This window comes from Thrips palmi, unplaced genomic scaffold, assembly GCF_012932325.1.
Source record: "Thrips palmi isolate BJ-2018 unplaced genomic scaffold, TpBJ-2018v1 HiC_scaffold_8, whole genome shotgun sequence".
NCBI classification, from domain to species: domain Eukaryota; kingdom Metazoa; phylum Arthropoda; class Insecta; order Thysanoptera; family Thripidae; genus Thrips; species Thrips palmi.
In genome coordinates, this window is record NW_023144635.1 from 5,503,169 (window position 1) to 5,638,367 (window position 135,199).

General features: G+C 58.9%; 12 protein-coding genes across 17 annotated transcripts in view; 7 read left to right on the forward strand and 5 right to left on the reverse strand.

The window, feature by feature from the left end:
* LOC117653708 overlaps positions 1–1,278 on the reverse strand; it is a 2,911-nt gene extending 1,633 nt beyond the window's left edge. Inside the window, exon 1 of the mRNA XM_034399555.1 lies at positions 743–1,278. Coding sequence (XP_034255446.1) covers positions 743–1,214 — 472 coding nt within the window. The 5' untranslated portion in view covers positions 1,215–1,278. The remainder of the gene's footprint in view (positions 1–742) is intronic.
* A 16,816-nt stretch (positions 1,279–18,094) lies between these two features.
* Positions 18,095–19,631, forward strand: LOC117653112. The gene is made up of 4 exons (XM_034398508.1): positions 18,095–18,404; positions 18,494–19,209; positions 19,284–19,301; positions 19,410–19,631. The coding sequence occupies exons 1-4, from the start codon at positions 18,095–18,097 to the stop codon at positions 19,629–19,631; spliced, it is 1,266 nt and encodes a 421-aa protein (XP_034254399.1).
* Positions 19,632–21,324: 1,693 nt separating this feature from the next.
* LOC117653114 lies at positions 21,325–23,131 on the forward strand. The gene is made up of 4 exons (XM_034398509.1): positions 21,325–21,349; positions 21,449–21,847; positions 22,382–22,570; positions 22,877–23,131. The coding sequence occupies exons 1-4, from the start codon at positions 21,325–21,327 to the stop codon at positions 23,005–23,007; spliced, it is 744 nt and encodes a 247-aa protein (XP_034254400.1). The 3' UTR covers positions 23,008–23,131.
* A 3,431-nt stretch (positions 23,132–26,562) lies between these two features.
* Positions 26,563–28,964, reverse strand: LOC117653115. The gene is made up of 3 exons (XM_034398510.1): positions 28,755–28,964; positions 27,707–27,986; positions 26,563–27,628 (listed from the first exon to the last, which is right to left on the reverse strand). Exons 1-3 carry the CDS (start codon positions 28,962–28,964, stop codon positions 26,886–26,888), a joined length of 1,233 nt encoding a protein of 410 aa, XP_034254401.1. The 3' UTR covers positions 26,563–26,885.
* A 3,015-nt stretch (positions 28,965–31,979) lies between these two features.
* On the forward strand, positions 31,980–34,481 carry LOC117653116. The gene is made up of 4 exons (XM_034398511.1): positions 31,980–32,286; positions 32,358–32,646; positions 32,729–32,997; positions 33,069–34,481. Exons 1-4 carry the CDS (start codon positions 31,980–31,982, stop codon positions 34,130–34,132), a joined length of 1,929 nt encoding a protein of 642 aa, XP_034254402.1. The 3' UTR covers positions 34,133–34,481.
* Positions 34,482–36,300: 1,819 nt separating this feature from the next.
* Positions 36,301–38,869, reverse strand: LOC117653869 (cytochrome P450 6a2-like). Its single transcript, XM_034399848.1, has 4 exons — positions 37,826–38,869; positions 37,498–37,743; positions 37,161–37,412; positions 36,301–37,071 (listed from the first exon to the last, which is right to left on the reverse strand). The coding sequence occupies exons 1-4, from the start codon at positions 38,739–38,741 to the stop codon at positions 36,905–36,907; spliced, it is 1,581 nt and encodes a 526-aa protein (XP_034255739.1). The 5' UTR covers positions 38,742–38,869; the 3' UTR covers positions 36,301–36,904.
* A 931-nt stretch (positions 38,870–39,800) lies between these two features.
* On the forward strand, positions 39,801–42,517 carry LOC117653867 (ankyrin repeat and SOCS box protein 3-like). Of its 5 annotated transcripts, none has more exons than XM_034399844.1 (4): positions 39,802–40,084; positions 40,178–40,210; positions 40,318–40,528; positions 40,612–42,517. In XM_034399844.1, exons 3-4 carry the CDS (start codon positions 40,362–40,364, stop codon positions 42,077–42,079), a joined length of 1,635 nt encoding a protein of 544 aa, XP_034255735.1. In that variant the 5' UTR covers positions 39,802–40,084; positions 40,178–40,210; positions 40,318–40,361; the 3' UTR covers positions 42,080–42,517. The 5 variants fall into 5 exon arrangements, with proteins under 5 accessions (XP_034255736.1, XP_034255737.1, XP_034255735.1 ...); XM_034399843.1 differs by having other exon boundaries at positions 39,802–40,064; XM_034399845.1 differs by lacking the exon at positions 40,178–40,210 and having other exon boundaries at positions 39,801–40,084.
* On the reverse strand, positions 42,430–43,524 carry LOC117653870 (copper homeostasis protein cutC homolog). The gene is made up of 3 exons (XM_034399849.1): positions 43,275–43,524; positions 42,920–43,214; positions 42,430–42,844 (listed from the first exon to the last, which is right to left on the reverse strand). Exons 1-3 carry the CDS (start codon positions 43,395–43,397, stop codon positions 42,528–42,530), a joined length of 735 nt encoding a protein of 244 aa, XP_034255740.1. The 5' UTR covers positions 43,398–43,524; the 3' UTR covers positions 42,430–42,527.
* An 82-nt stretch (positions 43,525–43,606) lies between these two features.
* Positions 43,607–54,805, forward strand: LOC117653866 (small subunit processome component 20 homolog). Its single transcript, XM_034399841.1, has 24 exons — positions 43,607–43,794; positions 44,067–44,350; positions 44,435–44,768; positions 44,852–45,070; positions 45,157–45,438; positions 45,521–45,774; positions 45,890–46,128; positions 46,233–46,543; positions 46,625–46,819; positions 46,907–47,108; positions 47,202–47,361; positions 47,444–47,782; positions 47,863–48,332; positions 48,426–48,630; positions 48,718–48,948; positions 49,038–49,309; positions 49,399–49,711; positions 49,810–50,110; positions 50,207–50,407; positions 50,489–50,622; positions 50,705–50,843; positions 50,927–54,004; positions 54,122–54,406; positions 54,500–54,805. Exons 1-24 carry the CDS (start codon positions 43,759–43,761, stop codon positions 54,632–54,634), a joined length of 8,619 nt encoding a protein of 2,872 aa, XP_034255732.1. The 5' UTR covers positions 43,607–43,758; the 3' UTR covers positions 54,635–54,805.
* Positions 54,806–55,015: 210 nt separating this feature from the next.
* Positions 55,016–115,857, forward strand: LOC117653604 (glycosyltransferase 25 family member). The gene is made up of 10 exons (XM_034399398.1): positions 55,016–55,304; positions 55,444–55,681; positions 55,767–56,109; positions 56,185–56,304; positions 56,393–56,582; positions 110,130–110,204; positions 110,474–110,531; positions 114,267–114,394; positions 114,466–114,666; positions 114,753–115,857. Exons 1-10 carry the CDS (start codon positions 55,090–55,092, stop codon positions 114,961–114,963), a joined length of 1,779 nt encoding a protein of 592 aa, XP_034255289.1. The 5' UTR covers positions 55,016–55,089; the 3' UTR covers positions 114,964–115,857.
* On the reverse strand, positions 56,879–60,225 carry LOC117653605 (5-hydroxytryptamine receptor 1A-like). Its single transcript, XM_034399399.1, has 7 exons — positions 60,093–60,225; positions 59,703–60,005; positions 59,338–59,627; positions 58,846–59,078; positions 58,413–58,571; positions 57,961–58,214; positions 56,879–57,880 (listed from the first exon to the last, which is right to left on the reverse strand). The coding sequence occupies exons 1-7, from the start codon at positions 60,159–60,161 to the stop codon at positions 57,617–57,619; spliced, it is 1,572 nt and encodes a 523-aa protein (XP_034255290.1). The 5' UTR covers positions 60,162–60,225; the 3' UTR covers positions 56,879–57,616.
* Positions 115,858–120,295: 4,438 nt separating the features above from the next.
* The window catches only part of LOC117653079 (calpain-C), a 71,728-nt gene continuing 56,824 nt past the window's right edge, over positions 120,296–135,199 (forward strand). Inside the window, exons 1-2 of one of the 2 annotated variants that reach the window (XM_034398447.1) lie at positions 120,296–120,663; positions 130,771–130,834. In XM_034398447.1, the coding sequence (XP_034254338.1) occupies positions 130,799–130,834 (36 nt within the window). In that variant the 5' untranslated portion in view covers positions 120,296–120,663; positions 130,771–130,798. The remainder of the gene's footprint in view (positions 120,664–130,770; positions 130,835–135,199) is intronic. The other variant, XM_034398448.1, reaches the window with a different exon arrangement.

The following is a 135,199-nucleotide window of genomic DNA, read 5'->3' on the forward strand; positions in this document are numbered from 1 at the left end:
CGGTTCGCCTGCTGGCGTGTGACCCTGATCCCTTGAGGAACGCTGGCACACACACACACACTCACAGTGTCTGCGCGGGACAATGGTGAAAAGAGGGAAAGGGGTGGAGAAAGGGAGGGGACGACGCAGGGGGCGCCCAAAAGGAGGCATGCCCCGCTTTGACCCGCCATGCCACGCACCGCAGTATGTGTGGCGCTTTGACGAGCCCGGGCCGCTTGACGGTCGCCAAGAACCCGGTCTCTTGCTCTCTCTCTTCCGCTCGCAGCGGCACCCAGCCCGGCGTCACTCTGTCTCACTCCCACACCCAGAGGTACCTGCCCGCCCCCCAGCCCGACCCAGACAGACCCGGAACGGAGCGCCGAACTAATGAGTCGAACATGCAAATTATTTTCGGCGGGCCAAACTGGAAAGTGATGCACGGATTGGGGTGGGGGAGGCATTCATTGGGTCAGACCGCGCCGCGCCACGCAGCGCCTCCACATCCGCCACGCCCGGACGAAAAGCCAATCCGAGAACGGAATTTGGCGATGGACCGACCGCACCGATATGCAGCCAACCACAGTGCCTTACGCTCCTAGCCCTGCTTACTTTTTCATAATTTGGAAATAAAATGAAAAAATGGAATAAATAATTTTACCCTTTTAGCACTGAACTCGTGATTTTATGCAACCCCCTGAGACAACTTAGTTTTGGCAGTGGAAGCACGCCCAACACACTGAAGACAGCGCTTTGAAGTCCTCACCTTCCTCGATGGCGCGGGCGACGGCCTGGGGCTCGGTGTGCGGCAGGCGGAGCTGCAGGGAGTGGCTCTCGAAGAAGCGCACGGTGGCGTCGACCAGCATGTCGATGAGCTTGGCGGAGCGGCCGGTGGCGTCCTGGGGCAGGGCGCTCTGCAGCTCGGCCTCGGTGGGCATGGCGCGGGCGTCGCGGGGCGCCTGCTCGGTGCGGACCAGGGTGACGGCGCCACCCATCACGTCCAGGTTGCCGGCACGGGCCAGGCGCTCCATGACGGTCACGGCCTTGACGCCCAGGCAGGCCACCAGGTCGTCGGAGCCGGCGCCGCCGCAGTGGTCCAGGGCGCGGGCTGCCAGGCTCCACACGTCGCGGCCGCTGCCGGGCACCTCGTTGGAGGGCACCTCGTTGGAGGACACGTCCAGTGGCACGGCCATGGCCGCCGCCACCACCGCCGCGAGCACAACGAAGAAGGTCTTCATGGCGATGAGGGTAGTCCAAAAGCACACTGCACTGTCACTGCACACACCGACTCACTCGAGGACGCCACACGGACGAATGATGCCCGGACCGCGCCGCAGTCACCTTTTTATTAGTTGCTCCAAACAACACGGAAAGGGGTGGTAGGAAGGTAAGGTAGCGAGCAGCCGGGGCAGCCGGGGCGCGCGCGCGCCGCCGCTGTGTGTGTGTGCGCGCCCGTGTGTGTGCCCCCTCCCCGTCACGCCACGCCCCACTCCACCGCCCTGCGTCGCAACGTCTCATGTGTGGCTGTGACCGCGTGTGCGTGTGTCTGTGTATGAATGTGTACGTGCGTGTGTGTGTGTGTGTGTGTTTACTCGCGTTGTCGCCGGTAAGGCACGCCGGCCACACATTCGACGTCGGATGTCGAACGTTGACGCCCAGGAGGTGGTGGACACCCCCACCCTCTGGTCTCCGAGGGACGCCGTCGTCGCCAAGCCCCTGCTGGTCCCCCTTCAGGCCTTCAGGACACGCCACCTAATTTTGGCTTATAATTTTGGCTTCGTCTCTCTGTCTCTCTTGCACCCTCATAGGCGTTCCTCCGAGGTGCTCGAGCGAGACACATAGAGGCTAGACGCTGGGGCGGAGGCGGAGTGCACCGCGTGCAACGACGTGAAAACGAGAGGTCGCCTGATTTGCACACTGCAGGTACTGCATCCGGCGACTGCTTAGCATGGCATTAGTTGCATTGGAACGGTCATCGCCGAGGCGCCGGGGCCCATTTGACGCCTGGAATGTTCGGCACGCAAAAAGACGCGCCGCCCATCGTTTTGTTTTACAAGCCTGAAAAGAACAGTCCGTGTGTGCGCGCGTGCATGTGTAAGCACGCGCGTGGTCCGAGTGTCTGCGTGCGTTTGTGTGTGTGTGTGTGTGCATGTGTGCTTGTCGCGGTGTCACGGAGAAAGCTCATGGGTTCTGCGGCGTTAGTGTGCGTGCGTGTGCGGTGCCCGCGTACCCGTGTCCGTCCTAAAAGAGATGAGGGCTAGTTGTTGACGACAGGATGACCGGGGCACGGCCGGCACGGCCTTCTTCGAGTGTGGTGGCGGTGCTCGCCGGAGTGTGGATGACGCGGGGTCGCCGCCGTGCGCGTGCTTGGCCCGCTCGGTGAGGGAGCGCAACTGTCCTGGGTCGGCGCTGTTCCAGCGTAGGTCCCTCGCAGTAAACACTCGCCCGTCTATGCATATAAATCCCGTTTGACAACCGTTTATGCGAGGCATCCTCGTTGGCTCGGCGTTAACCCGGGCAGCGAGCCGGGCGGGCGGGCGGGGCGGGGTGGAGTGGCGCCCGAGGTGGCCGAGGTGTCCACTGCCAAAGGAGACTCATCCCTGCGTGTTTAAGGCCACTGTGAAAAAGAGCGTGGGATTTTCCGGACGGTCGATTTGTCATCAGATGATGTTCAAGTTTTCAACTGCACAAAGACCCTGTCACAGGTGGTTTGAATTCGGTTCTGTTCTCGCATAGCGCTGACGCTTTGGTTTGCGGCTCTTGAACTCACGACAGCTCGGCGTTGCGCAATGTTGTCCAATCCAATGCGTCCTCAGAGGTTGCCTATTTTCGGTCTATGAAACTAGAAAGGAGGTGGGGCAAAACAAAGAGTGTGTCTGCCCGTCCCTGCGGCCGTCCCTGCCCGAAACGCTGCCGACAGTGTGTCGCGGTGCTCCCCATTCAACGCCCCCCCCCCCTTCCCCGCGGAGGACCTGTCTGTCGGCCGGTGCCGCGCCCCGCCCATGGCGGCCCGTGCGGCGCGAGGATGCCACACGGTGCCTCTCCGTGCCTCGCCGTGCCTTGCCTTGCCCCGCCATGCCACACGCCCGGAACTGTCGAACAATGATCGGGCGTATCCCTCGCGATGCACGCCGCGAAACCCCGCGGAACGCCGCGGAACGACGCGGCCACGAGGGAGAGCGCGGCCGGATTATTATTTCGCAAGAACCGTAACGGACGCGGCTCCTGCGAAGTACTCCAAAATTCTGCATAAACCCCCGAAAAAATTTGCATGGGAATAATTAGCGGCTTTGCTCCAACTAAACTGACTAAACTTGATAGTCCTTGCATTCATTATAGCAGCAAACCTTTAAAAAAAATCAGACACACTTTCAAAGAAAAATATTCTCAAAAATTCGAAAAACTCCTTGGTTCTTTGGTCCTCGGTTCGCAGTCAGACCGGAAGCGAACCCTGCTCCGGAACAGCCCGGTGTAAAGTGGCCTGATGATGAGGACGCGCTCTCGATCACACCGGAAGGAAAGTCATGCGTCATCCGCGCACTGTCTGTAATCCTGCGCCCATCCTGGCCACCACGCCCCGCCACGCCCCGCCACGCCACGCCCCGCCACGCGCAAGGGGGTGCCAGACATGCTAATGACTAGGAGGGGAAAGGAAAGAGGGCGCGTGCCGGAGCTGTGTGTCAGCGCCGGCCACCCAAATACCGAAGAAGTCTCCTCTCTTTCTTTGCGCCAATTTTAAGACGTGGGTGAAATATTGTTGGCCGTGATGCCGCGAGTGCCGATCAGCACTCCACCTGTTGTGTAAGGCACACACTGCTGCACCCGAGGCGAGGGCCGAGGCGGGAGCCTCCCCGGGCTGCAAGTCACCGCGCCAGTGTCGTGGCGGCAGCGGCCTGCCCCGTTTGCGGGGATCTCGTTACCCTGTTACCTAGGATTACTCAATCCGACCGGCCGGCTCGGACACTCGGAGAGATGGCCGCCCCGCCCGCCGGCCCCCCGGCCCTGCATCGCGGTGCGGCGGGGCGCGGCGGGGCCTGGTGGGGCGCGGCGGGCTGGCCGGCCGGTGCGAAGACGTCACCGATGAAAGTAAGTCCCTTGATGTCGCAACGCGCGGCGCTACGCGGCGCTAAGCTGCCCGCCATGTCCGGCTGGCTGGCTGGCCGCTGACCTGGTATGCTCCGATAGCCAGTGGAGGATCCGGAACCTGGTGTCCGGGACTAGGGCCTTACGGAGCCATCCGGTAGCCCAGCAGGCCGTGGGGCCATTGGAATTGAGGCGGCTAATCACCACCACGGAAAACAAATGAAGATTACAAAACACTGACGACATTAGACCCGGAACTCGTGCTGCTTTTTCTAATCATCCACTGTTGTTTTAGGAAGTTTATCATTCAACAACTACTTCTTCACGTGGGACATCGCACGGGTAGAGTAAACCGACAAGAGGAGTGTGCGAGTACTCCAGAGTGAGGTCGGTAAGGACTTAAGGTTCATTCCCGTACACAGTTGAGTGCGCCGCAGTATGCCTGTTGGTTGCACTCGCTGGAGGAGCACCGGTCTCCGCACCGCGCTCCACCGCAGCGGCGCGGCGGCACCAGAGCAGCGCCTCCAGGTAGGCAACTCTTCGGACAGCACAGCCAGGCACTGGCAGGCATAGCCGGAGAGGCTGGAGCGGGGAGCGGGGCCGCGTCCTGAGGCCAGCGACCGCTGCAGTCCCGTCGAACACGGCAAGGCAGTGGCAGGCTGGTCCGCCGCACACACGTGTGAAACTGGTCGCCTACCTCAGCCCCTGCAGGCTGACGGGTAGACCAGCCCGCAGCACACACGTGTGAAACTGGTGGCCTACCTCCGCCCCTGCGGGCTGACGGGTAGACCAGCCCGCCACACATACGAGTGAAACTGGTGGCCTACCTCAGCCCCTGCAGGCTGACGGGTAGACCAGCCCGCCACACATACGAGTGAAACTGGTGGCCTATCCCCGACTCGGCGGGCTGACATTTAGACCACGTGTGTGCCTCCGGCGGCTTACTCAACCAGATCCGTGAAGCCGGCATCACTCTTCAACGAGCCGCTTCCCAGCGGAGAAACCTCTGGACAAACAGTTCCTCCTCCGACTCGACTCGCGAGTGCGACGTCGCACTTTCTGGAAAAGAAAACACCCGGCCCGTTGTGGACCCCAAAATGTTTATGGCTTTCCAGGAGTGATAAGAAGGGCCTTCTGTCACGGAGTGCGGCTGCGCCTGGTCCTGTGGGTCGCGAGCCAGTCGCACAACAATAGTCTGCTGCTCTTGCATGTTGCCGGCAAACTTCAAAGAATGCGTCCCCATGAGGCAGGTTCTGCTTTTTGCAGTGCTGATACTTGTTGTTTTTAAGTTCATTTTTTTTTCTTTTTCCGGTGCGATGTGCGCTGGGACTTTCTTCGCAGCGAGTGCTAACCAAAGTTTACGGTCATTGAGAGTGGCCGTGATAATGTGTGTCCTCACCATTCAAACACACGGGCCGGGCTGGGCTGGGCCCTTGGTGGAGCGAGGCGGGGCGCGGCGAGGAGTGGCGGGGTGAGGCGGGGCCCTCGCGCTCACTTTCCTTCACTTTCTCATGCAAGGACAGACAAAAACACAACGGCCCCGCGCGCCCCGCGCACACAGTGTGAAGAAGCCCGCCTTGTTTGACGAGAAAAAATAGAAGGAATTACGTGGCTCACTCTCAATGACACATTCGAATAACACTCAGTTTCGACCGGCCAGATATAGATTCCCGATCGAAAAACGGGAAGTGTGCCCCGGATGTGAGTCGCCGCGGACCTTGCCCTGCCCCAGTCGGAGGTATAAATGTCGGGGCAAATATTGGAAGAAAGCTCCGGCAGGGAACCTCTTCGTGCTAATTTCCCTGTCAACACAGGCTTGATGCAAACGAGACGTTCTTTGCAGGAGACTTCCTTCGTCTATTCAAAGGAGTGGGTGACCCGACTGGAGAGGGATTGTGTTGACCGGGTACTAGACCAGTCCCTTCGTCACATCGCCGAAAGCAATCGCTAGTAATATATAGCAGAGTGACGTATTCTTTTTAACATGAGTCGGGTCACAATCGTTGGGACAAAGCGTCACATGCGTTTCAATTTGAATCACCCAGGTCGGACGACATATTTAAATTTTAAAGCTTTGTGACACAAAGCACTTTTTAACAAACGTGACGTCACATTTTTTGACCAATAATAACGAAGTCTCGATAAAACGAGTGAAAACCATACTTTCGGAATCGTCTTGGTCGGCTTGGAGAAGCTCTTACGCGCTGGTGGCTCTAGTTGCGCAGTTGTCCGCCAGGCGGCAGCATCTTGCAGGCAGTGGCGCTGGGCAGCAGCAGCGGCACCTACACCAGCACCACGGCCGTGCACCGGCACATTGGTACTCCACAGCAGAGCCGCGCCGACTTTCTCCTCAGACATTTTGTCTCTGTTTTGTTGAAGAGAATACGTCCATGTCCCTTAAAAACGCCACAAGACAAACTATTTGTTGATTTTTCTATGTTTTTTTATTTTTGAGCAAACATAAATAACGATTATCATTGAACTTTATATCAAAAAATCTTTTAGAATGCTAACGTTGTTGCCTTATGTAGAGACCCACGCGCAAGGCGTTCACGGTTACCAATGGTAACCATCGTTAATGAAATGTTAAGCACAGGCCTAAAGGCAGTGCTGGGGACGTTTTGAAATTGTTTTAAGACTTTCTGGACCAATTGAATATGAATTCAGAAAGTAGACAAACTTCTATTCCAGTCGACAAAAAATTTCTGAACTGACGCTAAGCTGATGGGTTTGTCTCTACTTTTTGTCCGACATTAGGCTTCTTTCTACCCTATTTCTAGGCCGATTTTGCTTTCTGTGTCTTTTCCGAGGCGTTCCTCCTCAGCTAGTTGTTCTCGCGGCGTCGGCGCGAGCCGCGCGTTGCGTTCCCGGGCGTCCGTGCTTCGGACTGGCCCCGCCGCCTCGGCAGAACTACATTTATTGGCGGTGCCTCGTTCCATCCCCCCCTCCCCTCCCAGTCCCTCCACGGCGACCGACTTTCTTCCACTCCCCCCGGGGCCCCAAGCCCACCTCATTGACGTCAAAAAAAGGAGAAAGAAAGAAGGCAGCGAATCAAGTTATTTGCAGCGATTCGAAGGAAGAGAGCTTCATCAGAAGGCCTCGTGCTTTCGGAGACCCAAACGCACGGCCGGACGAAAGTGCAGCGCAATGTCTGTTTTGGATTTTTGGTTCAGTGACGCGCTGTCACTTTGCAGGGCCCCCTTTCTTTAATATTTTCAGGGCTTTCTTTGCGTTGCCGCGAAACTGCCTGTTTTGCTTTCCAGAGCAGATCCTTCCTCGCGGCTCGATCAACACGTCGCCACATTTGAGCGAATAGCATCGAAAATGTAAGTGTGCTGACAGAGAAGCACCCGGCAGAGAAAATGACACACCGGACCCCCCACACGAAGGGGAGCGGTGCGCCGCCGGGAAGGAGGTCAGTGGGGCCTGGGCCCGCCGCGGCCTGCCTACCTGCCCATCCCATCCATGACCTTAACGTTACCACCAACACGCCTCACATTCCTGGCGGCCCGGCGGCGCGGCGGCCTGGCGGGGGGCACCTGGCCCGGAGGAAGGAGCGGCAGAGCAGGGCCCCGAAGAAAGTGGCCGGGAGGGGCGCGCCGTCGCCGTGGAGGTGGCTGCCCCGCCGGGGGCCCAGCGCCCCCATTGGCTGGCCGCGGCGGCGGGGAGCGGCGGACGGCGCGGCGAAGCGGAGGCCGCGAGGAACGACGGCGCAAAGAGGAGCCGCGGGTGAGAGTGACTGAGAGGGGGCACGGCGAGGGGCAGGGCGTCGAACCGGCCGCAGTCACTGCCAAGGTTACTCCTTCCCCCACCTCCGGCCCCCCAGCTCCCCAAGATCGGCCGCCCTTCCACCCGAGGTTGGTGCCCCCCACCTGCTCTCCCCTCCACCTCCTCCTCCGGGCCGCCGAGACCGTTGCCTGGCCCCGTACGCCCCTGCTTGCACCGGCGTCCTCTGCTCACGCGGCCACAAGCCCGAGAGTGAAAGCGCTTCGGAAAAGCGCTTCGAAATGATCGTCGTTCTGTGGAGCCATTTTCACGTGTCACCTGCAGTGACGATCGGGACGCGGAATGTTGTCGCAGTGAACGGTCGCCAAACCATCGACCATGGCTCAACAGTCTGCGTCGTTTTGACAAGTCTCTCGTCTTTCTTGGTTCATTAGGGAAGAAATGATGAAAATCGAACATAGTTTGCATTGAGTCTAGCAGCGCTGCGGGGAGTGAGGCGTCGCGGAAGGAGGCCGATGACCCTTTGCTCCTCGAACGCGCTGCACCGTCCGCGCCGACCACACCGTAGGGCCGTGCCAGCGTGCCAGCCAGCGAGACGGAGAGGCACAGGCCAGGCACAGGCATCCTCCTTCCATCCCGACGCGCCGACGCTGCTTCCCGCCGCCGCCACCAGAGGGCAGCAGCATGCAACGAGCACAGCGTCACTGAACGGAAACAGAGCTGTTCGCTCCGTCAACCATTTCTCACTTTCAGCGCAACCATTCATCAGTGGGTCGTTTTAAAACCTTCCAGTGACTTCTCCAAGCTCTCCGTTTCCGCAGTTGAATTTTTTCCTCCGAAGGGCTTAGATGTAGGTGAGCACCGGTTCACCTCCACTAGAATGCACGCAAATGAGCCACAATGCTAGGCTCTCGCTGAACGCGATGCGCCGGCGAAAAATGATCCGTAAGAGACACCGGTACTCGTAGCGGTGCGGTCACGGACACGGGGACTTGGCGCGGCGCTCGGCGAGGCGCGAGGCGAGCTTCACGGAACGTCCGCCAGAGCGCAGCGCTGCACGGGCATCGCGCGCGAGGCGGCCGCGCCGAGGCGGAGGACGGGGTTTGGGGCATTCCATGCCTACGGGGCCACTTTCGTAGGTGACCATCTCCGATTTTGATGCAATTTGGGTCACTTATAATACCCCCCAAGAAAGAATTTTGTGCAAAATCTCAGTCGGATCGGACGAAAACTTCCGGAGATATCGAGGTTTTTGTGTATTTTCAAAAATCACCTAAAATCGATGTAGGAAAATGACATGATATTACTTTTTTGCACCGTGCGATCTTTAAATATTTGAGCTACAGCAAAAAAGAGGGGTTCGTTGGAAGCGCAAAAAAATGGGAAATCAAAATATGTAATTGGTTTTTGGATTCGAGTGCCCTACACTATGAAAATCTTGACAAATGAAAAAATCCCTAAATTTTTTTTGCCAATGTTTAAGGCTCTGGGTAACGTACACCCACATCCCGAAAGGCAAATCTGAATTGCGCAAAATGTAGCCCAAACCTTTAACTTTCGATTGCTATGTTCAAAAAAGGTGGGTAGGGGGGGTCGTTTGGGGCTGTGCAGCTTCTCGAAAGTGGAGTGCACAGTCGAAAAACTTTAAAAAAAATTAGCTACTTTTTAGTCGAAGCCTTGCTGTTCTGCTATCCGATGTCTCTGCCTCATCAGTCATACATCTTTTTAAAGCGTTTTTTTCTTTGTGAATCCAAAACTGCCCTTGGAAATGAGATACTATGCACCAGAAAGGCTGGGAGCCGTTTTAGTGAAATCAGAACATTTTCTCAATGAATATTTTTCAGGAAAAAATGGCTATTTTCAACCCCCGTAAAGAGGACTGTTAGACAACTCGTATCAGAGCTCCCGAGGCGTCATTCTACTCAAAAAAATGTCCTCTTTCGATAGAAAAATAAAAAGTTTGGGTATTTGCATCCTTCACCCACTAAATTCGGTTTTACTGAAAAAAGAGCACTTTTGGAGGAGTCGGCTTGGGTCGGACTGAGCTCCAGCCAACAGATTGCGTACTGCGAGTTCGCCCTGGGCCACCAGGACATGCAACCGGCTTGTGTTTCGGAAAACATTGATTAACCGCCGTCTTGCACCCTTTGGAACCACCCCCCCCCCGCCCAACTCCGCCCCCCCCCGGGCATCTCTCTTTTTTCCAGGCTTGAGCGCCTGTGTAGCAGAGGGTGGGCTACCCTGCACGACAGGCACGTCGAAGGGGTTGCTTGCAGTCGTCTCCCGGCCGGTCTGAGGCGGCGGGGCGGGGGAAGGGGGAGGGGGAAGGAGGGGGAAGGAGTACATGAGGGGACTCAGGGAGAGGGGAGGAGAGAGAGTCAGCTGTTCGGGTCGCCGGCTTCGTTTTTTTCCAGTGTTGCATTGTGTGCACTTTTCGTTCTGGCGTCTGGTCTTGCTCTGTCGTCTTGTTCAAGTATGGATCCGATTGGTGAAAGTGCGTTGCCCTTTTCTCCCCCCTTTTACGTTAAACGAGTGTGTGTCATTCAAAGGGTTCGTTTGAATTTGAGTTGTTTCTGTGACAGGTAGCAGTCGTAGGATGTGTTGTGAAATGATTTGCAAGGAAATGATTTGGGCCATGTGACGTCACGGGGAGGGGAGGGATGAGTCAAAATAGTGACCATTTGTGACTATAGGGGGGAGGGGTCGAAAAATGAGCCTAAAAAGTGTGACGTCATATTTGAACGGCCTCTTGGTGCAACAAGTAGGTTAGGAGGTGCCTTTCGGCAATTGTCACACCAATTAGGACCCAGGAAAGGCACTAAGCGCGCGTTCGCGTCGCAAATCGCTTGCGTGATTTGCCGCAGTCCAGTTGTGACCTTTTTGTTGGCTTTGTTTTGGCCGTATGGATTGCAACACATCCTACGACTGCTACCTGTCACAGAAACAACTCAAATTCAAACGAACCCTTTGAATGACACACACTTGTTTAACGTAAAAGGGGGGAGAAAAGGGCAACGCACTTTCACCAATCGGATCCCTACTTGAACAAGACGACAGAGCAAGACCAGACGCCAGAACGAAAAGTGCACACAATGCAACACTGGTAAACAACGAAGCCGGCGACCCGAACAGCTGACTCTCTCTCCTCCCCTCTCCCCTGAGTCCCCTCATGTACTCCTTCCCCCTCCTTCCCCCTCCCCGTTCCCCCGCCCTGCCGCCTCAGACCGGCCCGGGGACGACTGCAAGCAACCCCTTCGACGTGCCTGTCGTGCAGGGTAGCCTACCCTCTGCTACACAGGCGCTCAAGCCTGGAAAAGAGAGAGATGCCCGGGGCGGGGCGGAGTTGGGCGGGGGGGGGGTGGTTCCAAAGGGTGCAAGACGGCGGTTAATCAATGTTTTCCGAAACACAAGCCGGTTGCATGTCCTGGTGGCCCAGGGCGAACTCGCAGTACGCAATCTGTTGGCTGGAGCTCAGTCCGACCCAAGCCGACTCCTCCAAAAGTGCTCTTTTTTCAGTAAAACCGAATTTAGTGGGTGAAGGATGCAAATACCCAAACTTTTTATTTTTTCTATCGAAAGAGGACATTTTTTTGAGTAGAATGACGCCTCGGGAGCTCTGATACGAGTTGTCTAACAGTCCTCTTTACGGCGTTGAAAAAAGCCATTTTTTCCTGAAAAAAATTAATTGAGAAAATGTTCTGATTTCACTAAATCGGCTCCACAGCCTTTCTGGTGCATCGTATCTCATTTCCAAAGGGGAGTTTTGGATTCACAAAGAAAAACGCTTAAAATGATGTATGACTGATGAGGCAGAGACATCGGATAGCAGAACAGCAAGGCTTCGACTAAAAAATAGCTAATTTTTTTTTTAAAGTTTTTCGACTGTGCATCTCCACTTTCGAGAAGCTGCACAGCCTAAACGACCCCCATACCCACCTTTTTTGAACATAGCAATCGAAAGTTAAAGGTTTGGGCTACATTTTGCGCAATTCAGATTTGCCTTTCGGGATGTGGGTGTACGTTACCCAGAGCCTTAAACATTGGCAAAAAAATTTAGGGATTTTTTTCATTTGTCAAGATTTTTATAGTGTAGGGCACTCGCATCTCAAATCCAATTACATATTCTGATTTCCCATTTTTTTGCGCTTCCAACGAACCCCTCTTTTTTGCTGTAGCTCAAATATTTACGATCGCACGGTGCAAAACGTAATATCATGTCATTTTCCTACATCGATTTTAGGTGATTTTTGAAAATACACAAAAATCTCGATATCTCCGGAAGTTTTCGTCCGATCCGACTGAGATTTTGCACAAAATTCTTTCTTGGGGGGTATTATAAGTGACCCAAATTGCATCAAAATCGGAGATGGTCACCTACGAAAGTGGCCCCGTAGGCATGGAATGCCCCCCATTGCATCCGCCCTGCCGCCATCTTGGACACTTTCGCCTGTAGCAGCGCGGCAGCGCCACCGTCTGGGGAAGGACCAATGCTGCAGGGCTGCAGGATTCCGTACCCATGCAGTGTAGGCCCCAGCCCAGCCAACAATCCCACAGAATTCGTTTCCAAACTGCTGACACAGTCCAGCCACATTACACACTTTCAGCATTAAAAACGCCCGACAAAATGTCTGCAGGAAGTCCAGCAAAATCCAGTGGGAGTCAAGTTTCACAGCGGTCGGGTTCGACAGCTGAGGATGCAGGAGGCCAGCGGGACTGCGTGCTGCGGCAGCACACCCAGCACTGCGGCAGTGTCAGTGCCACTGCACTGCCCAGTGCTGCAGCACCAAGAGCGGAACGCCGAGGGAATGCCCCTGGTGAGGCACTGCGGCGATACTCCGCGCCCCGGCTCCACTCCACTGGCAGTCCGCGTGGTCTGCGAGCGGGGCGGGGACCGCCAAGCTCGTCGCCTCTCTCGCTCCCTTCCTCGGTGGTCTCACTCTGTGTTCGTAAAGCAAATAGAAGGGATGCTCGGGACGGGTGTCTGCATCGCGAGTCTTCCATTTCCAAAAGCAGCTTGGTTACGTCATGGAAGGTGACACTGCTCTCGCTGTCGACGACGCAGACAGACCGCTGACGACCACCCCTTTGGCTGCACGGACCACACGGACAGGAGACTAATTTTGAGAGTCGTTTTCGTCGCTCTGTCTCACCCCTAGATCCGGATCCCCGGACCTCCGGATCCGGACCCCCGGATCCGGGCCCCCGGATCCGGACCCCCCGGATCCGAACCCTCGGATCCGGACACCCGGACCCCCGGATCCGGCCCCTCGGATCTGGAACCCCGGATCCGGACCTCCGGATCCGGACCCCCGGACCCCCGGGTCCGTACCTCCGGATCCGGACCCCGGATCCGTACCTCCGGATCCGGACCCCGGATCCAGACCCCCGGATCCGAACCCTCGGATCCAGACCCACGGATCCGGAGTCTCGGATCCGGCCCCGCGGATCTGGAACCCCGGATCCGAACTCTCGGATACGGACCCCCGGACCCCCGGATCCGGCCCCTTGGACCCCGGGGCCCCGGGTCCGTGGGGCCGGATCCGGGGTTCCAGATCCGAAGGGCCGAATCCGGGGGTCCGGATCCGAGGGTTCGGATCCGGGGGCCCGGGCTCCGGGGGTCCGGATCTGGAGTTCCGGATCCGGTGGTCCGGATCCGGGGGGCCGGACCCCTAGATCCAGTTCCCCGGACCTCCGGATCCGGACCCCCGGATCCGGGCCCTCGGATCCGGACCCCCGGATCTGGAGACCCGGATCCGGACCGCCGGATCCGGGCCACCGGATCCGGATCCGAGGGTCCGGATCCGGGGGTCCGGATCCAGGGTTCCAGATCCGAGGGGCCGGATCCGGGGGTCCGGATCCGAGGGTTCGGATCCGGGGGCCCGGAGTCAAGGGGTCCGGTTCCGGAGTCTCGGATCCGGACCCCCGGATCCGGACCACCGATTATGGATCTCCGGATCCGGACCCCCGGATCCGGGCCCTCGGATCCGGACCCTCGGATCCGGAGGGCCGGATCTGGGGGTCCGGATCCGAGGGTTCGGATCCGGGGGTCCGGATCCGAGGGGCCGGATCCGGGGGTCCGGATCCGAGGGTTCGGATCCGGGGGCCCGGGGTCCGGGGGTCCGGACCTGGAGTTCCGGATCCGTTGGTCCGGATCCGGGGGTCCGGATCGGAGGGGCCGGATCCGGGGGTCCGGATCCGAGGGCCCGGATCCGGGGATCCGGATCCGGATGTACAGGGATCCGGATCTAGGGGTCCGGACCCCCGGATCCGGACCACCGGATCCGGAACTCCAGGTCCGGACCCCGGACCCCGGGCCCCCGGATCCGAACCCTCGGATCCGGACCCCCGGATCCGGCCCATCGGATCCGGACCCCCGGATCCGGCCCCTCGGATCTGGAACCCCGGATCCGGACCCACGTACCCGGGGGCCCCGGGGTCCGGGGGGCCGGATCCGGGGGTCCGGATCCGGGGGTCCGGATCCGGGGGTCCGGATCTGGGGGTCCGGATCCGGGGATCCGGACCCACGTACCCGGGGCCTCGGGGTCCGGGGGTCCGGATCCGGGGGTCCGGATCCGGGGGTCCGGATCCGGGGTCCGGATCTGGGGGTCCGGATCCGGGGGTCCGGATCCCGGGGGGCCGGATCCGGGGGTCCGGATCTGGGGGTCCGGATCCGGGGGTCCGGATCCGGGGTCCGGATCCGGAAGTCCGGATCCGGGTTCCAGATCCGAGGGGCCGGATCCGGGGGTCCGGTTCCGAGGGTTCGTACCGGGGGCCCGGGGTCCGGGGGTCCGGATCCGGAGTTCCGGATCCGGTGGTCCGGATCCGGGGGTCCGGACCCCTAGATCCGGATCCCCGGACCCCCGGATCTGGAGACCCCGGGTCCGGACCGCCGGATCCGGGCCACCGGATCCGGATCCGAGGGTCCGGATCCGGGGGTCCGGATCCAGGGTTCCAGATCCGAGGGGCCGGATCCGGGGGTCCGGATCCGAGGGTTCGGATCCGGGGGCCCCGGGGTCAAGGGGTCCGGTTCCGGAGTCTCGGATCCGGACCCCCGGATCCGGACCACCGATTATGGATCTCCGGATCCGGACCCCCGGATCCGGGCCCTCGGATCCGGACCCTCGGATCCGGAGGGCCGGATCTGGGGGTCCGGATCCGAGGGTTCGGATCCGGGGTCCGGATCCGAGGGGCCGGATCCGGGGGTCCGGATCCGAGGGTTCGGATCCGGGGGCCCGGGGTCCGGGGGTCCGGACCTGGAGTTCCGGATCCGTTGGTCCGGATCCGGGGGTCCGGATCGGAGGGGCCGGATCCGGGGGTCCGGATCCGAGGGCCCGGATCCGGGGGTCCGGATCCGGATGTACGGGGATCCGGATCTAGGGGTCCGGACCCCCGGATCCGGACCACCGGATCCGGAACTCCAGGTCCGGACCCCCGGACCCCGGGCCCCCCGGGTCCGAACCCTCGGATCCGGACCCCCGGATCCGGCCCATCGGATCCGGACCCCCGGATCCGGCCCCTCGGATCTGGAACCCCGGATCCGGACCCACGTACCCGGGGCCCCGGGGTCCGGGGGTCCGGATCCGGGGGTCCGGATCCGGGGGTCCGGATCCGGGGGTCCGGATCTGGGGGTCCGGATCCGGGGATCCGGACCCACGTACCCGGGCCTCGGGGTCCGGGGGTCCGGATCCGGGGGTCCGGATCCGGGGGGCCGGATCCGGGGGGCCGGATCTGGGGGGCCAGATCCGGGGGTCCGGATCCGGGGGGCCGGATCCGGGGGTCCGGATCTGGGGGTCCGGATCCGGGGGTCCGGATCCGGGGGTCCGGATCCGGAAGTCCGGATCCGGGGTTCCAGATCCGAGGGGCCGGATCCGGGGGTCCGGTTCCGAGGGTTCGTACCGGGGGCCCGGGGTCCGGGGGTCCGGATCCGGAGTTCCGGATCCGGTGGTCCGGATCCGGGGGTCCGGACCCCTAGATCCGGATCCCCGGACCTCCGGATCCGGACCCCCGGATCCGGGCCCTCGGATCCGGACCCCCCGGATCCGAACCCTCGGATCCGGACACCCGGACCCCCGGATCCGGCCCCTCGGATCTGGAACCCCGGATCCGGACCTCCGGATCCGGACCCCCGGACTCCCGGATCCGTACCTCCGGATCCGGACCCCGGATCCAGACCCCCGGATCCGAACCCTCGGATCCAGACCCCCGGATCCGGAGTCTCGGATCCGGCCCCGCGGATCTGGAACCCCGGATCCGAACTCTCGGATACGGACCCCCGGATCCGGCCCCTTGGACCCCGGTGCCCCGGGTCCGTGGGTCCGGATCCGGGGTTCCAGATCCGAAGGGCCGAATCCGGGGGTCCGGATCCGAGGGTTCGGATCCGGGGGCCCGGGCTCTGGGGGTCCGGATCTGGAGTTCCGGATCTGGTGGGGCGTGCGAGACTGAGCGACGTAGACGATTCTCAGTCTGCGGGGCGCAAGGGCCCCTCCCCGCGGAATGTGATCGGGCAGCCCTCGATGGCGCCTCGCGCGTCAAAAAGTGCCGCGGCGGCTGCTTTCCTTTCCTTTCGTTCCCTTCCGCGGTAGTGGCGGTGCCCCGCGGTGCCCAGTCTCCACTTGACACTTTTTCGTCTCCTTCCCGCCTCTGAAAAGGCAAGGCCGAGGGCCGGGCAAGGCACACAACAACGCCGGACAAGGGAGTGACCACACTTTCTGCGGCGATCGCGGCGCCGCGGCACGCTTCTTCAATGCACGCCCTTTTTGTGTCTGGTGCGCTATTTCACAGTGCATCAGCCATGCTCTCCGCCCCGCCCCGCCCCGCGCCGCCACACGCCGTGGTGCTGGACGCGCTCGGCTGCGTGTGGTCAGCGGACATCGCCACCCGTCCGATTGTTATTGGCGTGGTCGTACCGCCGGGGCGGGGCGGGGTGGGGCGGCCCGCGAAATCGCGGCGCCGGCGAGGACGACGACGACGACGTCGCGCCACCGCGAGGCGATGCGCCGCGTCGCGCGTCGATCGGCGGCGGCCAATTTCCTTCTGTCTCCCTCTCTCTTTCCCTCGGCCGCCCTGGGCCGTCCGCGTGCCCGACGCCGCGGCCATCCTGCCGTGAGGCCGAGAGCGGCGCCAGGCGACGTCCAAAAACAAGTGTTTACGTGTCGGGCTCGGGGATGAAGTGCTTATCGGGCAACGGGCCAAAGACACAAACAGAAACAAAGTTCCCGCTGGTGTTCAGCGTGTCTGATAGACGAGACCAAAACCACTGTGCGACCCAAGCCGCACTGCCAGGCAACGACCAACTCTAGAAATTTTTAGTTAAAGAAAGATTTCGTTTTTCTTGAAAGAAACGGTTTAGGAGGCATCAGCATATTCGGTTGAAAGGGCAAACATGTTGTACCCCGAGTCCTATGCGCCCTGCCTGGACTTGCAGTGCATCGAGTCGCGGCCCCGCGAGCCCCACGGCAAGCCCCGCCGCCCGGCCCGTCACCATCGATGTAACCGTGACCGATGAAGACGCTCTCCCTTCCCCGGCAGTCTCGGCGGTGGTGGTCGTAGGCCAGGCCTGGGGCAGGCCCGTGAGGAAAGGGCTGCGCAGGACCTTGAGCCGCCCCGCCCGCCCCGCCCTCCGTCCTACGCGCCGCTTCACTTTTCACTTGCATTTCTCGCGAATCGAATCGGGCGGGCCGTGCGGGGGCGTCGCGTTTGGAGGGGCGAAGGACCGCGAAGGACCGCGAAGGACGCCCGGCTGGTATCGGAAGCGATAAAAGTGGCGCGCCGGCCGGCCGGGGTATCAGTGCCGTTGTCGCCGCCGTCTGCCCTTCACGCCCTTAGCACCGGACCGGGCCGCGGAGTGTCAGTGCGTCCGTGCGCGCGCGCGTGTGTGTGTGTGCGTGTGTCTGTGTGTCAGTGCATCCCTCTGGATTTAGTGGTGTGTGGGTGACCGGAGCGCGCCGCGGTGGTCCTGCTGATCCTATTGGTGGTCGTCGTCGTCCAGGATGGCGCCGTTGCAGGGGCTGGTCCTGGCGGCCCTGGCGCTGCTCGGGGCGCCCGCGTCTTACGCCGTGGCCCTGGCCGCGCCCGCCGCCGACAAGGCCGTGGAGGTGGACGGCAACGCCCTCAACGAGAGCAGCAGCAATAACAGGTGAAATTACTGCCCCCCACGACCCGACTTGTCAACAAACTAGGCGCGAAGTGGCCAACTCCCTTCGTTTTGTCACCGTTTTCCTTAACGGCTACCGCTTGCAGCGCGGCTGCTGGTGACACCCTGGGCGTGGCCCACGCCGCTGTGCAGCGAGGCTGCGCCGCGCGCTACACGATGACGTGCCTCAAGCTGGACGCCCTGAGCGTGCTGAGCCGCATGGCCGTACCCGCGTCCTACGACCTGCTGCCCGGCGTCACCATCCACCGCCAGCAGGACGCGGCCGCGGGGGCCGGCCTCGACCTCCCCGTCGACCTGGTGCGGTCCTTGGCCTCGGACAGCCACGCTGACCGCCGCCTGGACGAGTACCTCATGACGCGCTTTGGCAACTTCCTGGACTCACACACCGTGCAGGTGCACCTGCTGGACCTGCAGCCTGTGGCCAGCCTCCGCAGGGCGCTGGGAGACGGCGACGGCGACGCCACAGGTAGGCTTGCACGTAAGCTTCGTTTTCCTGTGTTTTTGAAGTGCGACCGCCTTGAGACGTGGACTTGACACCGGCGTTCCCCTCGGCAGGACGCAGGAAGAACGGCATCTGGCAGCAGCTGATGGGCGCGGGCATGATGATGGGCGGCTCCACGCTCACCATGGGGCTGTCCGCGCTGGCCGCCATGGCCGGCAAGGCCCTCATGCTGTCCATGCTGTCGCTCGTGCTGTCCGCGCTGTCCGGCATGAACGGCGGCGGCGGGGGCGGTGGCGGCGGCCACTCGCAGAAGCAGACGACGTACGAGATCATCAGCAAGCCCATCTACACGCACGGCCACTCGCACTCCGCAGAGCTGCACCACGAGCCCTCGGGCCCCGCGGCCGGCTACGGTCTGTACGGCCGCGCCAAGGACGAGAGCACGCTGTCGGCCAGCACGGCCAGCGGCGTGGGCAGTAGCGCCCTGGGCGCGCCGCCGGGCCCCACCTACATCACGCAGTTCCCGCGCAGCCTGCAGGAGTCGGCGCAGGTCTCGCACCACTCCAAGAAGGCCGAGGACGAGAAGGCGTCGTCGGGCAGCACCGTCGGCGCGGCCAACTACGACAGCCTGCTCATTCGCAACCTGCAGTACGTCAAGGGCCAGGACGGGCGCGCCAAGTACGCCATCGCGTCCGACTTGGTGCCCTCGGAGACGGACTACACGGCCAGCAACGGCGACGAGGCGGCCAACGGAGCGAGCAGCAGCAGCAGCAGCACGGCGCCGAGGAAGTACGCCAGCCACGACGACCCTGCGGCACGCAGCTTCCAGGTAAGGGTTTGACACAGTGCTTCGGGAAGCATGGGTAAGAGACGACTCATTTTCTGACTTGGCTTGTGCCGCAGCTCTCCGCGGCCGAGGAGGCCGACGACGGCGTGGCGGGCGTGGCGGGGCTGGCCGGCCTGTACGAGTCCGGCGGCGGCGTGGTGGCGGGGCCGCGCTCCATGCACGCGCTGGCGCGGATGCCGCAGCTGCTCGTGCACCCCGTGTCCTTCCGGGAGCCGCTGCCCTCCGACGTGCTGTCGCTGACGGGGCCCGGGTCGTCCTGGGAGGGCATCACGGCGGCGCCCTCGACGGTCCGGCCGCAGGTCAACCCGGCCTTCGTCGTGGCCAAGCCCGTGAGCGTGGGCGAGGACCTGGCCGGCCCCGCGTCCCAGGCCCCTCGGACCGTCGCCTACCGGGCCTACTCGTAGCGTCGCCCGGGCCGCCCCCGAGGCCGCGGGAACACGACCCGGACGACGACGGCGACCCCACGCTCCACGAACACGCCCCTCGTGGCGCTGGGGGAAGTGAGCTGAGTGGACGCGGCGCAGCGGGGCGGTCGAGCGGCAGCGGCAAGACGCTCATGGACGCCGTCAAGATCGGCAGGATCTTGTACCTGCTGGGGTACGAGTTCGTCCTGTTGATGCACGCCAGCTTCAAGCACATCGTGTGCCCCGACTTCTCGTGCTAGTCCAAGCCGGCGTCATCTCCGAGACGGACAACCATGTGGAGCTAGAGATCTCAGCCAAAGAGTCGGACCTCAGGAGGAAAAGCGTTTTGCAGTTTCTCTGAAGAATCAGTGGGTGTACCTCGACTGTAAGACAAAGTGACGGACACAAAAAACAAAACAAAGATGTCGACGTTTAAAAGTGAGAAAAATGATCTGTTTAAATATTGAACCAGTCCTAGCACCGACTGCAAGAACCTGTTGCGTGTATATCCTGCAGTAAAAAGTCAAATGACATGATTACGAGAAACAAGACTTGAAAGGCCGCGACTGAGCCCTCCGCTGCTGTCTGCAGATGGTTGGGTCTGACGAATGAACGAAGGCAATGCTGAAAATCGACCTTCGATTTCAAATCGACACGTGACTGCGACAGGACTGATTTTGTATTTATTTTAAGATAGGCGATTAGGCATAAGACTATTTATTTCTGGCACGTCGCTCAATGATTTTGTACAATAAAGTATTTATTGAAAGAGTGTTCTCACTGCCTCCACTCCACCCCTTGCGAGCGTGGCTTTTGGTCCCCGGGCTTCCGGGGCCGATTCGGCGAGCCACTCCCATCCTCGGCCTTCCTCGGCTCCCCGAATACAGTTACAATCCAATGAATAAATCGGCGGGCCGCGCGCTGCCCGCGACCCCTTCCATATTCAATCACTGCCAACGTGTGCCTGCCAGTGTCGCGCCGAGTCGGGCCGACTGTTCTAGTGGCGAACTTGGCGCCCCCGGCGGAGAAAGCGTCGCCCCGCGATCACTTTAATCCGAATCCGACATAAAAAGCCCTGGGCATTTTTTTTTCGCCGGGCCGCCGCACCCATGCACTAACCACAAACTCTAGCCGGTCGGTGACAACGCCTGTGGTTCCCTGGTTAAGAAACGCGCCGGTTAGATCGAGAGCTCGAATCGAACAGAGACGCCTTTCGTTTTTGTTGAGCCGAAAGAGATATTTGAGGACATTTTAAGCGATCTACAACCATGCGCGGCAAGCGCCTCCTCGGTACCGGCGGCCATCTGCTCGACACTGTGCGAGACTGTGTGACACTGGGCGCGACACGCATCCGCGCCTCCCGACGGCATGCCTGGCGGTGTGCCACGTGCCCCGTGTCGCCGAGAAGGAGGCCCTGCTCGTCTAGGAGTTTCCTTGCCGGGCGATCACACCGATCATCATCACGGCGCGCAGGAGTATCGAGGTGACAAGCCGCCAGGGCGTGGCGGGGCGTGGCGGGCCGCGTGGACACATCAGCGACAATCAACAATGCCGAGGGCCTGCATGGTAATGAGCCCCGGGGCGCCGCGACGCCGACGACGCCGACGACGCCAACTTATAAAGACGCGGCGCCGCGCCGCTCAATCAGTGTCCGTGTCGAATGTGTGGAGTGCGCGTCGTGGAGGTTGTGAACATGGCGAGCGTGATGTACCTGGCGTGTTTGGCGGCGCTGCTGGTGGCCGTCGCGGCCACGCCGCTACCGTCCGACGGCAGCCTCGCCGACCAAGTGGCGCCGCGACGCCCCGCGGAGGGCGCCGTCGTCCTGGACGAGGACCTCGCCCGGAAGAAGAACAAGGCCAACGTGACCGTCGGTGAGGAGGTCCTCACCGCCATCGTGGACGGCCTGACCGGCGAGAGCGAGGACGCCAAGTTCGGCTCCGACCTGCGCGAGCAGTTCGGCATCCTGGTGCAGGCCGTCACCAAGCTGGGCGTCAACGCCATCAACAACTACGGGGCCGGCAACAAGAAGAAGCCCGCCGCCGTCCGGGAGGCCGGTGACTGCGGCCAGGAAGCTGCCGCCGGCTGCCTGGAGTCCAGCGGAGAGTCCAGTGGAGAGTCCAGCGGAGAGTCCAGCAGCGACTCCAGCGGAGAGTCCAGCAGCGACTCCAGCGGCGAGTCCAGCAGGAGCGCCAGGGCGGTGGACAACGTCGGTGAAGGTGCGTCTTGTAATTACTTTTTGCGGACGTCCCGGGGGACTTGTTGGCGCCGTGGAGGATGAAGGCGCTAATTGGGGGGGGGGCTCGGTGGCGCCGAGGCTTGGCCCTGGCCGCGGACACGGTCCGGAGCCGTGGGCAAGTGGCGGCAAGAAGGGGGGAGGGGGGCAGCTGCCGAAGAAAGCACGGCATTTATCGATACTCGGCGTGACAGGTGACGAATCGGCGCCTCTGTGTAGCAGTGTGGCCGCCCCCATGAAAGTGTCGAAGCTGGCCGAGTGGAACGCCATCGCCATCACAGGCGTCGCCTTTCCCTGTGGCCCGGGGTTCTCCGTGAGGTACTTCTTGGGTGCAGAGCAGAGTGTAGGGCACTGCTGGGGGCAATCAAAAAATGACCAAGTCATTAGTGTTGTTTTGGGCCTCGGCGTTTGGCACGTGAGGCTAGCCTCTGGCGTCGCCAGAGTCACGGGAACCCTGTCCCCACACCGCGGTCGCGGTCTGCTTGTTGTTGACGGTGATGATTGGCGTCCTTTGCAGGACGGCGGCGGCAGGTGCGCAGGCTGCTGGTGCGGTACCTGGTGCTGCTCAAGGTGTTCGCCCTGGGCATCATCCTGCCCGGCGCCGTGCTGCTGTCGCTGCTGCAGTCCTGGAAGGCCGTCACCCTCTCCCTCATGGCCCTGCTGCTGGCCGGGGTCATAGGCATCCGGGGGCTCGTCAACACTGCGGGTACGACGATAGTAGGCACGCCGTTTTGAGACACAATGATAGAACACTGGTCCTGCTCGCGTCGGGGCGACTTTCAACGGTGTAGATCATACGGTTTCGATGCTTGCGGGTTCGGGCCCGAGTCGTCCCTCGCAGTATAGAATTAATTACGCTGACTGCCACCGGGAATGACAGATTCGCACATGACCATGGTCTGACTGCAGTCAGGTCCCACCCATGACTAATTTAAGCCAAAATCACGGATCGACACAACCTGAAAATAGCAAAACAAAAATTAATGTCCAATGTCCTTGTTTCTGCTTTCAGCCAAGGGCCAGTCCGCCGAGGTGATCCACACGACCGGACCGGGCGGGCACTACTGGAGGCGCGTCTCCTCGCAGGAGCAGGGCCAGGAGCCAGACCGCCTGGCCTACGGGGCCTACGTCCCCGTCAACTAGGCTGACGGGGAGTCCACTCGCAAGAACAGAAAATTATTTATTTATTTATTTAACGTAATAATCACACATCTCGATTGCTCGATTTATTTATTTATTTGCCACGATCAGCTGTGATGATGAAACAAATGACAAACATAAGTTTAATATTTATTTTCTTGCTGTATGATTTGATTTTCTCTAATAAAAGAATGATTGCTTTATACATGATCACCGTCATGAATCTCTGGTCCTTTGTTTCCGACACTATTTTTGCCACACTCCGTTTCCTCCTCTTTGTTTCCGAGCGCCAGTTGCTTGGGCGCCACTTTCTCGGCCGGGTCCTCCAGGGTTTGAACGCCACAGTCCGTATTTGCATACGGCCCGCGTTCTTCGACCGTTTGTCCGACGCTAAGTGACACTTTCCCAGCGCGTCGTTTAGCGACTGCCGGTGCGTCAGTGCACCGCATCAGGCTCCAAACAACAGCACAAAGTAAATAATAGAAGCACATTGCCTCGCGAGTGGGTTCTCACGCACGGACTCGGGGCACGCGGAAACACGCTCGCGCACCTGCGCTCCCTGCGGCAGGGGAAACGATTTTTGATTGCTTCGGGGACTGCGACACTGCCTCCAGTCGTCGCGATCGCCAGGTGCGCGTCGGACGCGGCGGTCGCTCCTCGTCCACGTCATGGAGGGCACGCCGCCGGTGAGGCCCGAGCGACGGGGCGGCCGCGCGGCTCGACGAAGCGACAACGCCGTCCCCGAAGGCGCCCCTGGCGGCGCTGCCGCGGCCTCCGGGAGCGTGGTGCACCCTGACGGCGTCCTCCGGGGCCCGCCGCTGTCCTCGCCCCTCCCCAAGGAGTCCCTGGGCGTGGTGCTGCTGCGGGGCATGCGGCGCCACGGTTCGCGAGACGCACTGGTAGGCCACCGCCAGCACGGCCGTGCCTCTTGAACAAGCTCTGCAGCACCGCCTTCCCTGCTGCAGGTGGACGTCGCCACCGGGGACGCCACGACGTACAGCGACCTGGTGGGTGAGACGCTCGTCCTGGCGCGCGCGCTCCGTGTGCTCCTCGACGACATCCAGGGGGAGCGCGACGCCAAGGCAGAGCGGCGGCGCCGCGACGTCGACCAGCACCACGACGTGGTTGGCGTCTTCATGGAGAACCGGAGGGAGATGCTGCCGTGCCTCGTGGCCAACCTGCTGCTGGGGTCGCCGATCTCGCTGCTCAACGCCCTCTCCAACACGGGTACGGAGGTTGGCGCCGCGGTCTCCGCGGTCTCCGCTAAACCTAAATCTCGATTCGTTTCCAGGCGAGCTGGTGAGCGCGTGGCGCGCCACGCGGCCCACCGTGTCGCTCTGCTCGCGCGCCACCCTGGCCGTCGTCCTGGAGGCGGCCCGCTCGCTGCCCACGCTGCGCCACGTCGTCGTGTTCCCCGGGGCCGCGCCGGACGCGCCGGACGACTCGGGGGACGGCGACGTTGCTGCTGCCGCTGCCGCCGTCCGGGCCTCGCTGCACGCCGTGGCCTACGAGGACCTGCTCACCAGAGTGGCGCGTAAGTTTGTCGAAACGGTAACTAATGTGTAGAAATCGTGGTTTGGCCTGACTTTAAGCAGCCACTGCGTCTAATCTAAGGTGGCTAATCGTTCTCCCTCAACGGGTGGGTACTCTTTGGGCCTTCCTTTAGAACACCTTTGTTACGGAGTGCGATTATCCGCCTTAGTTTGGAAGCGGTATTGCAGCAAAGTTTGTCGAAACGGTAACAAATGTGTAGAAATCGTGGTTTGGCCTGACTTTAGGCAGCCACTGCGCCTAATCTAAGGTGGTTAATCGTTCTCCCTCAACGGGTGGATACTCTTTGGGCCTTCATTTAGAACACCTTTGTTACGGAGTGCGATTTTCCGCCTTAGTTTGGAAGCGGTATTGCAGCAAAGTTTGTCGAAACGGTAACTAATGTGTAGAAATCGTGGTTTGGCCTGACTTTAGGCAGCCACTGCGCCTAATCTAAGGTGGCTAATCGTTCTCCCTCAACGGGTGGGTACTCTTTGGGCCTTCCTTTAGAACACCTTTGTTACGGAGTGCGATTATCCGCCTTAGTTTGGGAACAGTATTGCAGCAAAGTTTGTCAAAACGGTAACAAATGTGTAGAAATCGTGGTTTGGCCTGACTTTAGGCAGCCACTGCGCCTAATCTAAGGTGGCTAATCGTTCTCCCTCAACGGGTGGATACTCTTTGGGCCTTCCTTTAGAACACCTTTGTTACGGAGTGCGATTATCCGCCTTAGTTTGGGAGCGGTATTGCAGCAAATTGGAGAGGGGGGAAGGAATTTTCAGACCTCTAAAATAGGGGTTCTTGGGAACCCCTAAAAATTTGAACCCTACGACCCTTTTTCCCCGCAATGGGGTTCGAGCGAGCCGCCTTCTTAACTTCGGTGTTCGGATGTGACTTTTCGTGTTTTTCTCGGCGCAGCGGAGGAGGCGGTGGGAACGGACAACCTTCTCGACATCCTCCGGCCCGTGGAGGTGGAGCAGCACGTGGCGTTCTTGCTGCAGTGTGGCCGCGGCGGCCGCATCGCGCGCCTCACCCACCGCAACCTCACGTACACCGTGCAGCTCCTCGGGTGAGCAACGCAGCGCGCCGCAGCGCCGTGCGGGTAGGCCGCCGAGCGCGCACCGCTCCGCCGGCGCGTAGGCAACTTATCCTGTCCCGCTGCGCGCAGGGAGCCGGACGCCGCGGGGTACGGCTGGAGCGGCGACGACGTGCTGCTGCTGGGGGCGCCGCTGTCGCACGCCTTCGGCCTGGGCGTGTGCCTGGGCGCGCTCAAGCTGGGCGTCAAGGTGGTGCTCATGCCGCACTTCAGGGAGCAGCTGTTCCTTAGCGCCGTGCACGCTCACAAGGTACTTGTTGTGCTGGGAGCTCCTCACGGTCCCCCGACGGTGGCTGAGTACTCTTGCTGCGCAGGTGACGCAGTTGGTGTTGGTGCCTGGCCAGGCGGCGGTGCTGGCGCGCAGCCCCCTGCTCGAGGACGCCGTCGTGCCGCGTGGCGGCGTGCGCGGCCTGCTGCGGGGCGTGGTGTGCGCCGCGGCGCCGCTGCCGCGCGCCCTGCACCGCGACCTGACCCGCCGCCTGGCCGCGCCGTGCCGCCAGGCCTACGGCTTGACGCAGGCCTCGTGCTCGCTGCTGGTGGCGCCGCGGGGCGCGCCCCCCGACACCCAGGGCATGGTGGTGCCCGGCGCCGAGGCCAAGGTGGTGGCCGTCGGCAAGGCGCGGACGCTGGGCCCACACCAGGTCGGCGAGCTGCTGCTCCGGGCGCCCTCCATCATGGCGGGGTACCTGGACCAGGACGACGACGCCATGGACGCGGACGGCTGGCTGCGCACCGGCGACCTCGCGTACTACGACGCCAAGGGCTGCGTGTTCGTGGTGGACCGCCTGCGCGACGTGGCGCTCTACACGCACTTCAAGGAGTTCGACGACGCCCACACCGAGGACTGAGACGGAAAGAGTCGTAAAGAATCAAAAACTTCATTTTTGCACAGAATTTTATTCAATAAATAAGTTGTGTAAAATAAATAAATCAATAAATATAAAAATAAAATAAATAACCTTCATACAATGTTGCACCATGGCTGTGCTAGTTTGATGGATACTTGAGCGTCCCACTTTGTCGCGTCAATATCACAGACAGTTGGAATAATTAAGCAGATGAGGGGGCGGGGGGTTTATTCTCAGTGGCAAAAGAACCGGCCCGGAGACACCTCTTGCCCGAGCGGACGTCGCGTGTGCATGGGGTATGGGCGGGGACTGTTCTTTTTCCAGTGATAGTATCATCTTTGGCAGACTACGACAATTCAAAGCGGAGACAAGCAGTATTGTGAAAATATTTGTTTGGGGGACATCTTTCACTTGAGGTGCGTGGCGATGGAGTAGGCGCGGTAGGCGAGGGTCATGGGGTCGGCCAGGCCGCCGAACCAGGAGTCGTCCGCGGACCTGGCCGCCCACGTGGTGTAGGGCTGGTAGGCCTGGTAGGGCTGCTGGTAGTCGCTGCGGGAGTAGGGCCCCGAGCCCGTGCCCGTCGGCAGGTAGTTGGTGCCCTGGCCCTGGTTGCCGGGCAGCCCGGGGATGCCCGCCAGGTTGCCGAACGAGTTGCCCACGTTGCCGAACAGCTGCGTCACGCTGCCGCCCATCTGCTTGATGATCATGGCCTTGAGGATGATGAGGGCGAGCGTGCCGAGCATGAGTGCCAAGCCCGCCGTGTTGCCCGCCATGCCGCCCGTCATGGGACCCATGACCATCATCACGGACATGAGCATCATGAGCAGCTTCATGAGCTTCTTCTTGATCTTCTTGATCATCTTCTGCTTCTTCTTGCTGTTGCCGCCGCCGCCGATGGAGGGGATGGAGCCCCTGCCCTCCACGACACCGTAGCGGTGGTGGCCCGACATGGCGCGGCCCTGCTCCACGACGTCCTCGTCGTCGTCGTCGTGGCCGCCGGGCCGGTCCAGGTGGATGTCGACGGTGGTCTTCGGGGAGCGGCCGACGCGCAGCGTGCCGGGCAGCGAGAAGCGCAGCACGTGGGTGTCGAAGAAGTCGTCCACCAGGCGGTCCACCATGCCGGCCAGGTCCGTCACGTCGGCGTCCTCGTCTGCAAACAAACGACCCCCAATTAGAAAGGCGGCCCGGTGAGGCGGCGACGCGGCGGCCGACTCGATCAGCGACTCACCCAGCACGTGCTGGCGGGCCTCCCCGTGGCGGGGCTCGACGCGCACCACCGTCAGGAAGTCGCCCAGGAGGCGGAAGCGCTCCATGCGGCCCAGGCGGTCCAGGAAGAGGAGCAGCTTGCGCTGCACGCAGGGCACGGACAGGCGCAGCAGGCACTCCGAGTAGAGGCCGGCGAGCGCGCCGCCGGGAGTCTCGTCGTCGACCTGGTCCTGCGGGTCCTGCGGGTCCTCCTTCCGCTGCGCCCCGTCCACGTCCACCTCGTTGCTGGCGGCGTCGTCCTCCTGCGGGGCCAACTCGTCATTAGCGTTTCCGTCGCCGCGGTTCTTTCTCCCGCGGCCGGAAACGACTCCGATGAGGACGATGACGATGAAGACCGCGGCGCAGGAGCGAGCAGCCCAAGTCCCCCGCGGTTTTCAATCGAGGGGGAAATTCCACCGAAAAAACTAACGCGGCGCCTCCTAGTGTGTAGGCAACACCTCCAGCAGCACGGCCAGAGGGAACGCGGGACCGCTAGGCGCGCCGCCCCGCCAGCAGCCCGCCAGAGGGAAAGGGAGGGGGGGGGGCAGCGCGCTGCTCCTTAATCAGCCGATGCGAACCCATTCACAGCTCGGCAAGGCACTGGCGGAAGCGGCGAAGCAGTGCGGAGAAAAAAAGCGGAAACAATGGAGTGTAGCGGGGTGCTGGATGCGGGATGCTGCGCCTAGAAGCAAATTAGACGACTCTAGTTCGGGACGCAGTCCGACCCGAATTAGGCAGATGCTTTATCGCTCTTCTCACGGCGAAAGTGCATCGGCCGGCCCGGTCGCTTTGTTGTTCTGCCGATCGGTCGACTTCCCAGCCAATAGGCGATAGGCAAGGCGCCGCGTCGGTGTGCGTTATTGTACCGAACCGATAACACACTTTGACGTTGACGGCGGCAAGGGCTCGGCTAAGCGTAGGCAAGACAGGCAGGGAAGACGGACATGTCCGCAGTGCGGCCGTCGGTCCGTCCCTCTCGCACTGTGCCACCCTCTCGCGGAATCAGCCTGCGGTTTGAACTTTGTACTGACCGTGGCCGAGGCGAAGGCGGACAGGAACTTGGCCGCGCGGCGTAGGATGTCCCCGAGCTGCGAGGCGCGCTGCGTGAGCGTGGCCATGGTGGGGTGCGGCGAGTCACCGCGGCTGGCCGTCGTCGCCCAGGGGATGAAGCGGCCCTGGCGTCCGGCGGGGTCAAGCGCCGTCTGCGGGCAAGGGAGGGACCGCGTCGTGGAGTCAAGCATGTTCTCAGTGACAGGCAATGCCCAACTCGGCCACTTTCAACGACGCCCTGTTCCTGACGCGTTCGCTCACCTCGTTGTCGGCGTCCTCGACCTCCACCCCCCAGCCCTGCGCCGCCGGCGCGTCCAGCGGGGCCGCCACTGCGGGTGCGGCCTGCTCGCGGACGTCCTGCCCGTCCTTCCCGTCGTGCGTGGCGGCGCTGGCGGGGGTGGCGGTGCTGCCGGGGGCGGCTGGCTCCGGGACGACGGCGGCGTCCTGGGCGGCGCTGCACAGGTGGCTGAGGATGAGCAGGACGGCGCCCAGGATGAGGCCGAAGCGGTGCCGTCGGCACGCCATGTCTGCGAGTGCTGCGTTGCTGCGCTGTTGCGCTGCGTCCGTCGCCGTGCTCCGTACCCAACTGAACGGGAGGCGCTCTGCGCACGCTAAGTTATAAGTCGCGGAGCACGCCGACGGCGCGGTGCGCGGCCCGGGGCTGCTGCCTGGAGGAGGAAGGGTGCGCCTGGGTCGCCTGCGGCGGCGGCGGGGCTTCAGTGCGGAGGCGGCGGTCGCGAAACAGAGGGGGAGAGGGGGGAGGATGAATAGACATGCCGTGACATCTTTCCCTCGATAGGACTCCGGTTGAACGGTTGGTTTGTTGACACGGCGCGGCGGATTGCCACGCCCTGTCCCCCTTCCACCAGATTGCTGCGTTCACAAAAGTGCCTCGCGGCCCGAAAAATACAAATGCATTCAAACCAGTTACAATGTGGATATAGGATGAACACACGTCGATGCTGTTGTAGCAATCTCTGTGATGCACGGAAATAAACTTCCCTACAGTAAAGAATTAATTTTCATACTGCAGAACCTCTGGGCGCGCAGAGTTCAACCTGGTACAATACTCTTTGTCTCAAGCCGTGTGCAAACCTAGATGTACTTAAATTGAGATAGATGAAATTAGGCTCGCTGCGTTGCTGTGCTTGGGGTTGCCTATCCTGCGGGCGCCACCACCACTCCTTACATCGACGCAGAGAAATGTAGGGTCTTTTCCCTTTCATCAAACTCCGCGCTCGAATCCGGAACGTGTCACCGAAATGCCGTTGCCGGTCCACCGCGCAGTGCCTTCCCTTTCGGCACGATTCGTATGATTGTGGCGATAGCTCCGGGGCACACCGCCAGGACGCCGCCGGTACACCGCAGGCCGCGCCGCGTAGGCGGCAACTTTCCTTGCGTGCGTCGCCGCGGCTGGGCGGCTTGAGGCCGCGGATGCAGATTGGCCGGGAATGAGTGCCGCGGCGACGCGTCGCGTCGTGACGCCGGCCCCGTCGGGCACGTCCCATCAGGCGACATCCAGCATCCAGGCGGTGTGCTCCTTGTCTGCGCGTCCGCTTGTCTACGCCCCGCCGGCACCCAGCCGCCACCGCGGGGGCGGGGGCGGGGGCGGGGCAGCCTCCGCGCTTCCGATCCGAACCGCGGGTGCGGATGCGCGGATGCGGTGCGACGGCGTGCGGCTTTGGGGCGCATTTCACTTGCTCGCTCTGGGTCCGGGAGATGCGCTGTGCGTGCGGGGGAGGGGGAGGGGAGGGGGCGCCCCTTTCTCTGGAGGGCAAGCCACGCGGCGGAAGAGCACCGCGGTATGTCGCGGCCACCCGTCGAGCGTCGCCCCAAATTGGCTTTCCAACGCGACATTCAGTCGCGGAAAATTAACGGATAGGTCACAGCGGTTCTCAACCTTGGGGTCCCCAAATGGGGTCGCGAAAAAATTTCGAGTGGTCGCGGCGAGGTAACTGGGGTCGCTTGGGGTGGCGGCGGTTTCCCAGCTGGCCCACCCGCCGAGCACTGGCGGGAACAACTTTTAAGTTGATCAAAACGGTCACGAATGTCTTTGAAAAATCGTGTTTTGGGCCCACTTTAGGCATCCACTGCGTCTGATCCGAGGCGGTATTCCGTCCTCCCTCAACGGGCAATTGGTCTTTAGACCTTTCTTTAGCATGCCTTTGTTACGGAGTGCGATTATCTGCCTTAATTTGGGAGCAGTATTGCCGCAAAGTTGATCAAAACGGTCACAATTGTCTGTGAAAAATCGTGTTTTGGGCTGACTTTAAGCAGCCACTGCGTCTGATCCGAGGCGGTATTTCGTCCTCCTTCAACAGGCAATTGGTATTTGGACCTTCTTTTAGCATGCCTTTGTTACGGAGTGTGATTATCAGTCTTAGTTTGGGAGCAGTATTGTCTCAAAGTTGGCCGAAACGCTCAGAAATGTCTTTGAAAAATCGTTGTGCCTGTTTTGGTCAACTTTGAGACAATACTGCTCCCAAACTAAGACTGATAATCGCATTCCGTAACAGAGGCATGCTAAAGGAAGGTCCAAGGAACAATTGCCCGTTGAGGGAGCAAAATGCCCGCCTTGGATCAGACGCAGTGGCTGCTTAAAATCGACCCAAAACATGATTTTTTAAAGACATTTCTGAGCGTTTTGGCCAACTTTGAGACAATACTGCTCCCAAACTAAGACTGATAATCGCACTCCGTAACAGAGGCATGCTAAAGGAAGGTCCAAAGACCAATTGCCCGTTGAGGGAGCAAAATGCCCGCCTCGGATCAGACGCCCATTGGAGAACTCTGTTTACACGTTGCATTCGAACGCTTTCAAGCCTTGTTTCGGAGGTAAAAATTGAATCCCTCGCCTCTCCTCCTCCTGCCGCCAACCTGGGCGCCGGCGGCGCGACCTCCTACCCTACCGCCACGACCTCAGGCGTGCGGTGTCCCTGGCTCCCCCGCCACCGTGACCCTGGCCCTGGCTCCGCGGCCCCCTGGCTCGGTGGCGGCCTCGCGGAGGGCCTAGGGCGCCGCGCCTGGCGCTTGTCGCCGCGACACGTCGATATAAGAAGGTACTCCGCCTCTCGGGCGGCAGTTTGTCGTGGCCTCCGCGTCGAGCAAGTCCCTGCGTCCTGCGACTCACTCGCGAGAGCGAGAGAGGACGCGTCCCTCGCCGACGACGCCGACCAAGACGCGCGTCGTCGAGCTTGCTGTCCGCGATGGCGCCGCCGCCGTCCTGGACCGTCGCCGTCATCCTGGTGGCGTGCTTCGGCCGCACCTCGGCGTCCGCGTCCGCCCCGCTGAGCCGCGACGTGGACGTCGTGGTGGCCGAGTCCCCCGTCACGCTGCGGACCACGACGGACGCCACGCTGACGTCGACGGCCGTGTCGTCTGACGAGCAGCAGCAGCGGCCCGGCCTGGCCGACGTGGTCAAGGCGCGGCTGGGCGACGCGCCGCCGCACGCCAAGCAGAGCATGGTCCTGTACGCGGACAACGCCACGGTGCACACGGCACACGTGTTCGGGGGTAAGTGGAGTTCCATCGGGGGAGGCCAGTCTGCCGTCGAGGATGGAAAGCAACACGTGCTGTGTTTGCAGGGCGAGGCGCCAAGGCCATCCGCTTCACGTCCAAGAGGGGCAACGAGCTGGACCCCGCCCTGGAGGCCCTGCACTCGATGGCCGGCCCCAGCAGCACCACCCCCGTCCCCGTCCCCACCTTCAGCGCGCAGCCCGCCGCCACCACGGCCCTGCAGCCCGCCGAGGCGCCCAGCCCGTGGAGCGCCTTCAAGGGCGTCGTCTCGGACTGCCTGTGGGGGTTCTCGGCCACCTGCCTGCAGCGGAAGCTGCTGGTCTTCGTCAACAGGCTGTCGCGGATGGAGCGAGTCAAGTGAGTTCGCTGTTCGTCATTTTTCGAATCATTACTGGTAGCCGATAATAACTTTCCAAAATACTTGCCGTGTTTCGCTCAGCCTGCTCGGAAGCTACGTGTCGCTGGTGCGCGTGACGGACGACGCGCCACCCCCTCTCTCGGAGCACGTCCTGGAGGCCAGGGTGGCGGATGACGAGGAGGACTCGGAGACGGCCCTGGAGGCCCTCATGCAGCACAACGTGGACTCGTTCGTGGAGAGCCACGTCCTCCGCTTCCGGGTGCCGTCCTGGATCGGCAGCACCCTCGGCAGCGTGGGCACTGGCAGGGACGTGGACGCCGTCGACGTGGAGCTGGAGGAGCTCGTGGAGAGTAAGTGTCGCCACGGCGGGGAGGTTCGGGGATGCGCGGAGCTCGTTGTGACAGGCTTTCTCTTCTTGCAGCTCGGCAGAAATTCGGCGGCGGCGGCGGCAAAGGGGGCGGCGGCAAGGGCGGCGGCGGCAAGGGTGGCGGTGGGAAGGGCGGGGGCAAGGGGGGCGGCAAGGGCGGTGGCAAGGGCGGAGGAAAGGGCGGCAAGGGTGGCAAGGGAGGCAAGGGCGGCGGCAAGATGATGAAGAAGATGATGAAGGGCATGTCCAAGATGGGCGGCGCCATGATGTTCGGCCTCCTCGGCAAGGCCGCCCTGCTCGCGCCCCTTCTCGGCTTGCTGTCCACGCTAGCGCTCAAGGCGTCCACCATAGCGCTCATCATCGCCAAGATCATGTTGCTGAGGTCGGTCTTCAGCGGCGGTCTGGGAGGCCTTGGCGGCCTTGGTGGAGGCGGTGGCGGCAAGGGTGGCTTGAGCAGCCTGTTCAGCGGCTTCGGCGGCGGCGGTTCGCAGCAGCCCAGCAGCGGCTACGGCGCCCCCGCGGCAGGGCCGAGCAGCAGCTACGGTGCCCCCGCCCCCAGCCAGTACGGCGCCCCCGCGCCCAGCCAGCCCAGCAGTCAGTACGGCACGCCGCAGTTCAACTCGCCAGCGCCCACGTCCAGCTACCGGCCGCCCAGCACCGGGTACGGAGCCCCCGCCGCGGCCCCGCAGCAGTTCGCGCCCCCCAGCACCAGCTACGGCACCCCCGCCAGCAGCTACAGCCCGCCGGCCTCCAGCTACAGCCCGCCGGCCTCCAGCTACAGCTCGCCGGCCTCCAGCTACAACCCTCCCAGCTCCGACTACGGCGCGCCCACGGGGGGCAGCTACTTCCCCACCGGTGGCGCGGGCTCCAGTGCGGGCTCCAGCGCGGGCTCGTCGTCGTCGTCCTTCGGGGGCGGCGGCGGGGCGTCGTCGGGCAGCTCGGCGGGCAGCTCCAGCAGCAGCTTCGGCGCGTCGGCGCCCGCGGCCCCCGCGCAGAGCGGCTACGTGGGCGGGGGCAGCCACTGGGTGAACAAGAGGGCGTGGGACGCGCACGCCCTGGCCTACAGCGCCTACCTGCAGGAGCCCGAGATGCACACCACCACGGAGCCGATGCTGTAAAGGCCCGCGCCTACCCGTGCCCAGCTGTACCACTCCGGAAGGCGGTGCCCGTGCGGCTCTGTGATTCCGAAAATTTCGCCAAAGAAACTCCTTTCTGTCTTAAGTTTTGCCGATTTGACTTTGCAGTGTAGAATCTGTGCCGTTAGTCTGGCCACGTTTTCGGAATCCTGGAACTGCCAGCCTTCGCGAGCAGCCGCAACGCCCAGACACGTTTGGTCGCGTGGTTGGCTCGCGATGCCCCCGGCTATTTTCGTGCTGTGATGTTCCCGCTCTTTTATGTTCGTAGTTATTTATTTGTATATTCTCGTAGAGCTCCTTCCACTGTCCCAATAAAAGACACAAATCCGCACTTCATGAGGCCTTCATTTCACTCCCGACTCCAAGGGGCAAGAGGGTTTGCCAAACTCCTTCAGGCGCTCTGCAGCGGGCTCTCTGCCTTGTACGATGGGTTGCCTACATTCAGGCGCTAGCCTAAGGGGAAGAGAAGGTGCCCACACGGCACCAGAACTGAAATACAGCCACGTTTACATGGCTCATGTGGTCGCTCTATTCACCAAATACCACTCCGAATCTCATTTAAAAAATTTTTGAGCTTGCATTCAGACTTTGAAGTTGATCGTGTAACTGTCACTGTAAACATACAAGTCCCTATTTTACGTGGTACGTAGTCTTCTCCTCCACGCCTCACGCCGCGTGACGCCGCACTGGTCCGCCGGTGTGCGATGGTTTGCCTACACTGCAAGGCGCACCTCGCGTCCGGTGCCGCACGCTGCCGAAGGACAGAGGGGTGGTGGGTGGGTATATGCCACTATAGTGGCGCGGTGTCTCTACAGTGGCAAATTAGCCCCCTCAACCTGACTGCACGTCATGGCTAAGCTTGCCGTCGTGCTCCTTGAGCACGGCGTCCACCTCCTCCAGAAGCTGTTTATGGACCCCAGGGCGCCCGACGAAGGCCGTGGTGAACGAGACCGTCTCGAAGTCGGCAATAAACAAGACCTGAGCGGAATTTTCCCTGCAGGACAGCGTTGGCCCGTCGCTCACGACGCCTGAAAACTTCGGGCAAGAAATAAACAGAGGTAATTTTACGGCTCGTTTTATTTGCAGGGTGACGCCCTCTCCTGCCGCCACCACACCTTACCGCATCCCCCGCACCCCGCCGCCATCGTAGTTCTGTGTCACCGGAGGCGTTTCTCTGCGAGAATGCGGAATTGAATCGAGAAGATCACGCATGAATTCTGCGACTCTGCAATCACGTGTTATGCATGGCCGAAACGGCGAGTGATTATAAAAATGTTGGTCATGGTCATGGTGAAGCCATGGGCCGTCGTTATCAAATCCTGCATACTCATGCCGTCCGAATCCAAACTGGCACGGCACCACGGCGGAAATAAGGCAAGTCATCCGAGATGTGAAAGAAAACACTTTTTCGAAGTTATTCTTAGAGGTTAGATATCAGAGCGGCCTCTTTGTGAGTCCAGACACAATGCTAGATAAGAGTCGCGGTTTTTGCGGGTATCAGTTACGACGAAACCAGTTGGGATTACAGTGTGGTGGTTTGTTTGAGAGAGCGACTAGGTCGGTGGACGAAGCAGCGAAGCAGACGCAACGCAAAACATCGCTGATAAGGTGGTTGCCAAGAGCATGCCAACACTGAGATTCCAAACGCTATGAGTATAGCACGTATGGTGCAATGCAGCTGAGATATCGCACCACACGTGCAATGCGATAGCCATATTGCACCTTACGTGCAATGCGTCCCGAAAATGCCCTATGCTAATGCATGGGAACAAGAAGGCATCGGACTTCATGTGCAATGCTTTTGCATTGCACCAATTGACGCTATACTCATAGCGTTTGGATTCTCAGTGAAGCCGGGGTTGCAGTGGTTGCAAGGTGCGCGCATTGACGTACCTTGTCCCATCTCGGAGTGTTTATACTGACAACAATATGGAAAACCTACCTGGAATTTCCAGGCTTTGCTCAGCAGTTTGCATCTTTGATATCTTGACCAACGCGCGCGCACACACACGACAAATTTGAATCTGAACGGCCATCGACCGCGAGTGTGCTGTCAGATTGCCGTCATAAACGCGTCACAAAGTCTATTGTGACCGTCTGGCGACCGTCTGCTGGGTTAAAGGTGGGATATTGAATGACAGCGATAAGTGTAATAGGAGGATTTTTATTGCTCTTTTCACAACACTCTGAAACTGAGGCGCAGATCGGCGGCGCACGCGGTGGCTGACCGGTGACCGCGTGACCGCGTGTTTCGGGTCAACACCGGAATCCGGTGGGTCAACAGAGCACGATGGCGCTCCCGCCGGTCCCGGCAGCGGCGGCGGCGGCCCGGACCAGAGAGACGCCCGGCGCCTAGCATTACCTAGTCACGGCCCGCCACTGTAATTAATACCAGCGTCTCAGCGTTGGGCCGTTCGGTTTGTTTTTTCACCGGCGACCTTGAGGGACGGCCACGGAAGGCTGTCGGCCGGAAAACATACTACAATGTAGTACAGCAGATGATTGGCGGGAACGAGGCTGGCGGTTCAGCGCGGTCAGCACGCCAACCACGGCCGCGATAATACCGAAAGCACCGAATTGCCGCGCCGAGCGAGTCATCCTGCCGGGTTTTTCAACGGCTCGGAGTGTCTTCCCACCTGTACTACTTAACTAGGGTATCTTAATCACTATCTTAAGAAAATATATACAAATGCAGCCCACCCTGGGCCGAGTTAGGAGAGGCAATGTATGCTGAGCTATACAGAGCGAGTTCGTTTATGACCGCGCGGTGAGAGTGAGCGTGATGCCGTCGATGGGGCTGGGGAGGACGCAGCGGGGCGAGAACCGCGGCTGCCGAGGCATCCCTGGGGCCAGCGTCACCGTGGCCCTGGACAGCACGGACGCCACGGCCATCTTCACCTGCAGCAGGCCCAGGCGCATGCCTGGAAATGGGAGAGTGACGTCATCGTACTGCGTGGACGCACGGCGCCTCAAAACAAAGTGTCCACGGTGTGTCAGACCAAGGACTTACCGAGGCAGATGCGGGGGCCGTCGCCAAACGGCATGTACACGCCGGGGTGGCGCGCGCTCTTGGCCTCCTCCGAGAAGCGCGTCGGGTCGTAGCGCGTGGGGTCCTCCCAGTACTCGGGGTCCATGTGGATGGACCAGACGGGGATCATGAGGCGCATGCCCTTGTCCAGGACCACGTCCGTGAGCGGCAGCTGCCGCTTCACCATGGCCTGGCGCGTGAGGAACGGCACGGGTGGGTAGTGGCGCAGCGTCTCTGCAAAGGCGAGGATCTTAGCTGTGGGAAGCCTCAAGGACGCGGCCCTCGGAGCTGGAAAGTCCACTGAGCGCCTGCTCCTCACCTTGGATCACCATGTCCATGTAGTGCATGTCCTGGGTGGCCTCATAGGTGAGCTTGCCGTTGCACTTCTGTAACACGGCGTCGACCTCCTGCTGCAGCTTAGTCTGGATTTCGGGGTTCTTGGCCAGCTCGTACAGGGTGAACGACGTCGTCGTCGAGGTGGTCTCGAAGCCCGCCAGGAAAAAGACGAATACTTGGGCGGCGATTTGGTGCTTCTCCAGCTTTTGCACCTGCTTGGAGCTCGAATCTGGAAACAGGTCACACACCGGGTGTCACATCGACCTCTGTGAATTCGGTCATGCCCCCTGCGCCCACGTGTTCTCGCTCACCTTGAGAGTCACTCCTCTCCTCGCCAGGACCGTCGACCGGCACGAAGCCATCGTTCTTGAGCTTGATGAGGAGGTTCAGCATGTCGGCGCGCTCCACGTTGTTCTTCTCGCGGTGATCCACCATCTCGTCCACGATGCGCGTGAAGAAGTCGTGGATGTGGGCCGGCACGCTGCGGATGCTGAAGGTCTTCATGATGCCGCCGCCGAAGAAGATGAGCAGGTGGCGGAGGTTGACGTCGAGGCAGGGCTCGAAGATGCGCGCGCCCATGCGCCGGAACTCCGAGTCCGGGTTCTTCAAGGAGTTGCTCTCGATGCCGAACGCCACGGACGAGATGACGTCCGTGAAGAGGCGCGCCACCAGGTCGCGGATGTCCTCCGTGTAGACGCCGCGGCCCTCGGCCAGGTTGGCGTCGATGTGCTCGCACAGGTTGTCGTTGCAGTCGCCGATGGTGCTGAACATGTACTTGATCTTGCCCGTGGTGAAGGTGGGGCTCAGCTTGACGCGCATGTTCTTCCAGATCGGCCCCGACAGCTGGAAGAGGTGCCCGGACAGGGGGTCGTAGGACGGGTCGTAGTGCATGCCGCGCCCGTTGAAGTCCTGGAACTCCTTGATGAACACCTGCCGGATGATGTCCACGTCGTGCAGCTGCAGCATGGGCATGGCCATGAAGTACGTGCCAACGTAGCGCTGGTCACGGTGCGTCTCGTAGATGTCGTGCACCACCATGGCGAGGCTCTTCTTGCCCAGGATGGTGTCGGCGTAGTTGCCGAAGGGCACGGACGGCGGCGCGAAGGCCACCTTGCGGCGCCGCCAGTAGGTGAGGCTGCGGCGCAGGAAGGCGTACAGCCCCAAGCAGGCCACCAGCAAGGCGACCGCCGCCCACGCGGCCATCGTGGTCAGCATGCCGGTGTCCATCTCCAGCAAGGTGAGGTTCGGTCCGATGGCTTGGGGTCTGCGCTGGTCTCTTGTCCACTCGAGATGCGCTCTGCGACTGAATGCGGTCGCGCGGTCCGCGCAGCCCTCAGTACTGCTCGCCTCCGCACGCAGTGCATGCCAAGACGAGTGGATTCTGCAGGGGGGAACCGGTTGCGGCCCAGATGATGGTCCAGGGGGCGGGCAAGGGGGCGGGCAGCGGGGCGGGCAGTGGGGCAGCCTCTCACATTCGCAGCGCGCGGCGCCCAGCCAGGAGTCTAACCAGCCGTTTTAGCAATTCACTGTATTTGTGAATCCCGATTCGGAGAGTCATTCCCCCGCTGATGACGCCCCCCCCCCTCCACCCGCCACAAGACGCTCTACGGATCGGAAAACACGACAGGGCTCACTGAAGCAAATAGAATCGAACACAAAGGCCGAAAAGTCATGCAATTGTTCAATTTGAATTGAAACCGAAGAATTAATAGTGTCGACACACCTAGCGACAATAACCGCGCGGGAAAGGGGCTGCCATAGGCACAATCAGTGGTGGAGAATGCTCATATCTTGCTGATTTCTAAACAGGAAGTTGCCCTATTTTAAATGTCCTGATTAGATTCCCCCTCCCCTCCCCTTTCCACCGGTCAAAACACATTATCCATGAGTTCTTTTTCTATCTTCACCGCTTTATACTGTATACCGGGCCATGACGTCTGGCCACGGGATCTAGTTTCATCCTTATCTGTTATGAATGCACTTTTGTGTTCTTTGGGACTGAGTTTCATCCTTATCTGTTATGAATGCACTTATGTGTCCTTTGGGACTGTAAAGTCCCCCGCGCAGTCACCCTAGTCGAGTGCAAGATTAGTAATTTCACATTTCAAGCTTCCAGAGATAATCACAATTCAGTAAATTTATATTTAAAATGAAAAACATCGCGTTAACCGATCCCCGCAACGTTTAAACGTTTGCTTCAGTTCCCGCCAGGCACAATGCATGAGAAATTCAGCACCGCACCGCGGTCCTCCATTTCTTCCCTTGAAGCTTTGATCGAGAATAAGTTAAAACTCTTTTCAAACATAAAAAAGGTGAAAAATATTTGTTTGTATGGAAAACAATGATAGTTGATTGGTCCATCTGTTTGCAAGCAATACTCCTTTTCTAGGACTCTTCTTTTCCGAAATGGCTTTATAAATTTGTCATAACCTCCAATGTTTTCATTTGTTCCATTGTTCTTTTTGTTTCTGTTTTTCACCTTTTCGCAACTGTATGGACGGCATGACAGGAGTTACAGAGTAGTGTTGACAAATTTGAGACAGCTGACAGGTGGGCGGGACATTGACACTGTACGAATTTAATTTGAACATTTTTACTTTACTCTCATTTACTCGACTAAGTATTCCCTCTGATTCACTTGAACCATTTAAACGACCGAGCAGAGGCCCTCGGGTTGTTGTTCAGCAGTGTTTGTGGTTGGTCCTTTGTAGTTTTCTCCAGTTCTTAACACCTAGGGTGTGAATTAAGTCTATTTGATATTTTCATTAAAGTGTAAGTAATCATTTCCTTTCTTACACCCAAGAACCAGGACAGCACCTTTGACATGCGCGCTTCCTGATCTTCAAAATGAATGAATGGGATAATCTGTTTGTCTACCCACCAACTTCATTGAACTATGCGGCAAGCAATGGAGACGTTGATCTTCTTCGAGTCCATCTCCAGGCAGGAAAAAGGCCAGACACTATGGACCACAGGGGATGGACACCCCTCCATGTCGCAGCTGCAAACGACAAGTACAGTACATTTTATTACCCTGCAACTTTCATGGTTTACTTACGAGGTACTAATGATAATTTGCATTTTGTCATAAATTTAGGCTGGAGTGTATTGACGTACTCTTAGAAGATTCTCGCACCAACCCATTGCAAAGAACACATAGTGGAGACACTGCTGCAGAACTTTCAGTGATCTCAAAAGCAAGTTTGCCAGTGGTTAAGAGACTGTTGGAAAATGGTGGCAGAACTGTTATGAAACCATTCATGCTACATGTTGCCTGCTACAATGGTTCGCTAGATGTGGTTAAGCTTCTAGTTAGCAGTGGATGTGATATCAATGTGCACGAAGAAATAAATGAGCAGACCCCACTCCATCGAGCAGCAGAGGGAAAACGTCAAGAAGTATTGCAGTATTTGCTTAGTATTGGAGCCAAAGTGAACCTTGGTGATAGTTCTGCCTGTACTCCACTTTTTGAAGCTGTTCAACAAGACTCTCTTGAATGTGCTAAAATTTTGCTGCAAGCCGGGGCCAAACCAAACAGACGGACATGTGATGGAGTCACTCCGCTAATGATGGCTTGTCAAAAGGGTAATTGTGAAATGGTTAAACTATTGCTATCATTTGGAGCTAAGCCGAATTTGTATGCCAAAGACTATTCCATGGCATTGACACTGGCAGTGCATGGTGGCTGGGTTGATATAGTACGTATTTTGATGCCTCTCCTATGCCACAATACTGTGGTAAATGCAAGTCGAAATCCAAGTGCAGGAGCTGTCTCATTGTTTTGTGTTGCTATTGATTCTGAATCTGAAGAGTGTCTGTCAATTCTGCTTGAAGCTGATCTCCCTCTTGAAGTAAAAATGTGGCCTCTTCACCGCAAATTTCGAGACATGCAACCGCATGTCAAGTATACAAAATGTGGGGCCATGAGTTTTTTATTGATGGACAAGATGTCTGAATTTGGGGATCGTACTATTGCTATACTGGAAAAGCTCATCCAAGCAGGGTTCCCTGTGAATGTAAAGAAGAAAAGTGAACTCTCCCCATTGGTTGCAGCTCTGCTTTTCCCATTGCTTCAACCTCCTGTTGGCCAAGTCGCCATTCTAGATCGCTTGGTTTCTGCTGGTGCCGAAGTGGACTACAGAAGTATGCCCTCTAATAAGTTGCCAGATGCTCTTCTTGCTGCCTGTCTGAAATGCAATGGGCTGGCCCTGAAAGCTTTACTGCCATTTAGTGCTGTGTGTCCCCACCAACTTCTGGAGCATTTTATAGAAGCCAAGTCTACTATATTTTGCTACTTTTTAATTGCAGAAGCATCATTGGGTGATGATTTTTCAGGACTAGAAGCCAAGGTTAATAACTTGATTCAAAATAAGCCAAACAAAGAAGTGTGGCTTAATTTCTTACCCCGCTTGCGGGAGAGTTTCCCTTCTCTTCAGGGTATAGCCAGAAGAAAAGTGCGTGAATGTATAAGGAGCCACACGGCTAACACCCAAGAATTTCTGCAGTGCATAGAAAATTTAAATGTGCCAAGTTTGATAAAAAGCTATCTTCGTTTTAGAGTATGACATCAAAGTAAGGACTGCTCAGGTGTTATGAATTTTGTGACAATTTTTTTTCCTATCAATTTTAAGTTTTTTGACATTTATAACATCTAACCAGAGAGAACATGTTTAGTTAAGTAGTAATATACTATTATTTGTAATATCCCCTGTATACTATTGTTGTGTTGCCTGTTTGGTTTAATCACTGCCGAGAGTTCTGTGATTTTGCATTATTAGGAGACTGTGAGAAATCTGTTCATTACTGTGATTATAAAGCAAAAGGAGTGAAGAGGAGCATTAACTTAGTTTCCTTAGAGCAAGCTGTGATCTGAATTAGATTTAATTATTCTTGTAAGCAAGTTCTGTTAAGAGACTTTTATATTCTTTTTTCCACCAGTTTTATTACTTGATACAAAAGATAGATTAAAAACAAACAATAGCAATAAATCGTTTTACTAGACACAGTATTGAATCAATCTTGTAGAACACATTTGGCCTCTTTTACGATTTGTGACACCAATTCGGCATCTGTAACAGCAATTGCAGCTGAGTCCCCTGGGCCCATTTTAGGCCTATTTGAAGCAACAGCATCAGATAAGAAAATTCTTGCTGAGCCATGATACTCCTTGGCTCCAGTTTCTTTGAGAATGTGAGCCACATTATTTTTGTTTACTCCAGCTCCAATCATGATAGAAATTTGGTCTCTGCCTTTTGACACCATGTTCTTTATTAGCTCTATTCCCCTTTCTGCACTATCTTGCTGTCCGCTGGTGAGAATCCTCTTGAAACCTGCAGAGAAGTTGTGTGCAAATCAACTCTAGGATTTAAGAGTAATATTACTTTAAACCTTTTTAATTGATTTACCTAATTCTGCAATTATGTGCATCGCACCCAAAGGGTCATGACAAACATCAATAGCTCTGTGGAATGTTACAGGCAACGGTGCAGTCACTTGTAGAATGTCTTGGCAGGCTTTAATGTCAATGCCTCCCTGTGGTGTCAAAGCACCAAACACGAAGCCATCGGCTCCACCAACAGCTCTTAGGAGCAGTGCATCTGTTTTCATTACTTCGATCTCAGCTGCGGAGTAGACGAAATCATTTCCACCTCTGGCACGCAGCATGCAAAATACAGGAATACTGACTGCTTCTTTCACTGCCTGAAATAAACACAGGTGAAAAACGGGTTTCAGAGTACAAACAGAAAATGGTGACAATACCTTGAGCAAACCAGGTGTGGGAGTAAGACCCCCTTCACTCAGTGCGCTGCACAATTCCAACCGAGATGCTCCCCCTTTCTCTGCGTTGATTGCAGACTGAATGGAATCCACGCAGACCTCCATTATCCAACTTGGCTGGCTGGAACTGACAGCTCACTGCTCCAGTGACAAGTGTCATCAGCTGTTTTGCTGGCGTTGATGTCAATTTTAAACGGACAAAAGCGCCAAAGATTTTTCATGAGACACATTGCCGAAAATATGACAATTATGACGTAACTAAATTTTTCATACCTTGAGTTTTCTAGCCCCCCCCCTTCCCCCCCCCGACTTCACCACGGTTGGGTTTACCAACAGCAACAACACCATGTGGTGGCAGTATCTCCTGGAAAAAGGGAATTAGTTCCCAACATTGGAGAGGAGTACATTCATCGACATAGCTTTGCCTTCACTTGTATGCGATTGAATATCGTCTAGATCTATCACAATGCCTCTAAAACACCAAGGAACTAATACTCATCGGGTAAGTACAAACTTAACCTCAATGCAAGGTACCGGGGAGAAGACATAAGTCTAAAATACCTGCCTTCTTTGACTATTTTAACAATTTTTATCGCAATTATTTGTGTTTTAAAATGTTATTAAACCTTTCCCTTCCTAGAATTTATTTACAATGAAGTACCATTACATCCTGTCTTGTTTAGTGTTCCTTCTTTTTCCACTCTGTCGTCACATTTTCTTAATATGTGCAATGTTTGTTCTTATATGTGTTTTCCTTTGTTTTTTCCCCTTTAGTTCATACCGTTCAATACCCGTTTGGAGAACATTGAAGTCGATGTTATCCATCGCATTGGACATCGGTATGAAGAACAAAATGAGGAAGAAATCGAATCATATTTTGCTGCTGCCGTGGAGAAGTGGAATGATTTGAATTGCTCTCAAGGATGGATTGAATTTCGTTCAGAGGTGAAAGATGTACATACATTGGCCCAAGTGTTATTACTTAAAGAGAAGCTGGCAGCAACACTTGTTGAGCACCTGAAGAAAAAAGATCCATTGACAGTACAGACATTGCTTGAGTGAGTCCAATTGTTACAGAATAAATCTTTACACCCTTTGCATTAATAAAAAAGGAGATAATTATGCCTTTTTTACTTTTTCAGGATTGTTGTTGCCTTGGCCCGTGATCTTCGGCAAGATTTCTATCCATTTTATCCAGATATTCTATCTACTATTATATCTTACCTTGACTGTAAAGAAACTGAAATTCTAGAATGGTCATTCCACTGCTTAGCATATCTTTTCAAATTTTTATGGCGTTGCATGGTTCGCAACATTGGACCAGTCCTTTCTAGTTTACTCCCAATGTTGTCTTCCAAACGCAAAAAGTATATTAATCATTTTGCTGCAGACAGTTTTGCATTTTTGGCTCGCAAAGTGAAAGACCATGCAGCATTCATTTCCCTGTTACTGAACCATCTGCAGGATGAGCCAATGGCATGTCTCTGTCATATTTTGAATGAATTTTCCTTGCTTTAGGTTTTAAACCACAGTTGAACTAATTTAAAAATCTTTCACAGGATGCTGAAGGTTGTGGACGCCTTGTGTTTGCCTGGCTGAGAGGTGTCAAAAATCAACTCCATAGTTGTGCTCAGAATGTCCTCCTTTTAATGGTGCAGTCATTGGGTAATGAGTCTCTTCCTAGTGATGTTTTGCTGAGTTTGACTTCAGAAACAATATCTCATCTTGTTGTTGAGATCCGTCCTGGTGGATTGGCTGTTTTGTGGGATGCCATGAAAGTGTGTATTTTTGTCAAGTTATGCTGTTTGCACAATTGTTTTCTCAACTGCACAGCTGTTATTTTTTCTCTTTTTCGCATTTTTAGACATCATTGAAGCATTTCCACGCAGACTTTGTCTCTGGCAAAACCAAGTCTTGTGATCCAACGCTTGGAGCTCTGAAACTTCTTCACCAGTTATGTGCTTATTGTGATGCGCTGCATATATCAAAGCCCGTTGAGGTGGTAGACCTGCTGTTGCACATTTATGGCAGTGCAGTGCCATTACCTGAAGAAATCCTTTCAGAATTGTCATCAATCACAGCAATATTGTTGATGTCACCTAAAATAAGTTTGCCTCAAGATCGAACAGTAAAATTGAGTTCCAAGGTACTAGTAGATTCCATAGGAATATTGCTTCACATGTTGCATCTTATCTACCTATCTTACAAACATTCTGTTTTTTTCTCAGGTTCTAGCTATGTCTCCTCCTATAATCATCCTTGCTTTTGTGAAAAAAATATTGAGTTGGAGTGCAATGGACACTTTAATATTGCCTCGGCTTTTGGAAATAGTAGCCACAGGTTTGATTTCTGATAATGATGAGGGTCTTGGGCTCCAAATTCTTGCTGAACTTGTTCAGTCTAAAGTGCCATCCATGTGCAATGGCCGGGATGAGCATAATGTGCTTCAACTAAACCTTGACTTTGCAGCAGCAACCCAAAGGTATGCTTTTTTCTTATTTATAATTATTAATAATATTTTATAAATTATCTCTGCAGTGCAGGTGCTCTTTTCCTTAATGTTTATATTTCAATCATCTTATGATTTTTTCCCCCAGGATTGGTTGTGATTCTGATATCATATGCTTGAAGCTCCTTTCAATTTTAGACATAAATGAAAAGTTGGATGTCGTGAATTTTTGCAAGACTTTTAATGAACGAATCTATGCTCTTCGTGTTTTGCCACATATTAAGCCTTTAAAAGAAACAGAATCAGCCAATATTCTGCTGAAGCAGGTTCATTTCTTGTGCAAAGAAATTAAGGACCTATCATCTATTTCAGACTCAACAAATGATGGTATGTCATTTCTTTGGAAAAAGTGGGGAGGGAGCACATTTTTATAGTTTTATGTTCTTGTGTTGTTGTTTGTACAAATTTAATTTGATTTTCTTGATTTTCAGTTGAAACAGATAGTAATTCAGTGGATCTTGAGAAAAGAATGTCCCTGCTTCTTTTAATGTTGTTCGCATCCCTGGAAGCTGTCATCCATATGCAGGGGGAAAAAAAAGAATTGAATTGTTTTCTTGAGATGAAATTATTATTAGAGACGCTGCTTCCTTTATCAGGAACAAGCCATTGCCGTCTGAGTACCATGCGTATTCTGAATTTGTATTTATCTTCTATTGACTTTCAAAATATCAAGCATATTAAAAAAGTGTCTATGTCTATTTATGAAAGTATCAAGAATAATTTAGCAGCTTCTCACCATCTGGTATGTTTTCATGTAGATTTGTTTCCATGTACCATTTTCAATTAAATTTTTTAGTATCGACAAACTTTTTATCTTTCCCAGGTCCGAGAAATGGCTTGTCGAGTTATTTGTCATCTCCCTTTTGCACCAGAAATTCAATCAATGTTCCGAATTTGTCTTGAGGCTGAGATGATTGCTGGTACAGTGACAGACTACAGGGATAAAATCCTACTTCTTGAAAAATTATCTTTTGATATGACTCGACCAATTTTTGTCAAAAATGCTAACTTTAGCACGGTATGACTGACTGATTTTGTCACTTTGTGGATAAGAGTTTGCGCGTCCTCAGCATTGGAAAATTCATTAAGTTTTTTACCTTCTCAGGCCCCACTTCTCTTTATCTTGGGTTCACTTTATGTGAATTTCCAGTTGTTATGGGAACCCCTTCAAGCTCTTGTGTCATCTTTTGCCTCTGGCATGACGACAGATGATTTCTGGACCGTTTTCCATGGTCAGCTAATTTTAGCTACTCATCAGCGAGACTTTTCTCCTCTCCATGGAACTGCTCCTGAACTCAAGTTTCAATGTAAGCTCTGTAAGCCACCTGACCTTGTCTCATTATTTGCTGCACACTTTTATGCTAATGTCTTGTAATTTCTGTTTAAAAAAACAACAACAGGTAATTTAATAGATGATTACTACTTGGCTGTAAATAGTGTGGATGATCAACCGGATTATGCTAACTATAGGCTATTGTTGTATAAAGCTGGTCATAGTTTTCCAGAGGTTTGTGAGAAAAAGAATCGTGACGTTTCAGCTCTTTTTCTCACATTTATAGAGTAAGTATAACATCTTAGTTCAGAAAATAAAAAGTAATGTCCAATGATAACAATAATAATTTGTGTTTGTTGTTAACTCTAGACAGGAGTTCTATTCATCAAATGCAGAAATTGCTAAATCATGGGACATAAAGAAGCATGATGCTGCATCTGCTGCTTTCAACTTCGATGGGGATGACGATGATGATGAAAAAGATGACCATGAGGATGACAATGATGATGATGATGACGACGATGACGACCAAGAAAATGAGGATGATGATAGAAACGAACAAAAGAAATTTGGTGTTGAAAATGAAGATGGAGGTAATGAAGATATGAGCATGGATGTTAATGAAGATGAAGAGACCAGGCCCAAGAAGCTCAAAGCATCAAAATCCCAAGAAACTGAAGATAAGCTATCTGCACAACTTCGTACAAAGTTAGTCATTCTGTTAAATATTGACTTTCCATAGCTGGATGGAGTTTTTGAGATTCTTTTAACAAATATTTGCTTTGCAGGATACTTTTAGCAAACCTTCAGCTGTTTTCAAAGTTTCACAATCCTCGTACAATATTTAGAGAACCTGAGCTAAATCAAGTCTACCATGATTTACTATCACACAAGCACCCTGATGTTCAGAAAGCTGCTCTTGAGTGCATTCTCACATACAAGCATAAATATTTGGTTCCATATACAGTTCATTTGTTTGCACTCATTGATCAAAAGTCGTTCAAGAATGAAATTACTCAATTCAAAATAGACAAGGATTCAGGTGTTATCCAGGAAGAACATAGAACTCAACTGATTCCAATTGTTATGAGATTAGTGTATAGCAAAATGACAGCTAAGGCTGGAATGCGGACTGGTGGGAAGGCTGGACCAGGTGTGCGCCGTGCCCTTGTCCTGCGCTTCCTTGCAGGTTGCCACGAAGATGAAATGTTGATCTTTATGAAGATGGCTTTCAAATTCTTTGATCAGTATTTACAAGGTTGGTTCTTATTCCAGCAGACTGTGTTAAATATGTTTTCTGTGGGTTAGATTATTTTCTGGCAACAATTCCTCTCTTTGCTTTTTATTACAGATGATCTTGGTGTCATGGTGAATTCAATTCAAACTAGCATAGACCTGGAGAAAGTTGTGCCTCCTCGACGGTTACAAAGTGCTGTCAATTTGCTGTCTGTTGTGCTGGAGAAATTCGGCGGTTTGATGGGAAATCGTTTGTTGTCTCTGACTCTGCAACTCTTAACATGTGTTGCTGCAACAGTGGGTGGATTTTTTAAAGAAAGGTAGATTTGATATTACGTACATGAATCAAGTTAATAAAAGTCCTTAACACCATTCAAATTTTTTAAATTTGATCATCTGTTTGTTAGGGACAACATACACTCTGGATATCTTAAAGCAATCCGGGAACTTCGCACATCATGTATAGAAGTTCTCACTCAATTTTTTGACCGATTTGAAGCTTATCCTTGGACCACAGCTGAGATTGATACTGTTCTGCAAGTGTTTATTATGCCTATTGTCAATAATCTACCAGTGGAAGGAATACACAGCCCAACTGCCTTAATGAAACTGTTTCTGGTTTGGAGTCAACACCCAAGGTTTGTGCAAAATTGATTGTTTTGTGTCTTGTATTGATGTTAATGTATAATTTTATGGTCAATTAATTTAAAAAATCTTTGCTTTTTAGATATTTTATTCTTTTTGGAAGCTATGACCCTGATTCATCAGAAAGCAATCCACTGTCAGCATTAATGAAATTACTGCTTGGCTCTAAAACCAATCATTCAGTTAGTAATGTCATTATGGAAATCTTAGAGAACTTGTATACGTTGAAAGACCATGGCAAACTAGATGAAAATGACATGGAGGTTGATGAGACTTATTTGGAAGAGCGTGCTCCACCTATTCCCCTCTCTCATGTTCTTACTTTAAATGAAATTAAAATGAAATCGTTAAGCTGTAAGTATTTTAAAGTTAAGTATTTTTTTTTTTCCAATTTAAAATACATACTAAGTAGTTTGATGTATCTCTGTTCTCCTTGCCTGCAGTGTCTGAAGAAGTAAATCTTGGAAGTAAACTTTTGTTCCCTCATATAAGTTCTATTTTAGAGCGGTTTAGAATTCGACTGGCTTCACTCGGGAAACGTGGGTCTGGCCTCAACAAGCGGGAGTTACATGTCCTTTCATGTGTGTCAGAGTTTGTAAGGACTCCAGAGTATAGCGCCACTTTGACTGAACTTCTTGTGCCTATACTGACAAGGCGTATCACTGCACCCAATGAAGAAGAGGAGACCATGTTGAGGATGATGAGTACACTCAATCATTTGATGAGGAATATCAAAGATCCATCAGTTTACACAAGGTATGAAAGTAGCATAACATGAAGCACTTGTCTTAAACTTAAAGGGGGAAAAATAACTGTTGCTAATTCTTTTTTATGACTTTTTCATGAAATTGCAGACCCATAGCTTCATTATTCAGCTGCATTAATGGTGTACCTGGCCGTAAAATGCTGCTTTCTCTTGTAAACACCATAGCAGAAACTAGGGCTTCTTTAGATAAAAATGCAAAAGAGGAGATGACACAAATGGCCACAATTTCATCCAACCTAAATGCATTTGATAAGCGTTGGGTTGAACAACCAGACTTCGACACTCGTCTCGAAGCATTTAAAACAGTGCAAACTTTATTGGACTCGGGTAAACTGTCGGTGGATTTAGGAGTTATTGTTGTTCATCACTGCTTTTATGTTATCCGTGAGGTAATTACTTTCAATGTGGAATACTGTAATTTACTGCAATATGTTTTTTTTTCTAAGTTTTTATGTGATACTGAATTGCTTTAAAATGTTTTACAGGAAAAAGATATGTCCTTGAGAGATTTTGCTTCTCATTGCCTACGTCGGGTTGCACCCACACTATGTAACCAGCACAGTGATGATGCAGAGACATGTAAATTCCTTCTGGATACCACCTTATTGACTCTTATAAGCAATAACATTAGGCGGAATAGCAATGAAAATGCTCATTCAGAGGCTGTTCTTCTTCTAGGGGAATTGGTAAGTCTAATGTTTTGAAACTTCTTGTTCTCTTGGTCATGTTTTTCTAATCTCAATTACCGTAATATATTTCATTTACAGGCTAGAGAATGTGGACACTTGCATCCTGTTCTCAGGGATCTAAATCTTTTGACTAATAAAGTGGACATGGAAGTTGACTTCTTTGAAAACTTGCAGCATTTACAGTTTCACAGGAAAACCAGAGCTCTCCTTAAGTAAGACTTTCTGATCCCTGCTGTTAAGTTTTCTTTTTTATCGGTATGTAGAACTAAATAATTATGTTTTTAATAATTTCAGAGTCTGTGAAGTGTTTGGAAAAGTTGAGAAGACACCTTCTTCTCGATCACTGACCCAGTTTATTTTACCCCTGGCCACTCAGTTTCTCTGTGTTGAAAAACATGCTGGAAAAAACAGTTTAATTGATGCTAGCATCCAAGTATGTGTTACTCATAGCTTTTATTTCATCATTTTTGTTGTTTATTTCATCCTTAAACAAGCTGTTCTGTATTTTATTTCTAGGTAATGGGAATTGTTGCACGCTTGCTGCCATGGCACAATTATGAAACCTTATTGAGATACTATCTAGGGAAACTAAGAGCAAGCTCAGTGTATCAAAAGCAGTTGGTTCGGATAGTTATGAACATTCTTGATTCTTTCCACTTTGACCTCTCTAAGGCTCAATTTGCCAATAAAGTAAAAGCAAACAGCAATGACAATAAATTAAACGTCGAGGAAGAAAAAGCAATTGATATGGGAGCCAAAATTAATGATGGTGAAGGTGAAGAAAAACCCATTGAAGATTTGGTGGAAGCTCTAGAACCTGACAAAGAAAATGAATTAGAAATTGAATCAAAAGGTTCTGAAGAGGATGAAGATGCTATGGATGTGGATGAAGTTGAACCACAGACAGCAGTTCCTGCTGTCGAGCGCCAGCTTGTTCTTTGTCCCTCAGCAGCACTTCGTGTTACTGTAACTATTAGAGTCGGGCTTTTACCTCTGCTGCGCAATGAACTTACTGCCCGCTCACTGGCTGATAGTTATCACAAAGTGAACAAAAAGCAGCTAAGAAATACTCATGACGATCATGATGCTGAAGAAGAGGAGATTCTTAGAGTGCCAATGGCATTTGCTGTGGTGAAACTTCTGCAGAGGCTGCCCAAGGATATGCTTGACAAAAACTTACCAGGTGTTTTTGCAAAGTTGTGCACGTTTCTAAAGGCTCGTTTGGAGTCTGTCAGGCGTGTTACCAGAGAAACATTGCAAAAAGTGATGGTGTCTCTTGGCCCCTCTTATCTGAGTACACTCCTGAAAGAAATGACATCACTCCTGACCAGAGGCTATCAAGTTCATGTATTAGTATTCACAATTCATTCTGTTTTGGTTTCCTTAAAGAACGTTTTTGGACCTGGAGATATTGATGATAGTCTGCCCTACATAATTGAGGTTTGCAAACACGATTTGTTTGGCTATGCTGCTGAGGAAAAAGAAGAAGGCAAAGTAGCTGTCAAAGTGCGTGAGGCTCAAAGCAACAAAAGTTACAACACTCTTCAGGTTGTTGCTCAATATGTTAGTGAAAACCACCTTACAAATCTCTTGATCCCATTCAAACAAATCATCCAAACTGCTCATTCTCACAAGATAGTCAATAGAGCCAGTGAATGTTTACGTCTCATTGTGACAGGCTTATCGGAGAATGCTATGATTTCACCCCCATCACTGCTTGTCTTTGCCGTGGGTGTTGCTAGTGAAAGCATCCCTGCCCTTGCACTAAAGGAATGTCAGACTAAAACTGCTAAGGAGAAAGAAAGGGAAGCCCGCCGTCGTCCTGACTGCTTTCTTATCAAAGAGGCACCAAAGCAACGCTTGGGCATTACCAGCTCTGACTCTGCAAGGGTGGCAGCAAGAATGAACGCTCACCTGTTTGTAGAATTTGGGTTAAGACTGATTGCTCACCTTTTAAAGCATGAAAAGCTGAAAGGGTCTGTGGAAGATCTTCGTCCTCTTGTAGATCCACTTATACCACTTCTGAAGGATTGCTTGTCATCACAACATGTTAAACTGAGTACGATATCTTTGCAGTGCCTTAGCTGTCTGTTAAGAATGGATCTCCCAAGTTTGCAAAGCAACATATCATCCATAGCAGCATTAATGTTTGGTTTGCTACACAAGTTTGCTGCTGCTGGTTTGAGCAAGGGAGACAATTTCGATCTCGTTGTTGCTGCTTTCAAAACTGTTGCAGTTCTTGTGAGAGAAGTACATTATTATGTTCTAGATCAAGATCAATTGAAGGCATTGCTATTGTATGCTGAGCAGGATATTGCTGACTCTCACAAGCACGCCACTGCATTTGCCCTCTTAAAAGCTATTCTCTCAAGAAAATTAATTGCCCCTGAGATTCATGATGTTATGAACAGGGTAGCAACTTTGAGCATAACTTCAGATCTTGATCATATAAGAGCTCAAGCAAGATCAGTCTTCCATCAGTTCTTAACTGACTATCCTCTAGGAAAAAAATTGGAAAAGCACCTTTCCTTCTATCTATCCCAATTAAACTACGAACTACAGCCTGGTCGAGAATCTGCATTAGAGATGGTGAACTCTGTTATTTGCACTTTCCCTCAGGGTGTTCTCACAGCACAATCTGGATTGTTTTTCTTAATGTTGGGAGCAAGACTTGTCAATGATGATGCTCCAGATTGCAGAAAAATGGTTGCACAATGTATAAGTAAAATGCTTGGCAGACTAAGTCAAAATGATCGTGATAGATTGTTCAACATTGCCTTTGTGTGGCTCAAAGATAAAGAGATGTCACATCGTAGACTTGGTGCCCAGCTTTGTGGAATTTTTGTTGTTCTTGAAAAAGAAACCTTTAAACGCCGTTTGAAAGAAGTTCTTCCTGCAGTCACAGCACAGTTCCAATCATTCGAGAATGAGAAGGCATATGTACCTGGACAATTTGTGAGAGCTCCATCTTCATTGACCTCAAGTAATGAGGATGGAGAGAATGGAGAAAAGAAACTTGCCTCAGAATCTGAAAGGCCGAAGGATCACTACGTGTATCAGTTACTGCAGTTTGTTCTGAAGATATGTAATTACTGCCCTGTGTGGCTATCTACCGCTGAGTTTAGTACCCATGTTTATAGTCTCACTGAATATACCCAATGCATGCTCGCTCACCCTCATGAATGGGTGAGACTATCAGCCGCTCAAATACTTACCCACATCCTTGGTGCTATGAATGTTGAGTCTCTTGCCAAAGCTGTAAGGGAAGAAAGCATCACAGATGAGGAAGTTGAAAGTAATGAATTGGGATTCTTCAGCATAGATACCACCCAGAAATTAAAATCAATGATATTAGATCACTGTGCTCAGTTAGTGCCTGGAACGGAAGTCGCACAGGAATTATTACTGCAGATTGTAAAAAATCTTGTGATATTTGCTGATGTTTTGAAAGATATTAATGAGGAGGATTCAGCTTTAAAAGAGCAACTTGATGCTGGAGGAAACCAAAAGACAATTTCACTTCAATGGCTGGTGAAGCGCATGAGGAGGGTTGTAAACATGGAAGTGGTCCATGCGCCGAAGTCAACTGTTCTGGTAAGTAATGTTATTGAGTCCATTTTTTTTTCTTTTTTTTCCCCAAAATAATGTAATACTACTGTACTGTACATTTATTTTCCACAAAATAATTCTGAAAATTTGTTCTTGCTGCAGAGGACAATGGTACTGAACTGGACTGCTGCTGTTGTTGTAAAACTTGGTGCAGAACATATAAAGCCAGTTTTACACCATTTGCTTGCCCCAATCGTTCGCGAACTTTCAAGCGATGAGCCTGTTCCGGATGAAAGTGAAACGGCACAATTACGTCTTTTGTCCAAACAAGTAGGAAGTTTACTGAAAAAGACTGTTGGCACCGAAATATTTATCCTGGCACAGTCACGTCTTCAATCTCAAATTACAACAGTGCGTGCTGAACGCAAGATGAAGCGCAAACAAGAGGTAAAATTATTTGTTATATCTTGTTTTGTACAAGCAGATTCATGTTTTCTTTTTCTTTTTTACTAATTTTGTATGTGTTACTTTGTTTTTTAGGCTATTGTAGAACCAGAGAAAGCTGCAAAGCGGAGGGTTCAGAAGCAAGCTAGAAAGAAGGTGCAGAAAAAGAACCGTAATGAGAAGATACGAGGCAAGAAAGTCAAAAGAAAGAGAGAGGTTTCCCTAGATTAATTTTTTCTTTGTATGTGATTTAAGATCTATGACCAACGTGCCTTTAGGAATCAATTCTAATCACTTACCCATATTTTACTGATTATATTATTATGGCTGTTATGTGTATAACTGCGTGATGTTATTTATGAATTTACTTGTACAATCTAGAAAATATATGACCCCAATGTATTATGTCTTAACTTTTCGCCTGTCCCTTCTGAATGAATACACACTGCCACACAAAGCTATTGACATTATCTAAACAGAGAAAAAGAAGTTAATCATCCTCTTGGATGTATCAATCAGGGTTGTCTACATCCTTCCACACTTAATATTCGAAATTGGCGCCAATTGCCAGGCTGTTGATACCTGTGAGTTTCTCATTCCAGGTGATCTCAGGTACACAGAAGATTCTCATAGTACCGGCGTGTTGATGTTGATAAACAAGTTCAGCTGTGTGGGCGTTGTTAAAAATGAAATTTCGTACACTGTGTATGTACTTGATATTTACTTTTTACACCCGCTGCAGTGCAATCTACGGAGAAAGTTCTGAAGGAGAGAATGGTAGTTTTAGAAACTCGCCCACTGTCATGGTGGCTGTTCTTGCTAGAAATAAAGCCCATACTCTGCCATACTTTTTAACACTTCTAGAGAAACTAGATTACCCCAAGTCCCGAATCTCGTTATGGTAAGTTTCATGATTTTGAACATTGTCATGGAACTCAAACTCGCTTGTTGTAATCAAATTGGTTGAGGTTATGGGTGCCGGTAGCTTGATTACATTGGTACTGAAATGATGCATGTCCTTGTTCTCTTGTCGCATTTAGGTTTCGCAGTGACCACAATGAAGACAACACGCCGGAAGTATTGCGGGGCTGGATATCCACTGCTCAAAAACAGTATGACTATCACTCAATCAATTCAGAAATCTTGTCGTCACCTCCACATCGTATGGCAGATGAAAATGGACCGGCCCATTGGACCCCACTTCGGTTCACCCATGTGATACAATTGAGAGAGGAAGCTCTGGAAACAGCCAGAAATATGTGGGCGGATTATGTCTGGGTTTGTAGTCTTTACTTATACATGCTACTTTCTGTTCTTGTCTAAACTTCATAATTTCAAACATGATTGATGATCTTCTTTTCAGTTTTTGGATAGTGATGTGTTTATTATTGACCCCAATTCCTTGAAAGAGCTGATTCAAAAAGACAAAGTTGTTGTTGCACCTATGTTGGCATCTGATGGAATGTATTCTAACTTTTGGTGTGGAATGACGGATGAATATTATTACAAGAGGACTGATGATTATCAACCAATCTACTATCGGGAGCGAACTGGATGCTTCCATGTACCAATGATACACTCGTCAGTTTTAGTAGATCTACGGAAAGCACTTTCCAACAAACTTACTTTTTTACCTGAGAAAATTACTAGTTATTCTGGACCACATGATGACATAATTACGTTTGCTGTTGGAGCAAATAAATCTGGTAAGTCTGTTTGAAATACTCAAGTTATTCTGATGCTTATGTACCACTATTGTAAATTTTATTTTTGTTTCTCAGATATTCCTCTTTTTGTTTGTAATGATATAAACTATGGTTTTGTTATGATTCCTCTTGAACAAAATGACCAACTGCATGCTGATTATGAGCAGCTCACAAACCTTAAAGTTGAAGTTCTTGGTGAGTAATTCATGCTTCTGTTTTTTTGCAAGTTGGCAGGGAAACTTTATCATCAATTAATCACTCATCTCCATTTGCAATCTTTCAGCTGAATTTGATCCATTGCCATTAAGTGAGGCTATGGCTAAATATGTCATCTACCCAGAAGCAGACACTCTTGGATTTGATGAGATATATGTCATAAATCTGGAGAGAAGACCAGAAAGACGATCTCGGATGGAGACATCTCTTCGAGAATTGGGGATTGCAGCCAAATTCATTCCTGCTGTGGATGGAAGGTAAGTCCTCCAATTTCAAAGATTTTTGTTTGGTGGTAATGTAAAGCCAGCCCTTTGCCATAGTTAAGACTGCAAACACACTTAATCACTCTTGCTTTATTTCAGTCATCCATTAGTCTGCTTTGCAAAACATTTGCTTCTCTCCTATCACATTCACATTTTGTACTTCTTTGTGTCAATGATTTGATTTTATAGTACTGCATTATGAGAGATTTTTTTCCCCTAATCTATTTATCTACAATGGTTTGAAAATAAGGAAAGGGTTTGGCTGAGAGTAAACATCATAAACAGTAAAGTTAATACAAAAGAAGGTATAATTTTAAGTAAAAAAATAACATTTAATAATATCAAGCATGTATTCTCTGAGAGCAGCTTCCCCTTTTTTTGAAACTGAAGGTAATCATTGTTTCATGTCTTTAACACGGTGGAAAAGAAGGGTATTTTCTACAATGGTCAAATCCAGAGCTTATCTTTGGCACTGTAATGCTATCCTGTACTTATTCACAATTTTTCTTGAAATAATTTCTGAAAGGTCCAAAACAATTGAATTGAAAGCTTCCATTTCCCACTGCTCTCAGATTCTTTTCATGCCAGATATTTTGTGAAAATTTGAAAGGTTACACGCACTGTAGGTGAGCCTGCTCTGAAGAAGTTTTTGAGCCTTTGGTGGCGAGTGGTGTGGTTCTTGTCGAAAGTCCGTTTGAACAACCAGTCAGCAGTCACTCACGAACAGTGCTACCAACACAGCATCTTTCGTTGTGGGTAGGGGGCCTGTCGGTCGATTTCGAAACGGGCTCACCCGGAAGAGGCACGACTGCCGTCCATTTCTGAACGTTAATATCTAGTTCAATCTGTGCCTACTCACGCAAAAATTCGTTCCCCGCTTGCTAGGGAAGTCCATCGGTTCCGGAGGGGATACTGGTAGTTTATTGGCACTCTGGTTCACTGGCCTAGGGCGGGGGCCTCGGCGGGTGCAGTAAGGGCGTTGGCGGCTAAGGTGTCCAAACAGTCCAAGGTGTCCAAACGCCGTACACCTAGACGTCCGACTGCGCCATGCGCCTGTTGTGCACCAGGCCGTTGACGTGCAGGCGCCGCGTGGAGGACCGCGAGTACAGGGAGGCGCGGTCCCTGCCCATGGCGGGGCCCAGGGCGGCCATGCCGGCCATGCCCCCCACGGGGCCGCACGTGGTCTCCGTCGGGGGGCCGCCGAAGAGCGCGCCCCGCGCGGGGTCGGCCGACTGGGGCAGGAAGCGGCAGCAGCGACGCGCCAGCGCGTTGCACATGCTGCGACGAGCGTCCTGCGGGCAGGGACAGGAAGGCCGTCAGGGTTACCTCTCCAGAACCTGTCTCGGGCCTCACGGTGGGAGTTGGTGTGCACCTTGATGTCCTTCATCCGCGACGTGTAGATGAAGGAGTTGGCCAGCGTCTTGATGACGATGAGCATGTTGAAGGACCAGAAGACGATGACGGTGTAGATGGAGTTGAAGTCGAGCGTGTCGCGCGGGATGAGGCAGTCCTTGTCGCACACCAGCATGAAGGACACGACGGCCGGCATCCAGCCGATGAGGTACGAGCCCAGGATGAAGAGGGTCGTCTTGATGGCCTTTTTGTTGCGTCGGAACGCCGGGGAGCCTGGAACAGTGAAACAGTGAAACACGACCCTCGCTTTAATGGCAGTTCGATTCGCGGGGCCGCTTTCTTACCCTGTGCCAGCAATGGCCTTTCAGGGGCTCGCGGAAAAGAAACTTTCCCCGATTCGTGAATTAATTTTAAACCCAGGTCTTTCCTCGAGTTGGTCGGACTTAACGCGACTGTCCCAAGAATACCTACCCCCTCTCCGGGACCGCGCGCCGCTGCCGCGCATGAGGCTGGCCGCCGCCGTGGCGTGGCTGGCGTGGCCGTTGGGCTCGGCGCCAACGGACTCCGGCAGGGAGCCCCCCGACGACGCCCACCCTCCAGGGCCTCCAGGGTCGGTGGCCGTGCGCTGGACTGCAATCAGAAAGGCGTTAGCGAGGGCGCCGACGGGCAGGCCGATTCCGAAGAATCGTTTTGTCGCCGTCTCTGCCGCCCTCAGAGGTCCCCGTGTGGGTGCCAGAGAGACGGCGACGTTTGTGTTGACGGAGCAGCGCCGCGGGCGTGTCTACCTCGCAGGCTCGCAGGCGTCCGTGCCGACCCACACCGGCACTGACTCTGACACTGACTCTGACTTTGACGCTGCCTCTCACTCTGACAGTGACTCTGACAGTGACGGACTGACACTGACCCTGGCGGTGCGCGCGGCCCTCCGCCCGGGCGTCCGCCTTGGCCTCGGCCCTGCCGTTGAGGTGCCGCAGCTCGGCGCGCTGGTGGCTGGAGCCCGTGCGCCGGAAGCGGTGGCGGTTGCGTTCGTGCCGCTGCACGATGATGTAGATGTGCACGTAGATGCAGATCATGAGGATGAGCACGAAGAAGAAGGTGAGGGAGAAGGTGATGTGGAAGCCGTACTGCGTCAGGAACCTGCGCACACCGCGGTTTCGTTATTGTGTTGTTTTCCATTCCGGCGCCGCGGCTCGGCGCTGCCACTCGACGCGTCGGGATGTACGATGCGCACCGCGCCGCCCCGCGCCGCCCCGCGCCCCGAATTGCGGCGGGTTTAGTGTCAAGACGTCACGGGAGACTGATGAGCGCCGAGCGCCCGATCTTATTGGCCACGCAACGAGACAGAGACGGGCCAATCGCATTCCGTCGTCCCGAAACTTGGGCCGGGTCGGCTTACTTGTAGCCGCAGTTGCCCTGCGCGCGGAAGCCGTCGTCCTCGAAGGACGAGAAGTAGGCGAAGAGCGCGGCCTCGGGCACGATCCAGATGGCGGTGAGGCCCACCACGAGGTAGGCGTGCCGCACGTGCGAGTGCAGCGGCCGCAGCGCGCCCAGGTAGTGGTTGGAGGCGAGGGCGAGCAGGTGCAGCATGGTGACGAGCACGGCGCCCAGCCGCAGCGCCTCCAGGGCCAGCTTGACGCACGTCAGCCGCTCGGGGGCGTAGCGCACGCACTGCGTCTCGTGCCAGATCTGCAACGCCAGCAACACCAGTGTAGGGGAATCTACAAAGTAAAAGGGATGACTGAAAAACACGGGTGGTCTTACCGGCAGGTAGGTGTCCAGGTCGGGCGGCACGAGCGTGTTGAGGATGTTGTTGATGAACCAGGACACGCCGAGCAGGAAGGAGGCGATGGTGTCGGCCCCGGTGAGCGACAGGGAGATGCGCATGGTGATGGAGAGCGGGCGCCGCTTGATCCAGCACGTGGACAGCAGCACGCACGCGTTGTTGAGCACGGACACGGCGCACACCATGATGAGCGTGGCGGCGCAGTACAGCTCGACGCGCGCGTACGTGGGGTCCACCTGCGGCTGGTACGCGGGCAGGCTGGCCAGCGGCAGCGCGGAGCACTGCAACGGACAGGAGCGTCATGAGGCTTTTTGGGCTGCCCTGGGTTGGCAGTCATGGAAGGTGACAGTGTCGTGGCAGGTCCTTACGTTGGTCTCATTGGCGACGATGGCAGCGTCCACCCACAGCCCCGTCGGGGGCGGCTCGTCGGGCTCCATGTGGGTCTCCCCGCCCCCGGGTCGAGCCGCCCCGCCGCCCCGCCGCCTTCAGCCGGCGGCGTGCGCCTGCCCGGCCGCCTGGAACAAGTCAACACAGACATGATGGCCGCGGCCTAGGTCGAGTCATTCCCGCTGAGCAGTGCCGCACCCGCCCCCGCGGCGGGCACGACGACGTGGAAGCCGTGCCGGCCGGCCAGCCACTGGTTCGACACGGTTTGATGACCGACGCCTTTCTGGTCGCTTTGGGCGCCGCCCACTGTCCCACACTCACGCGCCGATCCCGCTCCATAATCCCCGCGTCCCGCAGGGAGCCGCGCCGCCGATCCACTCAGCCGTCAGCGAGGCAGCTCAGGCGGCGCGCGGCGCCAGGCATCCAGGAACCCAGGCAGCCTCAAAGCGGTGCTCGGCTTTGAGGCGCCCCGGCCCGCCTGGCGCAGGCACACTGGCACACTCAACCAGCAGACTCATTCCGAGTCTTTTCCGCCGCTGTGTCTTCCTCGCACCTATACGGCACGCCCCACGAGTGCGAGCGAGACGCAGCGACGACGGACTGCAGCCTCGCACTCTCGGGCGCGCGAATGCAGCGAATGCAACAACGTTACCCTGGTATCGTCCAAGTCTTTCGTCGGCCTCGGCGCGGAACTACCCGCGCGCTTACCATTCAGAATCCGCTTTGCCTGGCTGCTGTCGTCGGCGACGCCGACATCGCGGCCGAGCTCACGCACACTCTCTCAGTCCCTCTCTCTCGCGCGCACGTGCACGTCCGCGGCGGGAGGCGGGGGTCCCTGCACTGCGGGTGCCGGGCTGTCGGCGCCGGCCGCTGGCGAGGAGCAGGAGCAGGCTATCTGCCGCCGGGGATTCGCGTTATCACTTTGACGGGCAGCGCGGCCAGACGCGGCCACATCAGTCAGGTCACGTTCGGTGCTTCGCGGCAACGCCGGGCAACGCGGCACGGCACACGTCTGGGGGCGTGGCAGCGATGCGCCGCCCTGTATCAGCAGGCCGTCGGAGTTCGGGCAGTGCAGGCCGTGTCGCGGTAATGGCGTGGGTGGAGCCGTGGCGGGGCTCCGACGGAGTCACTCGAGAGGGGGGCCTCGGTGTGCGGCCTTGCCGCGGTGCGTTTGATTAGAGTCCCCAAGTTCCACGACCTCATCTGCGACACTCGAAATGGAGTCTCGAGTCATGCCGCGGGCGACAGTGGCGGCAGCATGAGAGGCGACGGGGCCCGTCGGGCAGCCCAGACTGACTCGGCGGAACAGGTGCGCTGTGGGGTTGGAGGACGCAAACACGAAAACACGCAAACCAGAGGCAGAGCTGAAGCTGGCTGCACATTTTATCATTTTATCCCGCCGTTTATCAAAACGCCTTGTGTTGTGCCGAACTTTGACAAATTTATGCGCTGCGCGCGCACCGTGCCACGGGCCGCGGGCCGCGCAGGGGCGGCCCCGTGACCCCGCCGTCGTCTCGCTCGCACCGCCACGGGACGCCTCATGAGTGCGAGAGAGACAGAGTCACCGTTCGGAATGAACCTGCAGAGAGCAGCGCGTCTGGATTTATTCCAGGAGCGAAGCTGCGGAGTGGCGCGGCGGCGCGTCTTGTGCCGTAGGTCCTGCGGCTTGGCCCGCGGGGCTGCAGCCTTGTCCCGTCCCCTGTCAGAGTTCCGGCAGTTCCGGCGGGGCAGCGGGGCCCTCTGGGGACGCCCCGCACGGACCGGGGAATCATCATCACTCAGCAGCTGTGTCGCACAGCGCGGCGTCATCGCAGTGTCTGGCCTGCCCAAGTTGCCGCGCTGGGTCGGCCGGGTACCGGGTTGCGGTAAGGCCGCTGCGGCCCCGAGTAGCCGTTCATCGCCGGCTGAGGCGCCCCGCCCCGCCCCGCCCCGCCCCATTATCGGGCTTGTCAGAACTTTGCCGATTCGCGCAACAGGCCAGCGACGCCGTGGTGCGGCAGCGCGGCCGACGACGCCCCGGCCCGCGCTCCACTCCAACACGAACGCGGTCTGGTTGTTGTCGCCGGAGGGTGGACGGTGGACGCAGGAGCCGCCTCGTTTTTTCCAGGGTCGCCGTCGATCCTCCAAACGCGACGCGCTCTCGCGCCATGGCGATAAGCCGAGCTGCATGATGAGTCGTTTTGTCGCTCTGTCTCTCTCGCACCTGTACGGAGTACCCGCATGCCGCCATGAGTGCGAGAGAGACAGCGCGCCGCGGCGCTCCATGCAAATGGAAACCATGGAAGGGGCCGCCAAACGGCCGGGCGTCTGATAAGAGGCGTCCCCGCCGCCGCGCCGCGCCGCCCGTCTCCGCCCTCTTAAATCTCGCCTCTTTCATTTTGTCCCGCGCGCTTGTTTTGGCAATTAGAGCGGAGATAGCTGGTGCAGCCGCCGCCTTGCGGAAACCAGAAGACTAAAAGCATTAAAAGGGGGCGGAGCAGAGCAGAACGGGCCCTGCTATGCTTTCGTTTCTTTCCGCTCGCTGCTGCCGTCGAGTCCTGCCGCGCCGTGACGCGCTCCATGGCGTGGTTCCCGCTTCCTCGAGTTTGTCGTGAGTGCTGGCGGGGCCCCGGGCCGGGGGCGCTGCGCGGTGCTGAGGGTTCAGTCTGGCGGCAAGGGCGGCACCTGTTGGGCCGCGGTGCCGAGGTGGGCTCCCGGACGACCCTCCCTCTCCCCCGCGTCGGCGGACTGTGACTCCGAGGAGGCGTTCCGACGCTCTGTCTCTGTCTCGCTCATGGAGTGCCAGGCGCTGGATGTAATTAGTTGACGGTGGGGTGGCGCCGGCTCGGGCGCTGGCCACGTCCGACACGTCAGCGGCGCGCGTGACGGCCGGCCTCGTCACAGTGCCGCGTCACGGCGTCACGGCAGTCACGGCCTCGCGGATCGTGACCGGCATGGCGTATTATTTGAATAAATGGGATTGGCGCCCCGCCGCCCCTCCCCGCCAATGCGTGGTGGCCAGTGTGCCGGCAGCGCAGTGCTCCACGGAGCCGACATCGGCCCACATGGGAGCCTTGACCCGCTGGCCTTTGGCGGCCGTGATGCGTGATTTAGACGCCCTTTCTGGGGTAATGGCGCCCGGCGATTGTAATGTTCGGAATGCAATACTTGAATCGGCGGGCTAATGGCGCATGCGCGTGACACGCCGTTTGTAATGGATCGCCCGCTTTCTGCGCTTTCCGCGCGGCTTTACATAATGCCGCGGACCGTTCGCTGCGGTTTCGGGGCTTTCGGTTTTGTGTCGCCGTCCCTGTCGCTGTCGTTTCGGCGAGCCGAGGTCGGAAGCAGGCGAAAGCGCGTGGGACTTTGATCCCCCCGGCGGCTGTTTGCACCTTCTTGGACCCACTCGCCCACCCCTACCCTCGCGCTGCCGCCGCCCAGCCTCGCTTTAAAAACAAAGACAAACTCGAGTAAGTCGCGCCTCGTGGCGAGAAGCCGTGCCTTCACTCAGCGCGCCGCCCCCTCGTCGTCTACAGCACGCTGGCGTGAAAGCACTTGCCTCTGTCACGTTTTCTTGTTTTCCGTGCGCCCTCGTCACGTTCCTTGTCACACCCCTCGTCACATCTCTTACGTCCACATCCCTGGTTACGTTACACGCTCGTCACACCTTTTGTCACGCCCTTCGTCACGCTGAGCCCTCACGCAGTGGGCCTTGGCCAGCCGGCTGGAGAGCTTGCACTGCCTCCCATGACGCCCAGGGCGTTCTCTTTGTTCGCCCGTCCAAGTGAAGGCGCACTCACACACACACACACCTGCGGCGCAAGGCCCTCTCCCTTACGGTGTGCCGCATGTAGGATCTACAGAGCACGCGGCTTTGTCATTTCGCCGGCAGGTTTCGGACGCGCCATGTATTTTTCCATTCCAGTGAAATTGATTGAAGGCGGTACTCTGTGCGTCTGTGTGTGTGTGTGTGTTTGTGTGTGTGTGAGCGCGCGCGTGTTTGCGGTGATACATATTGGAACGGTCTGGCCGCGTCTCGTCTGCATTTTATTAATGGGACGTGCGGTGCGCGCGGGAAGAGCGGCTGCTCCACGGTGACAGGCTACACGGAACAGACGGACGAACAGGCAGGCAGGCAGGCACACTGACTGACTGAGACTGTCAGACAAACGCCCCGCCGGCGCGTTTTTCTCTGGTGGAGGCACGATAAAGTGCAGTGAGAGTCGAGACAAATCGAAAAAGCCCTTCCGCGATGCGAGGGATGGAGTGGAGTGGAGCAGGCCGGGAGGGGAGGGGGGCGCTCGGGTCGTGTCAAGAGTAGAGCAAGTAGGTTAGTCAAGTGAAGTAAGCGGTAATTGCTAAGAGAAAAGCATTTCTTTAGAAGGGAAAATTTACTTAAGGCAAATTTACTGAAGGCTTAGACGCCTTCCCCAACGGGCGGGTCCCCTTTCGGCGCGGCAGTATGTTCGCTGCCTCCCCCCTCCCCTCCCCCTCCCCCCTCCCCTCCCCGTCGGCCGCGGCCTTTCTTTTTCCCGCCCCGCCGCCCGGCATGCATTTCTGAATCGCAATTAGCACTCGCCATGCCACGCTGTGCCTGGCCTGGCGGGGCCGGGCCGCCCTGAAATACGATACAGGGGGATTGGATTAGCCCGCCACGGCCCGGCCGAGGACTGGCCCGCCTGGCCCTTGCATTATGCATGCCGAGTGCAGACAAGAAGATTCGGCCGTTCGGCACCGGGGCCGCCCGGGACGCCGTGGAGTGGAGGAGTACCTCTGCTGGAGGTCGTGGAGGCCGTGGCGGCCGTCGTGGTGCTGGACGTAGGCATGAACCGCCGCGGCGTGGCTGAGTGGCGCGGTAACGTCTACTCCACCGCGCGCCGGCGCCACGGCCGCCACGCCGCGTACTAGTGCGTATTCATGGTGCCGCGTCGCTCGCTATCTCGCAGCGTGATTGCCAACTTGGACCGTTGTTGTGGTGGCGGAGGGGAGGGGGAGGGGTCCGCGTTCCCTCGATTTACGTGGCGCCGGCGCGGCGTCCTGCCCCCCGGCCGCCCCTGTAGGCTGGCTGCGAGAGTCGTCGTCGTCGCTCTGTCTCCCTCGCGCTCATGGGGCGTCCCGTTTGGGTGCGAGAGAGAGAGCGACTCTCGCAACGAGTGTGCTGGTCGACGTGATGGACCGGCGGCCATTCTTCTGCCACCCCGCCGTCAAGCGGTGCGGCGGCGGTGCGGCGGTGCGACGCGGCGGCCAGCTCATCAAGATGGACAAGGTGGGCGTGCGGGCGAACGGGGCCCGGGGATCAGTGTGCCCAGCCAGACCAGACACTACGCGGTGGCCGCGCACGTGCAAGGATTGCACTCCATGGGGACCAGCCTTTAAAAACGAGAAGTGCACGTTGTGCACCGCTCGCCTCGCCAACGCACGCGAACCTGCTACGCGATTTAGGTTTCAAGCAAAGTTATTTTCTTTTTTTTTGCACAGAATTCTCTGAATCCGCCTTGAAATCCGGCCGCGAGGAGCGCCCCGGCCGATGGGACCGCCCGACGCGCTTACCTTGATTGGCGGTCGCGAGCGCGGCCTGCGGACCGATTCCGAGAGTCGTCCTCGTCGCTCCGTCTCTCTCGCACCGATAGGGACACCCGATGAGTGCGAGAGAGACGGAGCGACGAAAACGACTCTCAGTCTGCTGGAGCCTGGAGCGCGGGGCAGTAATCCCCTTTGTTCGCGGTCCGCGGAGGGGAGGGGGTTCAGCCGGGCCGCGGGTTGAAAGTCGCGGCGCCCCCTGCAGCCCCTGCAGCCCCGGCGGCGCGGCGCGGATAGAGTGGTTGCGACGGATCAGCGCCATGGGGTTTATTGCGTTGCATGATGCATCTCGTTGAAACGTTGGCACGTTGGAACGCAAAGTGCTGTCCGCTGTCCCTCCCGCCGCCCCCTTCTTTTTGCGCCCCGCGCCCCGCTTCCCGGCACCAGGCCGGAGCCAGGGGGGGGGGGGTGCACTGGCCTACATAACGCCCTGTACGCACAAACCATGTGTTGTGCGTCATTTTGGGGCCGAAGAGTCCAAACCGCAGCCTTTGAACGGCGTAAGTACACGTGCACTACCACTGCGTCATGCCAGTCATGCCGGGTGGATCAGAGGCTCCGGCCTTGCGGTGCCTTGCGGCGCCTTGCGGTGTGGGCGACAGGTTCGGCGCGTTCCGGTCGCAGCTTGGCGGTGTCCCCGCAGGGCCGCGGGGCCTTTGGGGCTCAGCCCGGCCGAATATAGCCCGCCACCGGCTGCGCCCTGCCCCGCCCTGCCCCGCCCTGCTCGTCTCCCCGCGGCTGAGTGGCTGGATGGCTGAATGGCAGCGTCTGACGGAGACACAACGGCCGGGCCGGGGCCGGGCCGGGGCTCCGCGCGGAGAATAGGGGGTTAAAGGTTGCCACGTGCTGATTGGAAAGAGGAGCCCTGCCGTGGGCTGCCTGGCAGATTGCTTGGGCTTGGGCAGGCTGGGCCGCGGGCGGGGTGGAGGCGAGGCGGCGCCGAAAAGGAAGGAAATTAAACAGTTTCAATCAATTACGTGAGGCGATAATATCGACTCGGTGCCGATCGCTGACGGGTGCTGGCAGGGCCTCGGGCAGGGCGCTGCTGGAGGCCATGAATCCCGTCGGGGTGGGCCGGGCCCCCTGCCTGACGCATTCCGATGTCGCGGCGTCGCCGACCTTGGCCTTGGTCGCGCTAATTTCGGCGCCTCTTTGCCCTGGCGGCCCTGGAGGCCCTGGAGGACGTGGAGGACGCGGGTGCCGATCGCGCCCATCCATGCGACGCGCGACGCCCCCACCCGGCGCGCCACCCTGGGTCCAACTTGGGCATCGCGATGTCGATAACCACGCCGCTGCGGTTGCCTCGCGGTCGCCTTGCGGGCGAGAAGGGCGTGGAGGGCGCCGTGCCGTGCCGTGCCGTGCCGAGCCGCACGCACAGCCGTAGGGAGGGGCAGGCCCTGCCCCGCAGGGCCACGCGGGCAACGTCCTTAATGCTGCGGGGGAGTCGCGCGAACGGAACGGATGGATCGTCTGCTTGTTGCCAATTATCGGACAGGCCCGGGGCCCATTTGTTTCGGCGTGTCGGCCTGCCGCTCAGACTCCAAACTCCCCCGCCCAGGCTTCAAACTCCCGCCCAGACTCCAAACTCCCGCACTCCCGCTCAGCTCAGTGCAGGCTGGCAGCAGGTCAATAAAACAAATGGATTAGACGGCAGGACTTTTATTTTGGCCGTGCCGCCCCATTGGGCCCGCTGGCCGGCCTGCGCGGCCTGCGCCCGGCCTTTCCTTGTAAATGGAACCGTATGTGGTCGCGGACAAAGGCGCGCTGCCGTCACGAGGCGAACCGCGTCACAGCACCCCCGGCAGCCAGGCCACTGGGCAGGGCCACGCACTGTAGGTGTATTGTCCTTCGCGTATAACTGCGGCCGGCGACGGGGCAAGCCAGGCACGCCTGGACCGTGGCGTTTTATTTACGACCGTGTGCCGGGCCCGTGACTGTGTGAGTGTGAAAAGGGGGGAGGGGGCGCGGGGGGTAAGCAGCCGCTGGAAATACGGCGGCAGTATGGAAGTGTTGATGAAACATTCGTCATCGGCGTGCCCGGCGTGCCGCGCGTGTGACAGGTTTCCACTCCACGGTAAGCAAGCGGGCGGCGCCGAGCCCCGAGTGGCACGAGGGCTTTCCGCACCGCACACACTACACTGTGTTCCTGTTCGGCACGCAGTGTACGCGACTCGCCGAACGCGCCATCCCGCCCCTGTCGCACTCGTGGCGCGCACACTAGTATCAGTGCGAGAGAGACAGAGCGACTCTGTGCGGAATGAGTCGGCACGACGGCATACTGGCCGTCGCCCACGCCGCCCACGCCGCCCACGCCGCCGAACTAACTCCCAACAACAAACCCGACGAATGTATCCGCGTGCTAATGGAGTCGCGCCAGTCACTTGGCACTTCAAACGGCCGAGCCGAGCCGAGTCGCCCCGAGCCCAGCCGAGCCGCGCCGAGCCGCGCCGCGCCGAGCCGAACCGAGCCGAGCGCAGCCGAGCGGCCGAGCGCGGGCTTTGTCCGTCCACTGTCCACGCCGCAATCGGCGCGTCGGCGGCGGCTTGGTCTCTCTTCGGCCCTGGCGTGTGGCGTGGCGCGGCAGTGTCCCTCCGCGTTTCAATCTGCTGCCAAAGCCGCCCCCGTCCCCGTGCGCGGGCGTTACGCGGGCGTGCCCGCTGCCGCGGAAAATTGCAGCGCGGTAATTTGCTTACGTTTGGAATGAGCCGATTTCCGAGTCGGCCGCCGCGACGAGCGTGCAGTCTGAGCGGGAGTGGAGCGCCGCTTTGTTCCCCGTCGTTGCCAACGAACGCTGCCAACGCCGTGCGCCTCGCGGCTCGACGGGAAAGGAAACCTCTTGAACGCGGCGGCATGTCCGGGCGGCGAGTTTCGGCGGGAAGCGAGAAATAAATCATTATGTATCGGACCGAAGTGGCAGGGCTGCAGAGAGAGAGACTGTGTGCCTGCGTGCGTGAGTTGTTGTGTGCGTGTGTTTTTGTTTTTTCCCGGCGTCCAATCTTTCCGGTGTGCCGCAACAGCGCCACTCGTGGATTTCGTTTCTTTTCGTTTCAGCGAGTCCGAGTCGAGTCCCTCGAGTCGCCGCCCTGGTGTGTGCTTTGGCCGTGCTTTGGCCGTGCTTTGGCCGTGCTTTGGCCGTGCTTTGGCGGTGCTTTGGCGGTGCTTTGGCCGTGCTTTGGCCGTGCTTTGGCCGTGCTTTGGCCGTGCTTTGCCCGTGTTTTGCGATGGCGGTGCCGCTGGTCTTTGTTCTTCCCCCGGCCGCCCGTCCGCATCCTTTCTTATTACTTTGCAGCGCGGCGTGGCGTGGCGGGGCGGCGGGCCGACGGGGCGCCATTACCGCGAGGCATTCGCAATCATCATTATTCGCAGCATTTGCTGCATTCGTGGCAGCCACCGCTTCAGTCTGCAGTCTGCAACTAGTGCCAAGTGACGTCGAGGCGTCGTCAGCGGCACTGGCGCTAGCGGGCGGTAGCCAGCCCTGCCCTGCCCTGCAGCTCGAGTTGCGCGCCCCCGCCCACTCCCAACTCTAGTAATACCCGCTCTGCTTTGAGAGAGAGAGAGAGAGAGAGAGAGAGAGAGAGAGAGAGAGAGAGAGAGAGAGAGAGAGAGAGAGAGAGAGAGAGAGAGAGAGAGAGAGGGCCACCACGAGTGCGCACTCACACAGACACACCTCCACACCACAAACCACACACACTTAGAAACAAGCGCGATGCTGTGCTGGCGAAGCTCAGCCACCGCCCGAACTGCATCCCGTAATATCGTCTGATTCTGGGACTGCTGCTGCTGCTCAAGTTGGCGACGGCCTTGTTTGAGTGGATTAGGCCCGCCGGCAATTCAGCAACTCGGTTATAGGCGGCCGGGATGGCGCGCGCGACCGACGCGGCAGCGGCGCCCCCTGCACCGCCTGCAACGGGACTGCCGCGCTGCAGGAGGGGGAGGGGTGTGTGCTCAGGAAGATTGTCTCCGCCAAGGCTGCCTGGCGGGAGAATGAGGCAAGGGTGTGCCCTTTGTGTAGCCTGTGTGTGTGTGTGTGTGTCTGTGCGAGAGAGAACGACCGAGTTGGTTTGCGCAAACACATCGTCACGTCGAGGTTTTTCGACGGGGCCATCCCCGTCCCGGCTGGCAGAATCGTTCAAAACGGTCGAAAATGCCTTTGAAAACTCGTGTTTTAGGCCGACTTTAAGCAGCAACTCCGTCTGATCCGAGGCGGTATTTCGTCCTCCCTCAGCGGGCATTTGGTCTTTGGACCTTCCTTTAGAATGCCTTTGTTACGGAGTGCGATTGTCGGCCTTAGTTTGGGAGCAGTATTGTCTCAAAGTGGATCAAAATGGCATTCAAAGGCATTTTTTACTGTTTTCATCAACTTTGAGACAATACTGCTCCCAAACTAAGGCCGATAATCGCACTCCGTAACAAAGGCATGTTAAAGGAAGGTCCAAAGACCAAATGCCCGTTGAAGGAGGACGAAATACCGCCTCGGATCAGACGCAGTGGCTGCTTAAAGTCGGCCCAAAACACGATTTTTCAAAGACATTTGTGACCGTTTTGATCAACTTTGCGGCAATACTGCTCCCAAACAAAGGTGGATTATCGCACTTTGTATCAAAGGCATGCTAAAAGAGGGGTCGCGTGGGGTGGCGCGGAAATTTTTTGTTACAAATTTGGGGTCGCGAACCGAAAAAGGTTGCGAACCGCTGGACTATGGAGCTCAAAACGCGTCCTGGATTTCGACCGCGTCCACCGGTCTTCTGGCCCACTGTGCAGTGAGTGGAGCAGGCTAGGCGGAGATACGGCAGGCATGAATGCGCGGCCTTGAATGCGCTCGCCTCGTCCGCCCCGTCGGCCTGGCTGGCCTCGTCGGCTGTCTGTGGTCAAGTGGCCCGCAAAGCCCGGGTCGAGGCCCCACGGCCGCGCAGGCCCACGGCCCCAGCCTCGGCTCCAGGCCCGCCAGCCCCGGGGCGCGAATGGCCGTAAAGCCTTACAAGTCCCCAGTGGCCGCCCGGCCGCCCCGCCCGCCTGCAGCCTTAAGCAGCACCTCTAAAGGGACGCCAATCGGGGCCCGGCCCTGCCCGGCCCGGCCCTACCCGAGGGTCCCTTTCAAGACCCTGCGCGCTGCGCCTTCCCGGCCCGGACCCTTTGATGGCCCTTCCGGCCGGCTGGAGCCCGTACGAGCGTACGACGCCGCCGTCCCGCCGGACCGCCCGGCAGGGATTCTTTCCGCGGCACGTCGCGGGCGAGCGTTCCCACGCGGCCGTGCACGCCCTGCAGGCCCTGCAGGCCGTGGCGGTGACAGCGACACTGCCTGCCTGTCTCTCCCTTTGCGGTCCGCTGAACGCCCAGCCGCTGTAACGCGGCAAGCCGCAGCAGACTGATTCCGAGAGTCGTTTTCGTCGCTCTGTCTCTCTCGCACCCACACGGGACGCCCTATGAGTGCGAGAGAGACAGAGCGACGAAAACGACTCTCGGAATCAGTCTGCAGCGGGCGGACACGAGAGGCGTGGCGCGCGGCTGGCAACCTCGTCGCTCCGTCTCTCTCGCGCCCTGACGGGCCTAACGGGACGCGCCACGAGTGCGAGAGAGACGGAGCGCAGCTGGGAGGCTGCCAAGCCGCGGCGCGCGCACGCCGTGCTGGCCTGCACTCGGCCACCGCTTCGGGGATGAGCGGTTTGGTCTGGAAGGAGGCCCGCCCTGGCGCGCCTTGGCGTGTACCCTCCCCCTCGACGTCGTGCACGTCGTGTTCGTGTACCCTCGCTCAGACTGGCCATAATCCCCGTTCCTCGCGGCGGGGTGCTTCCGCTCCAGAGGGCCCATGTCGCGTTTCTGCGACGCGGCGGAGAAAATTGACACCACTGGAAATGAGGGCTGTACAAGCTGTGCCAGGGGTTGAATTTCTCCTGTTGTGAGTGCTTTTCGCACGGCCTGTGTGTGAGTCTGGCGCGGGCGGCACCCTCGATGCTGCATCGGCGGAGGGCGTGCTCAAGGCCGCGGCACGGTGGGGGCGGCAGGGGCGACGCGACCCGACACCACTTGAGCGGGGAAAAATAAATGGAAGGCATTGCTGCTCATCTGGGCGCGGCGCTGGCGGTGCTGGCGATGCTCGACCTCGGCGCCAGGAGGGCCTTGTCCTGCTGCTCCGCGGCAAACTTTTCACCGAGCGGGCCGCGTCCGGAAGGTGCGAGGCGACGCGAGCCGCGGCAGTCGAAGCGGCGGCGGTGCGACGGCGTCCCGGACGCAGCCCCGCGCCACGACGGAGAGCAGGCCAGGACGTGCCTGCCGCCAACCTTAAAAGTTGTAGGCGTGGCTTGGCCGGGCGCGGCGCGGCGTGGCAGGAGTATTGTTATCTCGTTTGCCCATACCCTCGTCGGGTACGACTGCCGGGGCCAGACCCTCCCCAGCCTGAGTAGGGTCGCGCGGCGGAGCGCTGAGCGGCGACGGCCGAGCCGCCGAGCCGAGCGGCGTGTGGAGGTAATGGTCGTGCCGCTGATGAAATCATCATAAGTATAATCCTGTGACGCGGGGCGCGGGGTGCGGGGCGCGGGCGGAGTGCCCCAGGGAAGGCCGGCCCCGGCCGCTGGGTTCCGCGTTGCCGCGTTGGCGTTACGCTCTTCGGCGAGTCCATCAGGAAATTGGGAAATGAACTTTGCACGTCAGAGGTTCGGTTGGACTGGTCTTTCCTCCTGCTGCGGACGCGCACCGCGGCCTGGGACTGGCCGGCCGGCCCGGCCCGACTCGGGGACTCGGCGCCGAGTTTAATTATTACCGCGAATTGCAGGTGCTCCCCGGGCCGGTAAATCAGAAGCGAGGCGCCCTGGTCCTGGTGCTGCTCCGGCCTTGCCCTGGTGGAGGTCGGCCTCCACATTGCTCCTCAGGGTCCCCAGGCCACTGCGGCATAATTTACCAACAATGAGGGCCTTTTTGCGGCCCCGGCTCGTCTCGGCTCGTCCAGCTCGTGGTGGCGGCAGCTTGGCTCGCCTGCCTCCCCTTCCCTCGCTGTGCTTGCTGTCGTCTTCATTGCTTCCTTCCGCCATCCGCCCCGCCGCGCCAAGGGCGGCCGCTAACTTGGCCGCGCTGCGTGCCGACGTGGCCCTCCGCCCCGCCGCCACGCATTCATTCCGGATGCGTCACGGGCTTGCCGTGTTTGCTGTCCGCGACCTTGGCGGGGCGGGGCGGGGCGGGGCGGGGCGGGGCGGGGCGGGGCGGGGCGGGCTGCCTCCGGCCCGCACCGCCCACTGCGCTGCTGTTACGCGGCGTCCGCCTCCGTTTTCAATCGCCTCCTCCTCCGCGGCCGTATAACCCTGGCTTACCTAACAGCCGCCGCTCCTCCACTGGGTAGAACTAGAACAAACGTGGGGCCTGTCCCTGTCCACCTTCCTTGGAAAGAGACACGGATACCTCCCTTCGCGCTCCGCCGTGTCTGGCAGGAAAAGAACTGCAATCGCAAGAAATAAATGAAAAGTAAACTGGACGGGAAGGTTGCGGCGGCGTCCCCCTGCCGTGTCCCGATTGGCCGCGTATCCGCTCATCAAGGGGAAGCCCGGCGTCCGGACGGGGCCATTAGCGAACCGAAGCCAAGCGAAGCCAACCGGAGCCAGGCGCCATCTGCTACACTGTGAAAGACTAACCAAGGTAACGGCGCACTGTTCGCGTTGGTGTCGTGTCTTTGGCTGCAGCGGGATGGGAAGCTGGCTGGCTCCACGCGGGAGCGCCTTACGAAGGCAGTGTAGGCCACACGCTGCACACCGGTGCGCGGCGGGCCGGCCCGCTAAAGGCGCCTTACGAAGTCGGGGTAGGCCACACGCTGCACACTGGTGCGCGGCGGGCCGGCCGCGCTGCAGGCGCTTCGCTCCGACCCACTCTCCGACCCGCTCCCCTCCAACCCTCTCCGCTCCAACCGAGGCTCCGACCCACTCGAGACTCGCGGTGACGGTGTAGAGTGTAGAGCGAGGTGCGGCTAATGCAACGAACGCGGCCGCAGCGGCGAACTTTCCCGCGAGTGGATTCGAAAGCCTTTCGCCAAGTTGGGTCGCTACCTGCGGTACCTGCCGCTTGCAGTGCGCTAGTCCGCCGCCGAGACTTTTGTGCTGGAGCAGACCGGCGTGGGCGCCGCCCTGCCGGCAGAGTGATTCCGCTCATCGCTCTGTCTCCGTCGCACTCGCGTGGAGTGCGAGAGAGACGGAGCGACGGCACAGCGTCTTGCGTCTGCCTCGCGGTGCTGCTAAGCTGCCAAAGCCACCCCCGAGCTCATAGTCGCGCTAATCTGATTTGAATACATTTGACTGGGCCAGGCAGGGCAGGCCGTCCGTCGCAGCCTTCCTCTCCCCGCAAGTGGAGCGCGGCAAGCCGAAGCACCGCGAAGCACCGCGAAGCACCGCGAAGCACCGCGAAGCACCGCGAAGCACCGCGAAGCACCCCCGATTCCCGGAACCCGAGCGGCGGAGCGGCGGAGCGGCGGAGCGGCGGAGCGGCGGAGCGGCCGAGCCGTTGTGCTGTTCTAGCCACGCCTCGGCCGCAAGCGCGCGCGCCGCGCCGAGCATAGCACTGCACTGTAAAATAATCCGCGGGGCTTCGCCACGTCGTGGCTGGATAAATTTACCCTCGTGGGTCTTTCCTATCCGCACACCCCTTCCTCGTCCTCCGAAAGGACAAATTTGCTCCGTGTTGGATGCCGTAAATTTTACGAAATTTACTCACCGAACGGAGTAGTACACGGTTTACCTCTACTTTTTTTTCACAGTGTGGTATGTGGTCGGTCTCTACCGCTCCGGCTGGCCATGCACACACTTTCAACCATCACGGCATTGATAAACGCCTGGCCTTACTGACTTTTAAAGGATGTTATTTTTTAGAGCGGTGTTCGTGGCTTATTGCACGACCGTCCTTTCAAAAAAAATGAGAGAGAGAAAGAGATTGGACGTGCGGCTGAGGCGGACCTATTGAGCCAACGCGTTATAGATAGGTCGCGGTTATTGAATTGTCAAGGTACTCGTGTGTGTGTGTGTGTGGAGGGGGTTGGGGGAGTGTGTGTGTGTGTTGTGTGGTCCGGAGTTGATGACGACCATGTCCCTCTGGAAAATCAATCTCGCTGCGAATAAATCGGCATTTCTTTTTTGTCCGCGCCCCGCGGCCCCACGCTGTCGCAGCGGTGGAGGTCGCACTCTCACTCGGGACTTGTTGGCCCAGTGCACTAAATCAGTAAATACACCGTTGGAAAGTAAAGTAAATAATTTGTTTCTTTTCCAGGTAGGCCCTGGTACGCCCCCGAGAGTACGCCACGGTACGCCCCGTCGGCGTGCTGCAGGCCCGTGGTGTCGTCGGGGAGGTGGTGGCGCCTGGCCGTGCCGCTCTTGATCCTCGCCACGCTACCGCCGCCAATTCTATTTTGCATTCAGCAGCCCTCTGCCACGCCGGCGCCCCGCCCCGCCCCGCTGCCATGGCTTTGGCGCGCACTGAATCGCATTTGGCGCGCTCTCCGCGTATTGAAAGCGAGAAGTTATGAAAGACTAATGAAATCGGTTATTCTTTGGCCGTTTCTCATACACCGCGCGCGCCGAAGGTGAGGCTGGGTGTTTTGGCACCGCGCCCGAGAGGGGGGGGGGAGGGGGGAGGTGCTCGCCTCACCGATGAGCCTCTCGAGCCGTGTCCGCGCCACTTTACGACCCCCCCCCCCTCTTTTTCCTCCTGGACGATCTGTCCCCGGAAATAAGCCGCGCCGGAACGGGCCGTCGCTTTGCCGGCCTCCGGGGCTCCAGGAGGGCCTTCTCCAGCGGCTCCAGCGGCTCCAGCAGCCCCGGGCAGCCCCGGCAGCGAGGGCCATTCCGGGACACGTGTACAGAACGAAAGCCCCCTGGGGACGCGTCGCGTCGCCTTCCTTTCCGATCAAACGCGTCATGTGTGTGTGTGTGTGTGTGTGTGTGTGTGTGTGTGTGTGTGTGTGTGTGTATATGTGTATGTATGTGTGTGTGTGTGGCGCTGGCGACGTAGTACTCGGCACGGCCTGGAGGATTCTGCGCGTCCTTGCTTACCTCAGTGCATGCGGCGTCCCTCGCGGGGCGCCGACGGCCCTGGAGGCCTGGGGGTCCTCAGGGCGGCGCGGTGCCCAGCCTGCGCATGGCGGCGACCTGGACGGCCTGGAAGGGGAGACCTGCAAGCAGAAAGAGGCACTTTGTGAGGTCGGCGACGACGGGCCGCGCCGCCGCCACTCCGGGCGTACCGAAAATGTTGTGCCCTTTTATCTCATCGCCCCCCGGCAGTAAAAGTCTGGATCGGGATGACCCGGCAATAAATCGGGGGGCGTTAAAGCGAAGCGGTTGTGATGTCGCCGTACCGGCCGTACGGACGCCCGGGCCCGCCCGGGCCGCCTGCCTGTCGGGGGCCCTTTGCCCGTTCGCTGTGTACCAGTGCTACCAGTGTACCGTTGTTGCGAGTACTGCTGTATTTCATACTCGGCGCGTCTAGCCTTCTGCCCCATTCCGCCCGATCCCTCTTTGGTGCGGCGGCTTTGCGCCGCCCCTGCCCGTCTGGAGCTTCAACTTTGTGGCCGCCGGCCGCGGCCAGCGCCGTTATGGGCGCCCGCAAACGGATGCAGCAGCGCCACTGCAAAAAAAAACAACAACAAAAAGGCGCGTGTTTAATATGAGTGTGAGGCTGTGTCTCTCGAATGTAGCACGTTATTTTCGGCGCGTGTATTGGCAAGGCTGCTGCTGCGGGGGCGGGGAGAGCGAGGCCTGGCAAGTGCACGCTGGAACGGAAAGGGGGCGCGGGGGACACCTTGCTCACCGCCATAAACTCGCATCCTGCTGCCACCCCCCACCTCCCCGTCGTCGCAGAGTGCACCAGCAACACACACACACGACGAGAAATATATGGTAACGACGCTCGTCGAAGACAGGCCCTTCTCGCCGATGTGCAGGGGCTGCAGGCGGTGAGCCGCCCTCTTCCGCGTTGGGACAGGTTCAAGGCCTTGAAGGCCTTCAATCTCGGCCACTGCTAAAGCCGGCTCAGCCAATTCGTAAGTTTTATGAGGGTCGCCGGCCGGACCGACGCCGGACCGTCCGGCAGGGATTGGAGGCGACTTACGATTACCTGGCCCGCTTGCCCTGCTGGCTTGCGCGGCTTCGCCGGCAGACATACGGAGCGCCCCACGAGTGCGAGTGAGACAGAGCGACGACAACGACTCTCGGACAATGAGTCTGCTGCTCGCTCGGCCCCGCTCGGCCTGGTGCTCCTCGAGGTAGTTAGCCAGTTCGGCCTGCCGGGGATTCCGGTTGGGGTTTGACTTGCGCGCCTCGCGGTGATTGTGGAGCCATCCTCGGTCACTGCCGAGGTCCGCGCAAAACGGAGAACGGAGTGCAAGTGTCCAATTCACTGCGCAAAGCCCCTGGCGTCCAGAACGCAACGCGGACCAAGTCATTTTCTTTTAAATTGTAGGCGCAACGACCACTCTTGTAAAGGACACTGTTTTTTGTGCGCGCCCAGAGTAGTCCGAGTGGACTCCTCTGTTGGAGTGGAGCGGTTAAGCCGAGCCGCTGCGCGCGTTGGCGCCTTTAGATTGATAGTCGCCCCCCCCCCCTCCCCGCCACGAGGCGCGGCGACTGGCCGTGTGATTGCTCGCTATTAGGCCGGCCGGCAATCGGCGCCATCGGCGGCCCTAGGCCATGTAAATGGAGGCGCGGCCAGGCCGGGCCGGGCCAGCAGCCCCCCCGGGGCCTCCACGCCTACACTAATGCCAACATTACGAGGGGCCCACACCGGAAAACGGCAACGCCGCCTGGCAGGCCTGGGAAGGGACAACCGGAAAACACGCCGGGAAAAGAAAAACACGAGTTTGGTCGTTCCGGACGGCCGGGCAAGGCGAGGCGACTTGGTGTGACTTATTTAGCGGACCATGTGTGCCCACCATTAACTAGACTGGTCCACCGGCAGGCCCTCGGCCGACAGCCGGCCCGGCCCGGCCAGCCGCTCTGTTGACGTTCCGATAAACGAATTATGAAGCCTCGCGGCCGGCAGGGCTGTGGAAGGCGGCTGCAGACTGAGTCCGAGAGTCGTTCTCGTCGCTCTGTCTCTCTCGCGCTCGTGAGGCGTCCCCCATGGGTGCGAGAGAGAGGCAGTGACTCTCGGAAGCAGACGGCCGGGCTGGCGGTGGGGGTGGGGGTGCCGCGCGCTGCTGTCCTTGTCCGTGGAGTAACTCTTGTCAATGCTCTTGGGCGGAACGTATTTTCATTATGGCAATAATGGAATTCTCTGGTTCCTGGGCGAGAGCGTCTCCGGGGAGTATAGTTTTTGGCCAGTGTCGCGGAACGTACGTCACGCGGCAATTGGGGTGTAATGCGAGCGTGCCGGCGATGGCCTTTCCCGCGCCAATCGTCATGCGGTTGGCGCCCTGACGGCGCTTTCGCGTGGCGAGGCGGCGGCAGCGCAAAGTACACTGGAAAGTAAAGAATCCACGACCAGGTCACTGAGAGTAATCGTCGAGGTGACATTGGGAGCGAGAAGCCAAGGAGGCGGTTGAGCGGCGGGAAATGGCAGTTGACAAGGCACACGCCCCTCGGCCGCTCGGCCGCGGCTCGACGGAGTCATTACTTATTTTGGCCGGCACACGTCAGGCCGGCCGCATGTGAAGCGCGGGGACGTCAGTGAGCCGGATCAATGGTTGCGCCTGAATGTGGCAGTCCGGACGTTTATGACGAGGCGGGGCCGAGGCGGGCGGGGCGGAACGGTCACGACACTGCCTCGATAAACGCGCCGCGCGCCGGCATCTCTCCGCGCGATCGGCAGCGGGGAGCCGCCGCACAGTGGGCCAGAAGGCCGGTGGAGGCGGCCAAAAGTCCAAACCCGTTTTGAGCTCCAGAGTCGCTAAATGAGACTCGAACCGTACGTGTGACCCCACCAATGGATTCCTCGTTCGGAGAGCAATCCATTGGTGGGGTCACACGTTCGGTTCGAGTCCGATTTAGTGACTCTGGAGCTCAAAACGCGTCCGGGGTTTTGACCGCCTCCACCCACCGGCCTTCTGGCCCACTGTGCGCCGGGCGTTGGCCAAGGCCACGGCCAAAGCCACGGCAACGCGCCGAGTAAACCGGAGGGAATGGTCTCAGGGCCTCGTCTCGTGTAATGTACTCTGTTGTTCGCCGCCCCGCCCCGCCCCACCCCGCCCCGCCCCGCCCCGCGCGCTCTGCCACTCCACCTGTGGTTCCGCGCGCTGGCCCGCCCGTCGGACTGGCTACTGGCTGCCTTGCCCGGGCCATCGCTAGAGCTCATAATACGGAAGGGGGAAGGGGGGGGCCTTCCCTTAATCCATTTCTCAGCAAGTCCCGCTCCGGTCTCCGTTCCCAGGGTGCCTTCTTCCACCTGCTCCGCTCCGCTCTGCTCCGCCCCGTTCAGGTGTTCGATGCTGCTTTATGGCCGGCATCACCGGTTCCGGCATCACGGCAGCGCTGGCACCGACTGCGAGTCCCCGAGCCGGCGCGCCAAGTTTGGGGCGGGCTTGAAAAACAGCCACCCCGCGGTCCTCCTCCAAGCCACGGACTACAGAGACAACACAAGTCGCTGGGAGAAAGAGGCAAGAGGAGAAACTGGAGCGGTGCATCTCGTAATTCGTTTCGCTGCCGTCTGTCCGTCTCGTTTCTCTGTCTGTGTGTGTGTGTGTGTGTGTGTGTGCACGTCTTTTTGTGGCGTGGGTGCGGGCTGTTGCGCCAAGGTGATGGGAGCGGCCCCCCCCCTCCCCCCTGCCATCCGCCGACTTGATACAGAGTCGCGGGCGAACAAACTTTGCGTCGTCCTGTAATGTGAAGAAATGGGGATGCTGTACCACTGTAGCACCGCGTCGGGGGGATCGGCTGCCCGCCGAGGAGCCGCCGAAGAAGAAGGTGGAGCGCCACTTTTTCCCTCTCCCGGCGAGCATCTTGCAGAGTTCCGGTTTGGAGTTTGATTGCGAACCGGCGGCGGGTAGTTGTTTCGAAAGGAAGCTGTTGTGTTGCGCTGCGGGGAAGGCGAGGTTAAGGCGGGGCGGGAGGCAGGGTGGGGCGGGGCGGGAGGCAGGGTGGGGCGGGGCGGGAGGCAGGGTGGGGCGGGGCGGGAGGCAGGGTGGGGCGGGGCGGGGGCGCCCCCCGGGGCCGTGGCGGGGCGGGGCGGGGGCGGCAGCAAAAAGATAAGAAGCGTCTAGCCGACTGATGGTCGGTGTCTGCAAACTTGAGAAATGATGGCAGCGACTCAGTCGGCCATGATAGATCGACGGTCGCTTCGGAAACTCAATCGCGAACACTTTGGCGGCCGTCTCTTTTTCTATGCCCCTCGTAAAATGGCCTTAATTAAATTTAATAAACGTTATATTAAATCTTTATTAAGTTTTCATTAATATTTAACAAATACCAGTTTTATAAAATTTAATTAACTTTAATGAAGTTTCTTATTAACTTTTGTTAAGGGCCCGTTAATAAGGCCAGATTGGTGAAGCAGCTACCAATAATGCATCCAGGTAGCACGTCATAGGCTCTTTCCGTTAACAAAAACTAGTTAAATATTGTTAAAATTAACAAGTTTTAATTCAATTTTTTGGTTTTAATTAAAATCTTTTAATAAAATCCCTTGTTAAAGTTAAAGTAATTTAATTAAAGAAGTTTTGATTAAAATCGGGCAACGTTTGAACTGGTTCGATAATTTCGGATGGATGTTCGACAGAGACCCTCAGGCCGGGTCAGATCCCCCTAGACACCTGCCTAGAGGAACCAAGTCAAAAATCAGGAGGTCGGACTCCTCTGAGCGCGACTGATTCAGAAGGATCCGCCTGCGCACCTTATGCTAGCGGCTATGCTAGTGAACTCCGCGAGCTAAGGGATTGAAGTAGACTGCAGCGCCATCTAGCGGCATACAAGTTTTTATTAAATTTAATTAAATCTTGCATTCATAGGACTGACTTAACATTATCGTATTTATTGCCTTGAAAAGCGCGTGCTTGATGTCGATGCTCAATTAATGGAAGCTAGTCCCTTTCCTCGCTTTTGTCCCGTTCAATTCACGCTGTTCACGAAGACAAGCCTCTAAACTTATTGACATGATTAAATTAGATCGTAACATAATCCGTTAACTTAATCCAGGGCAAGTGTTCACTTTAATCAAAGAAGTCTTTAATTTAGGAACATCCGTAACAAACTCAAATTAAACACCGAACTAAACTTAACAAGACCGTCCAATGTTGTTAAAGTTAATTACAAACGAGTTTAATAAAGAAATATTTTTAACAAACATTAATGTAAGGTTCAAATTAAATTTTGTTAGATCATTTTTTTAATAAATCCAACTAATAAATTTTTGTTAAACACGGCAATTTAACAAAAGAAGTTTAATTAAAGTAGACGATTTAATTAAAAGTTGATTACTTTTAACAAAACTTTAACAAAATTTTTATAAAATTTAATTTAACGTTTTTACGAGGGGCGCGGGCTGCCCCGGCCGCGGCCACGGCCAGACTGATTCCGAGAGTCGGTCTCTCTCGCACTCATGGCGCGTCCCGCATAGGTGCGAGAGAGACGGCGGAATCAGTCTGCAGGGAGACTAATTGGGAGGACCTCCGCTGCTCGGAGTATTTTTCCGCTGCGGTCTCTGATATTCGTCGTGCGTCTTTGCGAAGTGGAGGGGCTACGAGTGTGCCCGCCGCGCCGGTCCCCGCCGGTCCGGGCCATTGTCTCTAGGCATCCAATTACCTGACCGCGCGGACCGCGCCCCGCGTCCGACCAATCAGGACGCCCAGCTGTTGGTTCGGTTCGTGTCCTTAAGCCAGGGACCGCCTGCGCCTGGCTAGCCTCGCTCCGGGGGCCTGGCTGCCGCCGACACCCGAAGACGGTGTCGCTCGTTAGAAAGAGAGCGCCGTGTCCGCAGTAAAACGAGCACATTTGCATGTACAGTGTGGTGTGCTCCAGCCGAGCGATTCCGTACAGTGTGGCTGCCTCTCTCGCACCCCTGCGGAACGCCCTTCAACTGTGGGAGAGACAGAACTGCAGCGTCCCGCGTTCGGCTGGGACGGAAGGGGGGGGGGGCAGCACCCCGCTCCAGTCGCACTCAGCAGCAGACCCGGCCAGCAGGGCCGCTCGCTGCAGCGGGGCGGTGGGACGGCCCGGACGGCCCGGACGGGGCCCTGTGGTCTCCCGCCGGGCACCCTCTCGCCAGATGTCGTGCCTTCACTCTGTGTTTCTGCCCCCCTCCCTCCCCCAACCCCACCACGCCCCAGTTTTGTTGATGCGACTGGAATGGCCCCGAGGTGCGCGCTGATTGGTCGTTTGGCCGCGCCCGCCGATTGGCCGCGATTGGCCGGCGGCCGGTCATCAGTGCCCCGGCGGCGCCCTGTGTGACGTCACCGTGGCGGCCGCGGCCTTCGCGCCGAGGTCCTGTCAAAGTTTGCGTTTGTCTACGCCGCCTTTTGCAGTGAAGGGGCCGTCAGCAAGGGGAAGACGGTTATGCGGGAGGAACACGTCGTCTGTCGGAGAGGAAGAACCAAGACCGTGGCAGCCTGCTTCGGCAGCGTGGCCGAGGCCGAGGCCCGGCAGTCTAGCCGTCGGGCGAGGAGCTGCCCGGTTTTATTGGTGGAGCGGTTGCCCGTCAGCAGCAGCAGCAGACAGCAGCAGCAGACAGCAGCGCTGTCATGAATGGCTGACCGTGCTCGGCAGTGCTCGGCAGTGGTCCGCTCCGCTCCGCAGCGCCGCTCCGCAGCGACAAGCCGGATTACGGCCGCTGCCTGTTCCGCGCGCGCCAGTCGCCTGCCCGAACGCGAAAGGCCTGCCGATGTCGATGCCCGAAAAGCGCCGCAGTGTTGCAAATGTGGGGCGATGCACAGTGGGCCAGAAGACCGGTGGAGGCGGGCGGCCAAAATCCCGGACGCGTTTTGAGCTCTAGAGTCGCTGAACAGGACTCGGACCGTGCGCGTGACCCCACCAAAGGACTCCTCGTTCGGAGAGCAATCCATTAGTGGGGTCACACGCTTGATTCGGGTCCTGTTCAGCGATTGTGGAGTTACAAACGCGTCTAGAGTTTTGGCCGCGGCCCACTGTGCGGCGGCGAGCGCCTGCGGTGGAGTGGGTAGGCAACCCGCTGGGCAGCGCGGCGCGGCGGGCCTGCCCGCGCGAAGTTCGCAGGCGGCCCGCCCGAGCTGGCAACAGGTTCCATGCAGCGGCGGCCCGGGCCGGTCCGTGCTCTGGAGGGCGAGGATGAAGCGACTGTAATGACGCTACTTGGCGTGGGAGGCCGTGCCGAGGCCGTGCCGAGGCTGGGGGCGGCACTCCGTGTGGGTGCGAGAGAGACGGGGCGACGAGCGCAGTGAGCGGAATGAGTCTGCCGGGACCGGGGATGGGGCCGGGGCCTCGCCGAGGTGCGGAGAGTCGCTCCGACCCCCGTCGATGCACGGCGACGTTCGGGCCGACGCTCGGGCCGACGGCGTCCTAATTTGCGTCCGGAGTGATTCATCGTCCCTGGCCCCGCCTTTTCCCGACCCGGCCGGCCCGCGAGGAGTGAGAAGCCATTCTTCAAAAAGCCGTTTTTGTTTCTTGTTTGTTCGGCGATCTCCATCACGTCCGCGGCTCCGCCCCCTTTGCATCCAGGCCCCCACCGAGGCGAGGCGGCCGAGGCCCCGGCGGAGGTGGCCCGATTCAATTCAGGGGCTCGCCTCGGGAATCGCAGCCATATTAAAAAAAATGGATCGACTATTCATTCCTGAGGTTCCTCCCGGCGGCAATATCCTGGAATATCCTGGGACTGCGATATCCATTCCGCCTTCCGCCGTCTTGACTCTGCTATTTATTTCGGCGTTGCTGAGCGTTACCGAGCGTTGCCGAGCGTGGCACAATGCTCGGCGGCCTGTACGAAGATAAACTGACGCTATTGTGCAGTGAGGAGCCCGGCCCGCGAGGAGCCGCCGGACACATCTCTGGTCGCCTGCCAACGTGCCAACGTGTTCAAAGAGAGGAAAATTATGGGGGCCCTTTTTTCTCGCTGCCGTTTTACCTTCCTTTTTGTTCCCCCCTTTCTTTTTGTGGTGCGTCCTCTTCGTGTCGGCGAGGCGCTGCGTGGCGCTGCGGGGCTTGCGGCCGCGACGCGATTTTGCTAGTGACGTTGACGGAACGCCGGGACGGTGTCCGTTAACTTTGATCCGCGTTTCCCTGGCGCGCTGCCTATGGCGCGCTGCCTGCCCGCGCCGTCTCCCCGGGGGCCGCGTTCCTCCTCGTTGTTGTGCTTGGAAGTCGTTACGGCGGCGCACCGCGCGCACCGCGAGAACACGGCGCCCTCACGCTGTTTTACGGATGGCGGGCATCACGAAGGAGGAGTTACACTCTAAATGTAGGGTGCCCAGCAACTGGGCGCCTTTGTCGCCCGCCCCACTTTTTAGGGTGCCAAATGTCGCCCAGTTCCTGGGCACCTTTGTCACTCAGTCTCGGGGTGGACAAACCATTAAGAAACCTGCCTTCACCCATGGCTCAGCAGCAACTGAGGTGCCGAAGGTGCCCAGAATCTAGGCACCTTAGTCGCCCAGGATCTAGACACCTGAGCATGCTCTACCATGGGAGAGGGTCGGTTACTGTATGATTTGTCCACCCCGAGACTGGGCGACAAAGGTGCCCAGAAACTGGGCGACATTTGGCACCCTAAAAAGTGGGGCGGGCGACAAAGGCACCCAGTTGCTGGGCACCCCATATTTTGAGTGTAGGTAACGCTGTTGTTTGCAGCCCGTCCGCGAGGACTCGGAATGTCCTGTCTGCTGCCCCGCCGCTCGGCCTGGCGACAACGAGCGTCCTGTCGATGTGTCGCCGCGCCACGCCGCGCCGCCCCTCGGGAACACTACTCTTTACCCGGCGAGGCGAACGTCGCGGGGCCGGGCCAATAAAAGCCACTTGGCGGGGGCCTTGGTGCGTCTTGGCGGGGGTCTTGGCGTCGGCGGCGGTGCTGCGGTGCGCTTGACGTGCTGTCGAGTGCCTCGCGGCCGCAAGGGGATGACACACGCCCCCGCGCCCCGCCCGCCCTGCTTGCTCGCGCGCAGCACAATGAAGTGCGTGCCGGTGACATTGCGACATCCACTCCAGCGCGCTCCAGCCCCGGCTTCAGCGCTCCAGCGATGAGGCGATAATTCTCCAGGGGTTGCTGTTTGCGGGCCACGGGCGGATTGCCGGAATGGGTGAGGGTTTAGCGCGGCGCTCCCTGGCAGTGCCCTCCGTGCCCCCACGCCCTCGCGCGGCCCCTTCGGCTCCCACGCCCACGCCCCACACGCCCCCGCCGCCCCACACGCCCCCGCGCCCCGCGGCGCCGTGCCAACGCGTGCGGCAGGGCTCCAAGGCCCCCGCAAGCCGGAGACGGAGAGCCGACCCGGTGTCGGACTGTCGGGCATTCCCGGGGCTCAACGACGGCCAGGCCCTCCTCGACCACCGCCAGGTTTAACGCCGGTCCCGTAAGTAGGGCGACGTGATGTCCGAGGGATCTGCCCACAACGACCGCCCGTCTGGCCGATGGGTTGGCAGTGTACCGGAGTGTACCGCCCGGACCGGACCGCCCAGCCCGGCTCGGTCAAGAGTTCGGTACACCGCGGCCCGGCTGTCGGACGGCCACCGGGCGCGGAGGACAAACACCGCCCGCGCTATTTGCTGTTTGCGCGAAAACACGAACAGCCCGCAATGGCGCGGCGCGGCCCGGCGGTGCCCTCTGTGATGTGGCCGCGCCGGGATTTGGGGTTGGCGTCACCGCGCGGCCCTGGAGCACGTCGGCCGGGTGCACTTCCGGAAATGATTTCCTTGCACGGGCACGTCGGGGAGGGCACGTCCCGGCGGCGCCCTCGATGCCGCACGTGCCAATGGTCGCCACCACCTTGGTGGTCCGGCCGGGACGGGGCGCCCTGGATGGGGCCTTCACGACGGCGGCAGCACGGCGCCGCACGTCCGCGGACGGCCTCGGCGTATGCTCCCCCCATGGTCACCATAAAAGTCGGATCCCATTGACCGTGGGCTGGAAAAATCGGACCCTCTCGACTTGGGGCGGCGGGAATAATCGAATTCCACGCGAGTTTCGGAGCCGTGCCGTGGCGAACAGCGCATGCCGGGGGTGGGATGACTTGATGCCAACGGCGGCAAGTTTGCAGCGAACACCGACGAGCACTCTGGAAAGCAGGGTCCCGCCCGAGTCCGTCGGCGGGGCGAGCGAGAGCGTGGAAAGCCCGGGTAGGCTCTCGTGAGCTTTGCACCGCTAGTGCATAACAAGGCGAGTGCAGTGTAGTGGTTCTAATTCCCCAGCCAATCGAATCGATATCGGCTCGAAAGGCGGCAGTGCGCTGCAGCGGCACGAGGGACGGATATTGTCTCTCCGCGTCCGTGTCGTCTGGACCGGTCCCCTCTTCTTCCCCGATACTTGAGGCTGCCTCTGCCTTTGGCGGGTCCGGGTCCGGCTGCGAGTGGCCACGGGGCCGGCGGGCAGCGCGCTGCAGGCTGTTTGAATTGCAATGTCGGACGGACGGTCGGGCGTCGGGCCTCTCAGAGCAAATCCACAGGGGAAAGCGAAGAAGGTTAGTTTTTTTCGTGGCTTTCTCTCTTTGAATCCGCCCTTCTATGCGGCGCTATTCACCCCCAGCGAGATGGGTTTCCCCGGTTTGGCGGGCGGCGGCGTCGCACGGCCCGGAAGCACGCTGGCCGCGTGGCAGCCCGCGCTGACGAGTGGACCTCGCCCTTCCTCTTTGGGACGCATCGCTATTGCTGCCATTGCCATTGTCGGTGGTCCCCGCGTTGTCGCTTTTCGGGCCTTTTCGGCCTTTTGCTTCGGGTCATGAATCTCCGGTCGCGCGGCGAGGTGTGCGTCGCCGTTTGGCCCGCCTGTCATTCCCGTCGCTAAGTGGCACGGGAGGGGAGGGGAGGGAGGGAGGGGAGGGGAGGGACGTCAGATGCGACAGAAGGAGAAGCACGTCTGCTGCCATTGTGTTGCCGCGGTGCCCGGCGGTGCCGCCTTGCCGCTTTTTTGTTGCTTTGTCCGCTTTGGCCTTCGCGTTCACCCCTTCCGCTGTTTGTTTGTTTGTTTGTTTTTTCGAGACGTCCTCCTTGTCTCATTTCGGCCCATATTTCAACCGCCTCGCGGCCATCTTCTTTCCTCCTTTGGGGGGTACCTACTTCGCGGCAGTCTGGGTCTGTCTGTGGGGCATTCCCTCGTACTGGCCGTGCCCCTGGCCCTGCTGCCCGTGGCCCTGCTGCCCCTGACCCGTGCCCCCGAAGTCGGCGCGTCGGCCCGACGTGTAAACACAACACGGCAAACAGCGCGCCGGAAGGGGGGCCGCCGTGCCTTCGTCACGCGCGGCGGAGACAAACAGGCATAACTTTGCTGCAAGTTTTCAACTCGACGTGCGCGCTAAAATATTCCAGGATTTGAGTCGAATTTCGACGAATGTTTACTGTCTAGTCAGTGTCCTTTATACTTCGCAGTCCAATCCCGATAAAAACATTGTTGAAGTGGAAAACCGATTATGAAAATAACCCCCCCCCCCAAAAAAAAATATCTGCTGATAAAAAATACTTCTAGGGTTCTTTTTAGTTTTCCCTTTTTTTCTCACGGTGCAGTACACTGTAGCTCCCGGCAGCAATATACTCGTTGCAGATTTTGTGCAAATTTCCGTTTGCAATGTTTGCCCGCCTGGCTGGCTGCGGGGCGCGGGGCGGCCCGCGAGAGCGGGAAATAATGACAATAATAAACTCGGCATAACTACAGTCTGGCGCGGGGCAGGCGGGGCTGGCGAGGCTGGCAGGCGCGCCGCGCCTCGTCCAAACGCAGTGCCACTCCGAGATTTATAGGACTGATCGACTGCTGCGGCTAAAGATACGCCTGCCTCGGGGCTGCCTCGGGCCGCCCCCTTACGCTGCAGCCGTGGCCGTAACGGCAAACAACAGCACGCGTGCGCGCCGCCGCTGGCCCAAGGCCCTCGGATTGACACCCGGCAAACAACTTCATTTTCTCGCCCTTCAAAAACAAGGAGAGAAAAAAAAACACCTTTTTGCAAGTTATTTATTGTTTGATCTTTTTTTTCAACCTTTTTTCTGCTCTTAATTTTTTTAATGATTTTCTTTAGAGATTTTTGCAAGTTATTTATTGTTTGATTTTTTTTCAAACTTTTTTTAACTTTTTTTTTTCAATCAATTTTTCTTTTTTTTTTAAATGGTTACTGCTGGTTTTTAAAATAATGTGTACATAATTTGGAAGGTGATTCGGTTGCCTGATGACCTGGTTCGCTCTGCTTGGCTTTGGCTATTGCTGGCCGTCGCCAGGCCGCCCTGCCTCCACTGTAATGGCACAGGCCGTTACGTCCGCCAGGGCCGCCGGGACCGCCAGGAGCACAAAAGTGAGGTTCGCTTGGTTTTGTGGGGCGTGAGTGGCTGCAAACGGATATCGGTCGAGTTGGCGGCGCTGGCTCTAGCCGGACCCGCTCGGCGTGGCCCGAGTTTCCCCGTCCCGCCACGCCCGGCTCGCCCGCCAGTGTAGCGTACCGCCAGCGCTCGCTCCAATCCGTATCTGAATGAGACATCGCGCCCCCGTGAATGCGAATGCGAATGTGGGCGTGGAATAGCGCGCTGGCCGCGCCGCCAGGGCATGGCGCGGAAAAAGCGGGGCGCAAACGCAGTGAAATTGTTTATCATTTCGGAGCGGGCGGCGTGGCGTGGCGTGGCGGGTCCGAGTCGCCAATCTCTTGCCTCGTTCTGCGAAGCTCGGCGCGCCCTGGGCGTCGCGCGTGTCTCGCGAGACAAAGAACCCCGAGAAGAACGCAGACGGCATGGGCGGCGCGGATCAGCGCGCTCCGCGGACGCGGCCCATCCGATCCGGCCGAGTGGCGCTGTGCTGCGCTGTGCTGCGCGACGCTTGGTCGCCCCCGCCATAAACAGAACCGCAAGGCGCTGCCTGGCCGCCTCGCCGGCTCCCACGCACCGTCTCAGCCACGCTCTCTCAGACCCGCAAAGGCCCGGCGGCTGGCGCGGGCGGACCGAGGCGGACAAATAAGCGAATCGATTGATTCCGAGATGCCGACGAGTGCCATACAGTGGGTCGGTCGGAACAAAGTGGGCATCTGGGAGGAAACCCCGGCCCGGCGAATCAGGCAAAGTCCGCATTGCATAATCGCGGAACCGCGTAACCTTTTCCATGCCTCGGCTGCCTCCGTCTCTGCCTCGAGCCAGTCGAGGGGTGGGAGGGATCTCATTTCTTTCTGCGGGTACACTCGTAAATTTTGAAGATTTTTAATTTTGTTAGTTAAAACATGCACTCGGGTTTCGGGGACTGCTTTGGGCCCCCTCGTTACCTTGGAGTGGCCGCCGCGCCCCACTGCGGGAATGTGGCCACCTCTCTTTCGGCGCCGGGGCGCGGAATGCGGGTCGCGACTCGGCATTCTTCGGGTCCTTTGGGCCCTTCGGGCGCTTAATGCAGACCTGCAGGTCGCGCTGATTGGAGGCCTGGAAGGCCTGGAAGGCCTGGAATGCTTTATGCACACCCGGTGGCCCGTTCGCCAGCTCGTTAGTGGAGCCCCACGCCCAGCGGGCCCAGCGCGCATAGGGTGGCCACCCGGCCCGCGCGGCCCGCCCTGCGAGCGGGTTGGAGTGACTCCAGTGCGGCGCCTCGGTCCGCATGGCCGCGCGCGCTCAATGGCAACTCTACACCATCCGCTGGCTGCCCCCTGGCCCCGCCGCACCACCCCCATGCACTTCCTCTTGCTGGCGGCGAGGCGGCGCGGCAGCCACCAGGGCCGTGATCGGGGCCACCCTGGGACCCCGGGCCACCACGCGAGGGGACGCCAAGCCCGGCTCTTGGTCCGCCAAGCCGGCCGCTGCAGTGCCTTCGGAACATAAATTGGACCCTCCAAGATCGCCCCGTTAAGTCGGGCCGTCCTCGCCGTCCTCGGCGGGCAGATGGCGCGCGACTTTGGCGCACTTTCCCAGCCCGCCGGGCGTGGCGACGGTGGCGACGCGCTAATGCGGGGGACGCGGGTTCGACGCCAGGGAACGGCCAGGATGAAAAAGAAGGATCCGTTTTTTCCTCTCACCGTTTCCCTCCGCCTTTCCGAAACGCCGCCCGGGGCAGTCGATCCAAGTTGGCAACTCTGACTGCGGTGCGCAGCGCCATCGCGGTCAGGCTGCTGCTGCTGCGGCGGTGCCGCTCGGACGGCCGCGAAGTAACTGCTTTCGGCGCCGGAGCGGCGGGCAGGGAGGAGGCGGCGAATCGCAGCGACCGCCGAACTACGCCGCGCCACCCTGGATGAAATCGTGATGAAATGCACGCGACTGCCGTGCCTGTCGCTTCCGGACACGTTCCGCCGCAGTGGCGTGGTGTGCGTTCGCCCGTGTGCCGCCCGCCACCGGAAGTCCTGGAGCCCGCCCTGAAGGTTGACAGCGTCCTGGCGGCACATTGCCCAGCATCCTTGGCCTTGTCGCCGCCGCTCCAGTGCAGGAGAAAGGTGGTCGCCAGGATGCTGGCCTCGGCGATGAGGAACACGAGGCGCGCGCGGCACTCCAAATCGATGCACTCGCACCTCCTGTTGCCGCCGCAAAGGCGGGCCGGGCTGGCCGTATTAAGAGCAACTTTACACACTGCCGAGCCGGTTTACGAGACGCGCCGCGAACGCAGGGGCGTAGACTTGCTCGTTCTCCGCGACTCTAATGCGCGCAAAGTGCTGCGAAATGCCCGCAACCATTTTGAGTACCCCCCCCCCGGCGGTCTGCCCGCCCCGCACCCACTCCGCCCTCTTTACGGACCAGTTGTTACACGAGGGCGCCCTATTTACAATAAGGGGTGCCGACTTTCGGCGCGCTGCCCGTGACGTCCAGCCGCTGACGGCGGGCCCGACGGTGTAGCGGCCGAGAAGCGGGCCAAGTTTGGTAAGCAGGGCCACGGCGCCGCCCTGCCGCCCGCACTGCGAAAAAGTTTGATCGGCGGCGCCAATGGGGGAACCACTCGGGGAACCCAGCCTGCATTACCGAGGCTCGAGGGTAGTGGCTCGGAAGGACGAGTGATATGCTCTCCGCCCCTCAAACCGCAGCGCGCCGCAGCGGGCACACTGAGAGGCGTTTTCGTCGCGCTGTCTCTCTCGCACCCGGTACGGGCCGTCCCGTGAGTGCGAGAGAGACGGGTCGGCCAGGAAGGCCGGCATTGTGGCCGGCTCAACGGGGAGCGTAGCAGAGCGTAGCGGGTGTGGAGGGCGGACTTATCTCTTCGCGACGAGGCGCGGTGACTGCATTGCCGCCCTCGCTTCCTTCCCGGCGGAAGAGCCAAGCCGCCGCCGCGCCGCCAAGACCGCCGTCGTCAAGGACAACGGGCAGGATGGTGGGCCGGAAGGTGAGGCGGCCCGGCACGGAAGTGCCGCTGGCTGCTGCTGGCTGCTCGGTCTGTGTCGCGGTGCGTCGCCATGCTCGCATGCGCGAAGGCCCTGGCCTGGGCCCCGCCGGGTTCAAGTGTAGCCTCTGCCCACTTCTTGAAGCGCTCTGCGCCGATTCCCTACAGTGTGGGGCCCGTCGCGCTCTCTCACTGGCGCCGCGCCCCGTTGGAGTGCGAGAGAGACAGGCAGCACTTTGACGCCCTAATTGGTCCAATCTGCCTCCGGCCGACTGCAGTGTCGTGCACGACAGTGCCTTGGCCGCCCAAGTTCCGTTCTGTCTCTCTCGCACCTCCGTGGCCCCCGTGAGCGCAACAGAGACAGGTCGTGTCTAATGAACGGGGAGAGAGGATCAATACTCATCGGCTATCGTGCTCATCGCGGCAGTGGCGCAGCAAGGCCTGTGTCACTGCCGCACGCGCATCACCTGCACTTCCAGGACTTCCAGGACTTTGTTTTCGCTCCGCGCCACTGCGCTCGCCCGGCTGCCCCGTTCCCTGCCTGCTTTCTTTGCGGAGCGCTGCGAGTGCAGGATTGTGATTGCGTCCCTGCGAGTGCATCATTGCGCCACCGGCCCTCTCATCAGCCCCATGCACCCCAGCCACATTGTGCTGCCCGCTACGCCCTGGTCGAGGCCCTGGCTGCCCCGAATCAAACGCGGACCGATTGAATGGTGACCGTCGGGGCCGTCGGGCCTTCTGCGGGAACCGGGGGGGGGGGGGGGGGGGGGGGGGCGTGGGCCCCCCTGAGAGCGCCGGCTGTCTGCTCCACCCAATGTGTTTGCAGCCTACACGGCGTGCACGGCCCTACGCCGCACAGTCCGTTTGCTTCGGCCGTTGGCTGGGCTTGCCCGCCAGCTCGGCCTGCCCGGCGCTCGGTCGCGGTGCCCGGCGGTGCCCGCTTTGCATCTGCAGCGACGCTAATGGGGCGTGCGCGCAAATGAAGGGGAAGGCGCCGAGCACCTGCAGGCTGAGAGTCGTTTTCGTCGCTCCGTCTCTCTCGCACTCACGGGGCGTCTCGTAAGGGTGCGAGAGAGACAGCGACGCTCAGTGTACTGGCGTTAAGGCGGCGCCGACCTCTGCGCCGACCGTCTGTAGAGTCCGCGGACCTTGAACTACGGTACTGTACATGCTCAAAGGCCAAAGTGTAGCCGAGATTCGGTCATTTCGAAGCAAACTTAGTGCAAAGCAGAATTTCTCCATGATCATGTTTCGATTTGCACCGCAAGATACTTTAAAACACCTTAGCAGAAACGTTCCTTGGCAAACGCGGCCGTGAGATTCTTAGCGTGTAGGTGTGTTGGTCTGTGGGGGGTCTGTGGGGCCGACGGCCAGATGTGGGCTGATCGGGACTACGGGCGTGCCATGCTGCCTCGCAGTGCAGCCTCACGCGGGTCTTGTTAGTGCACCCGGCTGGAGGCAGGCCGGGCCGGGGCAGGCTTCGCAGCGCTCCGCCGCGGGGGCGGCGTGGAGGCACTGCGGTAGGGTCCCTACACTGCGGCACTGGCGCGCTGGCCGCCCCAGCCGCGCCGCGCGTCCTTTTGTGGGCACCAATTGTGCGCGGGAAGCCGGCGGCGCGTCGCGCCTTAATCGTGCGGAACGGAATGGGCGGGAATCAATCCACGACCCTCAGCCCCTCCCCCACCCCCGCCGTCCGGGACGCTCTCGGCCAGCAGAGTGGCACAGTGGCAGCACAGCACGGCGCCCAAGGTGCGGCCCCGGCACCCTTTCCGATTCCAACGCGCTAAATTGTGCCTCTGAGTCGGGTGGGGTGCCACTCCGCTGCCTCGCAGTCGCAGCCCGGTCTCCGAGAGGCGTCGTTTCGTCGCTGTCTCGATACCCTCGTAAAACGAACAAATTAAAACTTGTATAGTTTTTATTAGTTTTTTAGTAAATTTTGTTAAATTTTAAATTGAATTAAATTTGACTAAACTTAAGTATTTTTAATTAATTTTCATTTGCAAAACTAAAATTTGTTAATCTTTGTAAGCTGCTTTGATTAAATCTTAAATTAAATTGAATAAATGCAGCTTACAAAGATTAACAAATTTTAGTTTCGCAAATGAAAATTAATTAAAAATACTTAACTTAAGTTTAGTCAAATTTAATTCAATTTTTAAAATTTAACCAAATTTACTAAAAAAACTAATAAAAACTATACAAGTTTTAATTTGTTCGTTTTACGAGGGTAGTAGCCCGAGAGACATCGAAAATAGTACGCGAGGGCTATCCCAGGCTGCCAGGGGAGCGACAGGGAAGCTTGTGTTTCGGCCGTCAGCGACAGCGTTGTCGCTTGAACGTGTCGCGCCGGGCGACGTGTAGGAGCCCCCCAGTGGACTCGCTGGACGGCATGCACACGTGTTGCCCCTTTCCTCTTCATATCCGCGGAGGCAAGTCTCATTTCCTGGAAGGCCAGCAGCGGGGGTCGCGCCCTGCCCCCCGAGCCCTGCCCGCCTCGCTGTCTCTCTCTTCACCACTTCGCGTATTGAACGCCCCATGAGTGCGAGAAAGAGTGAGCGACGAAGGCACTGCATGGAAGCAGCCTAGTGGCTCCGCCTCTGGCAGGGCAGGGTGTCCGACGAGTGGGAGCGCCCCGCCCCGCCCCGCCCCGCCCCGCCCCGCCCCGCCGCGTCACTGTATCACTGCGACCCTGCGCTGCTCGGCGTGCCCGGCCTGCTCCGCGAGGCCGTGCCGTTTCCCTCGCTGCGTTCACGCCTCGCCCACCCTCGGCGCGCATTATTCTTCCAGTCGGTTAGCCGCTAATCTCGAGTGCAAATTCTTTCTTTGTTTTGGGGTTTGTTTGTGTAAAGCCGCGGCGCGCTTTCGCGGCGCCTCGTTACGCGGTGGCGAACGCGCTGCGCTGCCCGGGGGGGGGGGGGGGGGGGGTAGAGGATTACAGCGCCTTTCATTGTCTTATTTCTTGGCGCGAGGCTGGGCTGCGAGGCTGGGCGAGGCCCTTGGCGCGTTTGGCGCCCTCGCCGCCGAGGTTGGTAGTGTAGTGGTAGTGCCGGTGCCGCCGGGAGACTGCGGGACGTGTTGCGGGAGCGCCGCGCCGCGCCCTGTGGGCCTCGGTGCCGCGTGCAAACCCATTTGGCGCCAGAGGCTGGCTAATCCAACAGAAATGTTTACGGCGAGGGGTGGGGAGGGTGGAGAGGGGAGGGGCAGGTCCCTCAGGGCGCCACGGTTTGATTGCGCCAGGCGGCATCCTCCACCGCACACCGCAGGCGTGCCTCCCTGCTGCACCGTGTGAATGAGTTTGGCGGGAGAGTGTTAGTGGGTGACTGCACACGCGTCGCAGAGATCATTTCCCCGCCAAGGGCATTTCCACTGGCTGTGAGAATTTCGGCCGATAGCATTTTCGGCGCCACATCGGCCTGCAGTGCCAGTAGCGGCGTGGACGCCGGCCTCGGCGACATCGCCCCTTCGACGTCACCGTCGTCGGCCTCCCTCCCCGCGTGTCCATTGGCCTCGCCCGCCCTGCCTGGCGGCGCGCACGTTCGCACGGAGTTATTGCCGTGTCGGAGCTTCGCAGAGCCACTGCCACAGTGGCTGCCTGGCAGGGCACGCCCTGCAGGGCCACGACGATGATGTCCTTCACCATGAATCAGCTCGTTCCGTTTCGCCTCACGTACCGCCCGGCCCGGCCGCCCTGGCCGCAGCCAGCGGCAGCCCTCGGGACATTACCCTACCTGGTGCTCCGCCACACTGTGGGCCGGGTCAAAATCCCGGACGCGTTTTGAGCTCCAGAGTCGCTAAATGGGACTCGAACCGAACGTGTGACCCCACCAATGGATTGCTCTCCGAACGAGGAATCCATTGGTGGGGTCACACGTTCGGTTCGAGGCCTGTAATAGGCGTCGAGAGTTTTAGCCTCTTTTCGCCCACTGTGCGCCCCGGGCCGTCCCGCACTCGTCAAAGCGCCTTCCCGCTTCGTTGAGGACCGCGTGTTGCGGCCCTCCATTCATCAGCCCGGCCCGCTCGGACGTAATTCGCTTCATGACTTATGCACGGCCCCCTCCGCCCCCTCCGCCAGTGCATGTGCAATGATTGTACTCCAGAAGTGGGCCGGGCACGGCCAGACCCAGCCCGACTCAAAGCAATGCCGCCCCGCCCCCCGCGCCCACACTGGGGAAAAAAATAGCAATTGAATTATTCGGCTGGAAGCGCACGCAGTAGTAGGATCCTGCGATTTTCCCTGGAACGGCGAGAAACGCGACTGTTTCGCGGAAGCAGGCATGCAGTGGCATTCGCTTTATTCGTTCTCGGGTCGGAAGTCGATGGAGGGGGCGGGGCGGGGCGGGGCGGGTCGATGGCTGGCCAAATAAATACCGGGTGGCTGCAGCTCTGCAGCGTGTGCTGCCTTCATTTCGCCCGATTAATTCTTAAGTGCGCACTGCCTCTCTTTCTCTCTGTTGCACCCCATTAAAATCACCCCCCGTCCCTGTTCCGCAAAGTTTGCGCCGCGCGTGGGCCCGCCTGGGCCGTTGGATGGCAGGATTCTAGTACGAGTGTAAACAATTATTTCCGAAACTGCGCCAGACACCTAGGCGTCGTGTTTGTACGGCGAAAGCCTCCCATCAAAATGGTGCCACCTTCCCCGGGGCCTCGCACAGTGGGCCAGAAGACCGGCGGAAGCGGCCAAAGCTCTAGGCGCGTTTTGAGCCCGAGAGTCGCCAAATGGGACTCGAACCGAGCGTGTGACCCCACCAATGGGTTCCTCGTTCGTGGGGTCACACGTTCGGTTCGAGTCCCATTTAGCGACTCTGGAGCTCAAAACGCGTGGAGAGGTTTGGCCGCCCACGCCGGTCTTCCGGCCCACTGTGCCTCGCCGCTGGAGCCTGCTGGAGCCTGCTGGAGCCGAGGCACACACCAGCCCTATTGGCAGCGCCTGGCCGTGTTTACCAAGCGCTGCGCTGCCAGCAGCTAGGGGCTATCATAATATGTGACACGCGGATCGGATCGGATTTGATCCGCCCCGCCCCGCGGTCGCGTCACGAGGGATGAAACAACAGTGGCGTGGGCGGCACTCGTTCCGGTCGCGAGGCACCTTCCGCGATGAAGCCTGCCAGTGGCGGAGCCAGGGGCGCAACAGGGACGATCCCGAGCTCGAGAAAGGCCGCCGCAAAAGCAGCAGTACCGGGTTTCCCAACTTTTTGACAACTTTGTGAGGGGGTTTCTACCTTACTGAGTGCGGCTAATGCGTCTCAGAGGCGTGGCATGAAAGAGATGTGTCCAAAGGGTACCGGGACGCTTTGACCACAGCTAGATTCGACGCAATGGCCTCGGGTTGGTTTCCCCGTCCTAGGGCCTCGCTGCGGACGGGCTGGCCGGGGGCTTTACAGTGGGGCGTCCGCCGGCCGGGGGATGAGCGCAACCCCCAGGGGGTGGTCGTGGTCAGGGTAGATCCACGCCACTGCCAGCGCCATGGGCCATGGCAGTGGCGTGGACAGGAAAAGGCGGATTTCATGTAGTCTGGCCATCAGGGACTGTTTCGCTAAGTTTTTCTTTGTTTTTAACGAGGTTGCCCCCCCTCTCCCAAATTGGCGGCTTGCCCCCGCTCCGTAATGGTGCGCACGATGATGGGGCCGCGCACTCGCGACATTAACTCAGCGCCTAAATGACGACGCGAGTTCTGCGAACAGTGTGTGGCGCGCCGCTGCGCCGCTGGCCTCCCCGGAGTGGGATTGGAGCGGGTAGGTCACTTTTTTGTTGTCCCGCAGGCAAATTTATGCTGCTCTCGAATTTTCCAGGCGTGGACCGCGAGGGGGCGCGGGGGGGGGGGGGGTCAGAAAGCGATACTGCATGCCCTCCCACGCGTTATGAGGCGGGGCTCCCCGGGGTGCTGCAGCCCCCGCCCCGGCGCAGAGCCTGTTTTTCAACCCCCGTTTTGCACCTCCAAGTAACACGATGCCGACACTTTTTTCCCGCACCGCCGCCGCCGCCGGGTGTTCTCCTGTTTTCGTGTTTTCGAGTGTGCGTCCCATCTGGCCGATCGACGAGGAAGACGAAATGTCTGGCAGCGCCCGTCGTCGGGATACACGTGCACTCCAAGGCGACCTTCAAGGCGACCTTGAGAACGCACCCCGCCGCCGCTGGCCGCCGCCCGGTCCGGCTCGGCGCGGCTCTCGAATCCGAACTGGGTCCGAAGGGCTTTTGTCTTCGCCATGAAAGCGACTGACACGGCCATGGCGCCGTGCCGCGCTGCACAACCACCGCACTGTGAATCAGCTTCGCCAGAAACAGGAGCCCCGTCGTACCGCGAGTTCCGCCTGCAGAGCCTGCAGGACCCTCCTCGCGGAAGGCGCCGACATTTGGCCGTTTAGTGGCGAGTTAATTCGAGCCAACTTTGTCTAACTTGTGCACTGGCCGGGCGCTGCCTGCGCCGCTCGCGTGTAAGACTCTGCACACACGTGCGCGAGATTGCGCCCCCCACGCCCAGGGCGGCCCAGGGCGGCAGTCCGGCGTTTGTCTTCCAAATTTATGCCAAATTTCTTTGGCCCTCCGGGCAACTCCAAGCCATACACTCGCGAAAAAAAAATCAACAACAACAACAACAGAATGGATTAGCTACAGTTCCGTTAACTTGAATATCAGTTTTCGCAGACTTTCCGAGTTAACTACTTTCTGGAAGCCCCTTTGGGGTAGTGCAGCCTGCCCGTCTCTGGGGCCCCTCAAACTATGTATTTGTTGTTGTTGTTGTTTTATTTTGTTGCCCTTTCATGTTTTTGTTGCGCCGCGTCGCGCCTGCAGGTTGTTCCTCAAACGGGACGTCCGCGGCTCCGCGGCTTGATAAAACTTCCGCGGCCGTAATTGCGGCAGTAAGTCACTCGACTCGCGTGGCCAGGAAGGCGCGCTGCCGCCTCGCCGCCCCGCTCCCTGTCCACCTAGTTGAAAATTAACTTTTGTCGAGTGTCCCCGTGTCTTATTGTTGTCCACGTACCTAGGGGGTGCGCCCGGCGTGTCCTTTGGTATATCCCACTGGCGGACGATGGCTGGACCCTTGGCCCAATAGTCGACACGGTGCAGACGACGCGGTACGGTCAACGCGGTACAGACGACACGGTGCAGACGACGCGGTACAGACGACGCGGCGCGGTGGAGGCTCCGGCGGCGCTGCTAGCGCTGCCGATACGAGCCCCTCGGCGGTTGCAGACGGACTGGGCCCAGCGCGGTGGGGCGCGGTGGGGGGTGGGCGCTTCGCAGCCGGAGGGGTGCGTCGTGCGCGGGGGCGGGGCGGGGCGGGGCGGGGCCGGTGGTCGGGTCTGGTCCGGTCTCACAATTATTGCCCGACCCGAAGCTACCGCCGAAACGGCCAAGCGGGTGTTTGGTGTCGAGTTATCTTGCCCGTCCGCCGAGCTAGACCCTCCCGGCCCCACCCTGCCGCTGCGGGTGCCCCTGGCAAATACGCAGATTGGCTTACGACCACTAGGAACGAAGCCATCATCACGACTAAATTTTGGCCGACGGGGTTCTGGCCGATGTTGCGGGCCGAGCACGGAGAGACAGAGTGACGAGGAAGACCCTCGGAATGAGTCTGCAGGAAGCGCAGCGGCGTGGCTGAAGGCGGGGCTTGCACATCCCTGCGGGACGCCGGGCACCATCCGCCTGCCAATGCGGGTGTCACTCTCTATTCATGGCAGAGTCGGGACACCTGCCGGGACGCCTGCTGCGGCAAAGGGAACGGGACCCGCCTTGCATTTTGAAACTTTCTGTAGTTGAGTGACGAGAAGCCGGCTTTCCTTTTTAGTGGCTCGCGCTGCCGGGCCGTTGCCCTGCGACCGTTTTGCGGAGGGGCCCGGCCCGCCTGGTAACGCGGCAAGATGTCACCAGATAAAAGTCGCGGCGTTATGCCCTGTTTCTGTTTTATGGGGGCGCGACAACGGCAAAGTGTCTCTTCGCTCGTCGACAACGCCGAGGCGAGGCGAGCCGAGGCGGGGGCGGTGCGGGGGCGGTGCGAGAGCGGCCCATCGTTCTTCATCGCGGCCAACACGGCCAGCACCGAGCAAGTGGCGGTGTCGTTGCCGTGAGGGCGAATCCGTGCTTTCCCGTCGCCGGATGGCGGTGATGGTGCTTCGCTCGTCATGAACCTCGAGGCTCACTCGAGCCACGGGACGGGAAAAAAAACGAAACCCACTGTTTTTCCCGTTTGAAAACTTTGAAAACAAACTTATGCCGTTTCTCAACATTTTATTTTTTTTCGAATTTGACCCGAATCTGGTTTGCTTCGTGCCGACGCGGCCCGGACGTATGTAGTGTTCCCGCATTCCCCCGCAGACGAGCGCCCCGAATTGGGTCCCGACTGTGTGCCGGCGGGGCGGGGCGGGGCGGGGCGGGGCGGGGCGGGGCGGGGCGCTCCGCCACCTGCCCATTTCCCGCCACGCCTTTTCCTGAAAGTGCCCGACCCGGCTTGATTCGCCACTCCGCCATGCTCGCCGCAAGGTAGCTTCAGGGTATTTAAGCGAATAGTTTGATTTATTTTTTCACCTTGACTGCTAACTCTGCCCCTGCCGACGCGCGGCCCGGTCCCCATTCGTTCTCATGTCCATAGAGACGCACCGTGCCGGGCTTAGTGGAGGCCGGGCAGCCCGGGCGCAGCTCCAGCCGGCCCACCCCACCCCACCCCGCCTCAACCCTACTTATAACCCCCATCGCACCATCGCACGCCGGGGCGGTAGGCTGGGGTGGTGCTGTGACTCCCAGGGGGGGACGACAAGGTCCCCCGGGGTACTCTGTCAACGCGGTTGGTATTTTCTTCTGCGGGCAAAGCGAACGCCCAAATCGTGTTTAGTCGCCGAAGTGTTGGCGGCAGTGTGGGGCCAACCGACCGGGAAATAACGTGGCGATACCAATATCGCGAAACCCCGTTTCCTCGAGTCGGTCGTGGATTTTGCGTACCGCTTCGCGTACCGTGTCGCGGTCGTTCGCCGGATGGCGCGGGCTGAGGGAGGGAGGGGCAGTACGTGAGAAACGCCCACGCGGGCGCGCTCGAGGAAATGTGAGTGTGAACCGTCTTCTATTTTAAGCGTCTCGATGTCATCGCGATTTGCTATCGACACGGCCATGCGTTCATTGGCGTTGAGAAGAGGTTGAAAGTTCCGAATTCCGTTACGAACCGCTCCACACTCCCTCAGTGGTGCCCCCTCCCTCCCTCCCCCCCCCCCTTTGGGCCGTGACCTTGCCCTCCGCCCCTGGCGTGGCAGGGCGCTGCCGGCCACGCGGTCGAGTGCGAGTTGCAACTCGGAGGAGCCGACGCGGCCAACGCAACGCGGCGGGCGCGGCAAGCGGCTTGGCTTGGGGGCTTCGAGGTCGCTCCGAGTGTTTGTGTTTGTGTGCCGGGCAGGCCCAGGCCAGGCCCAGGCTGTTTGGCTTGCAGATCACGCCGTCCATCGGCTTGCCCGGCTGCTCGCCTGGCGGCACCTTGCGCTTCGCCGCCTCGCGCCCAGAAAGAGAGAGGGCGAGAAAGAGCCCCGAAAGTGTGTCGGTCACTGAAAGGCGGGACGCGCGGACGCGGCGCGCGGGGCGGCGGGGCCGAGAGGGCGGCGCGGCTCGCTCCACTCAATTCACTTACCACCCCCACCACTCGGCGCAGGGCCCCGCCGCCCCGCCGGCCCGCCAGTGTGGGGCCGTGTTTAGCAGTGCGTCGGACGTTGGCGCTGGTCGTTGTGCGGCCAGGACAATGGCCAAGTTGTTTTCATTTTTAAAGTCACAGCGAATCGCGCGGCCAAAATGAAGCCACCGCTGCCAACGGAGTGGAGCACGCCGAGAGGTGGGGAGCCTGGCTCGGATTCCGGTGGCTGCATTGGCTGGGCGACGAACAGATCACATGGGAAATTCGTTGAAGCCAACCAGTGAGGCGAATTCCGGGAAACGCTCCGCGCCACCTGAAGCGTTACGCAACACGCCGCTTGCCGCCTCGCCGCCCTGCTGCCCCGCTGCCCCGCGCGACGCGACGCGACACGGCGCGGGGCTCGGGACACGCCCCCGCGCGTAATGAGGCGTTCGGCCTGCCTGACAGCGTGGCGGGATGGTCGCCCCTCCCAATCGATACCGTGCCGTTGGCGCCTTTGGCGTCAGGCCTTTGATAGGCTGGATGAAAGCGGCTGCAGTGTTGACGCCGTGCTGACGCCACACGCCCTGCAGACTCATTCCGAGAGGCGTTTTCGCCGCGTCTCTCTCGCACCCCTTGAGTGCGTCACCACTCTCTCGCACCCCTTCCCTGATGACGGGGCCGCGAGCAGCCACCGCGCTGTATCATGGCCGGATTAACCCGTCCGTGCAGCCGCTGTGGCCGTGGTGCAGCAGTGGCGGACCGCCCCCTGCCTCCCCCTCCCCCTCCCCCTCGCCGTCGCCTCGGAGTCTGTGTTGTGCATCCCAAGTTTGCGGGTCGTCAGGAGATGTCTAATTAATGTTTGCTAATGGCCTGATTGTTCGTCGCGCCGCCACTCCCCGCCCCGCCACGGCCCGGGTGCGACGTGGTGTTCGGTGACGTCACCTAAACTTGGCCGCCAAAGGTGCGCCGTCGTGAGGGAGGTCATGGAGTGGCGCGCGGTGCACTGTCGGAGCGACCGCCAGCTACGCGCGGTACGCGGTACGCCGCGCGGATTTGGAAAACTTTTAAATGAACGGCTCCCAATTTCGTGCACCCGCCTCGCCTCGCCCCGCCCCGCCCCGCTCGAGGCGGCCGCCGCGTCACGCAATAACTGGGTGGACGTCCGTTGGTTTCATTTCTGTTTTTGTTTTTCGGTACGGGGCGGGCCGGACCAAGGCAGACTGATGCTGGTTGCAGTCCGTCCACGCGCCAGCGTGCCGCCCCGCCACGCCCCGCCACGCCCCGCCACCACTCTGGCAGTGTAAATGAAGGCCCCGTTCGGCGCCGCCAAGAGTTTGCTCTGGCCCTCCGGCCACATTGGCTGGCCGGCCGGCGCGGTGGCGTAGTGGATGGGATTTAATTGGCGAGCGATAGCGAGCCCTTGCCGTGTTTGGGCGCTCCAAAAAGTGACTGGTCGTGCGTCTGTCTGTCTGTCTGTCTGTAGCGTACACGCTCACGTTTCTCAGCAACTACAACACTAATAGTTACCAAATTTTGCACCGAACATCCCCTAAAGGTCCCACAGGGGGAGTTTATCTTATATTCACGATTACTACCGTTTGAAATATTCAAAACATCTTTTTGAATTAGGTTCTTAGCGTGGTTAGGTTGGCAGCATATATAGCAATTTTTCATACTGGCGGCCGCGGCTCTCAAATACGGGACTGGCAAAACATTGGCAATTAAAACAAAATAGAGAGGAGAAGGGCTTAGAAGTGAGTTCGGTCTTAGTTTTTCGATATTCTAGAATGATTGAAACCCCTCCGGAGTGTCAACACAGTGAAATACGGAAAATGAAAGTGACAATTATTACGCGTTTCGTCCGTCCGTTCGCCCCCTCCCCTCCCCCGCCACAGGGGAAATGTTTTAGTCAGTGGAGTGTGTTTGATCGTTTGATAATTGCAAGAATGATTTGGTCTTTTTAAGTTTTGAGAGTGTATTTCCATTTTTATTCTCAGACATTATACTTTTTAGTTTTTTGCTTTGCTCAATAACAGTTAGAAAATAGATCAATACAATCTAAAAGTACAAACCAGACACTAATCTTGCCAAAATAAATAGTCTTTGCTGACTCTTGGCACTGACTCTGGGGAAAGGCTTCATTGCAATGCTGTAAGTTTACTATAGTACTAACCTTAAAGATAACTATATGGTGAGTGAGAGTAGCGCATACATGGTTTGACATTGACATCTGATTCAATGTGACGATTCAGTGACTTGGTCATATGATTTCATGAGACGATTCTTTTAACTTCATCATACATTGTCTGCGACAACTGGTAATTTGTGTCAGTCATGGTTTGAGTTGGCTGTCTTTTTAATTTATTCAGAATGTTAGGTAAATACTTATGCTATACTGTTTTAAAGATTAAATACCACATCATGACTATCATTATGAATAAGATTAACTTGCTTTTAGCAATAAGTGGGCTCGACATTGAATTCAATAGAACGATTCATTGGATCTGACAGAAGGTCTTCTCCGTAAAGAAGTTGCAATCAGCCTGCCTGTAAATGTGTCTCTTTTTAATTAATTGAGATAAATCAATGTAGTTTTATCCACTAGTTTAAAATACAAGGGAGATAAAAGGCTTTTTAGGTATTACTTATAACATTGTGTATTCATAAGTTCAATAACAAGGAGATATCGAATGGTAATTGAAGCATTTGTGAATCGTATTAAGTAATTCAATGCTGGCTGTTGAATGTTACTCGACTGAGTAACAGTGTCAGGGTTCATGTTACGACACAATGAACAGGAAACACACTTAGAAATTGCGAAAATGACTTCCAATTTCATCCCAGACCATTACTTTTCCCAAAATTTACCAATTTCTGACCAAAATTTTGAAGTCGAGTTTTACATAGTTTCCTGCAGTTTTGGGTGTGCTGATCACGAAAATGACTTCCAATTTCATCCCAGACCTTTACTTTTCCAAATATTTACCAATTTCGGACCAAAATTTTTGAGTCGAGTTATACATAGTTTCCTGCAGTTTTTGGTGTGCTGATCACGAAAATGACTTCCAATTTCATCTCAGACCTTTACTTTTCCAAATATTTACCAATTTTGGACCAAAATTTTTGAGTCGAGTTTTACATAGTTTCCTGCAGTTTTTGGTGTGCTGATCACGAAAATGACTTCCAATTTAATCCCAGACCTTTACTTTTCCAAATATTTACCAATTTTGGACCAAAATTTTTGAGTCGAGTTTTACATAGTTTCCTGCAGTTTTTGGTGTGCTGATCACGAAAATGACTTCCAATTTAATCCCAGACCTTTACTTTTCCAAATATTTACCAATTTTGGACCAAAATTTTTGAGTCGAGTTTTACATAGTTTCCTGCAGTTTTTGGTGTGCTGATCACGAAAATGACTTCCAATTTCATCTCAGACCTTTACTTTTCCAAATATTTACCAATTTTGGACCAAAATTTTTGAGTCGAGTTTTACAAAGTTTCCTGCAGTTTTTGGTGTGCTGATCACGAAAATGACTTCCAATTTAATCCCAGACCTTTACTTTTCCTAAAATTTACCAATTTGTGACCAAAATTTCAAAGTTGAGTTTCTCATTGTTTCCTACAGTTTTCAGTAAGAGACATGAATTCCGGCCCTTTCGTGACGGAAGACACTGTATTGGCCTTATTCTGCACATATTCTTCGCCATCTCCTATAAGAATGTGTTCAGACGCATCGCTCGCCTACTACGCGCCCAAACTAAACGGCGCGTACCCCTAGTATATCTAGGTCAGCGTGCCGACACACTGCCCGCGCCACCCCAATCTTGGTAGATAACAAGGCATCGTGTGGCGGCCTGGCGGCCTCGGCGGCGCGGGACTGACTGATTCCGAGATAGAACGGCCCTGCCGGCCGCCCCAGGGCTTTAAGGACACATCAGTTCTCCGGGGAAGCGGCGCAGTGGCTCCCAGGCGGCTCCAGGCGGCTCCGGGGAGCCATTCACAGTGCCTAGTCGCCCACAGGCCCCCTCCCCCCTGGAGGCTGGCCCATTCAGTGGCCCCATCAGACTGCCACACTCCTCCAGCAGGCCCTGCTGTGATTCCATGGCTTGTCTCAGAGGCTCCAGGCGTCCTTCCCCAGCCCCGTGGAGGCAGTGGCCCTGCCGGCGCGCCGGGCCGCATGCAAAGGACGACGTCTCCTTCGCCTCCTCGGCGCCCATCTTTCATATTTCCCTCCGGCGAGGGACTTCCCCTACAGTGGCCGCGAGGGGCCGGGGGAGTGGCCGTCAAATGGACTCACTGGCCGGCCGGGAGAGGACTGCCTCCCATTTGTCCCCCGCGGACTCTCCCGATCGATTTGGAAGACACGCCTGTCTCCCTCGCACCGCCGCGCGCCGCCCCGTGAGTGCGACAGGGACGAAGCGGCACTCCTCGGAATGAGTCCAGTCCGCCGTGATCGGCATGACGCGCGACACTTCGGCGGGCCTCTTCCGGCTCCGCAGACTTTCGTCCGGAAGGCCGCGTCGCCCTGTCTCTCTCGCACCCCCTCAGGAGACGTGTGAGTGTGACAGAGGCGGAGCGTCTACGCGACCCTTGGGAATGGCTAGGCAGGCAGCTGAGAAGGGGGGAGGGGGGATGCGCTTGAGATATTGGGGCCGGCAGCGTCAGCCTAGGCCGCCGCCGCGCCGTCGGGGAGGTGTCTGGACTGGCGTCTGGAGACGCCCACGGCGTGTCGCGGCCCGGCCCCGCCCCGCTCGGCCGCACCAAGCCGGGCCCCCGGGAGAGAGGCCTGTCCGCCACACCCTGCTGCCGCGTGCTGCTGCCGAACCTGGCGCCTCGTTATGAAAAGCAGCGCTGAATTTGTCGTACATTTGCGATGAAAGTTGAAACAAAAACGTGTTGTTGTTCTCTCGAAATTCGTAAAGTCGAGGCTATTTTTTCGAGTGCCCCCTCCGGCTTATTTGGTTTGGATTCTGATGACGGGACGCTTGTCCTGCCGGCTCCGCGTTGGCTGCGCGCTCCGCCGGCTCAATCAGGCGCCGATTCAAAAGGGGGGCCGCGGCGCATGATGGCGCAGTCGGCGAGAGGCGGCAGGAAATATGGAAAAGGGGGACGCCACGCGCCGCCACCGCCTTCTGTTCGGCGTATTAGTCGCACACGCGCACACCGCGACACCGCGACACCGCCCGCGCTGCTTCGCCACTTCGGCCCGTGCCGCGGCCCGCGCGGGTCACGGAGAGGCGGTGCACGGTGGGCCAGAAGACCGCTGCAGGCGGTCAAAATCCCAGACGCGTTTTTTTTAGCTCCAGGTCGCTTATCAGGCCTCGAATCGAACGTCTGACCCCACCAATGGATTGCTCTCCGAACGAGGAATCCGTTGGTGGGGTCACACGCTTGATTCGAGTCCTGTTTAGCGACTCTGGTGATAAAAACGCGTCTATAGTCTTGGCCGCCTGCGCCGGTGAGGGAGAGAGACTGCTCTCGGTCCCGCTCCACGCGCAGCGGAGAGGAGCATGAATCTCTGGCGAGATAAACGCGGCGAAAAGTTGGCAGACGGACGGCCTTAATTAAACGGGACAAGTGGCCGCTGCAGCGCCGCGACGACCAAGACGCACCGCCCGCCAAAGCGCGCCAAAGCGCTCGCAAAAACGAGTTTTGAAGCCGAGCTCATTTCCAGGAGTGGTGCTGAATGTGTTTTGCCAGTGATGTCTCGCGCGGCGAAAGGTTTTTCGTGCAGGTGCCGATTTTTCAGGCACATTGCCAAGGCTGATTGACGAGGGTGCCTTGCGTCGTTTTGCCGCGTTTTTCTGGTTGTCTCGGTCGCTGGCGCATGGCAGTGAGTGGGCGCACGGGTATGCCAATGGCAGCATGGGTGGAGACGCCCCGGCCAGGCCAGCCCAGCCCCGTGGGGAAAGGTCGCGCCCTTTAACCTCCCCTTGCATCGCCCGGAGCAGTGGCGCCCCGCCCCGCCCCGCGGGCTGGCTGCCAGCGCGGTCTGCGGCGCACCCCGACGGGCCGCGCGCTGCCCCTGCTAACAGCACCGCGTCGTAGAGATAGCGGCGCCGTCATCAGCCGGCCAATGACGGCCGAGTCCCTCGTGCCTCTGTGTGTGCTCGGGCCAGGACAGGCCAAGCCAAGCCGAGCGCCCTTGAACCTGAATCTGAATAGCATGCTCAAGCCTCGGCGCCAGAATGCCCACTTGCCCAGTTTCCGGGGGCCAGTTGATTATAATCTGTATATAGGGGTCGTCCCCCCCACCACAGTGCTCCCACATGGCGTGTGTGTGTGTGAATGTGCTGCCTATGTGCGTGCGTGCGTGTTGGTGCTAAGTAGCGTTATCGCCGTCCTCTCTGCGAACCGCGGCGCACGTGTGTATGTGTGTGTGAGGGAGGGAGACGCATGTGAGCGTGGGGGCGCCAAGCGCGCCAGGCCCCCTGCGGCCCCCCGTGGACCCCTGCTTTCTTTTCTTGGCTTTGATGTCGAGCAGCAGCAGGCTCCTGCCCGGCAGGCTCCAGCAAGCAGGGTCCGTGGTCCCTGGTCCGCCCGCCGGGGCGCGGGGCCGCCGCCAAAGACGGTCCAGACAGAGCGCGGAAAGAAAAGGAAAAATAAACGGAGCTGGTGGACGGAGAGCGCCGTGGAGGTAGGCAGCCCTCCCGCGTCCGTGCGTCCCCGCAGCCGCGTGGCCTACCCGGCAGGCGCTCGGCCTCGTGGGCGCAGCGCAGCGCCGCCGCCACCTCACGCCTCCCACTGGAAAAAATCGAATGAAGTTACAAATTGAAAAGATTGCACGCTTTGGACCTCACGCCGCGCCACCCACTCCTCTCGGACTCGGCGTCCCAGCCCCAGCAGTGCCCCGCACCGGCCAGGCGCACGCTCTCCAACCCCCTAAAAACGCCATTCCGGCCACCTTTGAAAGTGAAACAAGCTCACGTGCGCCAAGAAGTGGGAGTTCGTGACCCCATTCCCCATTCGCACCGCCCGCCTCTCTTTCTCGCTCCGGCCGGAATGTGCGCGCTCACTCTCACTGTCACGCACGCGCACACGCCTTAATCATTTTCTACTTCATTTCGGGCGGCACGTCGGACGGCGCGTCGGGTGGCGCCAGGCCCGCCAGGCCGCCAGGCCGGGGCCGCGCATGTGGCGTCTTTTATTGATGACCCCCCAGCAGAGCGGCCGGGCAGGGCAGGGCAGGGCCTCGGCAAATGTCGGGGAAGAAATTAACGACGTGGTCGCCGGGATGGGCCCAGCACCTTGACAGACGCCTCACGCGCCCACTCCGGCCCACTGCCACACTGCCACCCACGCACGCCGCGCTCTCTCTCTCCACTCGCCCCTATGCTGCCCCTGCCCCTCTCTCAGAACCGCTCTGATTTCTTCATTGCGTCTGGGCCGGCCAGTCTTTGGTCTGGCCGCCGCGGCCGAGTAAATCGGACTGCCGCGCGGCACGCGATAGAAGCCGCTGTCCCGCTGCTTTTTCCGTTTTCCCGTCCGTGTCCGGCGGTGATTTTCGCCGGCCGCGCCGAGTTCTCCGAATGACTCGCATCGCGGCTTGGCTCGTGTGTGTGTGTGTGTGTAGGTGTGTGTGTGTGTGTGTGTGTGTGTGTATGTGTGTGAGTGTGTGTGTGTGTGTGTGTGTGTGTGTGTGCCGGTTTCCTTTCCCGGCTCGGAGGGGGCAGCCCAGATTGTGTGGGACCACTGGGGCGGTGGTCGCGGTGGCGGTCGGGAGGACGACGCCGACGACGACGCCGACGCTCTGAAAGAGGGCCGGAAAGGCTGGCAGGAGCGGTCGGCGGCAAATTACCTCCGGTGTAGTTATTGTCATTTTTCCCCTCCCCGTATCTCGCAGCATCCTGCGATGTTCCCGCCGCCTTCGCCGCCCCGAGAGACGCGAGGACGGCCTCGCTCCATTATCCGCGGCTCCGCGGCCGGATTCCCCGAAAGGATTCCCCGAAAGGATTCCCCGAAGGGTGCTCGCGGAGACGCCGCCCGAAGTTGGTGTTGCTGAGCTTCTTCTCCTTCGATGGACCGCTCCGCCCTCCTCCATCACGTCCCGCCGAGGGTGGAAGCGAACGCTCCGCGGCGACGTTCGACTCAGGAGTCATTGGCACCGTCCCGTCTGGCTTCTGCTTTCTTATTTCCGGATGCAGAAGCCCGCGGGGCCGGCGGCAATGCCGTCCGCAGCCCCTCCCGTTTGCTATTCACCTGTCGTGGAGTCAGTTTCCCAGTTTATGAAAACTCTCGCCGATAATTGGTTTACCGCGTCGAAAGCTGGGGGGGGGGAGGCCCCCTCCTGCGCGGGTACGACGCCGGGGGTATGAATATTAAGCAGCCCCAGCAGTGCCTGGCAATGAAAAGATTGTGCAAGGCTAGCCCTGTCCTGCAGGCTATAATCGCTTATCTCGGCACTATTTTTCAGACGACGCGCCTCCTCGCTACCGTGGGCGTAGCAGCCAGGCACTGCCAGGCAGCCGCTGGGAAAGAAAATGGGCTGCAATGGGCTGCGGCGAATCTGGGACGCTCATCACGCTTTCTTTTGCAGGGTGCACAGTGTGGTGCGTTTACCCGTAGCAACAGAAGGTCTTCCCCTGCCGACTGTTGGCCGCAAGTTCCGTGTGCGCGCGTGTGGGGAGGGGGGGGGGAGGCCCTCGATTACATTGCTTCGCGGAACTTACGCACCCAGCGCGGTATCAGGGCTTCGGGCGAACTTGGTTCGCAATGGGAGTCGCTCGCTGCCGCGTTGCCCTTGCCACACAGTGGGCCGGCAGGCCACGTCTCGGGTCTACGGTCCGCGAAGGAGGTTCGAGTCCGACGTCTTATGTGGCAGTTGTAGCGGCCTTGGCGCCTTGAAGGCAAACTCCTTTCCGCCTGTTTGTAGGCGACAAGTGCGACGAACGCCCGTCGCCAAGTTGGGGCTCCACTCCTCCTCGTCGGCAGCACACTGCACGTGCTGCCCGTAGTGCAGGGGCACGTGCCGGAGTCGATGGGGTGGATTCGTCTCTGCATAATGCACGGCACGCTTCCACCACCGCGACCTCCACGGCCTCCTCCAAGGCCAGCGGCGCCAGGGTCGTCCTGAGGCAAGCCGATGACCTGTCTGTGGTGGCCGAGTGGGCACGACGGTCTACCAAGCTCGCTTCGGCAGTCATTTAGGAAGGAATGGGGACACGATATCAGAGGGGGGGGGGAGCCCGGGTCGAGAAGTGACGCCGACGCCACCTAACACTGCATGAGCTGTGTGTGCGTGCGTGTGTGTGTGTTTGCGCAAACGGGCCAATTTGAGAGCAGGGATAAATCATCCCCTTGTTTGTTTGCCTTTGTCTGTGGCGTTGACTGCTGCCATATGACTCCCTCGTCCCCCCCTCTTCCCCCTCTCCCGCTGCCCAGGCCTTCCCTCCCTCCCCGGCAGACTCGCCTCAGCGTCGTCGGGCGTGGGATGGGAACGCAGAGCGCAGTGCTGCACGCGTTGGAGGTGTCGCCAGCTCCCCCCTGCCGGCAGGACTCCCCCCCCCCCTCCTCCAAAGCCCGCTCATCCTGACGGACGCCTTGTTTGCTGTTGCAGGAAGCTGGACGACGCCGTGCTGCTGGAGATGGGCATCACGCAGATGACGGAGTACGCGGACCCGTACAAGAAAAGGTGAGCCGAACCCGCCGCGAGGAACGGACTGGCGACGAGAAAAAAGAAGCGGCAGGTCGCGGCAAAATAATGAAGCTAGATTAAGCGAAAGGATGACAGATGTTGTTTTCCGGCGCTCGGTGTTACGAGCACTGTCCTTAATTCATCCGACCGTTCTGTTGTCCTAACTCTGGCCGTCTGCCTCTTCACATTCCTCGAAGCCATTTTCCTTGTTTGAAATTCTGTCTGACCGCGACAACCTTGTCGTTCATCCTCCCTCTGGGTTGCAGGCCGATGACCATGGGCGAGATCGGCTGCTTCATGAGCCACTTCAACATCTGGACCGAGGTAACGCACTTGCGCCTAATTAGCCACCGCTTGTTCATGACTCTCTCTCTCTCCCTCCACGGTGACTCCTGCTCTGATTCAACCCGCTGCTCGTGTGTGTGTGTGGGTGTGTGTGTGTGGGTGTGGGTGTCGCTGGGTGGGTGTGAAAATGGGGTGAGGGGGTTGTTTCACTGTTTCGCACTCCGCCATGAAAATTCCTCTAGGTCCGCCATGGCAAAACAATGTCATCCCCAACAATGGGCCGCTTCCTGCGTTACACACTGGTCCCTGCTTTGCTGTGCAGCCTCCCCCCCCCTTCCCCCCTTCCGCTTCTTTCGTTATCGCAATGAAAGTGTGTGTCGCGGGGCGCTGGCGGCGGTGAGGGAGTGGAGTGGGGGTGTTCTGAAGAAAGTGCGTGGTGGAAAGGGGGGGGGGCTGACCCACCCGCCAGCAGCGCGCAATAATTGTAAAGGGGGATGTGAAGCGCCTCCCCCCCCCTTTTCCCCCTCCCCCGCCGCGGCACGTCGTCATGAAATGTAGCGCGCGGCTCAAGGATGCGCGGCCCGGGTGGGCACCGGTAAAGCAGCGCCCAGGAAAAGGGCGATTAAAAAGCGGTCGCCTGGTGTCGGCGCGGCGGCCCGTCTTGCCGAGGTCGTCGGGGAGGCGCAGCGAGCAGCAGAGTGGCGGCAGCAGCGGCCCTGCGGCCCTCGCCCTGCCTCTCCCCACGCAGGGCGAGGACAGCCAGCGGCGCAGCGACACGCAGCGAGGGGAGGGGAAAAAAAGAACATTCGTCGGCGGCATTGTTGCCCTCGTCCTTTTTGGAGGAGACGGGGAGCACGGCGGCGCCTCTCCCTTGCCCTCCCCGTCCCGGTGCCCCCGGCGAGGCCGTCGCCGTGCCGCGGGCGGTGCTTCAGGTGCGTGTCGCGGGGCGGGGCGGGGCTCCAGGAGGGCGATGTCCTCATTTGCAGCGCGTCCAAAAAATTACCGCGCCGGGGAAAACACTTTGGCGGCCTGTCCTGCCCTTTTTGCTCGACGTGGGGTTGGGCAGGCATTCCGTGGCTTGGAGGGCGAGGGGCGAACTCTCGAACGCGTGGCGGGGAGGGGGTGGCGCGTGCAGCGATGACGAACCGGCCGAATGGCGGGACGGGGATGGAGGAGAAACCACGTGCTGTGCGCTGCAGGAGGGGAAAGACGGGATGAAAAACGCTTTTGCACCCCCGCCTGCATTCCGAGTGTGTGTGCGTGAGAGAGAGAGAGAGAGAGAGAGAGAGAGAGAGAGAGAGAGAGAGAGAGCCGCCAAAGGCGCCTCGCCTCGCCGGCCTCGCCGGCCCCGCCCCGGACCACTTTTGGCGCGTTTCCGTGCAGAGGCACGCGTCGCTGCGCTCTGCTTGGAACACAAACTGCAGCAGGTCGGCCGGGCCGCGTGAATCTGTATTAGTGTCTCGTCGGGCGAGAGCGAGGACATGTGTGTGTGTTGGGGGCGGGGGTCCTCGCGCGACCTGCGGAGCAAAAAAAAAATGACGTCCCACTTCTTGCCGGGAAGAATAGATTGGTCCACGCGGGTCGCACAGCAGCTGCTGCCAACTGCCGAGGCTGCCCGGGCTGCCCAGGCGGGTCAAGAGGGCTGACCGTCTTGCGTCTCATCGATTCTGGCGCTCTGTCAAGACTGTTTGGAACTCGGCTCTGGCTAGACGCACTCGACCCACTGTCTCGCCGTCTATCTCTCTCGCACTCCCTCCTCTTTTTCCTTTTTTTTTCTCCCCGGGCCGTTAGTTCAGTTTGCAGGCCGAGATGGGATCGAATCGCTCGTAGGTTGTCTTTGAGGCGACCTCCAAGGGCCTCGCCAGGCAGGGCGACGCGTTGGTGACCTTTTCCCGGCATATTTACCGCGCGGTTCCCCGGGTAATCACTGCGCGGGCCGTAATCACCCCGTTCCCCCTCCTCCTCCCCCTCCCCCTCCAGACCGCCAATGGCTTCCGCCTTCAGTATTAGCGGCAGGGGCGCGGCGCCTACAACTTTACCGCTCTCTAAAAATATTCAACACCTCTTTCACTCTTCGGGTTATTATTCCACGACGGCGGGGGATCGCGACCCGCTGCAGCAGCGGGAATAAATTTGAGAGGAAAGTGGTTCTTGGGGGCGGCCTGGGGGGCGGCAAGGGGGCTGGCCAGAGGGGGGGGGGGGTGGAGGCTGCTTCGGCGTCGCTGCAGATGAATGTGGAGAGTAAAGTGCGAAACTGAGACGAGCCAATTGAAAGTGCGCTGTGCGTGCATGTGTAGTACGTGTGGCGCGCGTCCTCGGAGCTCCACCCACACGCTCTCCGAATCTCTGGAGTTCGCTCTGGCCACTCTCACAGTGTAACTCCGAGTCGGTGGGCTCCGTAAGTAAGTTTGTGTCCATGCTAGTTAGCCGAGTTTGCACACCAGCACGCAGTCCGAGACGCATTCCCCCGCCCAGCCTGGCCCAGCCTGGCCGTCGCGGCGCCTCACAGGCCGTCCTGGCAGACCCTGGCAAACCCTGGCTGACGACACGACGCCCGCCAGAAGGTCGCAGTCTTAACAAGCTGCCGGGGCACGCGCCGGCACCCTCGCATTTACATGCCCCGCGGGGAGAGAGGTTCAATTACCACAACGTCCTCCTATATGGCGTGTGTACTCAACTTATCTTGGCGTGCCGGTTATGTTTTTGTGAGTGAAAAAAAAGGAGTTCTGTTTGAGTTTCGTTTCTTTGTAACCGTTTTGCGCTGGCGGTTCCCTGCATGTCTTGACCGCTGGACGCACCCCCCCCTCCCCCTCCCCCTCCCCCTCTTTCCTGTTCCGTGTGTGCCGTCGCAGGACTGGTACGTACTGGACGCCGTGAAATATTAGCCAATTTTCCGCAGTTTGTGCTGCTCCGTTTTTATGGCGGGAGCACCCCTCCGTGGCCCCTCGACTCGGGTGCACACAGACGCGCGCACACAGACACGCGCACACACACACTTTGACGCACACGCGCGCGCCGGGCGCCCTGCTTGTGCTGCCCTGTGATTGTGATTGCATGGCTGCAGATGCAGGCCGCCTGCCCACACCAACACATCCATCCGTCCCCCGCAGGCCCCGACAGCATTCTACCGTAATCCTGCCGGACTGCGCCGAGGGCTGCGCCCCTGGCTGAGACCCGGGAGGGCTGATTTCGGTATTTAGGTCGCTCCTCCCCCCGAAGCAGTGTCCGGACGGCGAGGACAGACCAGGACAGACCGACGGACAGTGGCGGCCTGTCTTGCAGTAGTGATGGCGCTGGCTGGGCCTTTATCCTGGAGTACAGTGGGGGCGCTCCGCCGCTCCCCGTTCGGTAACTGGCGACGCAGCTGCGACCCATTCTCACTACTGCACACCGTTTCTCAAGTGAAACGTGAAGCTGCCGGCCCTCGGCCTGGCCGGGCCCGGCCCCTGGTCCGGGCCGCCCTGCCCGTCCTGGCTGCCCTGCCCCCCGCCGCGCCTCGCTGCGTCCTCGCCGCGTCCCCCGAGGCCCCGCAGAGGGCCCCGCCGAGGGCCCCGCCCACCCTGTCGACCCCCTGCAGGCGAAAGATTTACCGCCCGACTTGCTCAAAGTATTTGACTTCCACCTGCACGACGGCGGCGGGGTGCGGCCCGGCGGCGCGGCCCCCTCGCGTTGTCACCCCGAGCGCGCCTCGACGCCGCACCACGACTCTTTTAATTTCCCCTCCTGTTGGAAGCTTTTTCACGTGCCTGACTCAACTTGTGGCTCCCCCTGCAGGTGGCGCAGAACCGCATGGCCGCCGTCCTGGTGCTGGAGGACGACATCCGCTTCGAGCCCTTCTTCCGCAAGAAGCTGTACGGCGTCATGGACGAGCTGCGGGACATGCGGCTGCAGTGGGACCTGGTGTAAGTTTCTCTCTGTCTCTCTCGCCTTCCTGGCCGGGCTGCCCGCTGACCGCGCCTTTCGCCTTGTGCAGGTACTTGGGCCGCAAGCGCCTGGAGAAGGAGGAGCCGTGGGTGCCGGACGCCAAGCACCTGGTGCGGCCCGGCTACTCGTACTGGACGCTGGGCTACATGCTGTCCTTCCCCGGCGCGCGCAAGCTGCTGGACGCGCGGCCTCTGGACAACCTGGTGCCCGTCGACGAGTACCTGCCCATCCTCTTCGACCGCCACCCCGAGTAAGCCCTGCCCCAATGCTTTGAACTCTTTTGTTTTAAATTTATCTTTGTTTTGATTGGGTTGTTTTTCGCGGTGTGTGTTCCAGAGAGTCGTGGAAGGAGCGCTTCCCCAAGCGCGACCTGGTGGCCTACTCGGCCGCGCCGCTGCTGCTGTTCCCCACGCACTACACTGGCGACAAGGGCTACGTCAGCGACACGGAGAACTCGGAGGTGATCCCGGAACCGCTGCGGGGGTCGCGCCCGCCCGTCGCCGACCAGCACAGCCGCCAGCACCGCCAGGGCCGCGTCGAGCTGTAGGCCCCGCCACCCCACCGCCACCCCACCGCCACCACGGCCTGCGAGGCCAGCCGGTGGAGGAGTGAGGGTTGGCGTCAGGGTACACTGTGCCAACGGACACTGAGGTTTCCCCACCTTTTGTGTTTTAAAAACCAAGTCTGTTCAAATTTTACCTGATGGGCTTTCCTGATATTTTATTGATTTTTTTTTACGCCATGGTATTTTTATCCTATTTTATTTTTATCCCTATTATTTAAGTTTTGTATCTTTTATTACTCATAACAATCCATCTGTGTAAGTTCATATGTCTATGAAATGACGTTCGTGAGCAAATGCCCTGTTGTCTCAGCACGTGCTTGGGCTAATTTAATTACTGACCCGTACTATATGTGCCATTTTGACGAATTTAAAATGTAATGTACGGTTTAAGAAAATTTTAAGATGGTTTGTGGCTGGTGGAGTTTCAGGTTGTAAGATGAAGTGCCAAAGATGATCACAATGTGCCATGTTTTGAACTCTCATAGTGCCTTTTCTTTGCCAAAAGTGTATGCCAAATATTTTGTCTTATTTCTTTGTGCATTCATGATATATTGAATGTATGGACGAAATATGCACAAATAACTGAATGCGTTCTTATTGTATTAGGGTTGTACTTAAGCAATCATCTTTTGATGGAGTATGTTATTGGTATGATTGTCATTCCAGTACTTACAATCATGTTTTGTACATTGTGGAAACTGATGCGGTTCAAATAAGACCACTTTTTTAATTGTGATTTTGTTCAGTAACATTTTTGTTACACAAATGTATACTAACACAGAGCTCTCTTTTTAAAATCTTTTTTACAACGGTATACAATGTATTTCAAATGTATTTTCACATCCTAATAAAATGTTGAAAATGGAAATGCCATAATTGAGTGTCTTTTTTTAATAAGGCCTTGGAACTTCGGCCAAATCCTCTCCCCTGCAGTCTCTGCAGCGCGCCATGTCGCAGCAGCAAACAGAACAAGCGGCCAAGCGGCTAACTCAATTACCATGGAAACTCGCCTGGTTTGGAGGCCGGCTCAGGGCCCTGCGCCCTGCGTGCGTCGCCGTGCGCTTGCAGTGTAGGCCTAGTGCCTTCACGACGAACAATCACTTGCGGATGCTCGCTAGCCAAACATGCAGAAATTTCATGTAAATACCAGTGTCAAGAATACTCCTACTTCGCTCTGGAACTTTCGATCCGATATACACCTACACTAGGCTCCAGTTCGACGAAACGTGGCAGAAAAGCTTGTGGCGACGTGAAGCGAGGCCAGCCACCACGCCATGCCCCCTGCCAGTAGGCAGCCCATCGGGCAGCCGCGCCGCTTGGGAGGCCACCTCGCGTGCCGCGCGGGGCGACGCCGCGACGCCGCGTGGAGCGCTAGCAGCGCAGCGGCGTCTCGCCGTGGTTCACGGCGGCCGCAGCATCGAGTAGTTACTTCATTTCTGAGTGATCAAAGACACGCTACCTGCCTATTTCAGTTAGGTGAGAGGAGTGTCTGCGACGTGGCCTCCGAGCCGCCGCACTGCGCGCTGCAAGCAGCTGCAAGCAGATTACTTCTTCGCCCCGGATGCTGCTCCCGCCAAAGTAGTGCAATTTCCTCGACCTTTGCCGCTGCCGCCACGCCCCGCGCCCCAGTCGCTCGGTGCTTCCAGGCCTTCCAGGCCGCGCCGCTGCAGCCCGCCTGTCACCCCGCGGCACAGCCAAGCACCTACAGTGGACTAGCGACGAGAAAGCCGCGGCCGTAACGCGCCCATTTAGGCCTTTAATGCGGTGACGTCATCCCTGACAGCGTAGCGGCGCGGGCAGCACCGCGGCAGTCTGCTGCAGGCCAAGTACATCATGGAGGCCGAGTCGGCCGAGCGCAGCGCGCTGTTGCGACAGTTTACTGCGCGATCGACCCTTAAACTTTCACTGACCGTTCGGACGGTTCGGACCGTGGCGCCGTGGCACGGGTAGGACTCCCTGGCCGCCGGGCCGCCGCCGCCTCGGTGCAGGCCGTCCCGCAGGCCGTCCTACATGCTTGCATCGCGGTCCCGACCCTCCCGCAGCGTCCGGGGCGGGTGAGAAATGAAGCCCTGGCCGCACAGTGACCCCCTCGGCCCATCCGTCTGTCTGTCCGTCCGTCCGTCCGTGTAATCTCCCCGCGGCAGAGCGGGGGCGGGGTGCGGGGCGTGGGAGCTGGTGCCGGTGCGGCCCGCCCCGGCCCGCCTTTACCCCTTTACACCTCGGACACGTCCTCGGCCTCCGCCTCGCCGGTCTTTCCAGCCCAACGCGCGGCGCCCGGCGGCGCCTCTTACCCCAATAGGTTTGCCTCCTCCCCGCGGGCGGCACACACATGCACGCACACAGGCACACTAGCGCGCAAATTCGCACACAGCACACCCGAGAGGCCTGCCAGAGCCAAGTCAGGGCATAAATAACAGTGTGAGCGAGAGGCGACCGCCCCGAGCGTCCCGAGGTCAGGGTGCCACCGAGACCAAGGCCGTCGCCAGGGCATCGTCCTCGCGGGTGAGCAAACGCAGAGCGGGCGTGGTGGTCAAATTTTAATCAAAGTTTTGCAATTGAACGATATTGAGGCACAATGAGAAAGATGCCCGCCGCTTACGTGTCGCAGGCTGCGGCCCAGGTGCGGGAAAATGGAGATTATTGCTGGCCGTTCCCCGGCGGGGTCTCGGCCGCAGTGTCTTGATGGCGGGGCGGGGCGGGGCGGGGCGGGGCGGGGCGGGGCGGGGCGGGGCGGGGCGGGGCGGGCGGGGCGGGGCGGGGCGGCACCTTCTGGATGGGGATTTATCGCGGGCGCATTAACACGAGCAGCCCGCAAGAACGCCACCGAGACGGAGCACAGCATGGCAAGCACGGCCTGCCGCGGAGGACACTTGTCGGGGGCGGGCGCGCCTTGAGAGGGTTGCTAAGCTGCCGCCGCTCCGCGACGACCGACCCGACAAGACGGCGATATTAATTCTGGGAGTAACGTGTCTGCTGTTGTGGCTCACGGCCTCGGCGCGGTGCTCCAGGCGCGGTGCTCCAGGCCCGCGGGCCGTCCCCGGCGAACGAGGTCTAGGCCGCCTCGCCACCCACCAGGCCCTCCGTGCCGGACCTACCCCACCCCCGGCCCAGCCACCCCGCGCGCCACCCCCTCCGGGACGCTGGGCGCCCCACGCCACCCCAGGGCCCACGGCGCGGTGGAGTGTACAGTGTACATCACAGGGCGTCCAAAGTTAAATGCCTGCCGCTCCCGGCCGCTCGCTCGCGGCAATTTCCGCCCCGGTGACGTGGATGAAGACGCGGATGATGGCGGCAGGGCGGCGCGGTCAGCGCGTCGCTCTCCCGGCAGCAGCAGGGCTCGGCCTGGGACTCGGCCTGGGACTCGGCCTGGGACTCGGCCTGGGACTCGGCCTGGGACTCGGCCTGGGACGACATGACTGCCGAGCGGTACAACTTTGTTGTCAGGCTGCGCGGCGTTGTGTGCAGAGCGAGGGCCGGGCGTGGGGCAGTAAAGTCCCCGGTCTCCCTCGCCAAAACAATTTAAAGTGACTACCCCGCACTCGGGCGCGCCCTGCGCCCCGTGGCCCCGCGGCCCCGTGGCCCGTCGTCCGCGGACCGGGACAAATAATTAAGGGGGAAAGTTTGGGCTCTCCGATACAGAGTGGCCTGATATGCCGGCCCCGCGCGGAGTTCCCGGCGCACGCCGTACTCGCTGCACCACTACATGGACGCGGAGGGCGTGGCGCGCGGCCCGCGTGAGTTGTGGGAACACCATGGGGGCTTCCCTGCGCGCGGCGCGGCCCGGCCCGGCCGGCAGCGGCGCGTCAGGAACTGGAGCAGAAACACGGCCGATGTGATCTGCACTCCGCAGCCACGCCGCTGAGGCACGGCGCCGACGTGTTGCTCTCGGTGCCAACGCCAACGCCGGGCTGCGTTGGCCCAAAGGGCGCGGCCGGGTGCGCGGCCTGCACTCTGTCTCTCTCGCACTCATGGGGCGCCCCGTGTGTGCGAGAGAGACGGAGCGACAAAAGGCCCCCCGTCCCGGCAGCGCGTCGCGATAAACCGTACGTGTCGCGCCTCGCCAGCGCTGCTGCCAGTGTGCCAGGCCAGCGCGCCAACTTCCTGCTGCTTTCATAAAGAAACAACGGGCGGCTACCCGGCCGCTCGGCGCTCCGCTCCGCGCCATCGCCATCGCGGGTTGCGGCTTTAGAAAGATCCGCCAGCGCGGCGCCGCGATTGTTCCAGCCATTGGACCGCTGCAGCGCTGCCGAGCCGAGCCGCGCCGGGCACGTCCAGCGGGCTTCCAGGCCCTCCAGGCCCTTCCGCTACCGCCTGCCGGAGGGCGCCGACGACGGCGCACCGGGAGCGGAGCCTCGCCGCCGTGGCGCGCCACGCCCGGATCCCCGGATCCGCTTCACGCTGATTGATCGGGCCGGGTGAGAGTCGAACCCGTAACCTCCCGCGGCCCCGTCCTTCGGGTCCGTCCCGGTGGGTCCTGCAGGGTCCTGTTGGGTCGGAAGGACGGCGTCCCGTGAACAGCTGGGCCGTTCGGGTCGGGCGCTGCCACCGTGAAGACCTGGGCCAGGCCAGAGGCTTCGACTTTCAAATTCCAGCAGCGCAGAGCGAGCAGAGCGCCCGTCAGGCCTGCGGTAGGCAGCGCGACGACGCGCTGGTGCGGCGGGCTGCCTACCCGAAGCTGCGGCAGGCGCTCTGCTCGACTCTGACCGCTTGTTTACGTCTGGGCCGCGGGCCGCCGCGGGCCGCCCCGGGCCACTGCCCCCTTTCCCCAGATGCCGGCGAGTCAAGCCCGGTTTATGCAGGCCCGCCTTACTTTCTTTGCCTCCCCCACCTCCCCCACCTCCCTCATCGTCACCGACCCCGCCGCCCCGCCGTCCCCGCCGGGGGCCGTGCTCCAGCGTGCGAGTCTCCGGCTCTCCGGCGGCGACGCCCGGCCGCGGCGCGGTGCTGCGCGCTGCCACGGACGGCGAACGCCCCCTCCACTTGCCTCTCCAGCCGAGGCGAGCCGAGGCTCCAGCCAGGCTCCAGCGCCCTGCTGCTGGAGTTGCTTGCTGGAGTCAGCCGAAGGGCCGAAGCGAGCACCGAGCTGCCCGAACGCTGTAGAACGCTGTTGCCGGAGCTGTCCGGAGCACGGCCGAAAGCGGTACTAGCCAGCGTACCTACCTCTAGGTCCACGCCGCGGGGTTCTCCGGTCCGCCCCGCCCCCCCCGCCACGCCCCGCCGCGCTCCACGCCGGCCCCTCGGAGGCCCCCTTCCAGCGGCCCATCCAAGCGGCCAGCCAGCAGTGCCGCGGCACTCCGATGCCAGTCACCTCCGACTCCCGGTGCCCCTCGGTCGTACCGCGCCGTGCCGCGTGCCGCGCCGCCGCGTCGTCGTGAGTGAAGGCTTCCCGCCGACGCTGTCGTCACAAACGCTCACCGGAATACTTAACGCCCCTCACGCGCGCGAGTGTGTCTGCCAGTGTGAGTGTCAGTGCGTGTGTGTGTGTGGGTGTGAGCGTGCCTTGTGGTGTCGTCATTGCCGCAGTGACAGGTGTGTCCTGCTGTGCGTAACATGGTGTGACGCCGCCTGTCACACCGTGACGATGTGACCGAGTGACACGACCAGTGTATTGGATTACCGCCGCTTTGCTCTTTCGGATTACGATCAAGTGGTGTCTCCGCGCCTACGGGAGACTTGTTTTTGGTGAGTCTCCTTCTTTTATTTCCCTTACAGACATTAAAGAAGCACAAGTTGCAGACAAGAAATATGGGTAGACCGCCTGTGTCCGAGCATAAAACAAGCATTTCACCGTCGGTGTGAATTTTTTCGCTGGGTGTTAAGTTACGAGTTGACCTTTCCGCTGCTGGCTGATACAAAACCGCGGCCGTCCGGCTGAATTTCAAAGCGTGCATTGCCTGGCATTGCCTGGCATTGCCTGGCATTCCCTGTTTGCCGGCCGCGGGGACTGCTTTCACGGCGCGGTGCCGCGGCGGCCGCGAGGTGGGACCTTTACGACGAGCCCTGTCCCTGATTCACTGCCTCGCGAGTCCACATCGACGGCGGGCCGGCGGGTCAGCGCCTTAACGAGAGGCGCCTTTTGAAAGCGACTGTACGTCGTAAACGGCGGGATTCACAAGCGTGGCGCGTGGCGCGGAGAGGACTTCACTTTTGTCTCCGACCGTCACGGCGCTTCCGGACAGTGGACCCACGGTCCTCCAATCGTGGGACTCGATTTTGATTCATCCTCGTCCGCGGCTTGCGGCTCTCTGCTCGCGCCGGATGACTCAGTGGTCGAGGTGGCCGCCGCCGAGGCGCCTAGGAACGACCACGACGCCGGCGACGCCCCGCCGGTCCCGGATTTGGATTTTGGATGCGGGCCTAGATCAGAACGACGCCAACATCGTTCCCGTCGAAACGACGTCCGGTTCCAGCCGCGGCCAGCACCGCGGCCAGCACAGCCCCGCCTCTTGCCGGGCCGCTGTCGGCTGAACTTGACCGGGCTTGACTCTGGAGTCTGCGGGCGAGGTGCACACACACACACACACTCAGGAGCTGGCGAGCAGGTCCTAGTCCCGCCCAGCTCGCCGCGGAGGTCAAGATCGACCTCCGCTCGGATGAATGGCTGCGCCGTGCCTCCAGTGTCGCTGTCTCCGACACCATTACCCCGCGCTGCGTCACTGCTGCGATCGGACTGCCGTCAACGTCGCACACTGAAACATATTCCAGTAAAAAAAGAGGAGCGGGGGGCGGGGGGTTTTGAACCCGCAGAGCGCAGTTCACAGGCAACAACTCTATCCCCTCGGCTACGCCCATTACCATGCTGTCGGCGGCTGCACTGTGCGGCCATTGTGGCTGTGGGACTCGCTTGACATGCGGAGCACTTTTTTCCTTTTCTTCTTTTTCTTCCGCGCTGTTGGCAGTCGTTGGCTCGGTGCCGCGCCGTAATTTGAATCAATTGCATTTGCCGCGAATAGAGCCGGCCGCTCTTAATTGCGGCTTATCGGGGCAGTTTTTGTTGCTGCCGCTCGCTAGTTGTTGTTGTTGTTGTTGCTGCCGTATGGACGTGTGTGGTCTGCCGGGCTAATCCCATCAGCGGTGGAAAAAGGGCACTCGGTCCGAAATGGCTCGCAGCGACCGCTCTCCACGGATTTTTTTGTGTGTTTCAAATGAAAACAGTACCGCCCCGCGGAGTTGTTGCTTTTTTTTTGCCCGCGTGTGTTTGTGGAGACGCTGAGTATGGAAGTGAGACAATTAAGTCACCGTGAAAGCAGCGCGGCGCGCGGTATACAATTCCACGGTGCTGCAGCGGCCTGGCTCGCCACCGTGTACACCGAGATGGCCGACTGCTCCAAGTCCGGCAGCGACCGCGGTCCGCGCCGCTGCGGCGCCCAGGGGATTTAGAAACAGAAAAACTCTCAGGTACTGAGTGTGGTGCTGCGCCGGCTGACTGACGGGCAGGCCGCGGCGACGATTGGGCACTTCTTGGCCGGCATTAGCAAACGAAATTACGGCGGCCCGGCTAGTCGCGGTGCCTGGCGGCCCTGCGCGTCAAACAGCGAGCAGCGCGGCCAGCTTGATGACCCTCTCCGAATCCGCGAGCCCCGTTCAACTAAGCGACGCCGATTACAGGGAGGTGGCGGCGGCGGCGGTGCCGCGCGAGAAATGTCACAGCAGTTCAACTCTTTTTTATCTCTTCCCTCTTTTTGCATTCCCGGCGCGGCAAACAGCGGCAGCGCCGCCATGTCGTCGCGGCGGCAACCGCGGCGGCAACGCACTGCTGGATCGGCTCGGCGTTGCGCGGCCTGTCTCTGTCTCCCTCGCACTCACGGGGCGTCCTGGAGGCCTGCAGGGGTGCGAGAGAGACAGAGCGACGCGAGTTACGCCCCGCGACGGCGGTGTGCTGCACGCGCGGCGAATCGGCCGAGGGGCGGACGGACGTCGACGAGGACGTGCCGCGCTCCCGTTAGCCGACGTCATGTCACCGCCGCGCCGAGCACCGCGACGAGCAGCCAGTTCGCAGTGACGCGTCCCCACGTCACCGGCGGCACGACACGACGCGGACACGCGGTACCCGCACCGGAAAAGGCTCGCCAAAAACGCTTCCGAGGAAACTGCGGGCGCGAGCGCACAGAACACGGACTGCGGCGTCAAGCTGGCCAGCTGGCCCGTCTGTCGGCCCGTCCGTCCGTCCGTCCGCCGCGCATGTGCCCGCCACGCCACGCCGGCCACGTTTGCGGTGGGGCCGGCGGGTGTCGAACCCGCACCTCGGCGCGACCACAACAGCCATCAACGGATCGGAACTGTAGCAGTGTCCGGGGGAGGGGGGCTTGGCGAGGAAGTGGCGTACGGCGGCGGCCTCCAGGTTTGGCCTGCAGCATTCCGCGGCGTGCCTCCAGGCGGTGCCTCGCCGCCTCGTCACCGGGAGCACCTCGCGGGGCTTAGCAAGGAGGCGGCGACGCGGCCGGGTCGTCGGGGAGGTTACCCGTCTCGCTGTTCCCCTGAAACCAACGGGGAAAAAGACGGACGACCCGCCATGCACCAACGGCGATCTAAAAAAAATGGGGATTTACCGCGGGTGTTGTTGGGGACACGCGCACGCCCGTGCCCGCGCACGCCGCACTGCCGCCGCGCTGCCCCGCCGTGACCACGAATATTCATCGCGTGTTGCTCCGCTCCGCGTGGCGCTGCGTGACACACACGCCACCGCGAGCGCGCGCATCGCAAGATCAATGCCGCCATCCGGGCGCTTCCATCAACATCATCAACAAAAACAACAACAAATAGAACCATTTCCATTTTAAATGCGTTCTTGTTTCGTGTTTGTCTCGGCAGTCACTCCAGTTTTCGTCCGTCTTTCGCTCCTCTCGAGGCGCGGCTCGCGTGGATTGTTTTCCCGAATGTATTCATGGGCGTTCCGACGATGCTGGTTTCCAGAGAGCTGCTAAGATGGCCGCCCGGTCACGGATCGGACATGGACACGATGGGGCCTTCGGGTGGGGCCGCGGCCTCGCCGAACGGAACGGCCGTTCAGAGTCCAGCACGCCGCCGTCGCGCGGTCGCTCTGTCTCTCTCGCACTCCCGCGGCGCCCCGTAGGGGTGCGAGAGAGACAGAGCGTCCGGAATGGGTCTGCAGGGGAACCGGTCCGCAAGCCCGTCGGCCTGCCTCTAGGCCTGCCTAGGCCTGCCCGTCCGTCCGATCGGCGCGCGGGTCGGCGGGTCGGCTGGTGGCGAGGGGGTAACGACTTCGGGAATCCGGCTGACAGCATATTGGGAGGTAATCCGGGGTAATCCGGGGTAATCCAGGATTATTTGGTTGTAATCCGGAGGTAATTTGGGGATAATCCGGGGTAATCCGGGGTAATCCGTAATCCGGCTGACACGAAATTTACCAGTCGTTACTCCCTCGGCTGGTGGACACGGCGGACGATCCTCCGGATCCTTCCCCAAGCGAGGCGGCGGCGCGGCGGCGCGTGTTCTCGCGGGAATGGACAAGCAGGACGCTCGGCCTGATTGGCTGACGAGGCTCGCCCGGCAGGCTGGATCACAAAACAGCCGACACCCCAAACTGGCCGACAAGATAGGCGAGGCTCGTTTTACAGAACAGCTGACACCCCAGAGACAAGCCACAAGTCTCAGCTAACTGAAAATCTAACGTCAACCTGGCGACGACGCTCTGGAGCCCGCCGCCACTCCGTCGTCCTGTCTCTCTCGCACTCGTGGGGCGTCTCGCTCGACAGACATGACGACGAAAAGGACTCTCGGAATCAGTCTGCAGCTCCGGCTTGACAAAATAGCTGACACTCTAGATGGCAGTTTATACCCGATACCCCCGGCCGGGTCACACCTGAGTGAATCTGGGCCCGCAAATGAGATGTGGTTAAGGGGTGGGGGTGCCTCATCGCGCGCCGCCCCGGCGCCTCGGTGCTGGCTCTCGTCCAGCATCCAGGTCCTGGCTCCGGGTCCTGGCAGTGCACACGCGTAGCGCCGCGTAGCACGTTAATTCGGCATTAAGGGACGAAGGACGCGGGCGAGGAGGGCCTCCCGGAACTGCCTAGGATGCTGCTCGGCTTGCTTGGCTTGCTCGGCTTCCTTGGCTGCTTGGCCGGAAACAACGCACACCAAACTGCGGCACCCCTTGCCGCCCCCGGCCGCCCCCAGCCGCCCCTTCCGCACGGGCCGCAGCCTGCGCAGCCTTGGCCTAATGATGGCTGGCTTTGCCGCGCTTAGCCTGCCCCCCCCCCTCCACCCCCACGCGGTGCGTCGCCTCGGCATAAGCGTCCCCGCAGGGCCGCAGGCTGATTCCGAACAGTGATTCCGTCGCTCGGTCTCTCTCGCACTCACACTGGGCGCCGCAAGAGAGAGAGAGAGAGAGAGAGAGAGAGAGAGAGAGAGAGAGAGAGAGAGAGAGAGAGAGAGAGAGAGAGAGAGAGAGAGCGACGCGGCGAAAACACTGTTCCTGGCGTCTCGTGGAGTGCTCCACTCAATCTCGGCGTGGTTAAGGGCGTCTTTTGTTGCTGTTGTAGGGCATTCCGGGCCGCCCTGCAGCCTGCCTGCAACACAACATCCCCTCCCCTCTGGCCATCTTTTGTCTCGCCACTGGCGTTTAGCGTTTAGCGCGCGCGGCCATTGATGCAGTGTCCGGCGCGCATTTCTTGCCTGACCTCCCTCTTTGTGCGGCACGACACTGTGTGCAGGCTCTGCAGTCTCTGCAGCACGGACGGCGTGCCGTGCCGCGAGGTCCGAGCGGGTCATCGCCTCCTCCAGGACGGCGCCGCCTCGACGCCGCCGGCTGCTGCAGTGCTGCGAAATACCCCATCCACCGCAAGGGTTGGAGGTGTGGAAAGGCCCCCGCAAACTGCCAAGATATTCACTTACTTTTACTCCGAATAAAAACAGCCCTACGGCATGAGAAACGGCGCCGGAGATACTCGCGACGTCACGCCGGCCTGAGTTACGGCGCGGTACGGCGCAGCTACGGTGGAACCTCGGCCGGGGACTGCGCGATGTGTTTAGGCCCGTTTATAGGCGTCAGTCCCTCCGGCCCCGGCCCGGCCCAGGGCGGCCCAGGGGGCCAACAGTGACGTGGCCCGCGGTTATCTCTGCGGGGGGCGGGGGTGGGGGGGACGCGGGGGTGTCGCGTGGCCCGACCGATCGCATTAAGATAGCGAGCGCCCTGCGTACTCCGTCGGCCCAGCGCGTGCCAGGGCAGGTAGGGCAGGTAGGGCAGGTAGGGCAGGTAGGGCAGGTAGGGCAGGTAGGGCAGGTAGGGCAGGTAGGGCAGGTAGGGCAGGTAGGGGGGCAGGTAGGGCAGGTAGGGCAGGTAGGGCAGGTAGGGCAGGTAGGGCAGGTAGGGCAGGTAGGGCAGGTAGGGCAGGTAGGGCAGGTAGGGCAGGTAGGGCAGGTAGGGCAGGTAGGGCAGGTAGGGCAGGTAGGGCAGGTAGGGCAGGTAGGGCAGGTAGGGCAGGTAGGGCAGGTAGGGCAGGTAGGGCAGGTAGGGCAGGCAGGCAAGGCAGGGCAGGCCCGACGCGGCGACGCAGCCGACGTCGACACGGACGACGGCACCTCCGCAGTGCGCACGGCGAGAGCACCGGGCCAAGACGGCAAGCCCTGGGCGCCTCGCTCTTGAACCGTGGCGGCCGAAAGCGAAAAGGCGCCCGATGCCGTCACTGGGATCCAGAGATCGATTCCCAATATTTTCCTCCATTTTTCGTCTTGCTGCCTCTGGCAGTGACTCTGGCTGTCGCCGGCTGTCGCTGGCCGTGGCGCTGATGACGTGTTTCGCACGCCGCGTCTCGGTGCGCGCGCCGCGGGACGACGCGGGACAATGCGGCGCGAAGGCACGAAGGCCGCGACCAAGGCGTTTCTTGCGGCCGGAGAAAGGGGCGGCACTGCAACGCGCTGCAACGCGCTGCACTGACGCGCCGCCACGGATGCCTGCGCCGAGCGAGCGCGTCCGTCCGTCCGTCCGTCCGTCCGTCTGTCTGTCTGTCTGCTTGCCTCTCTGTTAGTTCGTGTTGACATTGCGCAAAGGTGGCTGTTCCTAAAAGAGTCACAGGGCCTTCTTTTGGAGCTGCAGCGTGTTCAAACCTCGAATCTCGTACCTCGAACCTATTTACCTCGAACCTCCTTGAACCTCAAACCTCGAAAACTCGTGCCTCGAACCTTGAGCCTGGGACCTCGGTCATCACCACGGCCTCATTGACGCCGCAGCGCGTGCTGCGTGCTTGACAAGTGTGCCTAACGGTCACCGCTCCGCTGCGGCCTGCGCAGTCCCTGATTGAGTGCTCATAGGTGCGCTGCCCCCTTCTTCACGGCCCGCTGCCCGCCCCGCCCCGCCCCGCCCCACCCGATGATCTGCGATTGCTCTGCTCTCTTGCACCAGGGAAAGTTCTGGGTGCACGGCAGGGCCAGGCGGGGCAGGGCAGCGCCCCGGCGGCCGACGGCCCCGCACTCCAATCGTTTATCGTGGTGCTTGTTGGCGCCGCGCACCGCTGCACCTGCAGCTGCGAGGCAGTGCAGTGCCCTGGCGAGGCGGACGACGCGCGCGGCGCAGTGCCGCGCGGTGGCGAGAGCAGCAGCGTTTCCCGCTGTTTGCAGATGAGCATGGCTATTGCGGTTGGGATGATAATTCCGGTGATGAGCGCGCATGCCTCCCCTGCTCCGCCCCGCTTCGTGCTCATGATCGTCGTGATCGAGGCACTGATTAAAGCGGGCGCGCGCACCACCGAGCCGACGGGGGTCTCTGACCGGACGGACGCATTGGGGCGGCTGGCGGCTGGCTCGCGCGCCATGCGTCAACAGCAGCGTGAGCCGAAAACGGGAAGTGTGTGGTGGAGGCCTCGGCCCGCGCGCCACTCGTCGAGGCACTCGTGAAATCCACCTGCAGAAGAACAAGAGCGGCGCCTGGACGGCCGGCCCGACCGTGGCGGTGTGCGGAGGAGGAGGGGAGTGGAGGCTGCCAGAGGCTGCCGGCCGCGCTGGCCATGTTGGCCTTGATGGTGAGAAAGTGTGCTTACCGGCCGTTTACACGATGCAGGGCAGGCCCAGCCCCGCCAGCCCCGCCGGCACGGCTTCACTCACGTGCGCGCTGGCTGCCCGCCGCTTGTCCCGCCCGCTCGGCGGCGGGCGGTGCAGGCCACAGCTCGGCACGGCTAGTACCAACACCGGCCACCTCGCTCGGGTCTATATATTTTGTTTAATACACAATTTTAATTACTATCTTTGGAATGAGCCCGCATACTACCCCGTATAAGGAAACCGAACGAGTATTGACTGAGAAATTTGAAAGGGAAAAGAAAAAAAATTGAACTCTACACCCCCTCCCCAGTCTTAATGGGGAGGCCTCCTGCTTTACTTCGGTGTTCGGGATGGGAACCGGTGCTATCAGGTACCTGGGGTTAATCCCGTCAGCGACTCTAAGCGTTCGCCGGGGGACCCAGTAGGACCCCAAAGCTCAGGCAGCTGGGTCAGAGGACCCAGTACGAAGCCCTTTGAGGGGCGGGACGTAGAGTGAGACGACAGAGAGACAGAGAGAGACTCAGACAGAGAAGAGGTTTGGTGGGAGCTTCTTGTTTTCGTAGGGTTGGTTGTGTACCCCATGGTACCCCCACTGTCCGGCGCTCCCGTACCGAACATACAGCGTTTTAGGCCAGCTTCAAAGGACTTATCATCGCCTCCCCGACGAGTCAAGGAGGCACCACCCGCAACCACACACCGGATGGTCTGGATTGATGGATCAAATACTCCATCGCTCCAGTGCCGAGGCCAACCCGCCGAAGCGGATTGCTTTTTAGACACCCACAGCGGAGTGGCCAGGTGAATGTGACTCTGACCACTACGCTATCACGCTTGTACGTCTGGCAGCGTGTTGGACGACGGGTTTGAATTGCACTGGGAGGAAGGCGGTCGAAAAATGTAATGAAATGATGGGATTCGATCCCCGGACCCCGCCATCGGGATCACACGACTTTACGCTCTCGGCCACCACGGCCCATGATGAGGGGATCGGCGTGAGGTGGGTTCTTGACGCAACTGGACTCGACCGACCCGGTCAAAATTTCGCAAGAAGTTGGGGGAGTCGAACCGCCGACCCTAGCACTGAGAACCGACGCCTCTACTCCCTGGACCACCGCGTCCCATGCTCGGAGTGGGCTCACGTTTACGGGTTTGAACCGCACTGGGTGAGGCAGTAAAATTAAATGGAAATATTTGTTAGGAGTCGAACCTCCGGCATGTGGGCCTGTTGCACACGGCTCCGCTCTCATGGCCTCGAACCACCACCCTTAGGATAGCAAGTCGAAAAAACTTTGTGACGCTGGTATTCGAACGCCGGCCTGCGGTAACTCGATCCCACGTCTCTAACCTCTCGGCTATCACAGCACTTGTGAAACGCGACGGATCATCTGCTTTCATTAACGTTCGTTGAATGAGATTTTTTTCACCGCGCTCCAGCCGTTTGTTGGAGGACACGACACTGTACGGTCCCGCGCGCAACGAACACACGCGCGCGTAATAAAGGCGAACATGAAATTAGCCACGACAATGAGAGCCGGGCGATGGCGCGCACCGCGCACCGGCGGCCCTAGGCGGCCCTAGGCGGCCCGTGGGAGAGGCGGAGAGAGGCTCGAAAGGAGAAGTGGGGGTGGGGCGGCCAGGCGGCAGGCCACATGGGAGGAGCCCGGCATGCGTGAGATTCCGGCATTATTCGCGTGACCGAAAAACAGCTACTTGACCGAGTTTTTGAGAGGGAACTGGATCTGCGGGGCGCGGCGGGGCGGGGTGGGGCGGGGCTGCGGGGGGCAGCAGATGACTCTCACACGCTGGGTCGGTCAGGGTCGGCGGGGCCGCGTCGGGCCGGCGGCGAGACGGACAAGTAGTCCGGCAAGCTGGCCGAGTGGCGCGGCGTGGCGCGGCGTGGCGCGGCAGACCGGACCTGGCGACGACTTGTTGCTTCCAGTGCAGTACGCACCCGGAAAGTAAGCGCGCCCGCTCCTCTTGTTTTCGTTCTGCCACTCCCGCACTGTATACCACCACACTGTACACATCGGCACGCCGCGCGGGTGGGGGCCGAAAGCCTGGCCGGCCTATTTGCCGTGCCGATTTGTGGACGGCGAGCAAGGCGCTGGCGGGGCGACCTTGCCGGTGACCTCGACGGTGACCTTGACGGTGACCTTGGCCGTCAAGCCGCACGGTGGGGCACCCCTCGCGCCCTCGACCGAGCCGCAGCACACTGCGATATGCTCGCTGCCCGCAGCACCCTGCGGTCCTGCGGCACGGCGGCCACGCTTTTTGCCGTCCCTTCGTTCGTTGGGCCGCCGGCTGCGGATCCACACCCACACTGCACGGGTCAAGGCGCCGCTCGTGTGTTCGTGTGTGTGTAGGGGGGGGGGGTGCTTTCTTTGGCAGCGGAAAGACGGGTGCCCCGCTGGAAACCGGATCACTACTGCAGTGCTGTGCGGCCGTCCAGAAGCCAAATAATGTGTCCAGCTGCTGTTGGCGACCCTGGCCGTGCTCCAGTAGTGTGTGTGTGTGTGTGTGTGTCTTTTTTCTCAGCAGGGACGCAAGGAGAAGCACAACCCAGGGACGTGCTCCGGGTCAAGCCACATCATTTTTATACGAGCAACCTCGCCGTCCCCTCCAGCGCCACGGGGGATGCAACAAAGTCAAACAGGGGCGCGGCGCGGTGCGCACCAGCACACTGCAAACGCGGTCGTGGGCGTGGGTTGGCGTGGGTGTGTGTCGAGGCCAGCGTCGTCCGCCGCCCGACCGGACAGCCCGACCGACTGACCGACTCGTATTTGTGTTTTGCAGACCGGCCCGTCCCCATTTCGATTCCTGAATGCTGGACACTACGACGAAGCGCGGCAAAAGCGACGTAAGTACACACCAAAAGTCCGATCCGCTTTGTCTCTCTCGCACCCCTGCGGCCCTGCGTGGCGGCACGCAAGTGCGAAAAAGACAGACTGACGAATCAACGTGGTGAGTGAAGTATGAAGCTATCCGACGAGACCAGCCGCCTCGCGCGCTCCATCATGAACCCCGTCCGCTCCGTCCAGCCGCCCGGCTATAGCGCCAGCCCGCCAGCCCTGCAGACTCATTCCGAGAGTCTTCTCGACGCCATGTCTCTCTTGCGCCCATACATGACACTCATGAGTGCGAGAGGGACAGAGCGACGAGAACGACTCTCGGAATCAGTCCGCTGGCCATGAATAATGTCCGGCCTAACCGCTCGCGGCACGGCGCGGCGGGGGTGGGGCGGTGGGTGGTCCTTCATCCCGAGCGCGCGGTCCAGCAGGCCTGGCCCAGCCTGGCTGGATTCCGAACAGCGCTTTCCGCCGCGCGGTCTCTGTCCTGGCGGGGCGCCCCGCAAGGGTGAGAGAGAGAGAGAGAGAGAGAGAGAGAGAGAGAGAGAGAGAGAGAGAGAGAGAGAGAGAGAGAGAGAGAGAGAGCGGCGAATCCGTTCGGAATAGTCGTGCGACGCATGATCCATCACGCCGCACCGCCACGCCAAGTGGCTGCGCAATACAGGTAGCCATTCATTGGCGTTTATCTTCACGCTGCCGAGGATGAAAAGAAAGGTGGGTCGGAAACAAAGGGGAGGGGGCAGCGCGGCGGCACGGCCTGTGGCTGCCTGTGGCGCGGCGCAGACCGGTTTACTTTCCACCGCCTGCCGACGGAGAGTCGGGCCGTCCTTGGCTGCCCCGCCCTGCCCCGCCCTGCCTCTTCCTCCAACACACGCGTATCCCACATCGGGCTGTCCCTTTCTCTCCTCGTTCCTCGCGCTCTGGCCCGAATACCTCCGCGGCGCACGTCCGCTCTCGTTGCGAATAAAAGTTACACACACGCGCATGCACACGCGCGCACACAGACAGACGCGCGACGCGCGCACCCACTGACGCGCGTGTATCGACGCGGTGCAAGTTTGTTGAAGGGCCTCGTCCAAGTTGGCCGCGCGGCGCCAACTACTTCCGGTTTCAACCCAACTTGTGACCGCCGCAAAGGGCGGCGCGGGGGGCGGCGCGGGGGCGGGAAGCCTCGCCGGGGAAAAGACAAAACGAACTTTGCCGAGGATCGTCGCCGGCATGAAGGCGGGCAGGACGTGCGCGGCGACGCCCCCGTTCTCATAACTACAGTGGTCGCGCGGGGAATAGCCCGCGCCGCGCCACGCCGCGCAGCACGTCGCCGTTCTCCAAGGTTTCCGAATAAATTTCCAGTCTTTAGAGAGGAAAAAGGCCTGGAGGAAGGGGGCGGGGCGGGGCGACGCTCGACGGTCCAGCTGCGCCGGAGAGCAGGGATTCAAAGTCACGCAAGAAAAAGTTTCGAAAAAAAAAAAACAGGAACTTCTCTCGGCGAGCGCAGCGCGGGGTGCCGCAGGGTGCCGCGGGGTGCCGCGGTGCTGGAGCCGTCGGGGGGAATCGAGGGGAATGCAGGTGGAGGGGCCGGCCGGCCAGCCATCGCTCTGCAGTCCGCACTCCCAGCCAGGAATGCCGCCAGGCCACCGCCAGAGAATGCTAAATAAAGCATTGCAGCGCGCAGCGAACGCGCAGCAAACGCGCAGAGCCTCGCAAATCATTCCGCCAAAGAAACACCGCCGAATTTCTCATCTTCGACGCGGGCAGGATGGCAAGCAATGGCAAGCCGGCTGGCCGAGCGGGCCGACGACGCACCGCCCCGCCCAATCGGCCCCGCCCCGCCCCGCCCGCGCGCCGAGCCAAGGGCAGGTGGGGCGTGGCGGGCAGGTGGGGGCTCCTCGGAGGTATTCGGCCCGGCCGCTGCGGAACAAGTTGGTCCGGCTGCGCGGCCGGGCCAACGGGCTGGGTCAACTCGCGAGGCTGCGAGGTGTTCGCGGCGCTGACCCGGCCGCCCCCGCCAGCTCCGCGGTTCTCCCGCGGTTCGTTTTCTCGTTCTCCGCAGCTGTGTCTCATTACGCGCTCAGTTTAATGAAGAAACTCCCTCTGCCGGGTCGGAGTTCCCGGACCACATGATTAGCAGCGGCGATCGCCGGGCCGGCTTTGCCTCGCTTCGGCGTGAATGAGGTCCGAGCATTGCCGGCCTTTCTTCGGCGGCCGGCCGATTCCGTCGCCCTGTCTCTCTCGCACGCCTGGCGGAGGCGTGGCGGAGGCCCCCCACGAGTGCGACAGAGACAGAGCGACGTTCCGGAAGCAGCCGGCGGATAAGTTTGCTTTCGGCCGGTTTATTCGGCTCGGCTGACTTCCCTTTGTGATCCATCGCGTGCCCCGCCTGCATCGCGCCGCACCGCGCCGCACCGCGAGGCCGTTAGCGTGGATAACGCGCCGAGTGATCGACGAGAAGCGCGTCCCACCGCCTGGCCCAAGCCTCGCCCGAGGGTCGCTCTGTCTCTCTCGCACCAGTAGGGGACGCCCCATGAGTGCGAGAGAGACAGAGCGACTCTCGGACAGTCCCCTGGCGTGCCCGACGGTGACGCCCCCGCGGGGGAAAAAATGAAATAAAAACGGATAGAAAAACGGATCCCTTCCCGGAAGGTGTCGTCCTCGTCCCGGCCGGCGGGAGATTGATCGGGGGCGGCATCTCCTTCCGGAATAAATCCGGCGGCAGCGCGTATCGAACCCGGGGCCCGCAGATAAGAGGCATCAGCTGGGTGGGGGCCGCGCCGCCCCGCTCCTGAACCGAACCGAGTCCTGGACGGTTTGACTGAACAACGTGAGCATTGCAGCAGGCAGCCGGCATTTATTTAGGCCGCTTTGTCTGGGGAAAGAAGGGGGGCTGCCAGTAGGACGAAGTCGTGACTCGGCCTCGGCTTCGAACCGCCAGTTTGTGTTTCGGCTGGACTGAGCTGAAATTGGTCGGACTGCAGACTCCAGGCTCGGCGTGGGAGGCGCGGTCGGTCGCCCTCCGGACAATCCGCCTTGGACAGTCGCGCAAGCATCGGCCTTTACACTACTCACAGGTCCGTCCTGATTACAGCCTCAGCCCTGCCTGCTCAACACTCGACGAAACAAAAACATGGTACCCACGACGGAGTCATATACACAACTCTCTTTAAAATTTGGTTTAAAATAAAACATACAGAGATTATCTCTTCGACGGAGTCGTACGCCACCCGTAACCTTCCGGACGAGGTCTGACCGCCGAGAGGTTGTATATATACCTCACGGAGTGAAGGGAGTCATCACCGCGAGGGAAGCGCCCGTCTACGCAAAATTGCGAAATCAGAATGTGGTCCGAAAATAGTGGACCCAGTGGGCATCGATCCCCGGACCACCGAGTTGGGAGACCAACGCCCCTACGCTCGCAGCCACCGCGTCTCATGAAGACCGAATGGTAAGGCGGTGTATATGAAGCCAGGCTTGATCGCTTCGCCCTGTTAGCGTGCAGAAAAGAGCAAAGAAATGGCGGGATTCGAACAACCAACCTTGTTGTTACGTGTCAATGCCTCTACGCTCTCGCCTGCCAACGACTACGGAGTGTCATTGGTCAGGCAGGGTACTTGAAGACAGTTGTTCCGAATCACAGAGGGCACGTCACTGCCAACCCCACAGCGCACAGCGGTAGGTGTTAACATCGGGTTGGACAAAAAGAGGTCGTACAAACGATGTACTCCGAATCGGCTCAGCCAGGCCCCGGAGGCAGTCGCCGGCTCGGCTGCGCAGCTACACTGCAGCGCTCGGCTCGGATCCGCGGCCACTTTCTCGGCGCGTCCGCGGCGCGCTCCGTGTAGCGCGTCGTCGTGTAGCGTGGCGGCGAATTAAGCGACGCGACCGTCTTCATGAGGCGGCCAGCGTGTCCGCGCTAACCCGGGCTAACCCCGGCGCGGGGCGGGGTGGGGGGACGGAGGGGGATCCGGGAATGATAAAGTCCCGCCCCAGAGCCCCGGGCCCGGAGCCAGCCGGAGCCAAGCGGAGCCCGGCGAACAGGAAAAAAATAGGTAATAGCTGCTGTAAATTCCCCCGGCCGGCAAGTCGCCAATTTATGGTGATGTCGCGTTCACACTGTAAGACGGGGCCCGGGCCGGCGCGGTGCATCTTGGCGACGGGCAAGAAGGCCTCGCTCAGATTTACAATCCTGGCCGCGCTAAGCGCTTTCGGAGGACGACGGCGCAGGCTGGCGCCGAGGGCCAGAAGATCGGCCGAGGGGCCGCGGCCATGCACCGTCGTCGCCGTCCTCGCCAAAGTGGCGGACACCGTCCCGAGGACGGTCGCCACGAGCCACGGCGGAAACGACCGCCATAGCAGAGTCTATTGCGCGTCTTCCAAGACCA

Bases quoted from the DNA above. Each gene is read 5' to 3' on its own strand.
- LOC117653112 (XM_034398508.1), top strand. From the start codon at position 18,095: ATGACGTGCCTCAAGCTGGACGCCCTGAGCGTGCTGAGCCGCATGGCC. The intron at 18,405-18,493 runs GTAGGCTTGCAC...TCCCCTCGGCAG, and splicing joins CGGCGACGGCGACGCCACAG to GACGCAGGAAGAACGGCATC.
- LOC117653114 (XM_034398509.1), top strand. From the start codon at position 21,325: ATGGCGAGCGTGATGTACCTGGCGT. The intron at 21,848-22,381 runs GTGCGTCTTGTA...CGTCCTTTGCAG, and splicing joins GGTGGACAACGTCGGTGAAG to GACGGCGGCGGCAGGTGCGC. The intron at 22,571-22,876 runs GTACGACGATAG...TTCTGCTTTCAG, and splicing joins GGGGCTCGTCAACACTGCGG to CCAAGGGCCAGTCCGCCGAG.
- LOC117653115 (XM_034398510.1), bottom strand. From the start codon at position 28,964: ATGCTTGACTCCACGACGCGGTCCCTCCCTTGCCCGCAGACGGCGCTT. The intron at 27,987-28,754 runs GTCAGTACAAAG...TTGGCCCCGCAG, and splicing joins CCGCCTTCGCCTCGGCCACG to GAGGACGACGCCGCCAGCAA. The intron at 27,629-27,706 runs GTGAGTCGCTGA...GTTTGTTTGCAG, and splicing joins GGCCCGCCAGCACGTGCTGG to ACGAGGACGCCGACGTGACG.
- LOC117653116 (XM_034398511.1), top strand. From the start codon at position 31,980: ATGGCGCCGCCGCCGTCCTGGACCGTCGCCGTCATCCTGGTGGCGTGC. The intron at 32,647-32,728 runs GTGAGTTCGCTG...TGTTTCGCTCAG, and splicing joins TCGCGGATGGAGCGAGTCAA to CCTGCTCGGAAGCTACGTGT. The intron at 32,998-33,068 runs GTAAGTGTCGCC...CTCTTCTTGCAG, and splicing joins GCTGGAGGAGCTCGTGGAGA to CTCGGCAGAAATTCGGCGGC.
- LOC117653869 (XM_034399848.1), bottom strand. From the start codon at position 38,741: ATGGACACCGGCATGCTGACCACGATGGCCGCGTGGGCGGCGGTCGCC. The intron at 37,413-37,497 runs GTGAGGAGCAGG...TCGCCTTTGCAG, and splicing joins CATGGACATGGTGATCCAAG to AGACGCTGCGCCACTACCCA. The intron at 37,072-37,160 runs GTAAGTCCTTGG...TCCCATTTCCAG, and splicing joins CGGCCCCCGCATCTGCCTCG to GCATGCGCCTGGGCCTGCTG.
- LOC117653867 (XM_034399845.1), top strand. From the start codon at position 40,362: ATGAATGAATGGGATAATCTGTTTGTCTACCCACCAACTTCATTGAAC. The intron at 40,529-40,611 runs GTACAGTACATT...TCATAAATTTAG, and splicing joins GTCGCAGCTGCAAACGACAA to GCTGGAGTGTATTGACGTAC.
- LOC117653870 (XM_034399849.1), bottom strand. From the start codon at position 43,397: ATGGAGGTCTGCGTGGATTCCATTCAGTCTGCAATCAACGCAGAGAAA. The intron at 43,215-43,274 runs GTATTGTCACCA...TGTTTATTTCAG, and splicing joins CCACACCTGGTTTGCTCAAG to GCAGTGAAAGAAGCAGTCAG. The intron at 42,845-42,919 runs GTAAATCAATTA...ACTTCTCTGCAG, and splicing joins GCACATAATTGCAGAATTAG to GTTTCAAGAGGATTCTCACC.
- LOC117653866 (XM_034399841.1), top strand. From the start codon at position 43,759: ATGCCTCTAAAACACCAAGGAACTAATACTCATCGG. The intron at 43,795-44,066 runs GTAAGTACAAAC...TTTCCCCTTTAG, and splicing joins AAGGAACTAATACTCATCGG to TTCATACCGTTCAATACCCG. The intron at 47,362-47,443 runs GTAAGTATAACA...TGTTAACTCTAG, and splicing joins CTTTTTCTCACATTTATAGA to ACAGGAGTTCTATTCATCAA.
- LOC117653604 (XM_034399398.1), top strand. From the start codon at position 55,090: ATGAAATTTCGTACACTGTGTATGTACTTGATATTTACTTTTTACACC. The intron at 110,205-110,473 runs GTGAGCCGAACC...TCTGGGTTGCAG, and splicing joins GCGGACCCGTACAAGAAAAG to GCCGATGACCATGGGCGAGA. The intron at 114,667-114,752 runs GTAAGCCCTGCC...TGTGTGTTCCAG, and splicing joins CTCTTCGACCGCCACCCCGA to AGAGTCGTGGAAGGAGCGCT.
- LOC117653605 (XM_034399399.1), bottom strand. From the start codon at position 60,161: ATGGAGCCCGACGAGCCGCCCCCGACGGGGCTGTGGGTGGACGCTGCC. The intron at 58,572-58,845 runs GTCAGTGTCAGT...TTCTGATTGCAG, and splicing joins GGGCCGCGCGCACCGCCAGG to TCCAGCGCACGGCCACCGAC. The intron at 58,215-58,412 runs GTAGGTATTCTT...TCACTGTTCCAG, and splicing joins CGCGCGGTCCCGGAGAGGGG to GCTCCCCGGCGTTCCGACGC.